The sequence below is a fragment of the Sturnira hondurensis genome, unplaced genomic scaffold (assembly GCF_014824575.4).
Source record: "Sturnira hondurensis isolate 20B ecotype Veracruz unplaced genomic scaffold, ASM1482457v3 Scaffold0001920, whole genome shotgun sequence".
NCBI classification, from domain to species: domain Eukaryota; kingdom Metazoa; phylum Chordata; class Mammalia; order Chiroptera; family Phyllostomidae; genus Sturnira; species Sturnira hondurensis.
In genome coordinates, this window is record NW_028074551.1 from 305,548 (window position 1) to 449,726 (window position 144,179).

At 38.1% G+C, this 144,179-nt stretch overlaps 1 protein-coding gene across 1 annotated transcript; it reads right to left on the reverse strand.

The window, feature by feature from the left end:
- Nucleotides 1–41,498: 41,498 nt before the first annotated feature.
- On the reverse strand, nucleotides 41,499–93,379 carry IPO5 (importin 5). Its single transcript, XM_037038001.1, has 26 exons — nucleotides 93,130–93,379; nucleotides 85,692–85,772; nucleotides 80,990–81,182; nucleotides 77,557–77,659; nucleotides 72,075–72,171; nucleotides 71,727–71,831; nucleotides 69,572–69,694; nucleotides 69,369–69,489; nucleotides 67,311–67,398; nucleotides 65,352–65,458; nucleotides 60,818–60,942; nucleotides 60,636–60,725; nucleotides 60,378–60,551; nucleotides 55,807–56,025; nucleotides 54,703–54,786; nucleotides 52,301–52,433; nucleotides 52,093–52,214; nucleotides 50,998–51,094; nucleotides 49,628–49,800; nucleotides 48,337–48,448; nucleotides 48,194–48,249; nucleotides 46,934–47,056; nucleotides 45,887–46,106; nucleotides 45,054–45,282; nucleotides 42,817–42,958; nucleotides 41,499–42,228 (listed from the first exon to the last, which is right to left on the reverse strand). Exons 1-26 carry the CDS (start codon nucleotides 93,217–93,219, stop codon nucleotides 42,142–42,144), a joined length of 3,294 nt encoding a protein of 1,097 aa, XP_036893896.1. The 5' UTR covers nucleotides 93,220–93,379; the 3' UTR covers nucleotides 41,499–42,141.
- Between the last annotated feature and the right edge of the window lie 50,800 nt (nucleotides 93,380–144,179).

Genomic DNA, 144,179 nt, shown 5'->3' on the forward strand with positions numbered 1-144,179 from the left:
AGACACCTATTCTTTAAAATCTTCCTTCCCCAAAGGCAACAACTAATAATATACCACTGATATATGAGTGTGTAAGTATGTGTGTATGCACATGCACTCACCCCTCCTTGGTGAATGCAGGGTTCTGAATTTGAACCCTGGCTCAGCCACTAACTGTGCAACATTGACCAGGTTCAGTTTTCTCAGTTGTAAAAAGGAGGATAATAATAGAATTTACCTCATAGTGTGGTAAGAGGATTAAATGAGCTGATTCATACAGTATAAATTATATATTAATACTTAGAACTGAGCCTGGAATATTTTACATAATTATAAATGCTACTGATTTTTATTATTATGCATGAGTCACTGTGTTTACATAAATGAGAACATATTTTAATTTGCCTCACTGTGAGTGCTTACACACCTACCTCCCATCTTCACAGTGGCACATTACCTATGGCATGGATGGGCTCCATGTTGTTTACCATTCCTTATAATAGACATCTATTTTGTAACTGATGTTTTGCTTTTACAAACAACCCTGAACCAAATCTTCCTGCATGTGAGTTTTCCACCATATCTATCAGTATATTTAGAGGATAAATTCTTGAAGAGTTACTGGGTATGACATCTACCACTCAAATAAACAATAAATGGGGCTATAGACTGGGTAAGATGGGAGGAAGTACTCCCTGGAGTACTTTTCTAGTGTTCCCTGGAGTAGAAGAAACTGACTATAACATTGGTGACCAAAACATTTTTTCTATGAAAGAGTAATCACTGAATACTATGGCTTCATAGTATAGTTTGATATTAAGTAGCATGATTCCTCCAAATTTGTTCTTTGTTGAGATCACTGTTGCTATGTTGGGCCTTTTGTGGTTTCATATAAATTTTTGAAATATTCTTTCTAGTGCTGTGAAATATATGATTGGAATCTTGATAGGAATTGCTTGGAACCTATAGATTGGTTTGGGAAGTATGGACATTCTGATAATGTTAATTTTTTTCTGTCCATGAACACAGTATACGCTTCCACTTATTTGCATCTTCTTCTCTTTTTCAGTGACTTATCATTTTCTGAGCACAGGTGTTTTACATTCTTCATTTGGTTTATTCCTAGGTACTGTTTTTGAAGCAATTGTAAATGAAATTATTTTCTTAATTTCCCTTTCTGTTTGTTATTGGTATATAAAATGGAACTATCTTTGGATACTAATTTTGTATTCTGCTATTTTGCTTAATTCATTTATCTATTATAGTGCTATCTTGGTGGAATCTTTGGGGTTCTTTATGTACAGTATGATGCCTTCTGAAAATGACAGTTTTACTTCTTCCTTGCCAGTTTGGATGCTTTTTATTTTTTTTTTCTTCTTGTCTGATTGCTGTGGCTAGGACTTCCAGTACTATGTTGAATAAGAGAGGTAAAAGCAGACATCCCTGTCTTGTTCCTGATTTTAAGGGGAATGCTTATAGTTTTTGCCCATTGAATATGATGCTGGCAGTGGGTTTGTCATATATGGCCTTTATTATATTGAGGTATGTTCCCTGTAATCCCACTTTGCTGAGAGTTTTGATTATAAATGCGTACTGGGTTTTATCAGATTTTTTCTGCATCTATTAATATGATCATGTGGTACAGGCATAAAAGCAGACACATAAATCAATGGAGAAGTATAGAGAGCCCAGACATAAACCCATACATTTATAGTCAATTAATATGTGATGGAAGAAGCAAGCACATGCAATGGGCTAAAGATAGTTTATTCAGTAAATGGCATTGGGAAAATTGGACAGATATGTGCAGAAGAATGAAATCACACCACTTTCTTACCACTGAAAGAATATATTCAAAATGGATCAAAGACTTAAATGTTAGACCTAAAATCATAAACATCCTAGAAGAAAACAGAGGCAGCAAAATCTTGTGCCTTTGCAACAATATAGATGGATCAGAAGAGCATTATGCTAAGTGAAATAAACCAGTAAAAAAAGCCAGATATCATGTGATTTCTTTTTAAAATATTTTATTGATTATACCATCACAGTTGTCCCATTTCCCCCCTTTATTCTCCTGCACCCTGCACACCCACTTCCCCCATTCACCCCCTCTAGTTCATGTCCAAGTGTCACAAGTTCTTTAGATTCTGTATTTTCCATACTATTCTTGTCCTCCCCCCTGTCTATTTTGTACCTACCATCTATGCTACTTATTCTTTGTACCTTCCCCTGCTTCTCCTCCTCCCACTCCCCTGTTGCTAATGCTCCATGTGATCTTCATTTCTATGGTCCCACTCCTGATCTAGCTGTCCTCTTCGTTTGCTTTTGTTTTAGGTGTGGTTGTTAATAACTGTGAGTTTGCTGTCCTTTCACTGTTCATATTTTTTATCTTCTTTTTCTTAGATAAGTCCCTTTAACATTTCATATAATAAGGGCTTGGTGATGATGAACTCCTTGAACTTGACCTTATCTGAGAAGCACTTTATCTTCCCTTCTATTCTAAATGAAAGCTTTGCTGGATAGAGCAATCTTGAATATAGGTCTTTGTATTTCATGACTTGGAATACTTCTTTCCAGCCCCTTCTTGCCTGGAAGGTCTCTTTTGAGAAATCCGCTGACAGTCTGATGGGAACTCTTGTAGGTGACTGTCCCCTTATCTCTTGCTGCTTCTAGAATTCTCTTCTTCATTTTCATCTTGGCTAATGTAATGATGATGTGCCTTGGTGTGTTCCTTCTTGGGTCCAACTTCTTTGGCACTCTCTGAGCTTCCTAGACTTCCTGGAAGTCTATTTCCTTTGCCAGATCAGGGAAGTTCTCCTTTATTATTTGTTCAAATAAGCTTTCCACTTGTTGCTCTTCCTCTTTCTCTTCTGGTACCCCTATAATTCAGACGTTGGAACGTTTAAAGATGTCCTGGAGGTTCTTAAGCCTCTCCTAATTTTTTTTTGAATACTTGTTTCTTCATTGTTTTCTGTTTGGTTGTTTTTTTCTTCCTTCTGGTCCACTCCCTTGATTTGAGTCCCAGTTTCCTTTCCATCATTATTGGTTTCCTGTGCATTTCTCTTCATTTCAATCAGTTTAGCGTTCATTTGTTCCTCTAATTTGTGACTAAAATCAATCAGTTCTGTGAGCATCCTGATCATCAGTATTTTGAACTGTGCATCTGATAGGTTAGCTGTCTCTTGGTCACTTAGAAGTATTGGCTCTGGGGCTTTAAGCTGTTCTTCTTCTTGAGCCATATTTTGGTCTGTTTGCGCTTGTTACGTATGAGGTGCAGAGCCTTAGGGAGTGACAACCTAGGTCACTGGGTTGTGATGCTGTATGTGGGGGCGGGGTCAGAGAGGGGCAATGGCATTTTTTTTCTGGTGTCTCTGGGATTTTGGTCCCCTCTGCTTCTTCCCACAAGCAAATTGGGCCCTTCTGGTGCTAGTTCCCAGAGGTGTGGGCTTGTGCACCGTCCAGATCCCCCTGGGTCTCTCCAGTGAACTGTCTGTGAGCCTTGGAGCCTATCCTGGCACCTCGGCCCCCAAAAGTTTTTCCAATTGGTGTTTTTAGGCTTTATTTCCCAGCACTGGGGCCCTGGGTTGCGCGGTCTATCTCACTGCTCACTCCTTTGCCTGGTTTATCTGCAAGCAAATGTGTGACCACAGTCAGCCAGCCACCTTGTGCTTTCACTGGGTCCACCAATCGCTACCCCATGTCTGGGATCTGCCAATCGATGCCTGCGCACCTGGGTTGGTTGGCCACTTTTTCCTGTGCGACCCCTTTCTGCCAGCCACTGACTTCACCCCTCTTACTGGTCTGGATGAATGGTTTGTTGTTGTCAGACTTTGGTACAGTTTAATTTTCTCCCTTTTTTGGTTGCATTCTGGTTTTTAAATATTTGTTGTTCATAAACTTGGTTGTGGGAGGAGGTACAGTGTTTCCACCTACGCCTCCATCTTGGCTGGAAGTGACCATACGATTTCATTTACACGTGGAATCTAATGAACAAACTGAACAAGCAAGGAAAATCGGGACAAATTCACTGATGGAGAGCAGGATGACAGCTAGCATGGGGTGAGAGTTGAGGGAGTAGAGGGATTGAGCAAAAAAGAGCAATGATTCATGGACATAGACAACAGCATGGTAACTACTGGGAGGAGGGGACTAAATGGTAAAGAAAAAAATATTATAAAGATTTAAGCCCTGGCTGGTGTAGCTCAGTGGACTGAACACAGGCCTGTGAACCAAAAGATCATGGTTCGATTTCCAGTCAGGGCACATGCCTGGGTTGCAGGCCAGTTCCCAGCAGAGGACGCATGAGAGGCAACCATACATTGATATTTCTCTCCGTCTCTCTTTCCCTTTCCCTCTAAAGATAAATAAATAAATAAATAAATAAATAAATAAATAAATAAATACAATCCTTGAAAAAATACTATAAAGATTTAAATTAAGACTTCTGGCCAAGATGGAGGCATAGGTAGATACACTTCAATTCCTTGCATAAGCAGAGAAGGATAACAACCAATTTAAAAACAAACAAAAAAACCCAACCAGAACTGCCAAAAATTGAAGTGTTTGGAAGTCCTAAAACCAAGGAATTAAAGAAACATTCATGCAGACAGGTAGGAGGGGTGGAGATTGACAGCTGGGGAGGAGAGAACATTCAGCAAGGTGATGGCCCAGGTGGGTAAGGTGGTAGCTGGTGGTTTGGACACTGCCATATTTGATTGCTGATAAACTGGGAGGAACAGCTGGGGAGCGAGACAGACTTTGTAACATAGGGTTCCAGTGTGGAAGAAAGAGAAAAACCTTAAAATATTTAGCTGTAAAACTCTGTGGGGGTTATGGCAGCAGGAGAAACTCCAGTCAAAGAGGAGAGTCCACTGGAAGGGCCCATGGGATCCTATACCTAAACCACCCACATGGGATTCAGCACCAGAAAAGCACAATTTGCTTGTGGGTAATGGGGAAGTGATCAAAATAAGGGCCAGAGCCAAGCAAGAAGCATTGTTCCCTCTCTGACCCCTCCCTCACATACAGCACCACAATGCAGTGAAGCTGTTTGCCCTGCTTTGGCAAATACCTAAGGCTCCACTCCTTAAACATAACAGTTACACTGAGACAAAGAAATATGGTCCAAATGAAAGAACATATCAAAACTCCAGAAAAAGAACTAAGAAATGATGAGATAGCCCACCAATAAGATGCAGAGTTCAAAACACTGGTAATCAGGATTCTCACAGAAATGACTGAGAATGGATGCAAAATAAAGGAAGAAGAGAAGGCTATACAAAGTGAAATAAAGGAAAATATACAGGAAACCAACAGTGAAGGGAAGAAAACCGGGACGCAAATAAATAGTTTCTACCAGAAGGAAGAAATAAATATTCAACGGGAACAGAATGAAGAAACAAGAATTTAAAAAAAAACAAGAGGCTTAGGAACTATGAGAACAACTTTAAATGTTCCATCATTTAAACCATAGGGGTGCCAGAAGGAGAAGAGGAAGTGCAAGAAATTGAAAACTTATTTGAACAAATAATGAAGGGAAACTTCCCCAATCTGGTGAATAGACTTCAAGTAATTCCAGAAGCCCAGAGAGTCCCAAAGAAGTTGGACCCAAGGAGGAATACACCAGGATACATCATAATTACATTACCCAAGATTAAAGATAAGGAGAGAATCTTAAAAGCAGCCAGAGAAAATGAGACTGTTATGAGACTGTTACCTACAAAGTTCTCATAAAGCTTCCAGCTGATTTCTCAGAAGAAACTTTGCAGGAAAGAACGGATTGGCAAGAGGTATTCAAAGTGATGAAAAGCCATAACCTACAACCTAGATTACTGTATTCAGCAAAGCTATAAGTCACAATGGAAGGGCAGATAATGTGATTCCCAGATAAAGTAAAGCTAAAGGAGTTCATCATCAGCAAGTCATTATTACATGAAGTGTTAAAGGGAATTATTTAAGAAAAAGAAGTTCAAAACTACTAATATTAAAATGGCAACTAATTCACAACTATCAACAACTGAATCTAAAAAAAATAAACTAAGCAAACAACCACAACAGGAACAGAATCATAGATATGGAGATCATTTGGAAGGTTATCAGTTGGGAGCAGGAAGAGGGACAATAGGAGAAAAGTTGCAAGGATTAAGAAGCATAATTGACAGGTACAAAATAGTCAGAGGATGTTAAAAACAGTATGGGAAATGAAGGCACCAAAGAACTTATATGCATAACCCATGGAAATGAACTAAGGTGGGATTGTTGGAACAAATGAGGATACCAGGTTAGGACAGGGGGCAAAAATTAAGACAACTGAAATAGTATAATCAATAAATATATTTAAAAATAAGACTTCTGCCAAGATGGAGACATAGGTGGAAACACTGTGCCTTCTCCCACAACCAAGTTTGAATAAAACAAAGGTTTGGAGAAACAAAGACACAACCAAAGGACAGAAAATTGAATTATACGGAAGTCCGACTACATCTAACCGTTCAACGGGGACGGTAAGAGGGGCAGAGCCAGCAGCAAGCAGGGTCAGGCAGGACAGGGCCCCCGACCCAGGCGCGCAGGCAGACGGGAACCAGTTGGGGTGTGGGGCAGACCGCAGGCGCGTATTCGCACACAGTGAGACAGACCGCGCAGGCCCCAGGGGGAGAGGGCTGACGGAGGTGGCACGCTCGCGAGCAGTGGGACGAAACTCATGGGCCCGGTGATGGCAGCAACTGCGGCACCGGTGAGGGCCGTGGCGGCAGGCGGCGGACAGGATGCCATAGTCCCTCTTTGACCCCGCCTCCACATACAGCATCACAACCCAGGGACTTGGTTGCCCTTCGGCACCAGTGAGGGCCAGGGCGGCAGGCGGCAGACGGGACGCCAGAGTCCCTCTTTGACCCCACCCCCACATACAGCGTCACAACCCAGCGACTTAGTTGCCCTGCAATACCGGTGAGAGCCATTGTCGCTCTTTGACCCTGCCCTCACATACAACGTCACAACCCAGCGACTTAGTTGCCCTGTTCTAGTGAACATTTTAGGGCTCTGATCCTGCTATGGAACAGGCACGAACAACCCGAAAGATGGCACAAGAAGAACTCAAAGTCCAAGAGCCAATAACTCTCAGTGACCAAGAAATTGCCAGCCTCTCAGAAGCACAATTCAGGACACTATTTATCAGGATGCTCACAGAACTGGTAGATTATAGTCACAAATTAGAGGAACAAAGTCACAAATTAGAGGAATATATGAAGGCTAAACTAATTGAAATGAAGGGAGATGTACAGGAAACCAATAGTGATGGAAAGGAAACGGGGACTCAAATCAATGGAATGGACCAGAAGGAAGAACAAAACATCCGACCAGAAAGGAATGAAGAAATGAGAATTCAAAAAAATGAGGAGAGGCTTAGGAACCTCCAGGACATCTTTAAACGTTCCAACACCCGAATTATAGGGGTACCAGAAGGGGGAAAGAAACAGCCACGAGTGGAAAACATATTTGAACAAATAATAAAGGAGAACTTCCCCAGTCTGGCAAAGGAAATAGAATTCCAGGAAATCCAGGAAGCTCAGAGAGTGCCAAAGAAGTTGGACCCAAGAAGGAACACACCAAGGCACATCATAATTACATTAGCCAAGACCAAAATGAAGGAGAGAATCCTAGAAGCAGCAAGGGATAAGGGGACAGTCACCTACAAAGGAGTACCCATCAGACTGTCAGCTGATTTATCAAAAGAGTCTTTACAGGCAAGAAGGGGCTGGAAAGAAGTATTCCAAGTCATGAAATCTAAAGACCTATAGCCAAGATTGCTTTATCCAGCAAAGCTTTCATTTAGAATAATAGGACAGATAAAGTGCTTCTCAGATAAGGTCAAGTTCAAGGAGTTCATCATTACCAAGCCCTTATTATATGAAATGCTAAAGGGACTTATATAAGAAAAAGAAGATGAAAAATATTAACAGTGAAAGGACAGCAAACACACAGCTATTAAAAACCACACCTAAAACAAAAGCAAACCAAGAGGACAGCTAGATCAGGAGTGGAACCATAGAAATGAAGAACACATGGAGGGTTAGAAACAGGGGGGTGGGAGGGGGAGAAGGGGGGAGAAGGCACAGAAAATAGCATAGATGGTAGGTAGAAAATAGATAGGGGGGAGGGCGAGAATAGTGGGGGAAATATAGAATCTAAAGAACTTGAGACACGTGGTTATAAACTAAGGGGGGCAGAATGGTGGGAGAGGGAGGGTGCGGGCGGAAGGAATTGAAGGGGGGGAATAGAACAACTGTAATGGTATAATCAATAAAATATATTTTAAAAAAAGAAAAAAAGGGAAAAAATAAAATAAAAAGTAAAAAATGAGGAATATTTATGTGAGTGACTTTGTGAAGTGCAAAAGCAAAGAACAGGAGCTTATGTATAGTATGTTAAGCTTCATGTAAGAAAGAAGGGATTGTAAGGAAATATACCTGTATCTGTTTATGTGTCCAAAAAAAGGAAGATGGATAAATCAGGAACACAGACACCAATTATCAATAAGGGAGAGAGATAGAAGAGGAGTAAGAAAAAGAGGCTAATGAAGTCAAATTATGGATATAGAGGGAGTGACATTTCTCTGAGTATATCGTTTGTATAGCTCTAACTCTTAGAACTATAGTAATGTTTCATAAACCCTTCAAATACCCAAAATAAAATATAAATGCCAACAAATCACCCTTAACTGTATTACAATTGAATTATTAACAACATTGAAAGGGATGAGAAAGAAAAGACCTAATGTAAGTAGATTTCATAAACAGTATCTTTACCAGACACCAATAGAACAGTACATGAATGCTATAATATTGTTTGTAAATGTGTTTCTCATTGGGGTATTGGTAGTTATTCCAAAATTACTATGAGTGTACTAGAATTTAGCAAATAAGTGAATATACTATAGATAATAAAAGCCAGGATTTTTATCATTGGTAAAAGTTGTTCCAAGTAAAGGCTAAAATGATTCCTGTGGTATCAGATTAGAATCAGAGATATCAGTATAAATTCATGAGTTTAAAAACATATACAGACATATAGATACAGAAATATACATGTAGATGTATGTGTTTGTGTGTGTATGTGAGTGTGTATGTTAGTTTACATGTATACATCTTTTTTCTAGAGTTGTCTGTTAAGAAAGCCTAGAAGCAATGACACTTCCATAACATTGAGAATGCCTAGCATCCCAATATTGATTCTAAATACTAATATCCAATGAAAGAAACCAGGGTTTCTTGGATAATTTGTTAGTTAGTTCCAGAGCTGGGTACAGAAAACACAAGATGATCTTGGAACATTTTTTGGACCCAGAAGTAAGGAAATGTTAAAAAAAATGGCATGGAGCTTGTTGAAAGAATGCAGGATTCAATCTGAAGGGATTTCTTATGGCCAAAGCTGAAACAATCTGAAAAAGTAATTAATTCAGTATTGGATTTTAGTCTATAGAATAAAATAATATCCATGATTCCATACTGATAGACACAATTAAACAAATATATGGTAGAAGGTGCATCTCTTCATTATAGGAGATTCACAATTAATAAAGAAGAGAGAGAAGACTTCCACCAAGATGGAGGCATAGGTGGAAACACTGTGCCTTCTCCCACAACCAAGTTTGAATACAACAAAGGTTTGGAGAACAAAGACACAGCCAAAGGTCAGAAACTTGAATTATACGGAAGGCCGACTACAACTAACCGTGCTACCAGGATGGTAAGAGGAGAGGAGCCAGCAGCAGAACAGGGTCAGGCAGGACAGATCAACCAACCTAGGTGTGCAAGTGGCCCGGACCCAGTCAGGGTGTGGGGCAGACTGACCGTGGTCGCACATTCGCGCACAGTGAGATGGACCACGCAGGCCCCAGGGGGCGAGGGCTGACGGCGGTGCACACTTGCGTGCAGTGGGACAAAACGCGTGGGCCCAGTGACGGTGGCAGCTGCAGCACCTGTGGCTGCAGCGGCGGGAGGTGGCAGATGGGATGCCATTGTTCCTCTTTGACCCTGTCCCCACATACAACGTTACAACCCAGCGACTGAGTTGCCCTGCTCTGGTGAACGCCTAGGGTTCCGATCCTGCTACGTAACAGGCACAAACAGCCCAAAAGATGGTGCAAGAAGAACTCAAAGTCCCAGAGCCAATAACTCTTAGTGACCAAGAAATTGCCAGCATCTCAGAAGCACAATTCAAGACACTGTTTATCAGGATGCTAACAGAACTGGTTGATTATAGTCACAAATTAGAGAAACATATGAAGGCTAAACTAATTGAAATGAAGGGAGATGTACAGGAAACCAACAGCGATGGAAAGGAAACTGGGACTCAAATCAATGGAATGGACCAGAAGGAAGAACAAAACATCCAACCAGAAAGTAATGAAGAAATGAGAATTCAAAAAAATGAGGAGAGGCTTAGGAACCTCCAGGACATCTGTAAACATTTCAACATCCAGATTATAGGGGTACCAGAAGGGGGAAAGAAACAGCCACGAGTGGAAAACTTATTTGAACAAATAATAAAGGAGAACTTCCCTGATCTGGCAAAGAAAATAGACTTCCAGGAAATCCAGGAAGCTCAGAGAGTCCCAAAGAAGTTGGACCCAAGAATGAACACACCAAGGCACATCATAATTACATTAGCCAAGACTAAAATGAAGGAGAGAATCCTAGAAGCAGCAAGAGATAAGGAAACAGTCACCTACAAAGGAGTACCCATCAGACTGTCAGCGGATTTCTCAAAAGAGACCTTCCAGGCAAGAAGGGGCTGGAAAGAAGTATTCCAAGTCATGAAACCCAAAGACCTACAGCCAAGATTGCTCTCTCCAGCAAAGCTTTCATTTAGAATGGAAGGACAGATAAAGTGCTTCTCAGATAAGGTCAAGTTCAAGGAGTTCATCATCACCAAGCCCTTATTATATGAAATGCTACAGGGCCTTATATAAGAAAAAGAAGATGAAGAGGAGGAGGGTTAAGATGGCGACAGAGTAGCACCTAGGGAACCCAGCTCTTGTGCATCTGGTGGAAAATCCAGGCAGATCTACTGAAGAATAGCATAATCAACCAACAGTTCCCCAACATTTATCAAACTAGGAGACCAGAGAGTGTAACGGAGGAAACAAACAGTGGTAGGTCGGCAAGGAATCCAGAAGGCCAGTGAAGACAAAAGCGGCTGCGCGCCCAGGCCAGGGTGCTCCCAGGGCAGGCGAACTCTGGTGGAGCGTGAGTAACAACGAGAATTGGCGCGCAAAGGGGGCTGGCACCATCAGGGGGAAACAGGAGCCCCGTCTGAATCCAGGGCAGGGGCTCTGGTGACGGGGTGAACGCTGGAGGGCTGGCATCCGGTGGACCGACAGCGCACTCCTCAGGAGAGAACTGACTCTCCCCTCCCTGTCTAGGCAGGCGGATTAGTGCCGGGCAGAGACCCGTCGGCTTGGGTTGGCATAAAGGGTGGCAGCTGCGGACACTGCGGTCGCCAGCCTGCCAGCCTGCCAGCCCAAGGACTTTAAGAAGGACACTATCATTGCTGGTCTTTTGGGATTGGGCTGGGCTGAGAGACAAGCTTTGTGGAGAAGTCTCTATTGGGAAAGCCTGGGTCCCGCGGAGAAGGACGGTGCCGGATACCGCGGGACACAGGCAAACTCACGAGGCTGTGCTTGACCACAGACCAATCAGCAGCCTGCTAGCGCGCGCCTGCAAACCTGCCCTCAGAGACATAGCAGAAAAAACTGGTTTGGACAGATGAAACCAAAAAAGGAAGGGTGCTTCCTTTCTTTTTTTTTCTTTTTGCCTCCTTCTCTAGTGTGTGTGTGTGTGTGTGTGTGTGTGTGTTTTCCATTCCCCCCTTTTTCTTTCTTTCTTTTTTTATTTTTAATTTTTATTTTATTTTATTTATTTTATTTTTTCTTTTTCTCTCGCAACCTCTTTCATAATTAATCTTATATATTGTAAACTGTATTGTTGCTCTATCTTTCAATAATCTGTCCCTCATTTCTTTTCCTTTTGTCTGGTTTTAGTCCTTCTGTTCTTCCCAAATTTTCCGCTTATTCCCCTTTTCTCCTGACTTTTGCGTGTGTGTGTGTGTGTGTGTGTCAGATTGTTTGTTTGTGCGTTGAGTAGTTGTCTTTTGAGGTGCAATATTATTATTTTTGTATTATTCTTATTCCATTTTTCATTTCAAGAATATCTTTGTATCCCACCTCTTTCTGTATAGGTTTTTTAATTCTGGCTGGGTATACTGTACTACCTGACAGGTTCCCACTGCTCCTTCCTCCACAGTGTTTTGCTGATTTTCTATACTTCAGGTGCTTTCCTTTGCTATACTACCCAAGCTCTATAACCCCCATTTAGACAGATCACATAAAATTTATCCCTTGAGTGTTCCTTTAATATTAGGGTAAATAAGGGCTGTTCTGTACAACAGTAATACTTCATAACACATCTCTCGGACCTTAGACCACCTGACAGGTGCCTCACTTCTATTACTCTATTTACTGAAGCACTACACCCAGTTACTAACCTGTACAGTCACCTTACATCAAATCTGACCACCTGCAACCACACTGCTTTCTAGATACAACTCACAAGCCCCCCCTTCTTAACAAGACACTTAACTTATGCCTGCCCTTTCCTAAAAGTGGTAAGCTGTGTTGAAGAGCACGGTTAACTCTATACATAGCCAAGAGATTGTCTATTTCTTCTCTGCCCACTGTGTCTGTAAATAACATAAAATAACCCTCTGCTATCATAAACCATTTTGCCTCCCCCACAACTGATCACACACGCACAATAAAGAAAGGAGTTGGTAGAAGCGGAGAACAACAAGATACGTGCAGAAGACTGCACCGGTGACTTTCACAGGTATCCTACCACAGAAGTTCACACCATAAACCCAGCGAACCAGAACAGATCAATTTAAGAAGCGGGGGACAACAAGAAGAGTATCACAAACAATGGGAAGACAAAGAAACAATCCCCAAATGAAAGAAAAGGAGGAAACCTCAGAAAGAATATTAGATGAAATAGAGGCAAGTCAACTATCAGATATTGAATTCAAAGCACTGGTTATCAGGAAATTCAAAGAGCTAACAATGAGCTACCAGAAACTACAGGGGAGCTACATTGAATTCTCTGCAAACTATACCATCGTGAAAAAGGAAATGGAAACCATCAGTAAAGGCCAAGAGGAAATGGAGAATACAATTTCTGAATTGAAGAACACAGTACAAGGTATGAAGAATAGAATCGATATGGCGGAAGATCGATAAGTGAGATCGAAGACAGGTTAGAAAAAATCTCCCAGACGGAACAAGTAAGGGAAAAGAGAATCAGAAAAAATGAAGAGAATTTAAGAGAAATGCAAGACAACATGAAACGTAATAATATCCGAATAATAGGAATTCCAGAAGGAGAGGAAGAGGAACAAGGGATAGAAAACCTACTTGAAAGAGTAATAGCGGAAAATATTCCTAAATTGAGGAGAGATAAAGTCGCACGGATCCAGGAATCACAGAGTTCCAATCGGGTGGAACCCAAAGAGGCCTACTGCAAGACACATCATCATTAAAATGGCAAACCTCCGAGACAAAGAGAAAATCCTAAAGGCAGCAAGGGAGAAAAAAGAAGTGACATACAGGGGGGTCCCAATAAGGCTGGCTACTGACTTCTCAATGGAAACATTCCAAGCAAGAAGAGAATGGCAAGAAATATTCGAAGTAATGAGAAACAGAGGCCTACAACCAAGGCTACTTTACCCAGCAAGGCTCTCAATCAAGATAGAAGGCCAAATAAAGAGCTTCCAAGACAAAAGAAGTCTAAAAGAATAAGCTTCCACCAAACCAGCTCTACAAGAATTACTAAAAGAGCTGCTTTAAGGAAAGGAAGGAAGAAAGAGAGACAGAGAGGAACACAGGTACATAAATGGCAGTGAATAAGTACATTTCAAAAATAAACTTAAATGTAAATCGATTAAATGCACCAATTAAAAGACACAGAATAGCTGAATGGATAAGAAAGCATGACCCACACATATGCTGCCTACAAGACACCCACCTCAGGTCAAAAGACCATCACAGACTAAAGGTGAAAGGATGGAACCAAATTTTCCAAGCAAATGGACAAGAAAAAAAAGCCGGGGTAGCAATTCTCATATCAGACAAAACAGACTTCATAAACAGGGCCATAAAGAGAGACCCAGAAGGTCACTTCATATTGCTCAAGGGAAGAATCCTGCAAGAAGATATTAACATCGTAAATATATATGCACCCAACATAGGAGCACCCAAATATATAAAGAAAATCCTAGAGGACCTCAAAAATGATATTGACAGCAACACAATTATAGTGCGGGATTTTAACACCCCACTGTCAAAAATGGACAGATCTTCCAAACAAAATATCAACAAAGATATTACATCACTAAACAACACTCTACAGGAAATGGACCTAATTCATATATATAGAGCCCTCCATACCAAAGAAGCAAAATAACACATTCTTTTCAAATGCACATGGAACATTTTCCAAGATAGATCACATGAGAGGACACAAAATGAGACTCAACAAATTTAGGAAAATAGAAATCATACCAAGCATTTTCTCTGATCACAAGGGACTGAAATTGGAAACTAACCCCACAGGAAAAAAACAAAAACACTGAAAATCATGGAGACTGAATGGTATGCTATTAAACAATGAAAGGGTCAAGATAGAAATCAGGGAAGAAATAAAAAAGTTTCTTGAAACAAATGAAAATGAACCCACCACAACCCAAAACTTATGGGACATGGTCAAGGCAGTCCTGAGAGGGAAGTTCATAGCAATACAGGCTTATCCAAAGAAAATAGAAACATTTCAAAAAAAAACCTCACCCGACGCCTCCAAGAACTTGAGGAACAACAACAGAGACAGCCCAGAGCAAGTAGAAGGAAGGAAATAACAAAGATCAGAGCAGAATTAAATGACATAGAGACTAAAAGCACAATTCTAAAGATCAATGAATCCAGGAGTTGGTTTTCTGAAAAGATAAACAAAATGGATAAATCTTTAAGTAGGCTCATCAAGAAAAAAAGAGAGAGGACCCAAATAAACACAATCAGAAATGAAAGAGGAGAGATTAAAACTGATACCACAGAAATAGAAGAGAGTTTAAGGAATTACTATGCAGAGCTATATGCCAAGAAATTTGAAAACCTAGATGAAATGGACAAATTTCTGGAAATATATAATATTCCAAAACTAACTGAAAAAGAAGCAGAACATGAACAGGTCAATAACAGCAGCGGAAATTGAAGAAGTAATCAAAAAACTCCCATCGCACAAAAGCCCTGGACCAGATGGTTTCACAGGAGAATTCTACAAAGCTTTTAAGGAAGAACTAACCCCGATTCTTCACAGACTATTTCAAAAAATCCAAAAGGAAGGAAAACTCCCCAACTCTTTTTATGAAGCCAGCATCATCCTAATTCCAAAACAGGACAGAGACACAACAAAGAAAGAAAACTTCAGGCCAATATCTCTGATGAACATAGACGCTAAAATCCTCAATAAAATATTGGCAAATCACATCCAACAATACGTCAAAAGGATCATAAACCATGACCAATTGGGATTCGTCCCAGGAATGCAAGGATGGTTCAATATTCGTAAATCAGTAAATGTAGTACATCACATAAACAAAAGCAAGCACAAAAACCACATGCTCATATCAATAGATGCGGAAAAAGCTTTTGATAAGGTACAACACCCATTTATGATAAAGGTACTCAGCAAAGTGGGAATAGAGGGAGCATTCCTCAATATAATAAAGGCCATATATGAGAGACCTACAGCCAACATCATACTCAATGGGCAAAAACTAAAAGCTTTGGCACTAAGATCAGGAACAAGACAAAGTTGTCCACTTTCACCACTTCTATTCAATAAAGTATTGGAAGTTCTAGCCACAGCAATCAGACAAGAAAAGGAAATAAAAGGCATCCAAATTGGAAAGGAGGAAACAAAACTGTCATTGTTTGCAGACGACATGATAGTGTACATGGAAAATCCTATGGCCTCTACCAAAAAACTGCTCGAACTAATAAATGAATTTGGCAAAACAGCGAGTTACAAAGTCAATATCCAGAAATCAAAGGCATTTTTGTATACTAACAATGAAACAGTAGAAGAAGAAATCAAGAAAAAAATCCCATTCGATATAGCAAAAAGAAAAATAAAATATCTGGGAATAAACCTAACCATGGAGGTTAAAGACTTGTATGCAGAAAATTACACAACACTGAAGACAGAAATAAAGGAAGACACAAACAAATGGAAACATATACCGTGTTCATGGATTGGAAGAATTAACATCATCAAAATGTCTATACTACCCAAAGCAATTTACAGACTTAATGCAATACCTATTAAAGTGCCGATGGCATATTTCACAGACATAGAACAAACACTTCAAAAATTTATATGGATCCAGAAAATACCCCGAATAGCTGCTGCAATTTTGAAAAAGAAGAAAAAAGTAGGAGGGATCACAATACCGGATATCAAATTGTACTACAAGCCCACTGTAATCAAAACAGCCTGGTACTGGCATAAAAACAAGCACATAGACCAATGGAATAGAACAGAGAGCCCAGAAATAAACCCAAACCTCTACAGTCAATTAATATTTGACCAAGGGGGCAGTAACATAAAATGGAGTAAAGATAGCCTTTTCAACAAATGGTGTTGGGAAAACTGGACAGCCACATGCAAAAAAATGAAACCTGAGCACCAACTTACACCATACAACAAAATAAATTCAAGGTGGATAAAAGACTTAAATATAAGCCGTGAAACCATTAAAGCCCTAGAGGAGAGCATTGGCAAGAAAATCTCAGACATCCCACGCAGCAATATTTTTACTGATACGTCCCCTAGAGCAAGGGATATAAAGGAAAGAATACACAAATGGGATCTCATCAAAATTAAAAGCTTCTGCATGGCTAAGGAAAACAGTATCAAGATACAAAGAGAAGCAACAGCTTGGGAAAACATATTTGCCAATGATACCTCAGACAAAGGTTTAATCTCCAAAATATACAAAGAACTCACTCGACTCCACTCAAAGAAGACAAGCAACCCGATTAAAAAATCGGCAGAGGACTTGAACAGACATTTCTCCAAGGAGGACATACAGAGGATCCAGAGACACATGAAAAGATGCTCGATATCACTAGCTATCAGAGAGATGCAAATTACAACCACAATGAGATACCACTTAACACCGGTCAGGATGGCAATCATAAAGAAAGAAACAAACAACAAGTGCTGGAGAGGTTGTGGGGAAAAGGGGACTCTAGTTTACTGTTGGTGGGATTGCAGACTGGTACAACCACTATGGAAAGCAGTATGGAATTTTCTAAGAAAACTAAAAATGGATGTGCCTTTTGACCCAGCAATTCCACTCTTAGGAGTATATCCTAAGAACCCTGAAACACCAATCCAAAAGAACCTATGCACCCCGATGTTCATAGCAGCACAATTTACGATAGCCAAGAGTTGGAAGCAACCTAGATGCCCATCGGTCGATGACTGGATCAAAAAAGTATGGTACCTTTACACAATGGAATTCTATGCTGCAGAAAGGAAGAAGGAGCTCCTACCCTTTGCAACATCATGGATGGAGGTGGAAAGCATCATGCTGAGTGAAATAAGCCAGGCAGTGAAAGACAAATACCATATGATATCACCTTTAACAGGAATGTAAACAACAAAACAAACAAGCAAGGAAAATGTAACCAAAGACACTGAAATACGGAACGTGCTGACAGGGTCCAGAGGGTAGAGTGGAGAGAAGCACAGAGTAAAAGGGGATGGACTCACATGAATAAGTATGAAGGACACATGGACAATAACTAAGACGGTGGGCGGAGATGGGAGGGGGGTGGGAAGCACTGGGGTGGTGCAGGGCTGGGAATACAAGAAAGAAAACTGTACTTGAACAAAAGTTAAATAAATAAAAAATAAATTATAAAAAAAGAAAAAGAAGATGAAAAATATGAACAGTGAAAGGACAGCAAACTCACAGTTATTAACAACCACACCTAAAACAAAAGCAAACCAAGAGGACAGCTAGATCAGGAGTGGAACCATAGAAATGAAGAACACATGGAGGGTTAGCAGCAGGGGAGTGGGAGGAGGAGAAGGGGGGAGAAGGCACAGAAAATAGCATAGACGGTAGGTAGAAAATAGATAGGGGGGAGGGCAAGAATAGTGGAGGAAATACAGAATCTAAAGAACTTGAGACACGTGGTTATAAACTAAGGGGGGGGAGAATGGTGGGGGAGGGAGTGTGCAGGTGGAGGGGACTGAAGGGGTGATAATAGAACAACTGTAATGGTATAATCAATAAAATATATTTAAAACAAACAAACAAAGAAATGTGAAAAGAATAAATAAACTAGCTTTGGTATTTCAAAAAAAATAAGAAGAGAGAGAAATAGAAAATTGCCACTAGGATAACATGTAATTGTAACAGACAAGACCCTTTGAACTAATAGACGCTAAAATTAGTGGTGAAACTTTGAGAGATGGAAAGATATTGTCATAACTTGAAAAATATATCCCTAGGAGAAAGAGAGTAACTTTACAGTGAAGAAAGCCAAAAGACACCACCACAACCAAGCAATGAAGGTTCATTAATATTACCAATGGTAAGGTATTTTGACATCATGCACCATTGTGTCTATCATACTAAAAAGCACACAATGCCTTTTCTATGGTATTCTTGATAAAAAAAAAAAAACAACCATAACGTCATTCTAATCAAGAGAAAACATCAGGTTGGAGAACATGGTGACAACGTAGGCGGGAGCAAAGCCCAGTTCTCCCTGTGCCCAGCTGGAACACCTAGCTGATCTTCTGAGAAACAGAGTGAACAGCCAGTGGAATCCCAGCTTATATGGTTTGGAGGCAAAAAAAATTGCAGAGGACATTGAAAAATAGAAGGTGAGTAGATTGCACTGGGATGGTAAGGTCCCTGGGATCTGTGCTGGGACAAAAGCTGTTGTGGCCCCTAGTCCGGAGCCTGCGCAGGGATACAGGGAAGAAAGTTAGAGCACCAGTTCCTTCCCTACCAGAGCAGGGAAGGCAGTCCAGCACCAGTAGGGACCTGGATGTTGGAAGTCGCTGGAGAGATAGAGCTAAACTGAAAGACACATAGAGGGGGTACACATTTGCTGGGACTGTGGACACTGGCACCAGAAGTATTGGGGTACCAGGCAACACCTTGAGAAGAGAGGAGTTGGACCATGTTGGACCCTGATTTGGATAGTCTCTGGACTGGTTGGAAAGTTGGGCTGTGTGAAAACCCATGCACTTGTGGGAACTGTGGGCAACTGCTTTGTAAGGAACTCTCCAGCAATGGCTGGCTCACACCAAGGGTGATTTTAGCTGTGCGCACACCAGAATGAATAGCTGTGCGCACCCCAGAATGAATGGCTGAGCAAAGCCATATGCCCTGCTTCTCTTGCACTGCACACCCAGAGACTGTAAGTGGCCAGAATTATGCACCCAGCTTGTCTTGCACTGTTCATTAAGAGCCAGAGGCTGGCCAGACCCCTGTGCCCCACTTGTCTTGGGCTCCACGCTTGAGATTGACCCACACTGTGAGTGGCTGATTTTAGCCTAGCAGCTCATGAAAGACCTGGGCTGGAGGCTGGGAAATTGTGAATATTGCAACCCAGAGCTGGTCCCCATTCTCTTAGAAGCAAAGGAAGGGAGAAAAGCAAAGCCCAGTCCCCCTACTACTGTGGCATTTAGGAGATCAGCAGAACTCACTGAACAGGCTTAAAGCCAGCAGAAGGCTTATTATTATCTCTTTTTTCTTTTTAAAAATATTTTATTTATTTATTTATTTATTTTAGAGAGGAAGGGAAGGAGAGAAGGAGAGAAATATCAATGTGTGGTTGCCTCTCGTGAGTCCCCTGCCAGAAACTGGCCTTCAACCCAGGCATGTGCCCTGACTGGGAATCGAACCGCAATCGTGTGGTTCATAGGCCCGCACTCCATCCACTGAGCTACACCAGCCAGGGCTGTCTCTTTTTTCTTTATGGATCCTTTCTCTTATTTTCTTTCTTCCCCCAAGTGAGACAATAAGATGTGTAGGCAATAAGATGTAGATCGAAAGTCGGAGCACAAAGCTAAGCCCCCAAAACTGAGAAAATGAGACAAATGTCATTTTGCTATCCCATAAAGCTGGCATTTTATTGTGCATGTGTATTATTATTACTTTTTCATTATTTTTACTACTTTTATTTTATTAGTATATTTTTTATTTCTCTTCCTTAAGTTTTCCTCATTTTATTTCCCTATTTAATTACATTGTTTGACTGGTTTTCCTTATTCTCTTTTTATTGTATTTAATTTTCCTTCTTTCACTTCAGCCATGTTCCAATAACACACAACTCTTGATCAGGTACTTTCTATTATGGTTACTCAAATCATATCCTTCTTCTCCTACTATTGTTGTTTCAGTACTATTGTAAATAATTGTAGTTCCATACAATTGCACATACTACATAGCAACACTCCATGATCTTAGCCCACTTCACTTTAACCCTAAGCATTATTATTGTTGTGGTTAACTCTATTCTCTCTCATTCTATGCCTACTTTCTATCCTTTAATCTCACTATATCTTATCATCTGACCTTGCACAAGTGCTCTGTTTTCTGGATTTAGCTCACAATCCTCCTCCCCTCTAACAAGAGTCTTATCTCCCTTTCACCTTTTATAAAAAGTGGCTAGCTGGGTGAAATATCTCAGTTAATGTTATACTTATCCAAAGAATCTCCTATCACTTTTCTACTTGCTGGTACTTTAAATCCCATAAAATACTCTCCTGTTGTCTTAATCCATTTTGCCTACCCTCCTGCCACTGATCATATACAAGAATAGATTGCAGTAGAAGAGACTTTGGTTTTTTTTAATATAATTTTTATTTCATTCTTGTTCAAGTACAGGTTTCTGTCTTATATTCCCAACCCTGCCCGCCCCGCACCCCATGCTCCCCGCCTCCCTCCCCTTTCCACGCCCCACCCTTAGTTATTGTCCATGTGTCTTTTATACTTGTTCATGTGAGTCCATTACCTTTTCCCCTATGATTCTCTCCCCTCTCCCCTCTGGGCCCTGACAGCCTCTTCCATATTTGAGTGTCATTGGTCGTATTTTGCTTGCTTGTTTGGTTTGTTTAGATTCCTGTTAATGGTGAGATCATATGATATTTGTCTTTCACCGCCTGGCTTATTTCGCTCAGCATAATGCTTTCCAGTTCCATCCATGATGTTGCAAAGGGTAGTAGTTCCTTCTTCCTTTCTGCAGCATAGAATTCCATTGTGTAAATGTACCATAGTTTTTTGATCCAGTCATTTACCGATGGGCATCTAGGCTGCTTCCAACTCTTGGCTATCGTAAATTGTGCTGCTATGAACATCGGGGTGCATAGGTTCTTTTGGATTGGTGTTTCAGGGTTCTTAGGATATACTCCCAAGAGTGGAATTGCTGGGTCAAAAGGTACGTTCATTTTTAGTTTTCTTAGAAAATTCCATACTGTTTTCCATAGTGGTTGTACCAGTCTGCAATCCCACCAACAGTGAACTAGAGTCCCCTTTTCCCCACAACCTCTCCAGCACTTGTTGTTTGTTTCTTTGTTTATGATAGCCAATCTGACTGGTGTTAAGTGGTATCTCATTGCGGTTTTAATTTGCATCTCTCTGATAGCTAGTGATATCGAGCATCTTTTCATGTGTCTCTGGATTCTCTGTATGTCCTCCTTGGAGAAATGTCTGTTCAAGTCCTCTGCCCATTTTTTGATTGGGTTGCTTGTCTTCTTTGAGTGGAGCCGAATGAGTTCTTTGTATATTTTGGAGATTAAACCCTTATCTGAGGTATCATTGGCAAATATGTTTTCCCAAGCTGTTGCTTCTCTTTGTATCTTGATACTGTTTTCCTTAGCCATGCAGAAGCTTTTAATTTTGATGAGATCCCATTTGTTTATTCTTTCCTTTATGTTCCTTGCTCTAGGGGACGTATCAGTAAAAATATTGCTGCGTGGAATATCTGAGATTTTCTTGCCAAGGCTCTCCTCTAGGGTTTTAATGGTTTCACGGCTTATATTTAAGTCTTTTATCCACCTTGAATTTATTTTGGTGTATGGTGTAAGTTGGTGCTCAAGTTTCATTTTTTTGCATGTAGCTGTCCAGTTCTCCCAACACCATTTGTTGAAAAGGCTGTCTTTACTCCATTTTATGTTATTGCCCCCTTTGTCGAATATTAATTGACTGTAGAGAGTTGGGTTTATTTCTGGGCTCTCTGTTCTATTCCATTGGTCTATGTGCCTGTTTTTGTGCCAGTACCAGGCTGTTTTGATTACAGTGGGCTTGTAGTACACTTTGATATCCGGTATTGTGATCCCTCCTACTTTGTTTTTCTTTTTCAAAATTGCAGCAGCTATTCGGGGTATTTTCTGGTTCCATATAAATTTTTGAAGTGTTTGTTCTATGTCTCTGAAATATGCCGTTGGTACTTTAATAGGTATTGCATTGAATCTGTAAATTGCTTTCGGTAGTATGGACATTTTGATGATGTTAATTCTTCCAATCCATGAACACGGTATATGTTTCCATTTGTTTGTGTTTTCCTTGATTTCTTTCTTAAGAGTGAGTGGTTTTCTGCATATAGGTCTTTTACCTCCTTGGTTAGGTTTATTCCCAGGTATTTTATTTTTCTTTTTGCTATATCGAATGGGATTTTTTTCTTAATTTCTGCTTCTTCTGTTTCATTGTTGGTATACAAAAATGCCTTTGATTTCAGGATATTGACTTTGTATCCCACTGTTTTTCCAAATTCATTTATTAGTTCGAGCAGTTTTTTGGTAGAGGCTATAGGATTTTCGATGTACACTATCATGTCGTCTGCAAACAATGCCAGTTTTGTTTCCTCCTTTCCGATTTGGATGCCTTTTATTTTCTTTTCTTGTCTGATCACTGTGGCTAGAACTTCTAATACTATATTGAATAGAAGTAGGGATAGTGGACAACCTTGTCTTGTTCCTGATCTTAGTGCCAAAGCTTTTAGTTTTTGCCCATTGAGTATGATGTTGGCTGTAGGTCTCTCATATATGGCCTTTATTATATTGAGGAATGCTCCCTCTATTCCCACTTTGCTGAGTACCTTTATCATAAATGGGTGTGGTACCATATCAAAAGCTTTTTCTGCATCTATTGTAATTATCATGTGGTTGTTGTCTTTAGTTTTGTTTATGTGATGTACTACATTTACTGATTTACGAATATTGAACCATACTTGCATCCCTGGGATGAATCCCACTTGGTCATGGTGTATGATCTTTTTGATGTATTGTTGGATGCGATTTGCCAATATTTTATTGAGGATTTTAGCGTCTATGTTCATCAGCGATATTGGCCTGAAGTTTTCTTTCTTTGTTGTGTCTCTATCTGGCTTTGGAATCAGGATGATGCTGGCTTCATAAAAAGAGTTGGGGAGTTTTCCTTCCTTTTGGATTTTTTGGAAAAGTCTGTGAAGAATAGGGGTTAGCTATTCCTTAAAAGTTTTGTAGAATTCTCCTGTGAAACCATCTGGTCCAGGGCTTTTGTGTGATGGAAGTTTTTTTAAATACTTCTTCAATTTCATCTGCTGTTATTGGCCTGTTCAGGTTTTCTGCTTCTTTCTCATTGAGTTTAGGAAGATTAAATTTTTCTAGAAATTTGTCCATTTCACTTACGTTTTCAAGTTTCTTGGCATACAGTTCTTCATATTAATTTCTTACAATCCCTTCTATTTCTGTGGCATCACTTGTAATCTCTCCTCTTTCATTTCTGATTGTGTTTATTTGGGTTATCTCCTTTTCTTGATGAGCCTACTTAAAGGTTTGTCTATTTTGTTTATCTTTTAAAAAATCCAACTCCTGGATTCATTGATCCTTAGAATTGTGCTTTTAGTCTCTGTCTCATTTAGTTCTGCTCTGATCTTGGTTATTTCCTTCCTTCTAGTTGCTCTGGGCTGTCTTTGTTGTTGTTCCTCAAGTTCTTGGAGGCATTGGGTTAGGTTGTTTGTTTGAAATGTTTCTATCTTCTTTAGGTAAGCCTGTATTGCTATGAACTTCCCTCTCAGGACTGCCTTCACTGTGTCCCATAAGTTTTGGGTTGTTGTGAGTTCATTTTCATTAGTTTCAAGAAGTTTTTTGATTTCCTCCCTAATTTCAATCTTGACCCATTCATTGTTTAATAGCATACCATTCAATCTCCATGCTTTTGGGTGTTTTGGGTTTTTCCTGTGGGGTTGGTTTCCATTTTGGCCCCTGTGATCAGAGAAAATGCTTGGTATGATTTCTGTTTTCCTGAATATGTTGAGACTTGTTTTGTGTCCTATCATGTGATCTATCTTTGAAAATGTTCCATGTGGACTTGAAAAGAATGTGTTATTTAGCTTCTTTGGGATGGAGGTCTCTATATTTATCAATTAGCTCCATTTCTTTTAAAGTGTCATTTAATGCTGCTATATCTTTGTTGAGATTTTGTTTGGAAGATCTGTCCATTTTTGACAGTGGGGTGTTAAAATCCCCTACTAAAATTGTGTTGCTGTCAATATCTTTGTTGAGGTCCTCTAGGATTTTCTTTATATATTTGAGTGCTCCTATGTTGGGTGCATATATATTTATGATGTTAATGTCTTCTTGGTGGATTCTTCCCTTGAGTATTATGAAGTGACCTTCTGGGTCTCTTTTTATAGTCCTTTTCTTTGAAGTCTGTTTTGTCTGATATGAGGATTGCTACCCTGGCTTTTTTTTCTTGCCCATTTTCTTGGAAAACTTGTTTCCATCCTTTCACTTTTAGTATGTGGTGGTCTTTTGACCTGAGGTGGGTCTCTTGTAGGCAGCATATGTGTGGATCATGCTTTCTTAACCATTCAGCTATTGTATGTCTTTTAATTGCTGCATTTAATGCATTAACATTTAAGGTTATTATTTAAAGGTATTATTCATTGCCATTTGTGTACCAGTGTTCCTCTCTGTCTCTCTCTTTTCCTTCCTTTTCTTAAAGCAGCCCTTTTAGTACTTCTTGTAGAGCTGGTTTTGTGGAGGCATATTCTTTTAGACTTCTTTTGTCGTGGAAGCTCTTTATTTGGCCTTCTGTGTTGATGAGAGCCTTGCTGGATAAAGTAGCCTTGGTTGTAGGCCTCTGCTTCTCATTACTTGGAATATTTCCTGCCATTCTCTTCTTGCTTGGAATGTTTCCATTGAGAAGTCAGTAGCCAACCTTATTGGGTCCCCCTTGTATGTTACTTCCTTTTTCTCCCTTGCTGCCTTTAGGATTCTCTCCTTGTCTTGGAGTTTTGCCATTTTAATGACGATGTGTCTTGCAGTAGGCCTCTTTGGGTGCCACCTGCCTGGGACTCTCTGTGATTCCTGGATTCATGTGACTTTCTCTCCCCTTAACTTAGGTAAATTTCCCATTATTACTCTTCCAAGTAGGTTTTCTATCCGTTGTTCTTCTTCTTCTCCTTCTGGTATTCCTATTATTCCGATATTATTACGTTTCATATTGTCTTGCATTTCTATTAAACTCTCCTCATTTTTTCTGATTCGTTTTTCCCTTACCTGGTCTATCTGGGAGTTTCTTTCCACCCTGTCTTCGAGCTCACTTATGCAGTCTTCCGCCTCATGAGTCCTACTCTTCATACCTTCTACTGTGTTCTTTAGTTCTGAAATTGTATTCTTCATTTACTCTTGGCCTTTGCTGATGGTTTCTATTTCCTTCTTCATGTTGGTATAGTTTGCGGAGAGTTCATTGTAGCTCCCCTGTAGTTTCTGGTAGCTCGTTGAAAGCTCTTTGACTTTCATGATAACCAGTGCTTCGAATTCAATATCTGATAGTTGACTTGCCTCTATTTCATCTCACATTCTTTCTGAGACTTCCTCCTTTTCTTTCATTTGGGGATTGTTTCTTTGTCTTTGCATTGTTTGTGATGCTCTTCTTGTTGTCCTCAGCTTCTTAAATTGATCTCTTCTGGTACCCTGAGTTTATGGTGTGAACTTCTGTGGTAGGATACCTGTGAAATTCAGTGGTGCAGTCTCCTGTAGGTATCTTGGTGTTCTCTGCTTCCACTACTCCTCTGGTTGGCTTTCGGCTAGTCAAACTTTTTCTTCTGGTCTCACTAGCTTCAGCAGCCTGAGGAGCTGTTAGTGTGGCCTTTCTCATGCCTCAGTGAGGTCAACTGGTCTCCCCAGTGCCCCCTCCAGATCCAGACTGGCGTAGCTCTCCTGTGCCCTACTGAGAGCGGATTTTCTCCCAGGCTTTCCAGCCCTAGTCTGGCATGAGGTCGCACGCTCCCAGCCAGGGTTTCCTGTTCTTGTAGTCTTGGGTATGAACCTTTCCCTGTGCTGTGGCTGAACACACACGGCAGGGCAACTCACAATTCTCCCAAACCAACAGCCACAGCCTGACTCCCTGTGTTTCCCTGTCTGCGTCACCTGAGTAGGGTTGGAGCTGGTGACTGGCTCTCTTCTAGGGGCCAGGCTAGGAGCTTGAGACTCCCCAAGACTGTTCAAGAGCCGGCACAGGCCCCGCGAAGCAGGAAATGCTCGGGAAGGGAATGCTCAGGCAACTCTCAGTTCTCCCAAGCTGACAACCTGACTCCACGGATTATCAGAGCTTTCTGGTTTGCTTCCTAATGCTCATTCCTCTCTCTGCCATTACTGGCAGACCGATTTCTTATGGTGTTTTCCAAGCTGCACCCTGCCAGATGGGGGGTGCCAGTGACCAGTTATCTCCCAGAGTCAGTGTTGCCCACCCTCGGCTCTCAGAGACCGGGGCGGCCAGCCAGGGCCCTGGCGCAGCCTGGTGGAGGGCCTGCTGCCACCTCTGCGCTGCTCCCTGGTACCTTGTTGATCCACGGTTGTCTCCTCTCCTCAACCTCTGGTCATTCAGTGTCCGCTACACTCTCTGGAGTCCTGCCTTCTTATATGCTGGGTTCCCATTGGGCATCTGCTGTGCTCCTCCGAAGATCAGCCAGGTCCTTTTCTGGTGTGTGGAGGGAAGCGGAATCCTTTGTCCTACTCTGCTGCCACCTTCCTCCTCTCCCCCCTATTTTTAAAAATATATTTTATTGATTATACCATTACAGTTCTATTCACACCTTTATTCCCCTCCATCCTGCACACTCCCTCCCCCACCTTTCCCCCTTTAGTTTATGACCACGTGTCTTTAGTTCTTTAGATTCTATATTTCCCCTACTATTCTTGCCCTCCCCCTATCTATTTTCTACCTACCATCTATGCTGCTTATTCTCTGTACCTTCTCCTTCCTTCTCCTCCTCCCAGTCACCTGTTGGCAACCCTCCATGTATTCTTCTTTTTTATGGTTCCGCTCCTGATCTAGCTGGCCTGTTGTTTTACTTTTGTTTTAGGTGTGGTTGTTAATAACTGTGAGTTTGCTGTCCTTTCACTGTTCATATTTTTTATCTTCTTTTTCTTAGATAAGTCCCTTTAACATTTCACATAATAGGAGCTTGGTGATAATGAACTCCTTGAATTTAATCTTAGCTGAGAAGCACTTTATCTTCCCTTCTATTCTAAATGAAAGCTTTGCTGGATAGAGCATTTTTGGATGTAGGTCTTTGGATTTCATGACTTGGAACACTTCTTTCCAGTTCCTTCTTGCTTGTAAGGTCTCTTTTGAGAAATCCGCTGAGGGTCTGATGGGAACTCCTTTGTAGATTACTGTCCCCTTATCTCTGCTGCTTCTAGAATTCTCTCCTTCATTTTAATCATGGCTAGTGTAATTATGTGCCTTGGTGTGTTCCTCCTTGGGTCCAACTTCTTTGGGACTCTCTGAGCTTCCTTTATTTCCTGGAAGTCTATTTCCTTTGCCAGACTGGGGAAGTTCTGCTTTTTATTTGTTCAAATAAGTCTTCCACTCATGGCTGTTTCTTTTCCCCTTCTGGTAACCCTATAATTCAGATATTGGAACGTTTAAAGATGTCCTGGAGGTTCCTAAGCCTGTCCTCATTTTTTTTAATTCTTGTAACTTAACTTTTTTCTGTTTGGTCATTTCTTCCTTCCTTCTGGTCCACTCCCTTGATTTGAGTCCCGATTTTCTTTCCATCATATTGGCTTCCTGTGCATTTCTCTTCACTTCAATTAGTTTAGTCTTTATATGTTCCTCTAATTTGTGACTAAAATCAACCAGTTCTGTGAGCATCCTGATCACCAGTATTTTGAACTGTGCATCTGAGAGGTTCGCTATTTCTTTGTCACTTAGAGTTATAGGCTCTGGAGCTTTGAGTTCTTCTTGAGCCATATTTTGGACTGTTTGTGCCTGTTACATATGAGGAGCGGAGCCCTACGTGTTCACCAGGGCGGGGCAACTCAGTCGCTGGGTTGTGACCCTGTATGTGGGGGCACGGTCAAAGAGGAGCATTGGCAGTCCCCTCTGTTGGTGGTTCCTGTCGTTGGGGCCAGTGTGGTCTGTCTCACTGCTCACTCTTTTGCTGGTTTATCTGTGCGTGAATGTGTGACCGTTGTCAGCCTGCCACCTTACACCCTCACTGGGTCTGCCTGATGCTACGCCACACCTGGGACCCATCCATGTCTCCCTAGGCACCTGGGGTCAGGGGATCCTTCCTGCCTGACCCTGCTCTGCTGCTGGCTCTGCCCCTCTTACTGGTCCCGTTGATTGGTTCCTTGTTGTTGGACTTCCATATAGTTCAATTTTTCTCTTCTTTGGCTGCATCTTTGTTTACTAAACCTTTGTTGTATTCAAACTTGGTTGTGGGAGAAGGCACAATGTTTCCACCTGTGCCTCCATCTTGGTGGAAGTCCTTCATTCTTTTTTATGGCTGAATAATATTGCTTTATGTATATATACCACCTCTTCTTTTTCAATTTTATTTATTTTTATTTATTGTTGTTCAGTTATAGCTTTCCCATCTTTCCCCCCATTGCTCACCCTTTCCCATTCTCCCACTTGCACAGTCATTATCCCCCATTGTCCATGTGCCTGAGTCCTCTATTCACATTCCTTTCAGTATCCCTTCCCCTTCTTTCCCTCATTATTCCCCCAACCCACTTCCCTCTGGTTCTATTTTGTTCATTTGTTTGTTTTGATTAGATTTCACTTATAGGTGAGGTTGAATGGTATTTGCCTTTCACTTGATGGCTTATTTCACTTAGAATAGTGCTCTTCAGTTCCATCTATGCTATCAAGAAGCTTAGGAATTGCTTCTTTATTTCCGCTACATAGTATTCCATCATGTAAATGTACCAGAGTGTTTTGTTTTATTTTGTTTTTTGGATCCACTCATTTACAGATGGGCACTTAGGCTGTTTCCTGTACTTGGCAATTGTAAATAACACTTCTATAAAAGTTAGGGTGCATAGGTGCCATGGTCTGGCCGCAGCAGGGTCCAGGGATTCCTGAAAGGTGGATAAGGCTTGGGTGATGGGTAACAGATGATAACATGCCTCAAAGGGCGGTGAAGCTCTGTTCTGTTTATTGCAAGTACAAACAGGTCTTTATATTTTCATTTTTGATAGTGATTAACATTTACAGATGCATAGCATGATCAGTTAAGCAGAAAAAATCAATACAAAGCTAACCAGGAAAAGTACGAAAGTTCCCATAGATTCAGTTATGTTAAACAAAGATCATTTTGACCAGGATAGCCATAAATCAGACAATTAGAAATAGCTCTATGTACAGAGTTTGAGTGTCTTATTGTTTATTAAAGTTCTCAGAGTTTGTCATGGGGCAAAGGGATACACTAGATTGAGTAGAGGTAATAGGAAATTTATTATAAGGCCTTTGTGATGTCTAACTTAGCTTTCTATCCTTTTCTGTCTAAAATGTTTCTCTGTGTACTATAAACTCTGACTCCCTAGTAAATGTTTCTACATGCTTCATAGCTAACCAGCTTCTCCTGTTTCTTTGCCTGTCTAATTCTAATTGATATATATTCTTAATCAAGGTAAAGGAGGGGCTGTTATTCCAACAACTTTAGACATTCAGGGACTATTTCATTAGAGGGGATTTTTCCATCCTTTCAGGCAGTTCCATGGGGAATACTAATGTTTTCCCCTGAACTGTCCCTTCCTCTTGGGTGATTTTTACAGGAGTAAGTAAGTAAAGTACAATGCCTATATTAAGTAGCAAGAGTAAAATAATTAAAATAAAACAGCCAATTGTTAATCCATTTTGGATGCCACGTTCTCTTACATGGAGATGAGTTCCTTGAACTTGAGTCCTCCATGCCTGGATCTTGTCAGACGACATGGTTGGAAGAGATTCTCTCTTTGTCTTGGAATTTTGTCATTTTAATTATGATGTGTCTTGAAGTGGGCCTTTTTGGGTCCCTCTTGATTGGAACTATATTTTTTTGTGGATTTGTGTGACTTTTTCTCTCATCAAATTAGGGAGGTTTCCATCATTACTTTTTCAAACAAGTTTTCTATCCCTTGGTCTTCTTCTCTTTCTCGTATCCCTATTATAGTGGTATTATTATGTTTCATGTTGTCCTGCATTTCCCTTAACCCCTCTTCAATCTTTCTGGGTCTCTTTTCCTTTTCTTGCTCTATGTGGGGTTTTTTTCCTCCTTGTCTTCCAGCTCACTGATCCGATCATCTGCTTCATGTAGCCTGCCTTTGATTCCTTCTACTGTGTTCTTTAGTTCAGAAATGGTATTCTTCATTTCCTGTTGGCTCTTGTTGATAGTTTCTATTTCCTTTTTCACACTGATATAATTTGCAGAGAGTTCATTGTAGTTTCCCTGTAGTTTTTGATAATTCTCTGTGAGCTCATTGAGCTTCCTGATAACCATTGCTTTAAACTCAATATCTGATAATTGACTTGCTTCTATTTCATTTAGCTTTCTTTGTTAGGTTTCTTCCTTTCCTTTCATTTGGGGAGTTTTTCTTTGTTTTCCCATTGTTTTTGAGAGTCTTTTTGTTAGCCTCTGCTTCTTAAATTGATCTCTTCTGACTTCCTGGGTTTATGGTGTGAATTTCTATGGTAGGAGACATGTGAGATTCAGTGGTGCAGTCTCCTTGATCTCCTGAGCTTGCTGGTCTTGGACTGTCATTTGTTGGCTCTCTGTACGTCTTTGGATTTTGATTGTTGTTGGGTCTTTCTTAGTGGGTCCTTCCCTCCAGCTGGTTAACTGAGGATCCCTCCGTCTTGTATTCTGTTGTGCAGGAGTGGACAAGTTGTGTTGAAATTGTTCCTTCTGTCTGTACATGGTTTTGAGGCTTCTCTCTCACTCTTGTTCAGTGGTATTTGTTCTGAGTAATTTCTCCACCATTTAGTTTTACTTGCTGATTGGTCCTGGGTTAAGGTTAGTGTGGCTTCCACTCCCTCTTTCATGTTCATGTGTTGTTATCTGCTGGTGGTTCCTTTGTTGGTTGGTTTCCTCTTTCAGCAGGTATACTGGTGTTCACAGCTCCCACCTACTTTTTTTTCTGAGCGGTTGGAGGGGCAAAATGGTTTAAGACAGTTGGAGTGTATTCTATGGTGTTTAGATTACCGACCCATAGAGAAGTGATGGGAGATCCTTTGGATATGTGTAGTGTTAACCATGATTTTCCACCCATCCATCCTCTTTTAGAAAGGGTGGAAAAAAGATAAGAAGACTCTTGTTAGTGGCCGGAAGTATTGTGATTTGGCTCTAGAGAGCAGTGTGGTTGTGGGTGGTCACATTATGAGGTAAAGTGAGAATAAAGGATAGAAAATAGGTACAGTGTGTGAAAGAATAGAATTAACCACAACTGTAATAAATTTCTGGAAGACAGCAAAATGGGCTAAGATCCGGGTGCTGTTTAGTACTTAAAATTGCATGGAAAAAACAATTATTTACTATAATAATGGAACAAAAATCATATGATGAAATATATGTTATCTGAGTAACAAGAATAGAAAGTACACAACCTAGAGTAGTGTGATATTGGAATAAAAGTGAAGTGAAAGATGGTAAATTAAAAATACACTATGAAAGAGAGAACAAGGGAAACCAGTCAAACAATGCAATTTAACAAACCAAGTCAAGAAGGCTAAACAGAAAGAAGAGAAACAAATACTAATAAAATAAAAGATGTAAGAATAATAAAAAATAATGCAAATATACAATAACTTATTTGTCTCACTGTTTCAGTTTTGGGATGATCCCTCTTTTAGTCTAACTCTTTCACAGCTTAAGATTTTATTGTCTCACTTGGGGGTGGGGAAGGAAGAAAGGAAGGAAGGAGGAATAAAAAAAGAGGCCTCCAATTGGCTTTAAACTAGTCTAGCCAGTTCTGCTGGTCCTCCCAGCTGTGGCAGGCTGAGGGGGAGTTTATTTTGCTTTTCTCCCTTCCTGTGATTTTGTGCATATGGAGCCAGGTCTGAGCAGTACTCTTCACAGTTGCCCAGCCTCCAGTCCAGTTTCTCCATTTGCTGCTGGGCCCCCAGTGCCTTTCTGTGCCCAGCCTATGCCTTGAGTCCACCAGTTGTGGTGTCCTTGAGGTGCACCAATTGGGGACAACCACAAACCACCTTTTTGCTCTTTGCTGTCCTAGATGCTAGGGACTCTTAAAGTTTCTTCAGGGTAGTTCAGGCCCCTCCCTTCACCGCCCAACTCTTCCCAGCTGGTGTCCACAGTTTCAGTGGGTGCACACCACCCCTATGTGTTTGCTACTTCGTCCTTATTCTCCCCGTAACTTCAAGCATCCAGGTCCCTCCAGGTGCTGCTCAAATCTTGTTTGGCAGGGGAGGGAGCCATTGACCTGCCTCTCTTTCTCAAGAATCCTGTGGCAGACATGGTGGGCGTTGGGCCTCTGGCTGCAGCCTCCCTGGTCTCTGCACTGGTCCCAGGGACTTTATTGCCCTGAAGCACTGTCCCTACCATCTGATTTTTTAATGTCCTCTACAGTTTTGGCCTCCAATCTTCATATATGCTGGGATACCATTGGCTGTCCACTCTTCTTCAGATCATCTAGGTGTTTCACCCATGCACAGGGAGAAGTGGACTCCACTCCCACCTACCTTGCTGCCATCTTCCCTCCCTATTTACTGTATCTTCAGAATCACTTGAGTGACAAGCACACAAACACAAATTCTACTTTCATTTTTTTTATTTTTACAAAAATAGTACTGTACTCTATGCATTACTTTGAAATCTTATTGAAAAAATATTCCACGTTGATTAAAAGAATGAAAATCACTTTCTTCCACTTAAAATTTTTACCAAACACTAAGAATAAAACTCATTTATTCTCACTTAAATAAAAGTAAAAAAAAAAACCTGTATGGTTCTCATTTTTGTCTCATTCATGCCTTTCAGTGTCTTGTTGGGTGAATCATATTCTTGCTGAATTTTGTTCATCTAATATGACAGAATAAGTATTGCATTGTATTTCTCATCACTAGGTAAAACAAAACCTCTTGAACCTATATGATAGCATTGTAAACCATGGCCAAGAAAATGTATTTCCTAAACTTCAATCATAAGTACCATCTGCATGATTTCTGTCCCATCCCCAAAGGAATTGTTTACATTATACTATTTTTAAGAATCAATTTACTGGCTTTTTTCAAAAAGTGCTTTAAAGGAAAATTTAGATTATTACTGCAAATGAAAAAACAGTAGGCAACCACAAAAATATACTAAAACCAGAACATTATTTTGAAAAAATAACATAACATTGCTGGTAAATATAATCATTTTATGAACACACATAATTAAAATGTTAATAAGAATGAAACCCTTTGTGCTGATTTAATAGTGAAGGAATACTCAGCCTGATGCCACTTAGTTTAAGATGAAACAAGGTTCTAAGTCAGTGTGATGACCTAGTTTTAACATTTTCATGGTAACCAGTGCTAAGCATATCATTTAAATGTTGTCAATTAAAGAGCAAAGGATGTTCAACCTCTATCTTTTTTAGAAAAGATTTTATTTATTTATTTTTAGAGAGAGGGGAAGGGAGAGAGAAAAAGAGGGAGAGAAACATTGATGTGTGGGACAACACCCAGCCCATGAGCCACACCAGTCAGGGCTCAATCTCTATCTTCACAGAGAATTTAGTCCCAGCCAAAATGAAGTAATTTTTATTCCAAAAAGCCACTTGAATATGCATAATCCTGGAAGGATACATAAGGATAATCTTTTCTATTATGAAGGATGTTTAAAAAAATTCTTTTAAACAATTTAGTTATGTTGGAATCTTACTATAAATTTACTGCAAAGACATAGGCCTCAAGCAGGCTAATTTCTAAGAAGCACCTAGAGGCAAAAAAATTACAATAGATGATCATTGGTTTATTAAAAACAACCCAAATATCTGGTTAAACAATTCAGGCTCTGTTAATGAGGTGGATGGGTAGTTTCTCTGCAGCTTTTAACCTGACTTCTATCTACTAAAAAGACACTCAGGGATTTCATCAGGAGTGGTAACTCCTTTCCAGAAAGAGGTTATGAATTACAGGTAGCAAAAAGCTTCTGTTGGGACCAAGTTCTGTGAATTTTTCTTTCACAAAGGAACTAGTGGGGGTAGCTGAGGGACAGAGTAGAAAGTTTGGTAAATTTTAAATTCTGAATGAGGTACAGGTGGTCCTTTGTGTAAAAAGTAAGTTAAATAAGCCCTGACCTGTGTGGCTCAGTTGGTTGGGTGTCATCCTATAAAGTGAAAGGTCTCTAGTTGGATCCTAGTCAGGACAAATGCCTGGGTTTGCTGGTTCAGTCCCTGTTTGGGTGTGTACCAGAGGTAGCTGATGGCTGCCTTTCACAGATATTTCTCTTCTTCTTTTTCTCCTTCCCTTCCCCTTGCTCTAAAAATAAATACAATCTTTAAAGAAGTTAAATAAAAAATGAAGACTCTCTAGAATTCAGGAATCTCCTCAAAATACCTTATTTTGTAACGCATGGAAATTAAAGGAAGAGAGCATCCCTTCCTTATTTATCCACTTACCCATGCCATCTGGTTTGATAAAATGTTATGGGTCTTTTCATAAATAAAATATTTCCAGCAAAATGTTCATATGAATTCAGAAATAGGAAGTTTAGGTTAACAATAGGTTCTCAATCTTTTTTTAAAAAAAGATTTTATTTACTTATCTTTAGAGGTGAAGGGAAGAAGAGAAGGAGAGAAATATCAATGTATGGTTGCTTCTCGTGTGTCCCTTGCCGGGAACTGGCCTGCAACCCAGGCATGTGCCCTGACTGGGAATCGAACCATGATCTTTTGGTTCGCAGGCCCGAGATCAATCCACTGAGCTACACCAGCCAGGGCTTAGCTACTCAATCTTGATGGGTTTTGGAATGTTTGAATGATTGGGGCTTGTCCCCACAGCTTGGATGTAGCTGTCACAGTAACGCCTACTGCCCTTCTCCCCCACCGCCCCCCCCCCCTGCCCCGGCCCCGAGCACTTTGGTTACATTATTTCATTGAACTCTCACCAGTACTCACTTCCACACACGAATCAGAGGAAGTCTTTGGAACATCCAAAAGAAATTGCTTAGAAATAATTTGTTCTAGATAACTCAAGAGCCAAGATGGGATGTTTGCTACGAAAACAGGTTGAGGCAAGAAACAAATGCTTTCCTAGTACAATAAAGCAGAAATGGATACTAAGAAAAATAGTCCCTTATCTGCAAGTTGAGGCAGTTTTTAAACAGCAGAAAGCCTGTGGGTCCAGGATTCCCTTAACAAGTGGGAAGGAAGTTGTGGCTCTAAGGGAGGATATGGTGACTGGAATCAAATGCTAGGATGGAATCTGGGGTTGCTGGCTATTCCTCCAACTTTGCATTCTATTTGAATAACTGCATTCAGGAGATGACCACTGCATTCACATTGAGTAGTTTGGGGAAGCACTTCACTTCAGGGTGAGTAGAATCTCTGAAGGCCTTCCCAGAGCCCCTGACTCATCATCTCCAGAGGGAAGAAATGATCCCTATTATGCATCAGAAATTAAGTGTTCTCAAATGCAAACCTTGTTCCTCAGAATCCTTCACTACTGCTATTTAAGTTAATATGGCTCTCTAGAGAAAGTTATTTCGAACGATTAGATTTCTACATTTATGTTGCTATTTTATACTTTTACTTTCTTCTTAAAACACCAACATGAGCTTATTGATCATTTACAGTGACTTCTTCCATAAGACCCAACTTAAGAGCACTAAAAGTATTGACAGGCTATATATATTTTTGGAAGTAGATCTTTTTTGAACCTTTAATACATTTCAAATCTTTTTATAATCAGAAAATGAAACATCTAACTATTCTTTCACTATCTTCTGCCCAAAGGGGGCTTTATTTCAATGACTAAATGTTTAAATCTACATGAAAAATGAGAGCTGGGGCTAAGAAGAGATGGGTTTGAGACAATCTGGGAGTGTGAAATTTAAGTGGTAAACAGCAGCCACATGCAACTGGGATGAACAGAGACAACAAAGTCTACCTACCCCACTGGGACGTTTCTAGATATGGTGAAATAAGAGGGTAACTGCAATTAGAGGCTGGGGCCAAGTCTAAATGGGGTAAAGATGACTTGGTATGATCTCTCCTCACTGTGAACATAATCATGGCAATATTTCCTCCTGTTATGCACTGGTCCCAAGTGCCCCACTCTGGGCCATTTCTGTCACACAGGCCCTGGAAAATCACAATGGTGGCAAGGCTGGATAGAAAGCCTCACACCAGGGAGGGTTTTTCAATGACCAGGAATGGGCATATTTTGTCTCTGGTGCAGTTTGCTAGAGTGCCTATACTGGAGCTGTTACCAGACAGGAGCCTGGCCCTAAGCAGGTCTCCCTTGGTGCCAGCTGTAGTATATGGGTTCTTGACTTCTTATAGGAAAGATTTCACAAGTTCAGTTGACTACAAAAATACATTTATTAAACCTGGGGACAGTGAAACCAGGGCTTGGCATAGGAGCAGCCAACAGGAGAGCCTAGGCTGGGCTGCCTTAGCTCACTGGGAAGTAAGAGGAAAGGGGGCTTTGGGGACAGGTTCAGGGGGTTAGCCTGGGACAAGCTGCCAGATGTGCATTTACTTTAGAGTTAAGGACACCAGTGCCTGTGAGGAAAGTGAGGGGCAGGAGAAAGAGAATGAATGGTCCAGGCTTCTCCCCAGGGGAGAGCATGTACACTTGTTAAGGTCCTTTGTCTTAGACTTTTTCTTCCTTACAGGTGGGAATCTTAGAGGATGTTCTCAGGGGGGAGTTTCAGTAGAATATTTATCAGTTCTCCAGGATCATGGTCTGTACTGAATGTTCAGTGCCAGGGTAGGGGGTCTTTAGTCATTGTAGATTGTAGTTGGTTCTGGTGTTGCTCACTTGGTTTTGCCACTTTTCTGGGCCTGGAGCTGAAATTCAACTGAGGCCTAGATGTTATCTCCAGGAAGGAAAAGTTAGGGCAGAAGAGGTTATTCTGAGCACTGCCTGGCACTGGGGGCCTTCTACTCTGGTGACACTCTGCACCTGGTTGTAAATTTTCAGCTGTTTCCCAATGTCACTTGCTAGGGAATTTCCCTAGCTTACTATCCTATCTGAAAGCAAGTGTATGCACATCCTACTTGCATTATTTAATGACACATTTCCCTGATTTCTTCCTATTACACTCAGCACTCTATACTTTTCCTTGCTATGTAAGTATGTGTCCTCTACCTAAAGCCAGACCATGTGCTTTCCTCAGCACTTACACTTGAGCCATTGTATTGAGTTGGCTAAAACATCCATTTAAAAGACAGTTTTTTTCATTTTCACTAATAACTGTATTGATTTGGATATTTTGAGTATTCTGTGTGGTATAATGATTGTTCTCAATTAATGCCTCAATTTGATTGCTATCAACATCAACTGGTCTACCTGACTGTGGAGCATCGTCCAGTGAGAAATCTGCATGCAACTTTGCCAACCACTTTTGTTTGATCAGTCACAGCACCTTCTCCACACACCGCACAAATTGTCATTTCAGTTGCATTACCCTTCTTGAAATAATAAAGCATAATACACTGAAAAGGTTGTACATTTTCTTCCATCTTCAATAATAAATGGCTACACAAAAATTTACCGATTTTGATATGTTTAAAAAATGCCTGCTGATATGACAGCTGTCACAATACAATCTAACCAAATTGTTTCGAATGAAATTAAAGACAACTAAGCGCTACTAGAGCCATCTTATGAAAAAAAAAAACCAAATGAACTTTTTGGCCAACCCAATGGTTTTTGTTACATAATAAAAATGACTGGATTCTTTTTGATTCATGAGTACTGCATTTTCCATGGAATATAATAATCAACTTGTTGTAAAAACACATACAATGCAATTTAACTCTCTCTCTTCAAACGTACTTTTAATGGACCTTCGCTGCCAGACACTGTCCTAGGTGTTTCTATGTATTATGTATACCTACTACCTCAAGCCTCACAACCAACCTGTGGGTAGATACAGTTGAACTTTCACGAATACTGATACAGAAAGAAGTTGAGCTTGGCATAGACCCAGACTCATAAGCAGTTAGGACTATACATTTCCTATTATTCCCATTTCAAAGAGTGGGCAACTATGGCACAGGTGTCAATACATGTACAACGCACATTTCTGAACCCAGTCAATGGTTTTTAATCAGGTGTCAGGCAAACTTTGGGCAGCCTATTTTTGGAATATAATCAAATAGCTACACACTTATTTAGCATTGTGCTAGAATGGCTGTGGTAGTTGAGACAGAGACCTTGAAGTTTGCAACACCCTGTATAAGTATTTATTGTTTAGTCCTTTAGAATTTGTTGATTCCCTGGTCTTAACTGTTAAACACTATCTATAATCTTTCAAGGTATACTTTAAGACCATAGGATGTTGTCAGGCTGTGATTCAAAACTTGTATTTTCTGTCAGTCTGGTACAAAACCTCCAGAACTAATTTCTGAACAATATCAAATGGCACTAGTCTTAATTTGTTAGGTTCTGAATGCTAGTCAAGAGGACAAAAACAGATGTCTAGAACAATCAACAAGTAACACACAGTGAAAGATCCAGAATTATCAAGGAACATGTCACAATTCTACTCTGCTGCCTCAACTGGAATTTAAAGACCATTTTTGTGATGTTTTACATAAAAAACATTGTTGCACTGCTTTTGGTTTTATTCTTAGAAGTAGAGCTACAATTTATTTTCAAAGTGTTGGTATTTGTTCATTCAAATATATAGCAATATACATAATATATAGAATAAGCTCAAATATTGTCTAGCAAATGACCATTAGGCTTGCCTACTCCTTGAAGATAATTCACTTCTAAAAAACTGGTACTCATACTTTCAGGGCTCAGAAAATGAATGATGGCAGGTTTTGGATGTCGTTTATTTTAGGCTAAGAGGGATTAAGAGGAGCAAAGTGATTTCTATGGAACAAGACAAGTGCTGGATGTTTTGATATAATACTTGTAGGGAGAATGAAGCAGTACCAATTTAAGCAAAACATTTAGCTAGCTAGCTCCTTAGCCTTTCAAATTGCTTTAATTCAAATAACCATTAAAGATTAAATAATAAAAATATGCTTACAACAGCACTGTAGACATGCTCTCCCCCTTATTTGTTCTAAGACCAGGTATATCAAGAATATTTGCTTATGCATATACTGATAGTTCTGTTAGTCAAACTACAACTGCAACATTTTGATACAGTTGCCTCCCATTACAGAACTGTCAGATTAGCTTTGACAATTTTGCTTTTCAAGTTGACAGCATTAAAAAAAAAGTACAAATTAAGTTATATAAAAAATTTCTAACTTGTGCGTGTAGCTCAATCCTCTGTTAGAAAATCTACATATTTCCCCCCTTCCTCGACATAGCTTGGGTTCACATTACTGGCTGAAACACAAGGCCACTGACTTTGGTATAAAAGAAAAAAACTTCAACTTTCATCTTAGCGTACATAAAACCAAGTATTAAATTTCCCTCAGATAATTAATAGAATAACATATTACAATTAACTGCAAGTCCTGGATTACAGATCATGTCACAGTAACAGCCTTTTGTACAAACCTTCCCTGATTATCTTGACTCAGCTCCACTTATTTTTCTATCAAGGATCCAGTCAGCGTTTGATTGATTTATGTCATTTACTCTTTTTGGTGACCTTACACTCTTTTTACTGGCCCATCTTCTGATTATTCCATTAATACTTAAAACAGGAGCTAGTTGGTTCTTACCCATAAGTGCTTAGCATAGTGCTTTGCAAACACTAGACACTCCAAAATAATGTAGCCATCTTCAGACCATACACTTCCATCTGAATGTAGGCAGGTTGGCCACATTTTAAACATGTTTTGTTTAAGTGTAGTAATAATTAAACCCAAATTGCTCCAGTTGATTGGCTTTTCAAACTCTATGTAAGAAAGCAGAAGAGGGTTGTTCTGACACATTTTTACTCCAACAAGAATATGGGGTATATAGACAGAGACAAGAGTATGGTCATTACCTGAGGGGAAGGGGGATGTGAGGAGGTGGAAGAGGGTATTGAGGTGATACATGGTGATGGAAGGAGGCTTGTCTTTGGGTGGTGAATATATAAAATACAGATGATGTATTATAGAACTGCATACCTCAAACCTATAATTTCATTAACTAGTATTACCTGAATGAATTCAATGAAAATTTTAAAAATAAAAATAAATACATGAAGGAATAAGAAGTATAAAGTAGCTCCAAATATTACCCAATATTACAAGTCAAATAGATACCCACTGAAAGCAATGACTGTGATAGTGAAGTCATTCAACATGTTATTCAGACACTGAAGTTTCCAGGCTAATAATGTGCTCAAAACTGAAAATGTATTCAAAGCTGCTACCAAATGAACTATCTTCATATAATCCATTCTACTTTATATTTCATTTCAGATTCAGTTTTAATAAAGTAATGCAAATCACTTAAGGAAAAAAACCTTTAATTTAAATTCTGATCTAAGCATAAAACGCATTTTTATACCACGGGTGAATTTAGTACAAACCATAAAAATGTTAACACTGATGTTTCAACAGAAATCTATTAAGATCTTTTAGAAAAATTATTTGCAGAAACAAGCATTTACTGCTATGAGGTTAATACATAAAAAAGCAAACATTTTACTGAATTAGAAAATAATTTAGTCATCACATTTTTCATAAAATTAAATGCTTAAAAGTTGTGTGCGGCTTTATAGCAATTACAATTTGTAATGAAAATACTAAGCCAAATCTTTTTATATCTAACCATAACAATACAAGTTTTAAAATGTTCACCAACTGTGAACATAGTAGGTGTATCATAACTTAGCTTAAATTAAAGTAGAAGATGGTAAAAACTAGATATTTTCAAGTTTGAACTGCACAAGGAAAATTTTAGGGAAAAAACATTCAGAGCCATAGTTACTACTTTAAAAAATATTATTCTTACATTAAAAACATTAAATGAATCAAAGCCAGACAATATGGAATTTTTACACAGACTTCTTTTGTATTTCAATGCTGTTTATTGAGGAGCAAATTAGAAACTACTGCCAGACATGCCAATGACACCTCACATTCAAGGGCTGGAAGCTAAAAAGCTTTCCAATCAGTCAGCACATAAGACTTTTGGGAAAAAAAAAACTGAAAGTGAGATAAAATAGGACATCTTCATGCTTGTTTTTATCTTCAGCTTTTTCCCCCTCCAATTTTTGGATCTACTAGTTTGCAGGGTAGGCGTCTTTCTACCTTACAAAAAGACTCACTCTAATTAATTCTAACACATATCTATGGTGAGTAATGGATTTTAAAGCTGTTTGTCTTAAATTTCCTTATGTCTAAAGAGAAAATTAATTTCACTTTCACTTTCAGATCAGTGGGTAATACCAATAAAAAAATACTCTTCAGTGCTACTGTAGGGCTTATGGGAACTTTTTCGGTGGTATGATAGAAATCCATTTAAATACCATTCTGAAATCCCGTGCTTCTCTTTCTGTTGTTGCAGCTTTGCAGAAGAATAGCCTACACACAACTCTACTGTTCCCTTTTTCTTAAAAACAAAACAAAGAAACCTAAACAAAATGGTAACGTTTATTTGCAGTTAGTTTTCTGGTGGTGATATTAAGGCCCTTCAAGCAGAGTTCAGGAGCTCCTGTATGGCTGCCTGATGCTCAGGACTGAGGTGTGCTATGCATTCAGTCCACAATCCTCCAGAAGTCTAGAGAAAAAACATTTTCATAAATTTAGATTTGATGAAATGGTCATTTGGAAGTATTTTAATAATCATATTCGGAAGATGGTAATATTGCCAAAATACTTTCTTCCCAAGTAGATTAGTTTGATGAGTATCACTGTAAAAGTAAGAACTATTCATTTCTTTAAAGTTCATTGTATTTACAGTGAGTTTTCTCCATTTTTGCACTGATAAAGCTACAATAGGTAGATGACACATTCAAGTAACTAACACACATGAATTTAGAAAGTAAAAATCATTTAAAAATATGAGACCAGCTGCATCTTTTTTCTCCACAGTTACACAGACAAATTTATACATAATGAATATGTGCCAAGCACCAACCGAAGGTTCAAAATGTCTCAAATTGAAGAGGAAGGTTTTAGTTCTAATATATAATGAGGATATATAGATAAGTACAATCCATTTGAGGTTTGAAGATAAGAGACTATAAAAATAAAATTTCCTTAGCTCATTAGAACTCTATTTCCTCCTAATAAAGAATATAAAGACAATAGCAAAAACACCAAACAATTTTACTTCCTCTTCACCTAGTTAACCAGATCAGCTTACCTGTACCTGGCGAACTACATTAGCCAAACGTTTGGCACAAGGATCTTCATGTTTAATTGCCTCATGCATTTCTCCTTCGGCAATTATACTTAATATTTTGGGCAGATTGGTATTGTTTGGGCCAAGAACAATTGGGTGATTACTGACAAAAGAGAAGAAACCCATTACAAATCAAAATTACAGAAGGAAATCACTCAAGCACTCATACTTTCCTATACCCTTCCTCTAACACTGAAATTTTTAATAAGGTTTTTAACAGAGTGATTATGCACTAAAATCAACTGCCTTTTTAAATTCAGTAGGAGGAAACCCAGGTGATTTTACTTATTACCTCTTCAGTTTTTCCCCATATAAATTAGAAAAAATACTTGGCTCATCTCTCAGGGTTAAGGGCCAAAAAATAGAATGCTGTACTCCAGCTGCTCTAAAAATAATGTGACTTATTAAAACAAAAAGATATTAACAAGAATAACAGCTTCTTCATACAAATTTCATTCACATACTGCAAAAGGTTTCTAAAATAAATCACAATGACAGATGGGCATTTTGAGAATAAGCCAGGAAATAAAACTCCAGGTAGGTTTACTGCAAAGAAATGTAGAAGTGAATTTAATTAGATTTCCAGAGCAGTCATTTCCAAAGGAGATGATCAAACAGCATGGTGGAAAATGGTCACTTCAGAGGCAGAAGCAGGTAAGGAACACATAGTCTTCAGGATGGCTGTTCTCAGCAAGAAGGCTCAAACATAATTATTTGTGTGAATGTGAACTTACAAGTATTTAGAAATATGACCATTGGTCCATTTCTAAAAACTCTAAGAGATGAATGGTTGTAGCCCTTGGATTTACTCATAAACTCATAAAAGTAGTAATTAAGAATGACAAAGCCTAGATCTAATATTTAGAGGAACTTGGACTTTGAAAAACATACTACCAGAGAACATGCCTTTAATGGCTTCTATAACCTCCAGGTTGTTGCAATTCTTAGATTTACTCATACACACAAAATAGTATTAATAATGCCAAGACCCAGGCCCGATCTTGATTGCCCGTCTGGTATACCTCCCTATATCACTGATTCTTAAGAAAAACAACAGAATTTCAGAGGTAAAAATAATGGTACTAACAATGTATTGGACTGGACAAAAAGTTTTTTCTGTATGATGGCTCTAGTAGTGCTTAGTTGTCTTTAACTTCATTAGAAACAATTTTGTCATTGTGGCAGCTGTCATATCAGTGTGCATTAAAAAAACTTTAACAAAATCAGTGATTTCTGTGTAGCCATTTTAATAATGAAGATGGAAGAAAAGTCACAACATTTTCAACATATGCTCTATGATTTCAATTAAGGTAAAAATGCAACTGAAACAAAGAAAAAATTTGTGCAGTGTATGGAGAAGGTGTTGTGACTCAATGAATGTGTCAAAAGTGGTTTGCAAAATTTCGTGCTGGAGATTTCTCCCTTTATGACATTCCAAAGTTGGGTAGACCAGTTGAAGTTGACAAATATCAAATCGAGACATTAACTGAGAACAATCAATGTTGTATCACCCAGGAGATAGCTGACATACTCAAAATATACAAATCAATAAAGTTACTGGTGAAAAACATGTGTCTTCCATTTTATGAAAAAAATTAAACAGACTTTTTGGCCAACCCAATACTTCAATCTCATCTACTACTAGTCATTTATACCTCAGTAAAATGGAAAGTAAAAAAAATGTAAAGCCAAATGAATGAATGAATGAATGAATGAATGAATGAATGAATTGGATGGATGAGGTGAGAGACAGAACAACAGAAGGAAGCCTTAAAACATATTCTGTAACGCCTCATCTGTTCAATTTAATTCCATAAATAACCCAAATTACATTATGAGGCAATCTTAACTGTAATATGGTTTCTTAACATGATTTATAAAGACAGCATTATTACAAACCTACAGACCTGAGGGCTGTGCATTGGAAGCAATGTTATACGTGAAGGGGAAAGAAATAAGGTCTGTTTTCTTTCTTTTTAAAAAATTATTTATGTATTTATTTACTTATTTACAGATCAAAGAGGAGGGACAGAGGAAGAGAAACATCAATTCGAGAGACACTGATCAGCTGCCTCCTGTATGCACCTCTGACTGGGGACTCATGTGCCCTGACTGGGAATTGAACCATTGACCCCTCACTTTGTGGGACAATGCCCAATCAACTAAACCACACCAGTCAGGGCTGTTCTCTTTCTTACCTTTCAATCAGATCACACAGATAACTGAAAGTCTGAACAGCTTCTTCTTTATCTTCATGTAGTGGAAGCCATGACAACCAGTGTGGTAGGACTTCTTCAATGTTCACACAGTCAGGTTTGTACTTCATAATTTTCCCTACTGCCGAGATGCAGTTCTCTGTAGCATTAACATTTTCTTTGGTCTTAGAACCGACAGACTGAATAACTCTTACCAACAGTGGGAGTGCTTCTAAAATAAACATTCAAAAAAGGCCAGTTAAAAGCTCACATTTTTATGCAAATGAGAATATTTCTTTTATCTTTGGTCCAGTTACTCATTATAGTGAGGAAATGTTAAAGTGTAAGGAATGTTTTATCTTGTCCACAGAAGGACTAACATATAATGCAAGAGAGTGGAAGACAGACTGTCCCAACAGTCAAAAACATTAGCATTTCACTAATTTATAGACCCCAAGAAGTTAGTAGCCTCTAGATTTACAGTCCTGGCCACCTCGGGGTACTTAAGTTTTTTTAAAGCTGCCTAACTATATTCTTGTGCTAAACATACAGGGGCTTCCAGTATGTTTTAAAAATCCTGTGTTGGGGCTGTGGTATACCAAACCCAAATGAAATCAAGGTGGGAAGGCTCTGATTCCATTCAGATTTCATTTCCATTTCTATGAGAATAAAAACTGTAAATTCTTAAGTGCTACAGATGGAGTTTTTGAAAAAAAAAAAGACAATAAATAAAGTAGAAATAGATAGGTAATGTTTGGGTGTATGGAAGGGAGGAAGAGGTAAAAATAAAAGGGATGCCTGGAAAGACATGCAGGTAACCAAATAAACATCAGTACCTGTACAAAAAGGACGATAGCTATCTCCACCATACTGTGCCATGACTCCGAGGCCATACGCAGCTGCTTGCCTTACTTCTGGGCTGCTGTCACATACATACTGGAGCATTGGTCTTAAGAAATATTCTGCATATTTAAATGAGGCTGGACTACAGTGTTCTATAACATCATCAAAGATGCACAATCCCCATTGTCTGTCTGGCCATGGTCTATGTGGACACTACAAAAGAGATACTCTTTCAAACTCTGAATACTGAAGTACATAGAAATGTAAAGAAATAAGTAATCACTACAAACTATTGGCTTACACAAATATTCCTGATACAGGCAACAAAAAACAATTTAGCAACAATCACAGATTTAAATAAGTACAGGTTTAAAAAAGACTTGTGTAATTTGTTACAGAATTCCACAATCTGACATTGCCATATACCAGAAAGAACTGACAGTGGCAACAATGTATATACATTCACTTTACATTTAAAAAAACTGAAATATGAGGCCATCATCCAGAATCTGGCAGCAATGGTCCCTCCACTGCCTGGACAGCCAGCTCTCTGGCTGAAACTGGCCTCTGTTCTAAGTACCTCTTTCCTGCCTGGTTTGACTGAACTATGTAATAAAGTGTCTTCCGATACAACAAAACAAAACAAAACAACAGAACAGAATCTGACTGCTGGTTGTACACAACAAAGGTCCTAAATGAATTTTTGAAGGTCCACTACAAAAAATGTAATCATTTTGTTTCACTTACTAACTTAGCAGGACATAGACAATCTGAAATAATGAAAAAATCACTTGCATGTCTACAGAATGTATTATGATTTAACTGAATTATGGAAAATCTAATTAGCAAACTTTAAGTATATATCGAGTGAGAAAATATCCAGAGTAACGCAATAAATTTGACAAAATTAAAGATGCACAGAGGAAAACTGCTAATTTCTAAGATCCATTTTAACTTGAAAGTGTAAGTTTTCAAATGGTGTAATGAAAGAACTCTAGATCAATTATCTAAAGTAACTGTCAAAGAGAGGCAACACTTACAATTAGGTTGACAATTAATGGAAGCAGCTGTTCAAACCACGGTAACACCTTTTCCTTGTAGCTACTGAATATTGAGTGTAAAATGTCTGACACTTTGGTCAGAATATAAACATCATTATCGTCCTAAAACAAAACAAAACAAAATACACCCATATGTATTAAAAGTATCCCCACTATTATTAACAGTAACATTTATTTTTAAAAGTCTAAGAAATTTAGAAAATTAAAAATTATTGTATTTTTCCCCATTACCATGTATTCCCCTTATACCCTCTCTTCCACCTCCACACATGGGCCCTGCAATCAGCACACTTTCATCACTTTCTTAAGGGCATAGCAAGAATCTAGAGACAGATTACCTCACCAATGGGTGTCATGTCTCTTAGTGCCTATGGAAAGATCAATGTGTATCCCAAGTATTGCACTTACTGCAAAGACTTTTCTTGGTACATACTTAAAAAACATGATTAATAATTATCCTAAGTTTCAAAGTTCTGAAACAAAGGTTTTTTTTACTTGAGCATTTTTTTTTTTGCAAGAAGGTTTGAATTTTGGGGTGGGATGGTGGGGAGATGTGGGATCCGATGTTGTAAGACATTACTTACAACATCTCATCCCTGAGAATGATTTGTGTACGGCATGATGTAAGCAACCTGCAGAGAATTAGGACGACCTGCATACACCAGCATTGGTCTACCAGGATGGCCAAATACCACGTATTCTGTATCCTAAATACACACTGTAAATGTGTTTGATGGTGTTAAGTGGTTTGATGGGGACAGAACCAAGTAACAAGGTGAAGAATTCTATTATATATTATGTACTGGAAGGAAATTTGCATTATTCTGTGGTACATTAGAAAGACAGCCCATATTACAGAAACACCTGGCCTTATGCCCTAGGTCATCAAGTGTGGCTTTAGGCAGTCATTTAACATCTGAGTCTGAGTTCAAGTATCTTAAGATAGCGAAGACACTAGTAATTACAAGGAGTATGTAAAAGGAAATACTAGGCAAACTCCAAAGAACTTTTATATGTGAAGTATTGCAACAAAATGCACACATAGCATCCAAAACGCAAATCAGCTAGTTAAACTATTTATTTCCTAATTTAATGACTAAAATACAAGTCAGATTCTTCTGCTAAAAATGACTGATAACTACATCAGAATGCCAAGTCCATGTATTAGAAACTTAAGCATTTGAAAATCTTCCAGGTATAAATGGTGATGTAAATTAAGTTCTGAAGGGAGTAATTTACCTCATCTTGTAGTGACTCTTCCACTTGTTCATCATAGTCTTCATCTTGTCTTTTAACTAAAACACATCCAAATAAATGTCTTTTTAAATGGTTGCCGAATTGGTCAAGGATTACATTCAGAAATAAAAATATAAAAAAGGTACCTTGCCGCAATTCTTGATTTTTAAAATGTTCTTCCAGTTTAGCTTTCAGTATACCTCCCAATTCTTCAAAGTGTTCATTATTAAGGCATCCATCTCCCATTACTTCAATGCACTAAAATGTGGTTGAGGAAAGAAAGCAACTAAAAAGATTTATGTGTTTTTTAACAATCTGAAATTAAACTTCATTAAGAATCACATGGAAACATGAGATAAATTAACATAATTCACTACCCTGGAAACCAATGATTCAGTGCATAGATACACTTGGTTTTTGTTCTTCCCAAATGCCAGTATTTAAAGAATTTTAGAAACTTTCCTTTTAAACATGTCCTTGGCATATCTTAAATACTAGGCATTATGGTAGGTGCTGAGGCTTCAAAGACAGAACAGACGAACTAGCATCTAGGAGCTCAATTACAAATATATACTCTATAAAACACAGCACTGGAGAAAAGGTAAGTCTGCCATGAAAGAGCATTATAGGAAGAGGGAGTGATATGGGCAGACATGGAAGCATGCATTCTTGGGAAAAATAGAAGAAGTTTTTAAATGTGGACAAATAAAGATGCTGGAACTCTTTTAAAACAAACTATAGAACAAACTATGGAGCTGTGAGCAACGGGGGTGACCAAGATATGGGAAGGTAAGTGATTCAAACAAAAGACAAATTAATACTTGAGAAAGGAGAATAAACTGGGAGGAAAAGAAAAAGCGACTTCCAGAACAGATCAACTGAGGCTACTTCAAAAGCACAAAAAAGAGATAAGGCAATGGGAAAAAAAGGAATTTAGTAGAGAAACTAGGATAGAAACAAGATGTGAGGTGGAGATGATACGTAAACTTCTATAATTGGATTACAGGTGAATGATGGTGGAAACCAATCAAGACTGGACTACATTACTCTTAAAGAACAAAATGACAACACCAAAATATTGAAAAAAGAACTGAACAGCCCTGGCTGGTGTAGCTCAGTGGACTGAGCACGGGCCTGTGAAGCAAGGGGTCGCTGGTTTGATTCCCAGTCAGGGTACATGCCTGGGTTGCAGGCCAAGTCCCCCGTAGGGGATGCCTGGGAGGCAACCACACACTGATGTTTCTCTCCCACTTTCTCCTTCCTTTCCCCCCTCTCTAAAAATAAATAAATATTTTTTTTTAAAAAAAGGAAAAAAGAACTGAACATATTTGGTTTTAAAAAAAAAAGAGCACACATACAAAAATCCTGCCAATGTATTAGCAAGACTAATAAATGAACACACAACCTTATATATACTTTTAAAAGAAAGATATTTACCTTTGCAAAAGAATGCATTATTTCTGAGAGGACATCTGAATCTGGTTCTGTGCCAATGGCCTTGATTAGAGCATCACACATAAAATGCCACATTTGTGTGAGATACTCAGGACCTCGAACTCGTGCACATTCTAACAGAAGAGGCATGGATTCTGCTGCTGCCACTCGAACACGTTTTATTGTTAAGGAAATAGTAATCATTATCCTCAAAAGACTGCTCTTTCATTTTGCTCACTTAAATGTTAAAGTGATCACTGAGTTAAAACATGCTCTAAGCAACCTGTTTATCTAAGACCACTATCCAAGAGCTTGTGTTAAATGTATAAAAATAGAAGACTCCCTGATCATAAGACATAACTCCTGTCTGTTCTGTCACCTGCAATACAACAAGAATGAATCTCAAATGTAAGCCAAAAGCATAAAAATGACTGTGAAAAGACCTGGGGCTCTTGGATTGCTTCCTCTACTAGCCTTTTCAGTACCCAGTAAAGATTAAGTGGCTTCTCCCTATCTAATACTTTATAAAGTAAGGTCTTGAGACTTCCTCTTAACAGTAATTCTGTTTTGTCCTCTTGTAACGGAAGTGTCTGCTGGGCAAAAGCCATCTTCTTTAAAAGATGCCACCCGGAATATTCCAAGAGGAACAACAAAGGCAGACAGATCTAGGTTTGGGTCTGGGCTCTCCCATTCTGTTTGTTTGCTTATTTATTTATAGCCCATCTATGAAATTTTATATGTGTAAAGGCATAAGAATGCACATATACATATTATTTACTATCACCAGGTCAAATAGTAAAACATTTAACATGCAGATTTACTAAGAGATGTCTTATCTCCAAATGTTCTACCCATAGTTGCAATGTAGGATTCTGTGCTACAGAAAGTTAAGTATCAGTGGGTTTCTAACCTATTAAGAAAGGCCTTACTTTTTAAAGATTACCAAAAGATATTTGGGAAAAGTAGCAATTGTATACAATGTAAACATTTGCTAATAAAACATTAATCCTTAAAATCGTTCAGTGGGTCATAGAAAACTACCAAGTAGAGCAGGGGCCCCAACCTGAGCTCTGCCTCCTATCTCTTCCCCCATCCATAGCAGGTGAGCTTAAGCCCTGCTCCCTCCTCAAAACTGATCCCTGGTGCCAAAAAAGTTGAGCACTGCTGAACTAGAGGATAGGTAACATTTCTTTTTCATGTTTTTTGGCTCAAGTGAAACAAAGGACCAAGTTTATAACCTGAAAGTATAGTTAGTGTAAATACAAACAATAATAGTGATATACCCTTCAGTTAACACAAAGTCTAATAACACTTTAACAAACTACAATTTAACTAAATCTCAACATATTTTGCAATTAAAAATTGTAGGATATCATCGTGGAAATAAAATTTCAGTAAAGGGACCATCAGTTTGACAACCTGTTCAGTGTACTCCACAAAGCCTTCCTTTAATTCCTTAGCATAGCAAACCTGAAACCAAAATATTGGAAAAGAAATCAAGTCCATGTTTATAGGTATTTTTAGTAACAAATAGCAAAATCATAAGAACCACACAATGTTGTATGCCGACTAAATGCATTTACATTTAATGCATGCAGGACTGCCAAATTAGTTATCTAACATTAAATAAAATAAGATACAATAAAATGGAAAGGGCCATGAATTAATTATAGTATACAGTCACTTAAAGTCTGAAATACTTCATATTTTTACTTGTTCAAGTTTAGCAAAAGTTTCAGCACTCTTAAAATACTCCAAACAAGATATATCACTTAAGAAAAAATAATTTAAAAAGATATAAAAACCCTAAAACTCAATTGTAGTATATCACTTACTTTATAAATCTGTAGCCGACAGGCTTATCCTATTTTGTACTTAAAAAAAAATAATTTCAGTGGTGAAATATATTAACCCTCACTATCTATAACATGTTCATAAAGAAAAGAACAGAATAAACTACTCAAAGATTACTTAGACACACATCTTACATAATACCACAGGAAATAATCATTATAAACATTTAAATTTTCCTACCATGTTTACTTTTGTGATTGAAATCATACCAGTTTTCATTTTTAATGGAATACATTTCAAGAAATAACTCCTTGGCTACCTATTTATACACTAACCACAAAAACCAAAAATTCTTGCCCTCTGTGGCTTTGTAATGGTATATAATACTCCAAAGTACTATAGTTATTGGTTATTTTCCTAATAATAGGCATTATTCAGGGTCTTTATTTTTTGTTGTCCTTTTTGATTTTGGTTATTAGAAAAAGCACTGATAATGAAGTTTTATCCACATGATTTCTTTAGGATGGAAATCTAGAAGTAGAAATGTTGGGTCAAAAGGTTTCTACGTTTTTTAAAAGAATATATTCCTACTCAAAATAATTTCTTTAGCATCGATGAAAAGTATGTGTGTTATGAGAAGTTGTTAAACATGTGTAAACATTATTATCACTTACCAGCATCTGACAAGCAGTTGATTTTTCTTCCAGTCCTGCGGTTTTAATACCAAAACTTTGCTGATCTCCAAGGTTCACAAATTCCCAACCATCATCATCACTCATATTCTCCATGTCTTGGGCTATTAACAGGGAAAATAACCAAATTCATGTTAAAATTAGTAACAAAGAGAAATTTTACAATTGCTGTCTTAATGAAGACACTTACTATCTAAAAGGGCTACTTCAGGCTTAATTGAAGCTGTCTTCATTAAAGGCCCCATCACCACTGGAAGGTACTGCTGAAATTCTTTTCCAAGGATCTTGCACATTCTGGCCCATGCTGAGATCATGTAAGAGATCTGGGCGGGGGGGGGGGGGGGGTNGGGGGGGGGGAGTTAAAATTAAATTAAAATTGACTTTAAAACAACAGATAAATAAGATATTATAAAAGAAGCCACCTACCTATTTCATAGAAATAGTGTTTTTTTTACATTCATGGCTCTTTAGGCCATTTTCTAAGGTCATAAACTTAAAATGTTCCAACAGTAACAAAATCACTGTGAACCTCTACACTGGAATATAGTCAGTCAGCAAGTGAGGCACAAGAGGAAGACTAGGATTGTATCAATTTTTTCCTACTTTCAATGAGCAATATATTGCTTTCTCTACTGTCATCTAAATCACATAAATAAAACCCACTTAACATATCAATTCCTAGGCACTAATTTTCGTGAAGGCAAACACATTTTATTTGACTTTGCATTCCTATTGCCTAGTATTCCATTCATTAAATATTTACTAACAGTCAAGAAACAATGTATCTATTTCTCCCAGATATGTTAATTTTCTGTTTAAGTGGCTGGGTCTATTTAAAACACTTCTACTGTTTTTACATAGACTTAATTACCTACAAAGTACCTATAGAGAATCTGGTTCTAATTCATCATCCCTATAACCCAGAATGATTTTTAATCCCCAATATCTATCTAGATATCTTATATGTCTATCTCACATGCATACACTTTCTACTCTTAATTTAGAAAAACAAAAAAAATTTTAAATGTATGGAAAATATAATGTGACTGTGTCAAGTCAAAATTTAATTGAACTGTTTATTGAGGGCCTGTTTTATTTAGGCATTGTGTATACTATTAAGATTAGGATGAACACATAATTATTACAAATGTTACAACACAATGTAATTATGTACCTACCATTGAAGCTTGTATTGGATGTGAAATACAAGGAGTTATTGGCCAGTTTGAGTGGGGAGTCTAAATTTATTCATAGGCAGAGAGAAGAGAGCATGGCATGTTCTAAGATCATTAGGTTCCTTATTTATTTATTATTTATTTTTTATTTAATTATTGTTCAAGTACAGTTTTCTCTTATATTCCTAGCCCACCCCCCCCCAGTGCTCCCCACCTCCCTCCCATTTCCATCCCCCCACCTTAGTTATTGTCCATGTGTCCTTTATACTTGTTCTATGAATCCTTCCCCTTTTCCCCTGTGATTCTCTCCACTCTCCCCTAAGATCCTAAGATCCCCTAAGGTTTCTGTATTTCTTTTTCTTTTGACAGAGGAGGGAACTCATGGCATTTGAAAGACCAGGGGACATCCCAATGGAGATGTTAGTAAGTATCTAGACAAATAAGTCTTGAATTTAGAGAAAGATCTGAAGTGACAAGCATATATAGGAAAACCAAAGCCATGATTATGAATGACACTGCTTAAGAGAAGTGAGAAGAAAAAACGGCCTAGGACAGAACCCTAAAGAGCAACAGAACCTTGAGAATTAGAGAAGAGCCACAAGAAACTTAAAAAAAAAGAGTCAAAATTTAATTCAACTATTTATTAAGTGACTGTTTTCTGAAATTATTGTTGTTATTATTTTTTTAGAGAAGGGAAGGGAGGGAGAAAGACAGGGAAAGAACCACAAATGTGAGAGAGTAGCCTTGCTCCCCAACCAGGGACCGAACCTGCAACCTAGGCATGTGTTCTGACCAGGAATTCAATCTGCAACCTAGGCATGTACCCTGACCAGGAATTGTACTCGTGACCTTTCACTTTGTGGGACAATGGTCAACCAACTGAGCCACACCAGCCAGGACAACTGGCTGTTTTATTTGTGTTAGGCATTATGGTGTGTATTATTATGAGAAGTAGAAGTCAAATCAGTGAAGAATGTCTCTGAAACCAGGGGCTATAGTACTTCAGGAAACCTATTACTCAATTTCTTTCCTTTCTTTCCCTTCCTTTCCTTGCTTCCCCTCCAACCCCTTCCTCTCTTTCCCTCCCTCCTTCCCTCTCCCTCTCTCTTTTTTTTAAAAAATATTTTATTTATTTATCTTTAGAGGGGAAGGGAAGGAGAGAGGAAGAGAAACATCAATGTATGGTTGCTTCTCGTGCATCGCCTGCTGGGAACTGGCCCCTGCCGGGAACTGGCCTGCAACCCAGGCATGTGCCCTGACTGGGAATCGAACCGCGATCATCTGGTTCGCAGGCCCGTGCTCAATCCACTGAGCTACACCAGCCAGGGCCCTCTCTTTCTCTCTTTTAAGTATATTTAGCCTTGTACTAGCTGCAACTCCTCAATGGATCAGGATGAATGCATGAAGGCTGCTTTACCTGAGGATCATCATCCTCCATATCACTGAAGTCTGTCTGTGTCTTCAACAACAGCTGCATCACATCCGATGCATCTTGCATGAACTAGAAAAAAGACATTTAAGAAAATCAGCAACAATATTACTTATGTATATCAAATCAGAGAGGCATTTTATGTTTCTTGTGTAATAACAAAACTTTCCCAAAAGATCTATTACATTTCCCACATGGATCGTAACCCCTCAGATATAAGTATTATGTGGAAAATTTTTCATCATATTCAAAAGACTCAGTGCTCTTTATAGAAAAATATATCTGTTCAGTCAAAGTAAACTGCAGTATAAAGATATTCCTAATGGCATCAAGTTTTGGTCTATGACTTATGCATTTCCAGCAGTAAAATAATACCAATCCAGAAAGAAAATTTTGAATTGCTTTATAAACCTATATGATTTTCAATTAACTCTGTGTTTCTGGCAATCTCCACTGTATAATCAGGCAGTGTTTTAAAAATAGTTTGAAAGCTATACACAGAGCATGAAACATAAAAATGTTTTACTGGTTAGTTCTTAGTAACCCACAGAAAACAATTTGTAAGTAAGTTAATACTTATGCTGGTTTTAGAAACCATAGTAAGGGGTTCTATGTTGATAATTCTGAGAACACAAGGGTTTGATGAATTTATTTATTTTTGGATTAGCTTTGACAACTCTTGAGATGTTGGCTGGGAAGAAAAAACACATTGGCCCAATGGCCTTTTCTAATTATTTTCTGAAAGGCTAAATTCGTCTCTTAGAGTACTTGATTCTTTTTTAGTAAACAGGAAAGCAACTGGAATGTTTCCAGGCAAATGTTTAAATAGGTCAAACTAAACATGGATCCTGAACTCCTGGACTATACATGTGGTAAGAAAAGGGAGAGATCTCAAGAGCATAACTGAGTTAAGAACCTTAATATTAACAATGGAAAAAAAATAAAGGTAACAATGTATTTTTATATAAAATAGGGGTAATGAAAAAGTAAGATAATGGGAAAAAACAAGTATCAAAAAAACCTTCTTGTACCCTAAATGCCTCCATAGAAAAATTATATACAATAATTTCCACATACTACAAAATCACTTACTTTTTCCTTTCCAACAGCCAGACCAATGAGGCTGATGCATTCAATAGTTTTTCCCCTGAGAAGTCTAAGCTCCTTCTGAACTGCATTCTCAACAATGTGCTTTAGTGATGGCATAAATAAGTCATAGTAGGGGACAAATTTTTCTTCTGCAGTATCTGCAACTGATGCAATAGATGTCACAACTTGTTCCAAAACTAACTTGGTGCCTTTTTGAATCAACTAGAAGGAAGACACACAAAATACATTACACAAATGAGAAACTGGAAGAAATACTCTGGTTTCCAAATGGTTTTCTGAAACAGTAAACAGCAACCACCCCTCAGCAGCCAGAGTGGAGATGACAGGTTCTGGAGCAAATTTAAGAATCCCTGTTGAGCTATTTATGGAAGATCCTCTTTCTTTTGTACCACGGCACTCCTTACTTATTTTTGCTTTATCTCAAAGCACAGCTAGTCCTTGAGCACAAAACTGCCACCAAGTAAATACCTATCCTTCTTATACATTTTTTCCAAGTTACTGCCTCTACCCTATATTTTGTCCTGCTCTATGTCATGGAGAAAATTCCCTTTTGGATCCATTCCTTTATCTTCTAATCTGACTCTTCTGAGAAGGGACCACTAATGATAATACTAGTGCCCTCTTTTTCACTCATTTCTCCATTCTACATCTTTAATGTAGTCATCCTTTCTGCTGCACCAAAGATCTACAGTATTCTTTGACCTTGCTAGTAACAAGTACTGCCTGGGTATTTGTCACTACCAGGTGTCAGCTAAACTTATGCTGTCACCTGGTAATACTATTTATAATTCCTAAGGATTAATTTGAATACTTGACCCAGTAACTACTTCAAGTTTTCTCCATTTTCCCCATGGAGAAAACAACACTCGCACTCTTCCCAGAGCTCCTCACCTTGTATTATAAATTCCACCATTCCTTTAAGAGGTTAACTTATTCTCTTTTCTAACTCTATGTTTAAGCCCTCTATTCAACTTATTTGTAAAATCATGTTTGGTTATCTATTCCTGTTTTAACTAGCCAACCAATCTGCCTTCAACCTGGGCCTACATCTTTATCCTCAGATAAATTCACGTTCCTTCATCATATTCCTATTCTGCTATCATATGGCATTGTACAAATTCTTTGTTTTAAACCCATTTCTTTGCCTTCTAAGACACTATATATATATTTTAAAGATTGTATTTATTTTTAGAGAGGGGGAAAGGGAGGTAGAAAGAGAGGGAGAGAAACATAAATGTGTGAGAGATATGTCGACTGGTTGCCAACACTCTCCAACACCCCCAATTGGAGACCTAGCCTACAACCCAGGCCAGGTAGCCTGGTCTGGAATTGAACAGGTGACCTTTTGGTTCCCAGGCCAGCATTCAATTAACCAAGCCACATGAGCCAGGGCTGAGACACTGTATCTTTTATTTTTTAGTTATTGAACTTATTGGAGTGACACCAGCTAATAAAATTGTATAGGTTTCAGGTGCACAAATCTATAATACATCATTGTACTGTGTGTCCACCAAACCTAAGTCAAATCTTCTTCCATCACCATTCATACTCCCTTTACCTGTTTCCACATCCTACCAACCCCTCTCCTCTCTGGTAAGCACCATACTGTTGTGCCTATGAATTTTTTTTCGCTTATCTTGTTTTGTTTTTTTGTTCTTCTTTAGACCAGTGCTATGCAAAAAGTAGTTTAAAAACCATCTGTTACAAGTTCATGTTAAAGTAGAGGAACTGAGAGTTAGAAACTTTTATACCAATTTGACTTCTGGCCAAAATGGAGGCATAGGTGGAAGCACTGTGCCTCCTCACACAACCAAAATTAAGGACAACAAAGATTTAGAAACAAAATCACAACCAGAACAGGCAGAAAACTGAACTGTGTGAAAGGCTGACAACCATTCATCCAGACAGGTAAGAGGGGTGGAGTCTGAGGCAGGTGAAGAGGGGTCCCTGTGGAAAAAGGTGGTGGTTGGCAGACCAGGGCACGCAGGCAGCACGGGGCTAGCGGACCCCAGGCGTGGGGAGGAAACGAGCAGACCCAGTGAGGAGCACAAGGTGGTTGGGTAACCAAGGTCACACATTCGTACACAGATAAACTAGGCAGAAAGAGGCAGCAAGACAGACCATGCAATCCAGGGCTATAGCAATGGAAAATAGAGCCTAAAAGCACCAAATGAAAACACTTGTGGGGGTTGAGATGCCAGGAGAGACTCCCAGCCTCACAGGGGAATTTGTTGGAAAGACCCACAGGGTCCTAGAACATGCACAAGCCCACCCACTTGGGAACCAGTACCAGAAGGGCCCAATTTGCTTGTGGGAAGCCGCAGAGGGGACTGGGATCTGAGGGAGAGCAGAGCAAGTGCCATTGTTCCCTCTCTGACCCCACTCCCACATACAGCATCATAACCCAGTGACTGGGTCAACCTGCCTGGTGAACATCTACGGCTCTGCAGCTCACTACATAACAGGCATGACCTGACCCAAAAATTATGGCTCAAACAGAAGAACAAATCAAAGCCCCGGAGCCAATACTTTTAAGTGACCAGGAGATAGCCAACCTACCAGGTGCACAGTTCAAAACACTGGTGATGAGGATGCTCACAGAACTGGTTGATTTTAGTCACAAATTAGATGAGAAAATGAAGGCTACACTAAGTGAAATAAAGGAAAATGCACAAGGAACCAATAGTGATTGAAAGAAAACTGGGACTCAAATCAATGGAGTGGATCAGAAGAAAGAAACAAACAGAAAATAATGAAGAAACAAGAATTCAAAAAAAAAAAAAATGAGGAGAGGCTTAGGAATCTCCAGGACATCTTTAAATGTTCCAACATCCGAATCATAGGGGTATCCAGAAGGGGAAAAGGAAGAGCAACAAGTGCAAAACTTATCTGAACAAATAATAAAGGAGAACTTCCCCAATTTGGCAAAGGAAATAGACTTCCAGGAAGTCCAGGATGCTTAGAGAGTCCAAAAGAAGCTGGACCTAAGGAAGAACACACCAAGGCACATCATAATTACCCAAGATTAAAATGAAGGAGAGAATTCTAAAAGCAGCAAGAGATAAAGAAACAGTCACCTACGAAAGGAATTCCCATCAGACTGTTAGCTGCTTTCTCAAAAGAGACCTTGCAGGCAAGAAGGGCTGGAAAGAAGTATTCCAAGTCATGAAATACAAAGACCTATATCCAAGATTGCTCTATCCAGTAAAGTTTTCATTTAGAATGGAAGGGCAGATAAAATACTTCTCAGGTAAGGTCAAACTCAAGGAGTTCATCATCACCAAGCCCTTATTATGTGAAATGTTAAAGGGACTTATCTAAGGAAAAGAAGATAATATGAACAGTGAAAGGACAGCAAACTCACAGTTATTAACAACCACACCTAAAACAAAAGCAAACTAAGCAAACAGCTAGAACAGGAGTGGAGCCAAAGAAATGGAGATCACATGGAGGGTTAGCAACAGGGAAGTGGGAGGAGGAGAAGTGGGAGAAGGTACAGAGAATAAGTAGCATGACAGTGGGGAGAAAATAGACAGTGGGAAGGCAAGGGTAGTGCAGGAAATGTAGAAAGTAAAGAACTTATGACACATGGACATGAACTAAAGGGGAGAAATGTGGGTGGGAGGGTGTATGCAGGGTGGAGGGGAGTGAAGAGGGGAAATGGGACAACTGTTATGGCATAATCAATAAAATATATTATCAAAAAACTTTTTTAGCAATTTAATAGTAACTTTATATCTGTTAAATAGTTAAAGGCTTTTATGTCCTTTTTATTCATTTCATTTTTATAGTAGCAATTTATTTTCATTGTACTTGATAAGTAGGACCCAATCTTCACTTTCCTTACCCACATACACTGCTGTACTAAAACCATTCAATTGTTTGTAGGTTGCCTCTCTTATTTAAGCTATAACTAACTACAAACCATTTTCTATTTGAATAGCCAGGCTGTACTTTAAAAATAACATATTTAAAGCAAAAAGAATGGAACGTGAAAGAATTCTTTTTCACATCTTTACTTCTATCACCTAGATTAGGAGAGTAGTCAACATTTTTTTCCCTTCTCTTTCATATTTAAAATTCAAACTGGTAGAAAGAAACTGCTAATGCTTCCCAAGAAATGTTTTTTAGTCACCTTTCTCCCAATTTCCAGTATTACCACCCAAGGTCCTTGAACAATGATTAAGATGGTCTTGCCTTAAATTGACTCTTCGTTTGTCCCACAATGCTACTGTGCTGATTTCCTAAAATCACATTATCATGATTTCTCACAGCAATTAAGAACATAAACTGGTTCTTCCAAGTTTAGATAAAATAGTTTAAAAATAATTTTGTGTTCAAGGCCTTCCATGTATCAATTTTACCTAACTTCTAGGCCGTTATCTTCCCTATTCCAAAACTGGCTCATTCTCTGGTCAAGCCTAGAATGTCCCTCTAACTTTCTGTTTTATATAGCCATATAGCTGAAAAGTCCCCCTTTCTCTAGTGGTCTTATTCATCAAACTGACCTAAATTAATATCTAACTAGGGAGCTTAAAGGCCTTACAACTTACCTCTTGAAGCTTAAGTACCATGATGGAATGCAGATGTTTCACCAAATTATCCAAATATGGAATAAGCAGTGACTTGGGACAGTCCTCAGTAAAGTTTATGAGAGCAGCAGCAGCATGGGCCTGCACTCGCTGATTACCTTGGTCTTCCATGGTCTGCAGCAAGGCTGCAATCACCTGTGAAATGAAATCATGTCAGCATACATTTTGAAATGTCACCACTCTTCTTAAAGTTTGAGTGTCTGAGGACTTGTTATTTACCTTCTCATGGAATTTCTTTTGGAAACCAGGTGCAAAATCTGTAGCCATCTGCCCCACAGCATTACAGGCTGCATACCTTACTCTTGGATGCTGGAATACACTCCTTGGTATTAGTAAAGGCTATCCATTTCCCATGTGAAACTGTAGTAATAATTATGAAAAAAACATTTATTGGTACTTACAGGATCCTGAAGAAAAAGCAATACAAAATTTACTATCTCATTTAGAATTCCTTCCATCTGCTGGTGGCATCCTTCACCAATGGCAGATAAAGCCATTAATCCTGCATGCCGATATTTCCAGTCAGCTATAGAAAATTAAAAATAAAAAAATAGCAATGAGACATTACAAACATGTCATTCCAGTAGAAGCACAAAAAGTTCTTATTTTGAAAAGAGTAACAAAATATTTTTATACATTTATTTATTTTAAAAAACAGGATAGTCCTGGCTGGTGTAGCTCAGTGGATTGAGCATGGGCCTGTGAACCAGAGGATCACAGTTCAATTCCCAGTCAGGGCACATGCCTGGGTTGCAGGCCAGTTCCCAGCAGGGGATGCATGAGAGGAACCATACATTGATGTTTCTCTCCCTCTCTCCTTCCCTTCCCCTCTAAAGATAAATAAATAAAATCTTAAGAAAAAACTGGATAGAAAAAGTAGGACTGACTAGGTCATTTCATTGTATTGTTAACTGTGGTTATGTCACATAATCATTTCTATGCCGAGAGTTAAAAGGCAATATATGAAAGCTAAGAGCTTTAGTATTAGTATTTATAAATTACTCATGATGAAGAGACTTTTCTCCTAATACTTTACTACAAGCAATAAATATCTGGATTTTCTGTTTCACACACTCCTGTTTATTGAATACAGATTTACTGATTCCCACAATAGTATTTCCTTAAAAAGAAAAAAAGCCAAGGAGAAAAAATATTGCTTTAAAATAATTTTTGTTTAGTAATGTGGTAAATAAATATGGGTGAACCTTATTTGTATTCTAATATTAATAATGTATATGTGCTTTTTGGTTAACAGAACATTAGTTAAGCAATGCTTATTTTTACTAGACTTCATATCCTATTCTAATATATAATTTCCATGACTCCCACTTCTAAATATTTATATATTATTGTTCACCTTAGGCTGTTTCAATTTCCTTGTAGAACAAGGCAAAATATACATGCATACAAGGCAGGGGAAAAGCAGGTTTACAATTTTGAGTACAGGAAACAAAGAATGTACACTTGCATTATTAATTATTGTATTGTTTCCCATATGAACACACATAACAAAAGCACTGTGGAATCCTCAGCAATTTTTAAGACTGTAAAGCAATCCAAAGGGAAAGTTCAAGAACTGGTAGTATAAGAGTTAAGCATGTTGTAGAAAAATCCTAAAATATATCATACTTAATTTTTCACTTTGGAGAGTCCAAAACCCACGTAAAGAGAACTCTAATGAAAACTAATTCTACTGTAGAGATTTTCTGATAAATCTGCTAATGTTGATCTTAAGCATTAAAACTTTATCACTCATAATGACATTATGTTTTAGCCCTAGCTGGTGTAGCTCAGTGGATTGAGCACAGACCTGTGAACCAAGGGGTCGCCAGTTTGATTCCCAGTCAGGATGTAATGCCTGGATTGCAGGTCAGGTCCCCAGTAGGGGGGCACTCGAGAGAAAACCACACATTGATGTTTCTCTTTCTCCTTCCCTTCCCCTCTCTTAAAATACATAAAATATTAAAAAAATGTTTTAATTATATAAATCTTTAAGTACATTTTATTGACAGCATATCAATATAGTATATTATACTATTAACAGTTGTCTCATTTTTGCTCCCCTTTATCACCCTTCCCTTCACTGTCCATGGGTTGTACATGTAAGTTTGTTGGCTTCTTCATTTCCTATGCTATTCTTAACCTCCCTTGTCTATTTTGTACCTACCAATTATGCTTATTCCCTGTACCTTTTTCCCCCAATTCTGCCCCTTTCCCCCAAATGATAACCCTCCATGTGACCTCCATTTCTGTGATTCTGTTCCTGTTCTAGATGTTTTCTTAGTTTTTGACTTTTAGGTTTAGCTGTTGATAGTTTTGTTTGTTTCCATTTTACTGTTCAGTTTATCTTTTTCTTAGATAAGCCCCTTTAACATTTCATATAATAAGGGCTTGGTGATGACGAACTCCTTTAACTTGACCTTATCTGGGGAGTACTTTATCTGCCCTTCCATTCCAAATGATAGCTTTGCTGGATAATGTAATATTGGATGTAGGTTCTTGCTTTCCTGACTTTGAATACTTCCATCCAGCCACTTCCTGCATGAAGGTTTTTCTTGAGAAATCAGCTGATAGTCTTATGGGAACTCCTTTGTAGAAAACTCTCCTTTTCTCTTGCTTTTAAAATTCTCTCCTCTTTAATCTTGGGTAATGTAATTATGAAGTGCCTTGGTGTGTGCTTCCTTGGGTCCACCTTCTCTGAGACTCTCTGAGCTTCCTGGACTTCCTAGAAGTCTATTTCCTTTTCCAGATTGGGGAAGTTTTCCTTTGTTATTTCTTCAAGTAAGTTTTCGACTTCTTGCTCTTCCTCTTCTCCTTCTGGCACCCCTATGATTAGGATATTGAACATTTAGTGTTGTCCCAGGGGTTCCTTAGCCTTTCCTCAGTTTTTTGAATTTGTTTCTTCATTCTGTTCTGATTAGATGTTTATTTCTTCCTTTTCCCCTAATCATTGATTTGATTCCCAGTTTCCTCCCTTATCTGTTGGTTCTTTGTGTATTTTCCTTTTTTTCAGTTTGGATAGCCTTCATTTCTCCCTTTATAATGTGACCATACTCAATCATTTCTTTAAGCATCCCAGTTACCAGTGTCTGCATCTGATAGGTTGTCTATCTTGTTGTTCTTTATTTCTTTTCAGGAGTTTTGATCTGTTCTTTCATCTGGGCCATATTTCTTTGTCTTAGTGCACTTGTTACGTTTAAGGAGCAGATTCTTAGATATTCAACAGGGCAGGGCCACCCACTTAACTACACTGTGGCACTATATGAGGGGGAGGGGTCAAAGAGGGAACAATGCTGCTTCCTAGCTTGCTTGATTCTTGTCCCACTTTTGGTCACTTCCTTTGCTTCCTACAAGTGGATTGTGCCCTTTCACATGCTGATTCCTGGGTAGGTGGGCTTGCGTATATTCTAGGACCCTGTGGGCCTCTCCAACAAACTTTCCCATGAGACTAGGAGTTTCTCTCACTGCCACCACCCCCACAGTTTTTTATAGCTACAGGTTTTGAGGCTTTATTTCCCCATGCTGGAACCCTGGGTTGTGAGGATTGTCTTGCGCCCCAGTTGTTCCTTCCAGCTTATCTGCACTCGAACGTGGGCTGTTGTGGTCCACCAGCCGCTGCCTTGCTGTGCTTCCTCTCTGACCCAGCTTCACATCTCCACCTCTCCTATCAGCCTGGATGAATGTTTCTTCCTTAATTCCTTGGCTGTCGGACTTCCAAGTAGTTTGATTTTCTGGCAGTTCTGGTTGTTTTTTTTTTTTTTTTTTTTTTTTATTGGTTGTTATCCTTCTTTTGGTTGTGCAAGGAAGCAATGTGCATCTACCTATGCCTCCATCTTGGCTGGAACTCCCTCTAAATCAGAGATGTCAAACTCATTTTCACACATCAACCTTTTGGCCCTTCAAAGGGCCAAATGTAATTTTAGGACTGTATAAATGTAATTACTCCATAACAGTTAAGTGAGAGCTTGGCACTGCCACCAGGTAGAAACAAGGTGCTGGGCTGGATGAAACAAGGTGGAGGGCCATGTTTGCCACCTGTGCTCTAAATGATATAGATTTGTTTCAATTATTCAACATACCATTAAGCCAAAATTGAGACAACTGGGGAATAATAGTTGTAGGAATCTAATATGTCAATCAGTATCTGACACTAATCACTGCATACTAAACTTACCAATTAAACTTAAAGAAAAGCAATGAATATTTACTGATAGAGAAAGATGTCTATTCTTGATTCAGAGATATGCCTCATATATTCTCAATGTGCAAGGTTTCTTCAATGCTGCATAAAATGTGATGATGGGATGTTATGGGGATTTGGAAATGGTTTTCCTTCTCTGAACTTATAGATTAAAAAAATTTTGCAATTCATTTTTTAAAACAGACAAAAAAATAAAGTGGGGTTTACGTTAGCTAAGAACTATGTACCATTTACCATTGTTAAAGTACTTTTCACCAATATTAAGTACAGCTTTGGACTCTAATCCCTATTAAGGCTATAGGGTATGATTGCTTGCTTGCTTGCTTGATTATTTAGCCTCACCTGAGCACACACTTAAGAGCAAGGAGAAGGGAAGGAGAAAGACAGAAAGTGAAATACCAATAATAGAGAGAAATTTCCATCAGTTGCCTCTTGAACATGCTCCAACTGGGGACTGAACTACCGACCTTTTGTTCTGTGGGTGGACGCCCAATCAGCTTAGCCACAGCGGTCAGTGCTTGAGTACTTTTAATAGAGGAAAAATATTTTTGGCGTAAGAGTAAAGAGTTGGAAAGACAACTAACAAGAATTTTATCAGTATAATTTAAAATCAGGTTAAAGAAAATATAAAAAAGATAAAGATTAATTTTTAGACACAATCTAAGCATTTGTTAGAGCTTATGATTTAGAAGCCCCTTTTCAGTATTCTATCATTTGAAAGAGTTATGGCTTACGATTTTGAAGCATTTGCATAATGTGTTCCTTGATCATTGGCAAAACGAGCTTTCCACCAAGTCCACAAGCCATTCGGTCCAAAGCACTCTCACCAGCAACTGCATTGCTACACACCAACAGAATTTAATGTTCAAAATACACAAGAATAGTACATGTTATTAAACTAGGATTGAAAAAGAGTAAGTCAAGGAGTCTTGAATATATGTAGTAAGTTGTGGGTTAAAAACCTTAAAGCTAAAAGGGGGAGGAAGGCAAATAAAATCATCACGATTCATTGTAGTTTAAAAACTCCTATGTCTGCATCTTATTTTTTCAAGGCTTTCTCCCTTCTCTTTTTACATGCACAAACCCCTCACTAGCTAAAACTTAGCTTCTGGATACTCTGAAGACTCAGGAGTCTGAGCAGGGCATTTAGAAGAATCTAAATGTTTCTCATTTCCTGGATATATATCCTTTAAACTTATCAGTGAACAGAACACAGAAGACTGAGGAGGTGCTGAGACTGTACATAACTTTTTTCCTCACTGTAAGCTTATTTATGTTTAAAGAGGTATAAATTGCATTGTCAAAAATTACATATAAGTAAAACTCCATTCCAGTGTTTTCGCTGAAAACTGAAGAAAATCTGGCATAAAAGTTTCTGTACTTTCTTAGAACTTCAAGATTAAATAGAGAGTTTGTCATGTGCATAATTTTTAACTGTTTTGTGAGGACAAGACTATACAGGATGGACAAAAGTAGGTTTACAGTTGTTCGTATGGAAAATAATACAATAAACTCGTTTTGTTTACACACAACTATAAGCCTACTCTTGCCCACATCTGTATATAAAGATAAAGCTACAAATGATCTTTAGAAGAGGGTCTTAGACTTAAAGTGATCTTGAAAATATATTCATGGTCATTTACTCGCAGATAAGAAAATTGTACTCCTATGGTCCAGAAAAAAAAAGCTTCATAAACTATATAAAGTCAAGTGCCTTTTACAGGGAAAATTACGGCCCAGGTAGCAGAACATTACAGTAACTGAAATGGAAAAAGGAAACTCGATCCCGAGCCCTACTAGGTTATATCCAGTGAAGGACTACCTTCATACAATCCAACACAGTATTTAAACCAGAAGTCAGTCATTTTTAATGATGGCAATTAGCCTCAGAAACTACCATATATTCTCTAAGTGAAATGTCTTTCATTTCTAGTATTGTTATAGTTAACTTATACTGACTACCAGCCTTTCAGGGGAATAATTTGTTCTTTTTAAAGAGATAGTATGATGCCCTAGGAAGAGTAAGAGAGATGGTATTAAAGCCCAGTCTACCAATTGGTTATGTAATCTTGAACAAATCACTCAACCTTCTCTCTCTATTCGCATCTAATATGATGATATACCTTTATGACTATTGAAAGAATCTATTAAATCAGCAGAGTTCTGAAGTGTTGTTTTATGTACATGTAAAGGGTCATCATTGCTATTGGACAGTGAATATAGACTTTGGTTGACTTCTCCACAGGAATCAGTATTCATGGGGGACTTGTAAGTCACAACAAGTAAAATAGTAATTCCAGTGGTACTGTCACCTACTGTTCAAATCTTGCCATTACTGTCTCCTCTCTAGCCTCAAGTTAAATTGTATTATATTAGGAAAATAAGAAGTTTCACTGGGAACTGTGCTGAAACAACCATTCTAAATGAAGCATGCGCATATAAAGGCATTTATCACAATAAAGCTTCTTTATATATATGTTAAGATACTCAAAATAAAAAAATCTTGAAGAAAATTTAGAGTAAAATGGTGATGCGGAAATGCATACAACAGAAACCCTACATGTCCCATATGCTAAACTTAAAAGTTTAACTTCAGATTATAGAATACATTAGGAAAGAGATCTCTCACTGCCACCTGATGCTGCTTTTCCCTGTCAAGGAACCTCCACAATGTATTTGGTATATATGATTACCTGTCAAAATCATCATCTTCTAGTTCATCTGCATTTGCCCAGTCCTCGTCCTCTTCCAGATCAACCATCATTGCTAACATCTGAGGAACTAAAGGAAAAAGTAATTCACACTTGAAGACCACTGCTTTTTTCCTGCCAATACAATCATTTACACACAAGAATTTTAAGAAGTAAAAAACAAAAAATTTACTTTGCCTCTAAAAGAGCGAAACAAAAAAACTATTTGCCTATGTCCCCAACACCTGTTTTGTTAAATTTTAACCTTTTAGGGAGGGCCACATTTGCTTTAGATCTTATTCTTTTTAAGAAGTAACATTAAGGGAAAAACTCAAACCTTCCATGTTCTATTGCATTCTCTTCCCCATTAGGCATAAGTGAGCTCCATGACAAAATAAATAGCTCTATTCGAGAACTGTTTTTACATGTGAACTACAGATCTCAATATGTATATACAAAGATACTACTATTTCAAGCTTTTATTTTTTTATTTAAAATTTTTTTATTATTTATATTTTTTATAGATTTTATTTCTTTATCTTTTAGAGGGGAAGGGAAGGAGAGAGAGAGAGAAATATCAATGTATGGTTACCTCTGGTGTGTCCCCCACCAGGAACTGGCCTGCAACCCAGGCATGCGTCCTGACTGGGAATCGAACTGCAATTGTCTGGTTTGCAGGCCTGTGCTCAATCTGAGCTACACCAGCCAGGGTTCAAGCTTTTATTTTTTATATAATCTATGGTATCATACTATATGGATCTCTGGCAGTTTTCTTTTTTCTCAACACACGTGGATTTTATTTACTTCACAGCAATGCATTGCACCAATGCTTTCCTGTTGATGGACATTTTGGTTTTTTCCAATTACAAAATTTGCTTTGATGAAATTTTTATACTTAGTTCCTTGAAAAATGTTAGTTCAAGACACGAAATTGCTGCAGGTATCTTCATTGGTATTAAAAATCACTGAACTTCATTCCATACTGGTTGCACAAGCCTATATTTCTAAGTTTAAAAGGCCTGTTTTATTTCACAACAATGTGTGAAGTGGCCAGGAGCTGTGAAAAAGTCTTCTAACCATATCCTTTATCAACACTTGATATTGTCAAAGTTTCTAACAAGTCATATTCCACAATTACACTTGTTTTTATTGAGAAGGTGCAGTGTTCTTTAGTTATTTCAGATTCTTCTTTTGTAAATTTCCTGTTACTAACCTTTGTCTAATGTCCAGATACCAAATCTTTGTTGATTGTGTGCATTGCAATTATTTTCTTCCAGTCTGTAACTTATCTTTAATTTCACTTATGGTATACTTGGTCAAAAAATTGTTTTTCTTTTAGCAAATTTAGCAATGTTTTTGCACCTATCGTTTCTGATCCAGTCTTTGAAAATACTTCCCTACTATCAACCTTTACTTTTAAAATGTTATCTGTATTTAGTTTTTATCAGTCCCAATTGATTGTTATAGAATATTTAAGATTGGTATACTTTTTTAGATAGAAATAACCAGTCGCCACAATGACCTTTCATGAATCATCTTTTTAAATCAGCTTCTGCTTTCCTGTGAGTGGATCTGCTCCCACTCCTAAATCTTCACAGCTGACAGGGCAAGATGTCTATTTTGTTTGTAAAAATTATCTTGGCTACTCCAGGCCCCATTTTCTTTGACTTGGAATTTCAGGATCAATCTTATGACCAACTCTATTGGGGTTTTGACTGAAATTATATTAAATTTATAGTTTAATTTGAGGAAAGTTGATATTTAGTTCTGTTAATGTTTTAGTTTTCAATATCTTATCCAATTATCTCCAAAAAATTCTTAACATCTTCTAAGTGATTTCCAGGTATCACATGTTATGCCTGTTATCACATGAGGATTTGGAGAGCTGAAGCAAATTCATCAAGTTGAGTACAAACACATAGAGATGCACTTTCCCAAACTCTTCTGATTTTGAAAGGACATTCATTGTATCAACAAATCTGTGAACTTACACAACTCTCAGCAAATTTATTTAACAATTTTTCCACATTAATATAAACTATTTAAAGATCTTTGACTTACTAGTCTGTGCAACAATATTGGTATGTTTTCTTAACATAGCAGCTGCAGTCTCAGAGAGGGTCACAATTACTTCAAGGGCAAGCTGGCGTTGCATGTTATTGAGGCTAGTGTCTCCACACAACTACAAAGACACATTTGCATACATTTAGTAGTTTACTCACTGAAAATAATAAACAGAACATTTACTGGAGTATTTATTTTACCTTTAGACTTAGCTGTAAAGTAGCTTCCAAGTGAGGACGCAAATACTTTGGAACAGTATCTGCAATCTCAACAAGGGATTTAAGGACTGAATCATCATTCTGGTAACATGAATCATTTACAGCCTAGAAAAGATAAAAGAGAATTTTAAAAAGTCTGTGGTCAAGAGTCACTTTATGATGACTCATTAGCTAAAACATTAAGAGGCAGACAATAGAGAAATACTGTTAGAATATTTTTCACTAAGTAACTCAGAACTCTACATTATGCAAATGTTTGTTCCACCTACAGCCCCGTGTACACCTCCTCCTTTTAACTAATATTAACTAGAAACATACAAAATAAGGATTTAATTCTAAGTCAATATTAAAATCAGTGAAATTACAATAACCACCACAGTGAAACTTAAGGCTATCAAGGAATTTTTTTCATAACCAAAAGGAGTCCCTTTCCTCTATCCTTCCTACATCCATGCCCTAGTCTTTTTTATACATACAGTAAATACATTTGATACATTTAAAGTGTCCCATGTTACCCAATTTATTTCTCTTTGATGTCAAGCTTGGTCACCATAGTACTTAAGTGTGCATTTTGTATTTACCACTGCCTATTTCAGAGTGACAACTCCTAGAAGTTTTGTCTAACATTTTAACTTACTCTAAATTCAGAGGAACAAAATCTGAAATCAGGCTTAGTGAGTAATTTAAGATGTTTTGTTAATAAAAACTGCTAAAACAGAATGGAACAGTTAATGTTTGGTCACTGACCTAAACTATCTTTTCAGTTTGATGTCATAGGGATAAAAGTTTCTACTAAATCCTTTGACCCACGTAGGATGTTTCAGTTTTAGCTCCTATAAATCCTTTAACCCATTACTCAACAGGGTTGCTATTTCTCCTACCAGGTATTTTCTTGACTGTCATGGCTGAAGATGGGCAAAAGCCAGGAGTACTAGATAGTCTGCATCTGTGACACAAATGCTTCTGAGGAACTTACAAGACTTTCTTATCATGTGTTTTTCATGATCATACATGTTTGACACTTACAAAAACTAAAAAACTCATAATTATCTGAACCTAGAACCTAACCCACAAATTATTTTTTGCATTATTTTAAAAATGTACCCCTCCTAAATGTAAATACTGTACAAATCAAGAATAAATACTTTTATTTTATTCAAAACTTTACCACTTCTGGAAATCAAATCAGTAGTAAGTAGTAACAGCAACTGTGGTGTTTGACTTGTCAACGAGACCTCTATATCTGTTCGCTCACATTTTTAGCTCTTACATTTGCATAGATCACTTTAAAAAAACACCTCATCTACTATGTCTCTTATGGTAGTCACGCCCTAGAATTTGTATGTGGAAAGCATGCCATTTTTTTATTATATGTTACTTTCTTTTTATTTCCTCTTTGAATATTTTAAAATGTGTATTGATATTTTAAAAACATGTACATATGTGAGATGTTATCTATGCATTTCATTTTAGGACAGAATATGAAAAGTTACAAAGTATTTGTTATAAAATGGCTTGGGGTTTGACAAAGCTAAGAATAACTGCTCCAACTCAGCCAATCTTATTTTATCTTCTCACTGAGGAAGAAGGTGTCCTTAAAATAATAACTTATTCTCAACATCCAATAATGGGAATTAACCATAAACTACTTACTTTATAATACAAACTATTAAACCCTCTGGGTAACAGTAAAAACTGCAGTCTTATCTGGGTGTGAATCATACATGATTCTACCACTAACCAACACTGTGACCTTCGTTTCACCTTAGGTAAAATGATTCTTAGGCTAATTTCACAGGTTATTTGGTTGATCCAATGGGAATAACCTTTGTAATTATATATTCAATAAGCATAAGTTGTTTATATCATTTGCATTATAGAAAAATTCTGAAACTCTAACCTAAATATTTGAAGAGACTAAGAATCTATCAAAACTAGGAGACAGATGTAAGTTCAATGGGGACAAAGACCTGCATATTTTGTTCACTGCTGTATCCCCAATGCTTAGTAACACCGCACAGTAGGCAATCAATATTTACTAAATAAATGAACGCACTAGAGAACTCTGATGTGAATTTATTAAATTACAGAAACTAATAAAAATATAATTATCACCTATTTTAAACAATTTTCTTACCTGTAAGAATCCAGGTAACAAATCTGCAAAATGTTTGAACAGAGCAACATTATGCTCATTTGCAAGTATAAATGCAGCTGTAGCTCTAGCAGATAATGTTCGGATCTAAAATGAAGAGAGTAAAAAAATAACAAACACGAGACATTGAAGATGGATGCCAAGTTTAAGTTTTTTTACACAAAATGAAATTTTTCTTTATCGGTAAAACTAGTAATTTTCCTTTAGCAGTAAAAACTAGTATTTATACTTTAAAGTATTAAAGACAATCTCCAAATACATAAATTTCTTTCACAAATTAGATATTATCCTAAATTAGATGTTAACATTAATGAAATGAAAAGTATTCACCGATGGATGTTCCTGATCTTGCATACACTGAACTAACATCCGTTTGATGACATCTAAGTAGTGCTGCTGTTGGTTCCCAAAAATTCCAGGAAAGTTCCTAAAAAATGATCCAAAGTGGTTTTTAAGAAGTACATTACATGTTAGTTAAAATATCAACTAGAATATCTAATTAAATGTCTGTATGACTCGAAGATTGTGTATTAGTACTTAAGGATGAATACCCATCCTCCTTCTAAGCAATCCTCTTTTGGTGTTGGATGAATGGAAACAAACACAATAAAGAGGATTAGTCTGGGAACTTGGAGAGACCCAGTCGTACAGGACTCAGTCACCCACCCTAGTCCAATATTTTATTCTTATTACTGTCTCTGTTAGAAGCTAACTTAGAGGACAGGACAGGAGAAGAGCAGTTTCAGGTAGTATTGTAACAACCATGCTTTCTGACATTCTGGTCCTAGTCTTGGTGATCCAGGGCAGTTTAAGTTCTGCTCTACTTTAAATTAGGTAAATACTTTTACTTCATCCTCTACTCTAGATTACTGACATAAATAAGATACATTTGACAAGGAAAGTAGACAATGGTTTTAATATATACCCTATCCTCTTCGGATGTTCAAGGTATATCATATTGAAAAAAATGTGTATGATATTTAAAAGTTATAAATCTACTTATATTGTAAATGCAGTATACTGTATTACATAGCAGGGTGGAATTTTTTTTAGTGCAGATAGTTTTTGCATTCTAAGCCTTGATCATCTCCTTATAAATACAGTTTATTAAAATGTTACATTTTATAAAGCTTGGCTGTAGAAGACCCAGAAAACAATGGGGATTCATGAGCATTTTCTCTTCTTCAAGATGTCATTATTAAAGCAGCTTTCTCACAGTTACATTTAGTACTGTGTCAATCTCCAAATAAAGCAGAAGAAACCATTCCAGAAACTTTTTCACAATAATAAAAAACAGGAAAGAAATCAAGCTCCAGAAACCTTATATACAAATGAGGATCATAATATGAAATACAAAGATTTTTTTTCAGCTTTACTTCCAAATCAAATACAAAGTTTATTGAAGGTATTATGTTAAGTGTAAAAAGTTGTTAGGAACTTTGCAGAAACTTCTGGCAAAGATGGAGGTGTAGGAGGATAAACTGTGATTCCTTGCAAAACCAAAAGGAGGACAAGTTCAAAAACAAAAAACAACCTGAACTGACAGAAAATCACACTAGATGGAAGTCTGACAGCCAAGGAGTTAAAAAAACATTCATCCAGATCAGAAGGAGGGGCCAAGATGGGCAGCCTGGTGAAGAGGGACTCAGAGAAAGCTGGCAGCTGGAGAACTGGGACTGGCAAAGTGGTGGCCCATATTTGCCTGTAGATAAACCTGGAGGAACAATGGGGGAACGAGATAGACTATGCAACACAGAGTCCCAAGGTGGGGAAATAAAGTCTCAAAACTTGACTGAAAAAACCGGTGAGGGTTGAGGTGGTGGGAGAAACTCCCAGCCTCACAGAGAGTTCATTGGAGATACCCACAGGGTGTTAGAATGTACACAAAACCAACCACCTGGGAAATATGCACTAGAAGGGCCTGATTTGCTTGTGGGTAGCTGAGGAAGTGACTGAAAACCAGCAGAGAACAGAACATGTGGCATTGTTCCCTCTCAGATCCCTCCCCTACATAGAGCACCAAACCCAATGATGTGCGTTGCCCAGCCCCGGAAAATAACTAAGGCTCTACCGCTCTGAATGTAATAAGCCCGCCAAGACAAAAAAAAAAAAAAAAAAAAAGGGCCTGAATGAAAGAACAGATCAAAGCTCCAGAAAAAATACAGCAAAGCAATGAAGAGATAGCCAACCTATCAGATGCAAAGTTTAAAACACTGATAATCAGGATGCTGATAGAACTGGTTGAGTATGATCACAAAATAGAGGGAAAAAAAAGTGAAGACTATAAAAGCTGAAATAAAGGAAAATGTACAAGGAACCCAACAGTGATAGAATGGATACAGGGACTCAAATCAACGATTTGGACCAAAGGAAGAAATAAACAGAGACTTCCGGCCATGATGGAGGTATAGGTAAAAACACTGTGCCTCCCCGCACAACCAAAATTAAGAACAACAAAGATTTAGAAACAAAAACACAACCAGAAAAGACAGAAAATTGAAATGTATGCAAGTCCAACAACTATTCATCCACACCAATAAGAGGCACAGAGTGGCGGCTAGTGAAGAGGGGTCACGGCAGGAAAAGGCAGTGGCTGACAGACCTGGGTGCATAGGCAGGAATGCCAGCGGTGTGGTGCTAGCAGACCCCAGGCCCGGGGAGGAAACGAGCAGACCCAATGAGGTGCCAAAGGCCGCTGCCTGTCATAGTCACACATTCGAGTGCAAATAAACCAGGCAAAAACTGGCAGCAAGACAGAATGCACAACCCAGGGCCCAGCTCCAGGCGATAAAGCATAAAAGCACTGATTGAAAACACTATTGTGGTGGAGATGCCGGGAGAGACTCTCAGCCTCACAGGAGAGTTTGTTGGAGAGACCCACAGGGTCCAAGAACCTACACAAGCCCACCCACCTGGAAACCAGCACCAGAAGGGCAGAATTTGTGCGTGGGAAACAGCAGAGGGGACTGAAATACAAGTGGAGCAAGTGCCATAGTTCCCCCCCTAACCCCACCCAACATATAGCATCATACCCAAGTGACTGGGTTGACCTGCCCTATGGAACACCTAAGTCTCCGCCCCTCATATGTAACAGGTGCGACCTGACCAAAACATTATGGCTCAAACAAAAGAACAAATCAAAGCCCCAGAGCCAATACTTTTAAGTGACCAGGAGATAGCCAACCTATCAGATGCACAGTTCAAAATACTCGTAATCAGGATGCTCACAGAACTGGTTGATTTTGCTCGCAAATTAGGTGAAAAAATGAAGGCTACACTAAGTGAAATGAAGGAAAAGCACAGGGAACCAAAAGTGATAAAAAGAAAACTGGGACTCAAATCAATGGAGTGGACCAGAAGGAAGAAAGAACAAACAAACAACAAAAAATGAAGAAACAAGAATTCAAAAAAATGAAGAGAGGCTTAGAAACCTCCAGGACATCTTTAAATGTTCCAACATCCAAATTATAGGTGTACCACAGGGGAAGAGGAACAGCAACAAGTGGAAAACTTATTTGAACAAATAATAAAAAAGAACTTCCCCAATCTGCCAAAGGAAATAGACTTCCAGGAAGTCCAGGATGCTCAAAGAGTCCCAAAGAAGGTGGACCCAAGGAAGAACACACCAAGGCACATCATAATTACATTAGTCAAGATTAAAATGAAGGAGAGAATTCTAGAAGCAGCAAGATAGAGAGACAGTCACCTACAAGGAGTTGCCATCAGACTGTCAGCTGATTTCTCAAAAGAGACCTTACAGGCAAGAAGGGGCTGGAAAGAAGTATTCCAAGTCATGAAATCCAAAGTCCTACAGCCAAGATTGCTCTATCCACCAAAGCTTTCATTTAGAATGGAAGGACAGATAAAGTGCTTCTCAGATAAGGTCAAGTTCAAGGAGTTCATCATCACCAAGCCCTTATTATATGAAATGTTAAAGGGACTTATCTAAGAAAAAGAAGATGAAAAATATTAACAGTGGAAGGACAGCAAACTCACAGTTATTAACAACCACACCTAAAACAAAAGCACACTAAGTGGACAGCTAGAACAGGAGCAGAGCCACAGAAATGGAGATCACATGGAGGGTTAGCAACAGGGGAGTGGGAGGAGGAGGAGAGGTGGGAGAAGGTACAGAGAATAATTAGCATAGACGGTGTAAAGAAAATAGACAGGGGGAGGGCAAGAGTAGTGTGGGAAATGTGGGTGGGAGGGGGGGTGGAGGGGAATTAAGGGGGGAATGGAAGAACTGTAATTGCATAATCAATGAAATACATTATTTAAAAAAAATAAACAAACATTCAATCAGAACAGAATGAAGAAACAAGAATTCAAAACAATGAGGAGAAGCTTAGGAGCCTCCAAGACAACTTTAAATTTCCAATATCCAAATTATAGAAGTGCCAGAAGGAGAAGAGCAAAAAATGAAAAACCTATTTGAAAAAAATAAGGAAGGAAAACTTCCGTAATCTGGAAATGAAATAGTCTTCTAGGAAGTCCAGGAAGCTCAAAGAGTCCCAAAGAAGGTGGACCCAAGGAAGAACATACCAAGGCACTTTATAATTACATTATTCAAGATGAAAGAGGAGAGAATTTTAAAAGCAACAGGAGAAAAGGGGAGTTGCCTAAAAGGAGTTCCCATAAGACTGCCAGCTGATTTCTCAAAAGAAACCTTACAGGGAAGAAGGGGCTGGAAAGAAGTATTCAAAGTCATGAAATGCAAGGACCTACCTCCAATATTACATTATCCAGCAAAGCTATCATTTAGAATGGAAGGGCAGATAAAGTGCTTCCCAGATAAGATCAAGTGCAAGGAGTTCATCATCACCAAACCCTTATTATGCTATGTTAAAGGGACTCAATCTAAGAAGAAGATCAAAAATATAAACAGTAAGCCCTGGCTGGTGTAGCTCAGTGGACTGAGTACGTGCCTATGAACCAGACAATTGCGGTTCGATTCCCAGTCAGGGCACATACTTCGGTTGCAGGCCAGTCCCCAGCGGGGGACTCTCATGAGAGGCAACTATACATTGATATTTCTCTCCTTCCCTTCCCCAATAGAGATAAATAAATAATTTAAAAATATATATATAAACAGTAAAAATGACAACAAACTCACAACTGTCAACAACCAAATCTAAAAAAACAAACACAAAAATGAACTGAGCGAACAACTAGAACAGGTATAGAATCACAGAAATCGAGATACTTGGAGGGTTATGAGCAGGGAAGGGGAGGTGGAAATAGCAGAAGAGATATAGGGAATAAGTAGCATAAATAACAGGTAGAAAATAGACAGGGGAGGCTAAGAAGAGTATAGGAAACTGGCTGGTGTAGCTCAGTGGATTGAGCATGGGCCTGTATACCAAAGGGTGGCAGATTTGATTCCCAGTCAGGGCACATGCCTGGGTTGCAGGCCTAGTCCCTGGTGAGGGGCTCCCAAGAGGCAACCCGACACTGATGTTTCTCTCCCCCTTTTTCTCCCTCCCTCTCCTTCTCTCTAAACATAAATCAGATCTTTAAAAAAAAATAAACTCATTTAAAAAAAAGAGAATAGTATAGGAAATGTAGAAGCCAAAGAGCTTATATGTATGACCCATGGACAGTAACTAAGGGGGGGCAACGATGCTGGTGGGAGGGGTGTGGAGTGCAGAGGGGAATGAATGAGGGAAAATGGGACAACTGTAATAGCATAATCAATAAATTATATTAAAAAACTAAAAAAAAAGTTAAGTTAGACTAAAAAAATCAAATGTTCTTTGCATATTCATGACGTTCAACTTTAAAAAATAAAAAATGAGATCAGTGTATATACCAGAAAATGTGAAGGGCGGCTTCTCGCAATCCCACATTTTGAGAGCTGACTGAATCAAAAAGGAACTTCAAACCTTCAGGCCATTGGTTGTTACCATCCTCATCTAAAAACAAAAAAGTCCAGGCATAAAGTATGTAAGTCAAAACTAAAGGGTGAATCCTTTCATTATAAGTCTTATTTGAAATATGCGGTAGTCAAAAATGTCATTTACTGTATATATTTTTAAAAATTCCAATATAATTAGGTCCTTTAACCTAAAAATAACATAATAATCTTGTAAAAAGCAACTGCTTATATTTGAGTTACTTAAGCACAGAGAGTAACAGTAGTCATTTAGAAGGAGGGGGATTGAGAAATGATATAACTAGGACTGTTTGACTGGTTGAATCTTTAACATATACTATTGTTATTAAAGAGTTTTAGAAGAAGGCAAAGTTAATATATGGTAACAAAGTCTTGAAACCTGGACTCAGAGTGGGGTGCTCACACTTTCCAGTTTTAAGTCCTATCAGATGTTATCAATGTATTTACCTTTCAACAAGATTTTAAAATAATGTTTGTCATACTGTATAATGAAAATGAGAAATCTTAATAAACTACTCTATTAGTTAACGGACTCATTAGTTATACTCTTACAAAGAACTTGAGTTGTACTGGGTTGGCCAAAAAGGTCATTTAGGTTTTTTCCATCAGATGGCTCTAGTAGTGCTTATTTGTCTTAACTTCATTCAAACAATTTTGTTAGATTGTATTGGGAAAGCTGTCATATCAGCATGCAATAAAAAAATCAAAACTAGTGAATTTTTGTGCAGTCATTTTAATACTGAAGAAGATACACAACATTTTTGGCATATTATGCTTTACTATTTCAAGAAAGGTAAAAATGCAAATGAAGTGCAAAAAAAAAAGATTTGTGCAATGTATGGAGGAGGTGCTGTGACTGATGAAAAGTATCAGAGTGGTTCGCAAAGTTTCTTGGTACTACTGATATTTTGGCTAAATGATTCTTTGCAGTGGTGCTGTCAGGCATTGGAATATGTTTAGCAGCACCTCTGGCCTCTTCCACTAGAAGATAGCAGGAGATAACCAGCATACTCAAAATAGCCAATCAATAAAAGTACTAGTGAAAATGAAAAAAATGTGTCCTTTATTTTATGGGGGAAAAAAAAAGAAATAAAAAACCTAAGTGGACTTTTTGGGTATCTCAATAGAAATCACACTCGAGTTATACTGTTTTCTTGTTAAACATTTCCCTCCATATTTACCGATATTTTCTGAAATGAACACTACTTGGCTGACATCAAAAAATAAAACCATTAATCTGTCCATTCAACATAAAAATGATGAGGTTTAAAATAACTGCTTTAAAAAATCTATGAAGTTAACTCTGAAACATTTTGAAAATGTTTCCATTATTAAATGATTTTGAGTTACAAATGTCGCCTATAAAAAAATTCTTATTTGTACACTTAAAAATTTTTAATAGAATCTTCTAAGCTTTTAAAATAATTCAACATTAAGAGTTTCAGTGAGTTCTGAACTCAATAGGTAGCTGAAACTAAAGAATTAGTGTTATGATATACTAAGCACAACCAACAAAGTTCTCTCATTTAGCCCTTATCTTAGTGAGATATCCTTTTCAATGTTTAAATATCCCACCTAAATGAATTAAGTTTAAAATCATATTTATGAATCTGTCAAAAAAAAGTATGTTTAATTATATTTTATTTGAAGTGACCAAAAGGTTTTAACAGTTGATAAAATGCAGTATTAGATGTTTTCCTTTAAAAATATATTTGGGTGTTTTATAATGTAAAAGTATAGTAGCATAAAAGGATATGTACATAATTTATAAATATACAAATATACTGCAAAAGCACCTGGATTCCACTGATTTCTACTTCTATTGGCAAGTCTGTAAAGAAGGTTCTAAATTAGACTATGCTTTCAAAACTTTACAGATTAAGAAGGAATACAACAGACAACTTTCAGGCAAACTACAAAAACTTCTCCACATGATTGTATTAGAACCAATGGTATTATGACTGTATTTCATAAACATCTGTAATTTTTGGCTCCAAATGCAGAATTCATAATCACTTTCATTTTCAACAGAATAAATGGTACTTAAGCAGCTGGGGATTTTCTTCTAAAGATTCCACTTAAAAATATATATATTTACAAGGTCCATCCAGAAGGTAACTAGTTATGTAATATGAAAAATAGAGCCCTGGCTGGTGTAGCTCAGTGGATTGAGCGTGGGCCTGCGAAACAAAGGATCGTGGTTCGATTCCCAGTCAGGCTACATGCCTGGGTTGCAGGCCAGTTCCCAGCAGGGGACGCACAAGAGGCAACCATACATTAATACTTCTCTCCCTCTCTCCTTCCCTTTCCCTCTAAAGATAAATAAATAAAATGTTTAAAAAAAGAAAGAAAAATAGAGACAGTTATTGAAGAATATACAGGAAACATTGTACATAGGACAATGACATCCCAGTCCCCTTAAAAGTAGGTACTGTGGGACCTCACACTGTTCTTCCAATCACCATCAGCTGCTCCATCGTATTTTCCTGAATCTATCTCATTGACAGTCTGAAATCTCTTCACTTTCAAAGGTGATTTTAGTTTTGGAAAAAACCCAGAAGTCATAAGGCACCAAATCTGGGCTGTAGAGAGGCTGAGTCACCTGGGTGATTTGATGTTTCCCTAAAAGCTTTGTATAAGATGTGAAGCATGAGTGGGCGTGTTGTTGCGATAAAGCTGCCAATCACCAGTTGCCCATAGTTGCGGCCTTCTGAATCATCCAAATAGTTTCCCTGGAGGAATGTTTAAGCTTAATGCAAAATCTGATGCAGATTCACTGCTCTCCTTCTTCAGTCATTTTGAATATAACAGCGACACAGTACACGTCACTCATCAGAGCCTACAACCCCCACTAACTAGTACAGTGGAGTCATCATTATTCACACATGTGCATTCCAGTCCACTCTACTTGGCTGTAAGGTTACACTGATGTCATGCAAACGGTTCTCATTATATTAACAATGGCTGGACTTTTTCCGGACAGACCTTTATATACTTGACCCTTAAACTGTGGAGGTTTAGAGATACCAATCCTCAACACAATAAAACTCTGAACATAACTTTTGACTCCCCTAAAACTAATTTGTCTCTGATTATCTGCTGGGTATTGATTTCAGAACCTGTGTCAGATAACAAAATCCACAGATGCTCAAGTCTCATATCAAACGGTGTAGAACAATGCATACAGTCAACATTCTACATCCAGACTCCCAACAATAAATTGAAAGAGGTACAGGTACATATTGCAAAAAACCCCCATATAAGTGGACCCACATAGTTTGAACCTGTGTCATTCAAGGGTCAACTGTGTTCATTTTCTTTTATAACATAAGTACTTTTGCATACACACCTATTAAATTTCTTGCTAGCTCTGCAGCAATATCACAAATTTTCTTCCTCATGCTAGATTGTGTTTCCATTTGAATAATCATTAGTAGTTCACTCTTGATAGCATTCTGGACATCAGAAGGAAGAGTTGGGTAGACTTCATCAAATGCAGAGGACAAAAGACGTCTTAGGAGAACAGCAGCCATTTGTCTAGCCTATAAAAAGATAACATTGTTAATATATTGGTGTCTTACTAGAGAAATACTAGATTCATCCTGCCACTGACTGATGTAACTATTCCATTTTTACAATTTATTCTGAAAGCATTTTATTAGATTTTGTGAAAACTAAAACTTTGTAATCACATTAGCCTGCTGCATGGAAAATGCCACCAAAAGCTATTTTTGTTTATACCTCAGTAAAAACCCTGAACACATTAAATCTCAAACAGGAACACCTATCATAGCAATAATAAACCTGTTGAAAATTCCTGTTTTTAATACATTCTTTGGAGAAAAACAGATCTTAATATTAATTGTAAGCCATATAATGCCTTTTTCCTACTCCTTTTGGCTCTCATTCTAGTATGTGAAGTACTTTTCCTACATAATCTTAATACTCCCAGGCTTGACTACCTTGCTATGTTACTGACCTTTCATTAACTTCTGAGACAAAATGCTATCGAATCTATTTATCTTTATGCCTCATTCATACATAGAAACACTACAAGTTCCCAACATCTAAAAAGTGATGATTAATTTCAATGTGTATACTCTTACTCCATTTTCAAACCTGTAGAACTGATTCAAGCTTGTCATTTTCTGCACAATATTCCTTTGGATTATAAAAGTTGAGACAAATAGGACTTTGGCCAAGATGGAAGCAGAGGTAGATATACTTTGTCAAGATGGAAGCAAAGGTAGATATACTTTGCCTCCTCAAACAACCAAAAGAAGGACAATAACAAATATAAAAACAAAAATATTCAGAAGGGCTGGAAAATCAAACAGTATGAAAGTCTGACAATCAAAGACTTAAAGAAGAAACATCCATCCAGACTGGTAGTAGTAGTGGAAAGGGCAGCCAGGGCAGCTGGACGAATGGGTGGTCCCACATTTGCGTGTGGATAAACAAGAGAAACAACTGGGGGGAGAGAGACAGACTGTGCAACCCAGGGTTCCAGCATAGGGAAATGAAGCCTCAAAACCTCTGACTATAAAAAGCTATGGGGTTTGCGGTGGTGGGAGAAACTCCCAGATTCACAGGAAAGTTTGCTGGACAGACCGATGAAGTCCTAGGATGTATCCATACCCACCAACCTGGGAATCAACACCAGAAAGGCCCAACTTGCTTGTGGGTAAAGGCAAAATTGACTGAAAGCCTCCTACAGCAGAGAAAGACACATTGTTCCCTCTTGGACCCCACCCCCACAGCACAGTGAAGTGGGGTGCCCCGCTCTGGCAAATACCTAAGGCTCCACTCCTCTGAATGTTAACGGACAAGCCGACACACACTCACATACACACACACACACACAACCCCCCCCCCAACGGAAGAACAGATCAAAGCTCCAAAAATACAACTAAGCAACAAAGAGATAGTCAACCTATCAGATGAGGTATTCAAAACATTGGTAATCAGGATGCTCACAGAAATGGTTAGTATAGCCACAAAAGAGAGGAAAAAGTGAAGGTTATGCAAAGTGAAATAAAGGAAAATATGCAGGGAACCAACAGTGAGGGGAAAGAAACTGGGACTTAAATCAATGATTTGGAGAAGGAAAAAAATAAACATTCAATCAGAATAGAATGAAGAAACAAGAATTCAAAAAAATGAGGAGAGGCTTAGGAGCCTCTGGGACAACTTTAAATGTTCCAACATCCAACTCACAGGAGTGCCAGAAGAAGAAGAGGAAGAGCAAGAAATGGAAAACTTATTTGAAAAAATAGTGAAAGAGAACTTCCCCAATCACGTAAAGGGAATAGACTTCCAGGAAGTCCAGGAAGCTCAGAGAGTCCTAAAGAAGTTGGACCCAAAGGGGAACACACCGAGGTACATCATCATTAAGCTACCCAAGATTAAAGATAAAAAGTGAATCTTAAAATCGACAAGAAAAAAGGAGAGAGTTATCTCCAAAGAAGTTCCCATAAGACTATCAGCTGATTTCTCAAAAGAAACCTTGTAGGCAAGAAGGGGCTGGAAAGAAGTATTCAAAGTCATGAAAGGCAAGGACCTAGATCCAGGATTACTGTATCCAGCAAAGCTATCATTTAGAATGGAAGGGCAGATAAAGTGGTTCCCAGAAACGGTCAAGTTAGTAGAAGAGTTCATCAACCCTGAGCCCTTATTATATGAAATGTTAATCTAACAATGTTAATCTTAATCTAACAAAAAGTTGATTAAAAATATGAACAGTAAAATGTAAACAAGCTGACAACTATCAACTAAACCTAAAAAAACAAAAACAAACTAAGCACACAACTAGAACAGGAACAAAATCAGAGATGGAGATCACATGAAGGGTTACCAGCGAGGAACGGGTAGGGGGAGAATGGGGGAAAAGGTGTAGGGAATAAGAAGCATAAATGGTATGTACAGAAGAAAGAGGGGAGGTTAAAAATAGTACAGGATATGGAGAAGCCAAAGTCCATATGACCCACGGACTGAACTAAAAAGGGGAGAATGCTGGTGGGAGGGGAGTGCAGGGTGGAGGGGAATAAAAGGGAGAACACTATGGGACAACTGTAATAGCATAATCAATAAAATATATTGAAAGAAGGTTGAGACATACACCTTTCTAAAATTTGATCATATTAAGTCTATAAGCCATTGAAAAAAATAAACCCAATTATTCATGTTTTTTCTTCTTTTCTGGGCTGCAGCTATTATCACTATAACTACTTGGGACTATGATCAACAAAGAGTTAAGCTATGCCAATAAAGTTTGCCTTTTTTTCCTCATTTACTTTTCACTGAGAAATCTTTTCATCTGAAATACTTTTGGCAAATAGCCAACATATTAAAAATTTATGCTCTAGAAAGGATTCAAAGTGGTTAACATTCCCAATAAAAGCAGCTAAAATTTGTGCAATTCTCATATATACACTGAAAACTATGAAGCCACAATCAAGATGATGAGGCTAGTTCACAATCATTACCTAATTCCTAAATCAATATTTAAATGGGGTTCAGTATAGGTTTTCTAAAAATAAAATTCAGTACTTTTCATTATATTCTCAGCTTTAAAATTCATTTCGTAATGGCACACTCCCCCTCTGGGGAGCACGCTTGCGCCTTTCCCTTCCCCCCCTTCTTCCACCAGGCACATTACCTTTGCCTTTCTCTCTCCCAAGCTCCAAGGGCCCTTCTTTTGCTTTTGTAACTTGTTTCCTGAGCCTATGCAGCCAGTTGGCTTACTTTATTACCTCTGTAACTTCAAAAATAAACTTTCTCTTGTGATATGAAAAAAATGTTCTATAGCTAACTTGCATCCATCTTCAGAAACTAAAATAGCCAATTTTTTTTTAGAGATTTAAGTACTGTTTGTTGTTTGTATTTGACATTCATTTTGAATTAAAGAAAAAGAATGTTGCAAAGCTGAAGGAGCACCTTTTGACATTTACTTTAAAAAACCAGGGCATGTGTATATTGTTTTCTAAGTGCTTTCAGAGAATAATAAATCGCCAATTTAAAGTCAGGCATATTACTAGGTAGTTTAGTGTGACTTCATTTCCATCATGTGTTAATATAAGCATTTTACATATAGTGTGACTGTTAATAAAGGAGTTTCCTCACTTTACAAATTTTAAGTGCATTTTATAAATGGGGTAAGTTTTATATACTTGGGTATTTTGATGTTTTTCCTGAAACAAACAGGATATTTGATTAACTTTCAATGTTATACACAGATTATTACTTTTGTAAAGGAAAAAAAATAGCTTGTAAATGCACAGATAAGCAGTAAAAAACTATATTTGACTTGGTACAGTAACTAGTTTATTTGCTAAAAGCCATGATTTTATTTTAAAAAGTTTTTATTTATTTACTTTTTTTTTTAGAGAGAAGAAGAGGGAGGGAGAAAGAAAAGGAAAGAAACATAGATGTGAAAGACAAACATCTATTGGCTGCTTCTTTTACACTACCTTAGGGACCAAACCTATAACCTAGGCAAGTACCCTGACTGGGAACCAAACCAGTGATCTTTTGCTTTGCAGACCCATGCCCAACAGACTGAGCCACAGCAGTTAGGGCTAAAAGTCAAGATTTTTAAAGGACTCTACAAAGTGTCTTTTGTTTCTTAAACATCTTTATAGCACATATTATTCTTCACTTAGAGATGGCTATAAGCATAACATTTTTAAAGATAGATAAAAAGTAGTTTTTCAAAATCATTTGGCAACATATTAAAACACTAAGTGAATAATTTCCTCCTTTTAGAATGAATCTGGGAAAGAAAATTTTTATAGTTACAGAAATCACTTATATTAATAATTTTAATATAATTATTTTTAAATATGCTGGACACATGATCTGACATGGGGAAAAACATTCTCATTCTTAATATGAGTTATTCAGAAATTTTAACTCCAAATAGCTTTTAGCAAATATTAAGTTCAGAATTCTGGTAACATCAAGGCAGTAAACAATAGTTTTTACTACGTACTTTTACCACAATCTAATACCCAACTTGTTTTCTAAGACTATATTCTCAAATATTACAGTACCTCCTCAGCAGCTGTAGTATTTCTGATGGCTTGTAAAAGGAATGTGATCTTTGAATGTCCTGGGATATTCTCATAGGTTTCCTACATAAAAAAGAAAAACATTAAAGGTTAGAATATAATATTAGAAAGCCTCATGATTACACTAGGAAAAAGAAATGAAGGCTGGGAAAGATCCATTCATGGAGAAGTCATATAATCTAGAACTAGTATTAAAAAATTCTCCTGTAACATAAAATATACTTCAGATAGGTTAAGAAAGAGAAGATAATTCAAGGAGTTACTTTAGAGTTCCTTTCTACCTTTACCTTTTAAAAATGATGTGTGCATACATTTCCTCAGCTTTTGTTAATATCCTGATTAACAAAACTTAAAGCTTAAGAGGGTAGGTGTTAAATGTGACTTCAGCTACCTTGCTGCAGAGTAAGTGCTGAGTATGTCCTTATGTCATGGAAAACTGGTTATTTTGTCAACATTTTTTAGATCAGAAGATGTAGAACTGGTTCAAATGCACACTAAGAACCACCAGGGACTACCTCAGATGAAGGAAGTCAGAGAAAGGAAAAGAAAGTAGTCAAATTCTCCATGATACCTTTTCTTTAAAGCAAGGATTATACTAAAACCATACATATATACACCAATAAATGAATATAGTCTGAAGAAATTTGGCCAGGAGACTTTATTAGATCTAGAAATCTAGATTTTGAGACTCAGGTCTTCTTCTCCATTAACAATGTAAAATGAGAGCAAATTGGTTAACAATAAAAACTAAGCTGACACCAATTAAAAAGATAGATGATCTACATGGATCAAAAGTCAAGGCCTAAGTATATGATGTCTATAAAATTGAGTGGAAATACAGATTCATGTGCATTCATGTGTAAAAAATTCTAACAATAGTAGTATTACTATGGAAAAGAAATCATTATTTTAAGCACACTTTGATTTTTTCTCCCCAAAAGTCTCTTTAAACTGATTGAGTAGAATTGGCAATCAGTAAATAAGTAAAGATAGTCCACTCTGGTCTATCCACTTTAAGGGTATTGTAGATAACTTTAATTTCTTTTCAGTGTGAGTTCAAAGAGCTTGTCTACTCTCTAATAACTACCACCCATAAAATTTACTTGGTTTCTCTGAAGAGAAGTGATTAAGGAGAGAGGGAAAACAGGGCTTCTCTGTATCCTTATCTACCTTACACCTTTAGTTAAGAGAATGCTCCACAGCATCCTTGAGATATTGACAGATAAGGAAATAAAGGCTCAAAAGTTAAATGATCTGCCCAAGGTTTTGCTTGGTCTTCTGAGGCCAAACTGTACTCAAAACCTCCTTGGCACTAAATGTTTTCTGGGTTTCATCCCTAGGGACTGACACCACCAAATAACCAGTTTTATTTATGCAGTGCTACATAGTTTTCAAACTTCTCGAATGCATTTCAATTTGGGGAAGAACAAATTTGGGAGAAAGAACATGATGTCTTATGATAACCTCAGGTTCCTCTCAAATACGTAGGCACATGGGAACATAATAATGCTGAAAACTGAGACACAAAGTATTCCCTGCTGAGGAGAGAAGATAGTTTAAAATTTATCCAGAAATGAGATAATTTATGTAAAGATATTCACAAGATTGCAAAAATGGATATGGTACCTTCAGATTTTTCATTTATCTTTATCAAAGCAACTAAAAAACCAATATAGCCTTTCATCTAAACATAATATCTCGCAGTACAATAAAAATATCTTTTTTATTCTTTGTATCAATGCTTAGCTTAGCCCCTCATGTACTGTAGATGTTGTAAGTGTTTAACACTTAAATTTTCCATGGCTAAATCAAACTTTGGAAAAAAATTCTTAGGATAACACTCTCAGAAAACCTGTTACGAATTCTGATGGTCTCTAGCCTTGGCCCTGCTGAGACTATTAATGTGAGTTATCCAGTGCTAATTCTAATAGAGACATATAAACATTAAATATTAAACTCTATTCCACAATGAATTAGAAACCAAGGAAGAAGAGTATAGTATGAGTGACATCTGACTCCTAAGAGAGGATTCTCCTTATTTGATATGTTCCTCTATAGCAATCCAGATATAGTATTATAAAATATGGGTCAAGGACAACAGTTTGGGAGGAAAAAAGCGGTAATAGTTTGACAAAAAGAACACAGCTTTAAAATCTAAAGTGCAACTTTTTCTTAGCCAAAACAGTTGAGTTCCACAAAGACAGGTATGGTATCTTTTTCACACCTGTATTCTCAGCATATAGAACATTACAGTATAAAGAATATTTCTGAGCAAACAGAAAGAATATTTCTAAGCAAGTATCTAAGACTATTCCTAGCACTAGCCCAGGCAGGCTCAATGAATGTCACCAGCATGTGGCAAATAAAATTTCAATTCCATATGATTCTACTATGAACAATCACACAATGTAAAGCACATTTCACCCTATATACTCTTCTCACCCATTCCATAAATATTTAGGGAGCCTACCTTGTATACAGATATACAGAAGAGGAGACAAACAAATTCAAGTACATTTTTCAAGTACACCTTCCTTACCTTCCTTCAACTCAAATCTTGCTAATGAAGTTCTATATTAGAATCAATATGAGTTTGGGCCAAAATGGAGGTGTAGAAACCCTTTGCTTCCTCACACAACCAAAAGGAGGATAACAACCAATCTAAAATCAATAAACAACCAGAAGTGCCAGAAAAATCAAACTGCATGGAACTCCAACAATCAAGGAATTTAAGAAAAAGTCAACCAGAACAACTAGACCAGTGCGCTGAGACAAAGAAATATGGCCCAAATGAAAGAACAGAGCAAAACTTCAGAAATAGAGCTAAGCAGTGAGGAAATAGCCAACCTATCTGATGGAGAATTTAAAACCTTGGTAATCAAAATGCTCACAGAACTGATTGACCTTGGTCACAAAGTGAAAGAACAAATCAAAGATACCCAAAATGAAATAAAGCAAAATATTCAGGGAACCAACAGTGACAGGAAGGAAACCAGGACTCGAAGCAATGATTTGGGACAAAAGGGAAAAATAAACATCCAACCAGAACAGAATGAAGAATTTTAAAAAGTGCAGAGAAACTTAGGAATCTCTGGGACAACCTGAAATGTTCCAATATCCAAATTATAGGAGTGGCAGAAGGAAAACAACAGCAAGAAGTTTAAAACTTAATTGAAAAAATAATGAAGGAAAACGCCCCCAATTTGGCAAAGGAAATACACTTCCAGGAAGCCCAGCGAGTCCCAAAGTTGTTGGACCCCAAGAGAAACACACCAAGGCACATCATCATTAAGCTACCCAAGATTAAAGATAAAGAGAGAATCCTAAAAGCAGCAAGAGGGAGAGTTACTTACTCTCCCTCTTACTAAAAGAGTAAGAGTAAGATGGTCCCATAAGACCACCTTTGTTTTGATTTCTCAAAACAAACCTTGTAGGCAAGAAAGGGCTGAAAAGAAGTATTTGAAGTCATGAAAGGCAAGGACCTACATCTAATATTAATCTATACAGCAAAGCTTTCATTTAGAATGGAAAGGCAGATAAAGTGCTTCCCAGATAAGATCAAGTTCAAGGAGTTCATCATCACCAAGCCATTATTATATGAAATGTTAAAGGGACTTATCTAGGAAAAAGAAGAACAGTAAAATGACAACAGACTCAGAGCTTTCAACAAACGAACCTGAAAGAAAAGAAAAACAATGAAAACAAAAAGTAAGCAAACAACGAGATCAGTAAAAGAATCAGAGAAATGAACATCGCATGGAGGGATTTCAGGGGGGGGGGAAGGAAGGAATAGTGGGATTAAGGTACAGGAAAGAAGCATAATTAGCAGATGTAAAATAGGGAGAAATAGGAAATAGAGAACTTGAAGAACTTATATGTACAACCCATGGACATGAACTAAGGGGAGGGGTACGCTGGAGGGTTGGGGCATGCCGGATAAAGGGAGGATAAAGCGGGGAAAATTGGGAAGACAGTAATAGCATAATCAATAAAAAATACTTAAAAAGAATCAATGAAATAAAGTCAATGCAAAAAATTAATGAAAATATAAAAATCCATGCATGATTGATAAAATATTTTATATAAAATGTCATTATGAATGTCATGGACATTCAACGTTGGATTACTTGTCAATTATTCAATTGCTTATTCATATTATTATATTTTGAGACAGGACATTTAAATGATTTCTTCAAAGGACATTTAAATGATTTCTTCAAATATTGCAAATATGTTTTTAAAGTTAAAGAGAAAAATCCTCTAAGATTTTAGTAGAAGAAATAAAGCCTAACTCTGCCTGTATAGTTCAGTCAGATGGTTAGAGCATCATCCGCCTATGCCAAGGTTGTGGGTTTGAACCTTGGTCAGAGAACATACAAGAAGCAATCATGCTTTGGCTAGTATGGCTCAGTGGACTGAATGCTCTCTTCCCCTAGTTGGGGAAGCACAGAGGCAATCACACATTGATGTTTTTCTCCCCCGCCTAAAAATAAGTCAATAAAATCTTTTTTAAAAAAGCAATCAATGAATACATAAATAAGTGGCACAACACATTGATGTTTTTCTCTGTACTTTCCTCTCTCCCTTAAAAAAAAGAGATACAGATCTTACCAAAGGGTTTACAATGGAAAACAATGAAAAACTTTTTAAAGTTTCAAAGCTCTTCAATGATTCCAACAGTAATTACTATAAATGAACCTTTAACTGTACTTGATTTCATATTTCAATATAAAACAAGTCATCTTAGTCAACAGTTTAGTATGTACGTGTCAGCTATGTACTTTTATTTTGATTGATTAAATTACAATGATATTTATTTACTAAGCCCTTGCCAAGCCTTTAGTTTTAAAAAAAATCTGTATTTGCTATAAGAGACTATAATAAAAGGCTCATTTCATGATGCAAAAAAAAAGGTATTAAGGCATCATTTGAAGAGCTCTGGCCAGGTGGCTCAGTTGGTTGGAGCATTGCTCTGTACACCCAAAAAGGCTGCAGGTTAGATTACTGGTCAGGGCATATGCCTAGGTTGTGGGTTTGAGCCCCAGTCAAGGTATGTATGTATGGAAGGCAACCAATCGATGTTTGTTTCTCTTCCTCTCTCACCTGAGATGTTTTTATTCCCTTCAGAATAAAAACATCTCCTCAGGTGAAGATTAAATATATATCTGTATATTCCAAGGCTATACAAAAAAAGTAAAAATACAGAATTTTAATGTTTTCACTAGAAATAAAGCGACTTAAGAGAATAACAGTACTTATTTGCAATTGTTCTATAATGAGAAAGTGTACTGAATGCTGCTAACTACACCCAAAGTGGTAAAAGTAATAAAAGATTTACAACAGGCACCAACTGGAATTCAAGCTGAACCATCTGTGTATTTGGTTCAATAGGAGAAAGATTCCCCAATAGAGACTTAAGCAATTGGAAGAGGCAGAATTAAACTAGCTTACTAAATACAATGCTGTTCTGTTTTGTAACACGTGACAATTTCTATTATGGGTTGGGATTAAGAACTTATTTCTGTGAAAAATTACCTGTAGAGCTAACAGAAAGCATCAAAATGTTTTATTAGGCATCGTCACATGACAGTGATAGGAGTGCAATTTGATCCAACTAATAAATGCATATTACTTCTAAGGTCAAATGCTTCTTTTAAGTTCTCTACAAACAAACCTGGCAAAGTCTGAAAAGATAGGGATACATGTACTTCTATGTATAGCACTGTTTTCAAGAGCAGGACTCTGGAAATCTCAATTGCCATGCATAGAGGATTAGTTGCATAAACAATATATGTACATCCACTGGATGGAATACTACATAGCTGGCTGCTTTAACAAAATCTCTTATGTGGCAATTTGAAATATATTGAGTGAAATATACAAAGTGCACCATCAGCATGTGTACTAGAAGCCCATTCATGTAAAAATGAATATATACATACACATATGTGCATATAAACACTTCTTGCAAAGTGATTTCAGAGACAATACACAAGAAACTTAAAAAGTGGTTACGTTTAGAGAATGAGATTAAAAGTATCTGCACCTTTTGAATTTTTACCCCAAACAAGTTTTACAAGTACAATAAACAAGTCAATCAAAAGTCATTACAATAAAGTTAATAGCTATTTAAAGTACTTTTTCATACAGAACTGACTTCCGGTGTATTTACGTTGCAAATTATAAAACCACTTAAGTGTAACCAGCATCCCTAAATCTACTCAAAATCTATTAACAAAATTGTGATTTTAAAGACTATAAATCTTGAGTCTAGAGGAGGCAGTGTCCCCCCAATTCATTAGCTATATGTAATATAAATGTTTACTCTGTAAAAAGATATGGCTGAACATCATCCTTCACTGAATCATAGAAATCTTCAATCACAAGGTGGCAAAGAACTCCAGACATAATCAAGTCTGAAGATAGGTTCTGATAATGCATTTCAAAGGAACTATAAAGTTTCTGCCCTTCCCTTGAAGTATCAAATAAATTGCGGTCTCAACATTGACAGAAAAACGTTAGTCTTCTAAACACCAAATGTGTCTTACTACTACTTGGTAAATGAACTCGCAAATGCACACGGAACAATGTCTTTTGAAACTGTATCACAGATGCACATTTTGTAGGTTAGGAGTCAGAGGTGATTAAAAAACGAGATTCAGATTAGGTTTAATGAAATCAAAGATTTAAGCATACAGCATTGGCCCAGTTAAGCAACGGAAGTCCCAGGACATTCCATTTATGTTATGAGACCACAAATCTCTTGAGATCAAATGTTTCTCTGAAGAGCAAATTAAGTCAGAAGCTGCTTAAAAAGAAACCATAAAGGTAACTTCACAAGACTGTGAGAGATGTGGGAGAAACCCAGCTTCCTATGTTAAGAACTAGGCAAGAGAAGAAATGGAAATAAGTGGAAAGGCGAAAGGACTAGACACATAGGTGAATGGAGGGACAGAGGGTAGCTTTAAATGAGGGATCAGGAGAGAAGCAGGGGTAATGGGTTAGGCAGCAGCCAGGGTTTGGGGAACCAAGAAGGTTGGGCTGGGTGGACCCCATGGGGAGGCTCCCAACGGGAGAGAGCCGGAAAGAGGAGAGAGGAGCCCCGGGGCCCGCCCCACGCCCCTCACAGCTGCCTGGTTTCCCCATCGGGGCGGGCGTTGTGTGTCAGCAGCGGCCGCACATGTGTGTGCGAGAGGAGGCTGGGAAAAAACTGGCTTTGGCCCCAGTGGCTGCAGGAGTCCGAAGGGCCCCAGGGCACCTCCGGGATCCTTTGGCCCCCTCACACGTGGGCTGAGCAGCCACCGCTCGCCGGTCCCGGCCTGTGCCGTGGCGGCTGGGCAGCCAAGGCCCTGTGTGGCAATGTAGATCCAAGAGTCAGCGCGCCGGCCGGGGCAAAGAGTCTGGCGACAAGCTCAATTACCTCTGCTTGTTTCCGGACCACATTGTCGGGGCTGAGCAGGTTTCCCAGGAGCAGGTAGAACTGTTGCTGCTCCGTCGCGGACGCCGCCATTGCGCTAGGCGTGAGAAAGAAACAGAGAGGGAGAGGCGGGGGCAGAGAGAGAGGGAGAGAAGAGAAGGGAGGGGAGACAGAAGCCGTGAGGTGCGCTGGCGGCCGGCGGCTGGCGGCTGGCGGCCGGCGTGAGGGGTGGGGGCGGGCCCAGCGCTGAGACCCTGCACCAGCCTCGCGCGCGGGACTAGGGGAGGCGGGCGGGAAAGGGCGGGGCAAAGGGGAAAGGGGAGAATGGGGCGGGGCCTCTTGACCCCTCACCCCGCCGCACTCGCGGGCGTCTTCGCCTCATTGGCCCTGGGAGTGTGGGGCGGGACCGGGTCGTGCGGATTGGCCAAGCACCCTGCAGTGTGGTCACCAGCGGCGCTTGGCGTACTGCTGGGATTTGGAGTAGGCCGGGAGAGTAAGGAATTTAGCAGCGTGAATACTGCGTCGCCGGGATGGAGGGAGGTGTCAGCTGACAGGGCTGCGTGCCGTAACTACAGGGGCCGCGGCGGGGGAGGAGGAGCCAGCCCAGAGCGCGGGAGATTTCGGCGTCCCGGCTAGCCGGTCTCGTCACCTCCAGGCCCTCGCCGCAGGATGGGGAGCCCTCCCAGTTCCAACCCCTTTGGCCCCTGCGATCCCATACTCCCACTCTTCTACGAGAGAGCTCCTTTGAAACCTACTTTACACTTAAATTCCACGCCCTGCCTTCCCCAGAACCCTCCATCTGTCAGACCCTCTGACTTCCCTCAAGACCGCCCCTTCCGCCGCGCTCACCAGTGAGTCCCTCCCTGGGCTTGCCCGGAAGAGGGGTTACTCAGCCTTGGGCTCTCTCTCCGGGCCTTCTCTACCCAGCTTGAGACGTGTGTGTGTAGCACACACGTGCCCACTCCCTCCCCACCTCAGGATCCGTGACTATTTCCTTAAATTCCGGGTTTTGGGGTCCTGTTCTTTATACCGTTGGGGAAGTTGAGAGAGACACCCCTCTCCCTAAAGCAACATTTTGTAGGGCTGATTTCTCAAGTGTTACTGATTACCACAGGTACTTAGGGCCAAGAGACCTGATTTCAGTTGCAACTCACTAAGGCTTAGGTAATACAGCCAATCTTTACTACTGGAGCTACCTAAGGCTGAGAGACCAGCCCCTACTTTGTCCATCGCACTGGGCTGAAGTTGACAGTGAAGAAAATAACAATTCATCTTTGCCTTAAAAGGACACAGCTTTTCTAATGAGGTTACACGTTGGGTGAGATGGAGGTTAGTACACTTCTGGCAGGCCATCGTATTTAATTTAGGAAATTTAATTTCCTGTTGACTATTTTGCTAAAGTTCTCCTCTTTGGAAATCTACTTAAAACATTTGCTTTTAGGCGAAGGATTTAAAACTTTGGCTGTACATTAGAATCTGGGCCGCTGTGTCCAGAATCCCTGGGCAGAGTTCATGGGATCCCCAAAGACATTTTAAAGGATTTTAATTAATTTGTGGAGAAAACTTTCCTAAGTTTTAGCTGTGACGGTTATAGGGTTCTCTATAAAAAATCTGCATACCTATCTTTGTAGAATTGATGTTTCTTAGATGTGACAATTTAGCATTCTTATGACACATTTCTTCAAAGACATTAGGAGTTGGAATGTCTGTATTCAGAGGAAGCTTTTTCCTCACCCAATGTAATTCGGGGAATCACATACTATAAACCATTTTTAATGACTACATTACCATTGAAATTAGGTAAATTGCCTAGAGTCTTGCTCAAGAGTATGGCCTGATCTCCAGTTATTTTTTAACACCTGCTGTGGCGTTTTATTGGCAGTGACTCCATAGTATATATATTTGTTCAGTAATTATTAAATAATAGAAATTCCAACTTAAATCTGCACATTTCAAAATAGAGAGTTTATTTTTCAGGAATAGATGGTAGAAGGTAAAGAACCTTGAACTTGAGTGGATTTGGGTCTTTAGTCTCTAGTTATAAACTTGAGTGAGCACATAATGTCTGTAAGCCTCAATTTCTCATCTATAAAATGGAATAGTAATGACTGTTAAGGTATAGTATTATTAATCACAAAAGTTCTAACATTACATTATACTTGGAAATAAAATGTAAGGGTGGAAAACTTCAAATCTTGCTTACTCCTGACAGCTGCCATTGCTTTGGGATGATTTATTGTAAGTGGCCAGCTCCTGATGCCTTTCCTTTTAGCTTATTAGACCTGACTTTACCTATGTTAAGTTCTGCAGCATATTTGCTTAGAGCATTTAAAACCCCTTGTGAAAAAGGGTGAGGTTGGGAAAATAGAAGACAGGAAGTTTCTCTCAATTGGTTCATGAAATTTAGCTAATTTAGGATTTTTGGTGTTTGTTAAGTCACTGCACAGTCTGATTATGACACTTATAAAAACACAGCAGGCAAGACTCTTTAAAAACAAAGCATTAGGGCCCTGGCTGGTGTAGCTCAGTGGATTGAGCCTGGGCTTCCGAACCGAAGGGTCAACCAGTTTGATTCCCAGTCAGGTCACACGCCTGGGTCGAGGGCCAGGTTCCCTGGTGCAGGGTGTGCAAGAGGCAACCACACATTAATGTTTCTCTCTCTCTCTTGCTTCTTCCTTTGCCCTTTCTCTAAAAGTGAATAAATAAAATCTTTTTAAAAAGAGAGCATTAGAATGTTCTCCAGCTACGGTTCTTTGGTGGACTTTAATGTTAATGAAAGTGTTTTAGAAATGGGAGGTTGCTGGAGAAGTTAGGCTTATGAAACCTCTGTGAAAGCGTCTCTCAGCTGTGGTAGAATTTGGTCGTGCCTATTTCTAGTTTATTGGGTTCTGAATGTAAACAAAATAAGATTCTTCCAAATGAACAATTGTAATTTTTTAAAAGTTGCCCCAAGACTCAAAAAAAAAAAAACTATAACCACTTGCTCTGATTGTTGTAAGCACATGTGCTCTCTCTATCACAACCTATGAGGGTCAGTGTAGATAATAAAAATTAGGATCTGTAACTACACAGGTGTATGGTGATGCTATTATTTAACCTGGTGCAATGAAAAAAAAAAAGATTGGCATTGGTTCCTTACCTGAAAATGAGAATAATATTTCTCCATAGGGGTGTTGTAAAAGTTAAGATAGTATTTGTTAAATCCACATAGCATGGTGTCTGCATAGTAGTAATTTTTAGCTGTTGATTAATTAGATAAATTTTGGGGTTAAATCAATAAGAAATAAACCTAAGCAAATAATTACCCTTAAAACTACATGTGGTATAGATGTGTGGGTCCCATTTTTGTGTTTTTAAAATATATGTGTATATTTTCTATTAGTCTCCTAATTGTGCAGTAAAATAGTATGTGGAATGGATTAAGGATAGTTCATAGACACTTGTCTGATAAATATAATTTTTAACTTATTCTAATAATAATATAGTTTGTTGCCTAGATAAAAGCCAGCAAAAAAATTAGAACAGTTTAAAAAGTGGTCCCCAACCTTTTTGGCACCAGGGGCTAGATTCATTAAAGACAATTTTTCCAATGACCTGGGGTTGGGGTACGGTTTGTAGATAATTCAAGTGCATTACATTCACGATCACCTCCTGCTGTGTAGCCTGGTTCCTAACAGGCCCAGAGGTTGGAGACCCCTGGTTTAAAAGGTTATTTACTGAAAATAAAAAATGCTGAATTGTTCACACTTTTTGAAGTGGACTCAATTATGATAACTTCTTTTGGTCTCTCTCATAATTTTATTTATGAAAGTCACTGAATGACTATAGATAGTAGGATGCATTTTAAGGAGGCAGTCAAGTTTGGGGGCTAGAAGCACAGATTCCAGAGCCAGCCCGAATGAGAGTTCGAATAATGACTTCACAACTTATGTGCTTATGTGATCTTGCCCAAGTTAAGTAATTTTCCTCAGTCCCCATTTCCTCTTCTATGAAATGGAGATAACAAAAGCACCTTTCACTATGTGTTAAAATACTTAACATAGTGCCTGGTACAAAGTAAATCCTTAATAAATATTAGCTGTCATTACTAATACAGATTGAAACCTCCAAAAATTTGTAAACTTAATCTTGATTGCACATCTACCTATTAGATTATTGCATTTTTATAATCCTATTATATAAATAGTCATGTTATAGCAATGCATAACTATAGTTAAGAAAAAACTTTTCAGTTTGATATGATTATCATAGAGTATTTTAAGGCCATTTTAACCTTTAAATGCTATAGTTGCACTGTCCAATGTGGTAGCCACAAGCCATTATGGCCATTGATCACTTGAAATGTGATAAGTTCAGATTAAGGTGTGCTTTAAATATAAAAACACACTAAATTTCAAAGACATAGTAGAAATTAAGAATAACTAACAATTTTATACTGATCACATGTAGATATGATAATACACTGATTTAAATGTGTTGATTATATTTATTAATAAACTATAATTATTAACACTTTTGCTTGTTTTTGCTTTTTGAACTATGGCTACTAGACATTTTAAAGTTACATATGTAATTTGGATTTGTGAGTCAAAATATATTTTTATTGAACAGTGCTTTACTAGAGAATAAAATAACCAGCTAGCTATACACAGGTGTCGTCCATACTTTGTTCATTTAGATTTAGTAAGTGATTTGTTACAAAGTGAAAATTAGCTACCTTATAGTGCTTTCTGTTGCTTCCAGTTTTCCCACTGGATTCTCAGGAATTTGGTAACATGGCACAGTACTTTCTGAGCAGTGTTCCTTGCTGAGGAATTTTCTTTCCCTGCTGGTTTGACATGAGACAGATTTGTTAACCTTTAGAAGGTAAGACTCCAGATTTGATCTTGTAGAATAAATACTTATAACTTAAATCAAGGACTGGTTAAGAGTTGGGGAAAGAAAGAATACCTTTTATTTTTTTGATTATTTTCTTTTAAATGTGGTAAGTGAATTTAAAAACCACCATTGGCTGCATTTTAACACCTGAAATAAAGACATGCTTAGCAGAAGAATTTCATTTTTAAGTTGTGTGTGCATGAGTGGTTTAGAACACAGATAGGTTTAAAGTAAAAGGATGGAAAAATATATACCATGAAAATTGTTCAAAATAGAGGGATCAGCTAAGGGAAGGGGGTGACAGGACAGGGGAGAGCAATGAGGAAAATAGTGGGGCAGCTGTAACTGAACAACAATAAAAAGAGAGAGATCTGAAATGGCTATACTAGTATCACGCAAAATAGATTTTAAAGTGAAATGGTAATCAGAGGCAAAGGAGGACATTTTATTATGATATTTGAGAAGGTCTAAACAAATGAAAATTCATTACAATGCATGGATTAAAAGACTTCATATCGAGATGGCAAAACTCCCTAAATTGACCTATGTATGGATTTAAAGTAATTAACTATCAGAATTTCAACTGCTTTTAAAAATAATTTAGTGATTATGCCATTACAGTTGCCCCTTTTCCCTCCCTTCATTCCCCTCCACCCTGCACACCCCCTCCCACTCACATTCCCTCCCATTAGTTCATGTCCATGTGTCATAAGTTCTTTAGCTTCTACATTTCCCACACTACTCTTGCCATCCCCCTATTTTCTCCCAACTGTCTCTGCTACTTATTTGCTACCGTCTCCCCACCTTTACTCCTCCCACTCCCCTGTTGCTAACCATTTCTGTGGCTCCACTCCTGTTCTCCCTGTTTGCTTAGTTTGCTTTTGTTTTAGGTTTGGTTGTTAATAACTATGAGTTTGCTGTCCTTACACTGTTTGTATTTTTCTTCTTCTTTTTCTTAGATAAGTCCCTCTAACTTTCATATAATAAGGGCTTGATGATGATGAACTCCTTGAACTTGACCTCATCTGAGAAGCACTTTATCTGCCCTTCCATTCTAAATGAAAGCTTTGCTGGATTGAGCAATCTTGGATGTAGGTCTTTGGATTTCATGACTTGGAATACTTCTTTCTAGCCCCTTCTTGCCTGTAAGGTCTCTTTTGAGAAATCCACTGACACTCTGATGGTAACTCCTTTGTAGAAGACTATCCCTTTATCTCTTATTGCTCCTAGAATTCTCTCCTTCATTTTAACCTTGGCTAATATAATTATGGTGTGCCTTGGTGTGTTCTTCCTTGAGTCCAACTTCTTTGGGACTCTCTGAGCTTCCTGGACTTCCTGGAAGTCTATTTCCTTTGGCAGATTGGGGAAGTTCTTTTTTATTATTTGTTCAAATAAGTTTTCCACCTGTTGTACTTCCTCTTCCCCTTCTGGTACCCCTATAACTTGCATGTTGGAACGTTTAAAGATGTCCTGGAGGTTCCTAAGCCTCTCTTCATTTTTTTTGAATTCTTGTTTCATCCTTCTTTTCTGTTTGGTTGTTTCTTTCTTCCTTCTGTTCCACTCCATTGATTTGAGCCCTAGTTTCCTTTCCATCACTATTGGTTCCCTGTGCATTTTTCTTTATTTCACTCAGTGTAGCATTTATTTTTTCATCGAATTTGTGACCAAAATCAACCAGATCATCAGTGTTTGAACGGTGCATCTGATAGGTAGGCTATCTCTTGGTGGCTTAAAAGTATCGGCTCCGGGGCTTTGATTTGTTCTGTTTGAGGCATAATTTTTGGGCAGGTCGTGGTTGTTATGTAGTGAGGGGCAGAGGCTTAGGTGTTCACCAGGGCAGGGCAACCTAGTCACTGGGTTGTGATGCTGTTTGTGGGAGCGGAGTCAGAGAGGGGACAATGGCACTTGCTCCACACATTCTCAGATTTCAGTCCCCTCTGCAGCTTCTCACAAGCAAATTGGGCCCTTCTGACACTGGTTCCCAGGTGGGTGGGTTTGTGTACATTCTTTTTTTTTTTTTTCCAATTTTTTTATTTAATTATTTTTCAAGTACAGTTTTCTGTCTATTACTCCCATCCCATCCCACCCCCCATCCTCCCCCCTCCCTCCCATTTCCCCCCTTCTCAGTTGTTGTCCATGTATCCTTTATATAGGTTCCTCTAAATCCCTCCCTTATTTCCCCTGAAATTCCCTCCCCTCTCCCCTCTGATATGTCCCCTAGAGCAAGGACTATAAAGGAGAGAATAAACAAATGGGATCTCATCAAAATAAAAATCTTCTGCGCAGCTAAAGAAAACACCATTAAAATAAAAAGACAACCAACTGTATGGGAAAACATATTTGCCAATGATACCTCAGACAAAGTTTTAATCTCCAAAATATACATTCTACAACCCTGTGGGTCTATCCAATGAATTCTGTGAAGCTGGGAGTCTCTCCCAGCACCTTTCAATTGGTGCTTTTAGGTTTTGGATTGGTGCTTTTAGGCTTAGGCTTAGGCTTCCCCAGCACTGCAGCACTGGGTTGGGTGGTCTGTCTCACTGCCTGTTTTTACCTAGGTTATTTGCACGCAAATGTGTGATTGTGGTCAGCCCCATGCTACCTGTGCACCCAGGTCTGGCAACCACTGCCTTTTCCTACTGGGACCCCTCTCCACTGGTGGTAGACTCTGCCCCTCTTACCAGTCTGGATGAATGGTTGTCGGACTTGCATACAGTTCAATTTTCTGTCAGTTCTTGTTTTTTTGTTTGTTTCTAAATCTTTGTTGTGTTTAATTTGGGTTGTGTAAGAAGGCACAGTGTTTCCACCTACGCCTGCATCTTGGCCAGAAGACACAGTGGCTTTTTTTAAGGAAATGGACAAGCTAATTTAGAATTCATATTAATTGTAAGAGACTACAAGTATCTAAAACAATCTTGAACGAAACAGAAGTTGGAAGATTCACATCTCGATTTTAAAGCTTACTATAAAACTATAATAATGAAGACACTGTGGTACTGGCTTAAGGATAGCATATGATCAATGGAATTGATGGAGAATCGATAAATAAATCTTATAATTGTGGCCAATTGATTTTTTTGATAAGAATGCTGTGATGGTTAATTTAATGTTTCAATTTTGTCAGGCCATGGTACCTAATTTGATCAAATGCTAGTTGTTGCTGTGAAGGTATTTGTGGATCTAATTCACATTTAAGACCACTTAAATTTAAGTAGAGCACATTAATTTCCAAAAGGTGGGTTGGTCTCATCCAAGTAGTGGAATGCCTTGATTGAAAGCAAAGACTAGTTTCCAGAGGAAGAAGCAATTCTGCTTCAAGACTGCAGCACAGAAACACCCGCAGGCTTGCTCTGCAAATTTCAGACACAGGATTGCAACATCAGCTTTTACCTGGATTTCCACTTGCTGGTCTGCCCCTATAGGTTTCAAACATACCAGCCCCACAATTATGTGAGCTAATTTCTTAAATATCTCTCTCTCTGTATCCCATTGATCCTATTTCTCTGTAGAACCCTGATGAATTAAAGTGCAATACCATTCAGTGTGAAAGAGCAAACTTTCCAACAAGAGTAGAACTGGATAGAACTGGATAGCCACATGAAAAAGAATAAAGCGGGACTGCTCCTTCACACCATATACAAACCTCAAAATAGAACCCAGACCTAAATGTAGGCACTAAGGCTATAAAATTCTTAGAAGAAAACAGACCAAATCTTCATGGTCTTGGGTTAGACAATAGTTTTTTAGATGTAACACCCAAATCACAAAAGGCAAAGGGAAAAAATAGAAAAGGCAAAGGGAAAAAACTTTTATGTCTCAAGGGAAACCATCAAGAAAGTGGAAGGACAGCCCAGAGAATGGGCAAAAATATTTGGAAATCATATAAGGAATTTATATCCAGAACATATAAAGAATAGTTACATTCAATGACAAAAAGATAACCCAATTTAAAAGCAGGTAAAACATCTGAGTAGACTACTCCCCAAAGAAGATATAAGAATACAAATGACTAATAAGTACAATAAAAAATGTTCAACATTTTTTCATTAGGGATATAAAAATTAACACCACAATGAAATGTCACTTCATAACCACTAGGATGGCTGTATTAAAAAAGACAATAGCAAGTGTTGGTAAGGATGTGGAGAAATTGGAACCCTCATACATTGTCTACCGGAATATAAAATGGTATAGTTAATTTAGAAAACAGTTTGGTACCTCTCCAAAAGTTACATTTAGAGTTATCATATGACGCAGCAATTCTACTGAGTATGTGCTCAAGAGAAATGGTAACATGTCTACAAAGATACTTGTACATATTCATAATAGCCATAAAGTAGAAACAGGCCAAATTTACATCTATTGATGGGCAGATAAACAAAATGTGGTATAACTATACAATGAGATATTATTTATCAATAAAAAGAAATAAAATATTGATACCAGCTACAACGTGGATAAACTTTACAAACATGGTAAGTGCCCTGGCTGGTGTGGCTCAGGGGATTGAGTGCCAGCCTGTAAACCACAGGATCATTGGTTTGATTCCAAGTCAGGGCACATACCTGGGTTCTAGGCTGCATCCTCTGTAGGGAATGTGTAAGAGGCAACCACACATTGATGTTTCTCTCCCTCTCTTTCTCCTCCCTTTCCCAAATAAGTAAACAAGTAAACAAGCAAACAAGTAAATAAATAACTACAAATATGATAAGTTAAAGAAACCAGACATAAAAAGTCATATTTTTTTATTCCTTTTATATGGAATGTCCAGAAGCAGCACATCCACAGAGACAGAAAGTACGATAGTGGTTGTTAGGGGCCTGGGGGGACTGAGGGTAAGCAGAAGAGGAGAGGAGAGAATGTGGAGTGACTGCTAATGGGTATGGAGTTTCATTTTGGGAAAATATTCTGGAATCTGATAGTGGTAAGGATGCACAACTCTAAATACACTAAACACTCTATTGTACACTTTAAAAGCATGAGCTTTATGGTATGTAAATGATATCTCAAGAAAGCTGTTATTTTTAAAAATTGTTTTTTTCTTAGAGATCTGAAGGAACTTGATCTAGACCTTGATTAATGACTTTTTTCCTATTTTTCACAATATTTTGAACTCAGTTCAGGATACATGTATGATAACATTCATAGTTCTCAAACCTTCTGAACGTTCCTAAACTATTATTTGGGGGCAAGAGAAATGGGGAGAATCAGATATGATGTAATCTCTATAGTTTCCTCTCCATGTATTTGCTACTTAAAGCAAGTATCTTACAGTTTGGACACACCGACATACACATTTTACCTCATACATTATGATGGCTTACATAGTGGAATATTTTAATTGTGACATAAATTTACATCTTAAATTAGCATCTACTGGCAAGATAGATTTTTAATGGCCTAAAATTAATAAGGAAGAAACAAAAGGAACTTTACAGTAGTTCATATTCTTCAATTATACTCACTCTATGTGTAGTACTGCTTTATGCTATACTTTATTGTTAGTATTTACTCAACAAACTATTTACTTAGCAAACTTTTATTGGGCACCTTCTCTGCAGTGAGCACTCATAGGCTGTGGGGATTCAGTGGTGAGCAAGCGGACTCAGTTCCCACCTTCATGGAGCTCAAAATCTTTTCAAGGAAATCAGACAATGAACAAGTAAACTGAGTAGAAAATGTATTTTTAAACAGTGACCACTGGGAAAAAATATATAATAATAACGGGATCAAGAATGACTGAAGCAGAGTTGGGCACTACTTAAGGGACACAGTGTTTTTAGGGGAAGTAGTATCTGAGCTGAGACTTGAAAGATGAGGAGACAAGTGAAGAAAAGGGGGGAATTCACCCAAACAGAAAACAGTTAGTGCAAAAGCCCCAAGTAAAAATGAGTCTAATGTATTCTAGCAAGGAAAGACTGGTGGAGAGTGGGGTGAGCTATAAGGGAAAGTGCTGGGAGGTAGGTTGGGGCCAGATCATGTAGTGCATTGTAATAGTACGGTATTATGACTTATTGTAAGTGGAATGGGAAGGCATTCGATGGTTAACTAAGAGATAAGACCTGTAAAACAGCTTTACAGGATTGTTTTGTCTTCTATATATGAAATAAACTGTAGGAGGGAAGTGGGGAAGGTGGGTGAGCATTAGGACATCATTGTAACACTCCAGGTCAGAGAAGATGGTGGCTTGGGCTACAGTGATCCCCAGTGTCTGAAGTCAGATTTAGATAACTTTTCTTTTGAAAATAGACCTGATGTAGGGTGCAGAGGCAGATTCAAGTTTTGTGGGACATGAAATTTACATAATTTGAGGGCCATTTAAGAAAAACAATACAAAATCAAGTGCCTTAGAAGGTTTCTGTGCATGTTAAGGGCTCAGCAGCTTAAGCTTCATGAGTTTCATGGTGGTTTCAACTCAGATGGGGGTGAGAGGACATATCAAGGATGCCTAGGTTTTTGATCTGAGCAGTTGTGATACCTTTAAAATGAGAATGTCTTTGGTTATGGTCTGGGAAGAACATATAACTCGGGTTTCCTTCATAAGATGCTTGAGGTGCCTAATAGACATCCAAAAGGTTATGTCCAATAAGCAGTTGGACAGAAGGGCCAGCTCAGGAAGAGGGCAGAGTTGAAAATAATTTAAGTCATCACATTTATGGCACTGAAAGCTGTGGAAGTGGATGACATCACTCGGGGAAGAGAAAAGAGGGTGAAGGACTCAGTCCTGAGACATTCAATGGTCAGGCAGAGGGGATTTTTAATTCATAATATAAATATCATAAAAGGGAACTAGTGGCAGTACCTTGAACATTAGTCACCTTAAATTCTAATTCCTTCTTGGTCTCTGATTGCAAGGGTTTCTTTAATACCTAGGAATCCACTAATGAATGTAAAGTTAGTGGAAGAACAAGTAAGCACAATGTTAAAGTAAATTACACAACATTTTATGTTAGGGGACTACTTTTATTTTCATTTTTGATACTTTAAGAAGTGGTATTTTCTCAGTGCTTCTCTACATCTTCAACCATCTAATCTAATCTATTTCTCTACCTCTCACTTAGAAAGGATGTTTTATAAAGAAATTAGTTCAAACTAATACTAAAATGCCAAATGATGTCTTCTCATCTCATTCTAAGCATTTTTCTAGTTAATTTTGTTTATGCTTAAGTTTGTGCTTGATTATCAAAGATAATATGCCTGCTTTTTTAAAGAATGCAGAAAAGGAATGGGAAAAGCAGGAGTGTATTTTAAGTTTTATCTGCCATCTAAAATAAGAGTGACATTGGAGCCATGTTATAAAAATGCTTGTGTTACAGGGATTCATTCAGCTATACCACAGGCCAAGTATTTTCTCTTAAAACATAACTACATTTATAAAATATTGATGGAATACAGCTTTAAAATTAAATATTAGTCCTCATATTTAAGCACCATCATTTTAAAGGTCCCATTAATCAGGTTGGTTAGAGTCCAGGGGCTTATGAATTAATTGCTTTGTGGTTACGAGATTGAAAATAAAGAATAAATCTTTTCTTTTTTTTTTAAAGATTTTATTTATTTATTTATCTTTAGAGGGGAAGGAGAGGGAGAGAAACATCAATGTATGGTTACCTTTCGTGTATCCCCTGCTGGGAGTTGGCCTGCAGGGAACCGGCCTGCAACCCAGGCATGTGCCCTGACTGGGAGAATAAATCTTTTCTGAGGAAAGAAGAGGACTATTTTATTTAAAAGCTAGAAAAAAGTCATATTTAAGCTTTCAATGTAGAAGAAACTGTATGGCAAAATATATATGTATCTTTATATATTGTATGTTACAAAGCATATTAAATCAAGGCAAGGAGATAGAAAGTGAAAGGTATTAGTTCTAATAGAGTGGTCAAAGGAACATTTAGCATCTGAGAATGGATTGCTTCATGGAACTCAATTTTCTGAAAGAGCAAAATTACTTAATTAGTATTAAAAATGTACAATCTTTTTTAAATATCAGGTTTTTAACTCAAAATAAAAGCTAACAAGATTTTGATCTTTATCTGTGAGTGCTAACCTTCTGTACTTTATCTCAGTCCTCATATTTAACCAATGAGGCTTCAATCATTTTGTTATGAAAAAATTTATTGGGATTAGGAAATCCTGGCTCCATTTGCAGATTCTCCACCAACCTACTATGACCCTGAACTGGGCTTTCAATGCTTTTCTAGGCCTCCATTTCCTCATCTAGAACCCCAGTGTATCTTTTCAGCTACAAAATTGTAGTATCATTAAACCAATTCTCGCACTGTGTGCGAGAGGCCACTTTGGGTTGCTCTTCCAGAAACTAAATTGCTCTGGATTTCTGGGACCTGAGGTCTTATATCTCTGCTTGTGTTTTAGAAGATTTCTCTCCCTCCATTTTCTCTGTCAGTCAACTGCCACTTACTGGAGCTGCCAACATAAAATGGCAGCTGCCTCTGCTTATCAGCTGCTATCATCATCTCATTATCTATGTGTTTTGGAAACCAGATGACCAAGTACATTAGATGGTATATGAAATAGGCATAAAGTAGAAAGCTGAGTATATTTCATATAGAAAGCTTAGTATATTTCATGTAGAGTACAATGCACGAGCTTAACAATTATTTGGCCACTTGGGTATTTTTCATTTGCTGGTTCATAACTATGTTATAGAGGATTAACTAGACTACTGATGTTATGAACGTTCCAACATATATAGACAGAAACACATAAGTGACAGAACAGTAGAGCAAAACTATTTAGGGAGGTCTAAATTAAACTTTATTTAATAAAGACATTGCCATTGACAAATCCCCTATGTCTAATTTCTTTGTAAAAATTACATTTTGGCTTTTTTATGCCTACTTAGAGAATTACATTCTAGGGGAAGTAGTCTTTTGACTACTTAGTGATTAATTTTTCTACAATAAAAATGAATTATGTTTTCTCTCATTTACTTGATCTCTGAAAATTAAGATAAAATGTACTTAGCCTCTGAGAGGACACAACCATAATGTACAGAAGCCTAAGATGGGAATTCTAAAAATTTTAAACAGAACTTTGAGACACTTGATAAAGTTAGGCACCTTTGTGTCATACTGCTTTTAACTGCTTTTTTTCTATAGGAAAATCAGGTAGGATGTCCTGGTGAATTGGATTTTGATTAATTGGTGAATAGAAGGTGAAATGATTAAGAAATAAAAATTCTCTATCCAAGTAGCTCAGTTGATTAGAGCATAATTCCAATATACCAAAATTGCAAGTTTGATCCCTCGTCAGGGCACATACAAGAATCAACCAATGAATGCATAAATAAGTGGAACAACAAATCTCTCTCTCAAAATAAATTTATGAAAGAAATATCATAATAAGAGTTTTCTGTTAGAAAGGAAATAAAGAACACAATTAGCAGTGGCCAGAGATGGAATAAAATATATCTTACTTCGGTATATACTACAAGGATCTTGATCAGGGAAAACAGCTGTGCCTGTACATGGATCCTGGAAAGGTTTCTCTCTGGAACCACCTAAATGAAATAAAAACTCAATTTGGTTGTTTCAAGAAGGCTACACAAATAATTAGGAAAATAGTTTATATTATTTTGGGCAATTCTAATAAAATGATACTTTCTAAAGTACACAGAGACAGTCATCAGGTAATTTAGGACACACTATCAAAGAACAAGGAGCAATCATGAAATTCTTATTCTTTCATTCTTGGTGTCTTTCCAATCAGTGCTCAAAATCATTTTTTCTGGTCTTTCCTTCTTCTTAGGTACTACTATGGGGACTCTTGAAGGTAAAAGAGTTGCAATGGTCCCCTGGATCTCACAAAGAGATATTTTCCCTCCAGAATCACCCTGTCTATCCCTCAGTATGAATTAAGTTCTTAATATTTTTCAGCTGAATTTGAGGTTTGGGGATGGCTTACAGTAAAGCTGTTTTCAGCATTGTAGTCATTCCTGTCGTGGCATGTCATGAACCCCACAGTTCCATCCTGTTGGCTCAGAGAGGTCACCGTGGAGACATCTGATTGCAATTGTGACCCATTGCAGGTAAGAAGTGCTTTGCTGTTGGCATATTTCAGTTTGCTCACCAAATTTTACAGGGTGTTCAGGCATTCACATGTTATAAGCTAACCCAACTGTTTCCAAAGACATGGAAGGGAAAGGGAACTCTGGCCTTTGAGAACTCAAAGAAAAACTTGTGCTTTTGAGGGTTTCTCAGATTGGACACAAATATATCATCAATTTCCATTCTGAAATAGTAGTTTCTTTACCTATGAATTTCAATTCTGTTCTGCAACTCAATATTGAGGGGAAAAACTGATCTCTCATAGAGACAAAGGAAATTTTATATGGAAAAAAGAAAATTTCCTATTAAATGAGTTTGTGGCATTTTGTAGTTAAATTTTTATGTGATATATTAACTTTGCAGGTTTGGCCTAGATTATTCTGGTCCTGGATGATCCAGTTTCACTACATTTAGAATTCCATCATTCTGTTTATAAGTTTTCATAGATAATTAATTGAAACCAAACTTCTTGGTTTTTAGAATCATTTCAGAAAATGTACACAGACCTCTTTGGATGGGTCACAGTGTTTCCTGGTAAAATGTGAAGTATAAGTACTTTAGACATCATCTTGAAAGCTCTTCACTACAATCATTCATTGCTTCTTGGTCCTCATGTCTATTACCTGTAGTTTATTCTAATATATTGGCTCATGGGCTGGGGTGATGGCAGTGAGGTATCCTCATGGCTCTTTGCTCAAGGATCCTACCAAGAGTCTAAAGTCAGAAATTACCCAGTTTAAGTAATTGAGTGATTATAAGATGAATAAAGAGCACTTTGAAAAAATGAATCCCAGCCATTCCTCCAGCCCCTGTGGTATTGACAGTTTCTTAATTTTATAGAAGGTGCTGGCTGATGTCAGCTGCCCTGGCTAATATTTGGCCATGCCAAACCTACAACAGAGATTGGGTTTAGAGGAATATCTATTGATTTCTCCATCAGCAAGCACCCAATAAGTGGAAGAACAGTTGACTAGGAAGCATGTGCTATATAAAGGTAGGCCAGAACACCAAGTGTAAAGAGGACTGTGGAGGTTATTTTGCATTAAGGCCCCACTGGCATTTTTTTTCCACTTTATGGCTAGAACCAGATGAGTTGTGAGAATTTTAGATAATCAATAAACTCTATGACTTGTTTATTTTCTCTTTAAAAATACAAAGTTTCTAATAATAATTTGAATATTTGTCCTTCTTCATGTAATCATAGGTTTAGATTCTTGAAGCTGTTTATATAACCCTCACAACATTTCTTTTAATACTACTGTTTGGAATGGTGGTATGCATGTTAGTGATGGATAATATAAATGGCCTTTTGTGTTTTTTTAAAAAGGAAAACTCCTGTTCTTAATTATTAAGTATTCAGTGAGCTCATAATATTTTCAAGTAATCAACTGTGGTGCCCTCAATAATATCTGGTGTCCCAGATATTGTCATAACTTTTCACTCTTTTTAAAAATATATTTTATTGATTATGCCATTATAGTTGTCCCATTCCCCCCTTCACTCCCCTCCACCCTGCACACCCCTCCCCCACTATTCCCCCCTTTTGTTCATGTCCATGTGTCACAAGTTCTTTAGATTCTGTATTTCCCATAGTATTCTTGCCCTCACCCTGTCTATTTTCTACCTACTGTCTATGCTACTTATTCTCTGTACCTTCCCCCCCTCCTCCTCCCACACACCTGTTGCTAACCCTCCATGTCAGCTCCATTTCTATGTTTCCACTTCCAATCAATCGTCCTCTTAGTTTGCTTTTGTTTTAGGTGTGGTGGTTAATAACTGTGAGTTTGCTGTCCTTTCACTGTTCATATATTTTATCTTCTTTTTCTTAAATAAGTCCCTTTAACATTTCATATAATAAGGGCTTGGTGATGATGAACTCCTTGAATTCGACCTCATCTGAAAAGCACTTTATCTGCCCTTCCATTCTAAATGAAAGCTTTGCTGGATTGAGCAATCTTGGCTGTAGGTCTTTGGATTTCATGACTTAAAATACTTCTTTCCAGCCCCTTCTTGCCTGTAAAGTCTCTTTTGAGAAATCAGCTGACAGTCTGATGGTCACTCCTTTGTAGGTGACTGTCCCCTCATCTCCTGCTGCTTCTAGAATTCTCTCCTTCATTTTAATCTTGGCTAATGTAATTATGATGTGCCTTGGTGTGTTCTTCCTTGAGTCCAACTTCTTTGGGACTCTCTGAGCTTCCTGGACTTCCTGGAAGTCTATTTCCTTTGGCAGATTGGGGAAGTTCTTTCTTATTATTTGTTCAAATAAGTTTTCCACCTGTTGTACTTCCTCTTCCCCTTCTGGTACCCCTATAATTTGCATGTTGGAACGTTTAAAGATGTCCTGGAGGTTCCTAAGCCTCTCTTCATTTTTTTGAATTCTTGTTTCTTCTTTTTTTTCAGTTTGGTTGTTTCTTTCTTCCTTCTGGTCCACTCCCTTGATTTGAGTCCCAGTTTCTTTTCCACCACTATTGGTTTCCTGTGCATTTCCCTTCATTTCGATCAGTTTAGCCTTCATATGTTCCTCTAATCTGTGGCTAAAAGCAACCAATTCTGTGAGCATCCTGATCACCAGTGTTTTGAATTGTGCATCTGAAAGGCTGGCTATTTCTTTGTCACTTAGAATTATAGGCTCTGGTTCTTTGAGCTATTCTTGAGCCATAGTGTTTGGTCTTTTTGCACCTGTTATGTTTGAGGGGCATAGAGCCTTAGGTGTTCGCCGGGGCCAGGTGACCCAGTCGCTGAGTTGTGACGCTGTATGTGGGGGAGGGGTCAGAGGGGAAAAAATGGCACTTTGCTTTGCTCAGCGCTCTCTCAGATTTCTGTCCCCTCTGCTGCTTCCCACAAGCAAATTGGGCCCCTCTGGTGCTGGTTTCTGGGTGTGTGGGGCCCGTGGGCCCTATGGGTCTCCCCAATGAACTCTCTGTGAGCCTGGGAGCCTCTCCTGGACCCTCAACCCCGAGAAAGTCTTTCCAGTTGGTGCTTTCAGGATCTAATTCCCATCGCTGGGGCCCTAGCCTGCAGAGTCTGTCTCACTGTTTGCTCTTTTGCTTGGTTTATCTGCGTGCGAATGTGTGACCACAGTCAGCCAGCCGCCCTGCACCCTCAATGGGTCCTCCGGTTGCCACTCCATGCCTAGGATCCACCAACTGCCTCCGCCTCCACTCCTGGGTTGGTTGGACCAAACAGTCTTTCCAGCCCGACCCCACTCCTCTGCTGCCTCCACCCCTCTTACCAGTTTGGCTGAGTGGTTCGTTGTTGTCAGACTTCCGTACAGTTCAATTTTCACTGTTTTGGCTGCATTTTTGTTACTAAAACTTAGCTGTCTTTAAATTTAGTTGTAGGAGGGGACACAGTGTTTCCACCTATGCCTCCATCTTGGCTGGAAGTTAACTTTTCACTCTTTATTCCCAAACCTTGCATCTACATCTATGTACTCACAAGTTGGTACATACTTATTTCTTTCTTACCATCATTAGCCTTATTTTTGGAAATGTTGAGCCTAGCCACTTAAAAAAATAAATATTTTTAATATTAAATGTTTACATTTAAATGAGACAACATAATAACTTATTACAGAGTTGAAGAGAAAGGCTTGGAAGCAAAATGTGAGCTTTTCCCATCCATGGCTGCCCCTTCATGAACATGTTTATCCTGAGACCCTGCTGCATTGCTTTTCCTGGGGTGCATAGTTTTATGCTGCATCATACATTTAGTGAAATAGCTCAGCTACAGTCTTACCTGGGGTAGAAGATAGACTACCTTTAATGTAATTCAGACAAAAACTGGATTTAATTTTTTTAGGCAATAATTTCAACATGTCACAGAAAATGAAGCACATTTCTCCACTGGCTCTTTTCTGTGCCGGTTTTTGTACTAACGTACAGGACTTGTTTGGCAGGACTTACCACTCAAAAGACCTGAAATTCATCTGCCTGGATCTTCTATCAAAAGTTCATTTCTGGACTTCTGTCCAAGAGGGAGGCAAAGGTGGAAACACTGTGCTGCCGCACACAACCAAAATTAAGGACAACAAAGATTTAGAAACAAAAAATAACAACCAGAACTGACATAAAATTGAACTGTATGCAAGTCCGACAACCATCCATCCAGACTGGTAAGAGAGGTGGAGTCCACCACCAGTGGAGAGGGGTCCCAGTAGGAAAAGGCAGTGGCTGCTAGACCTGGGTGCATAGGTAGCATGGGGCTGACCACAGCCACACATTTGTGTGCAAATAAACTAGGCAAAAACGTGCAGTGAGACAGACCACCCAACCCAGGACTCCAGTGCTGGGGAAGCCTAAGCCTAAAAGCACCAATCCAAAGCCTAAAAGCACCAATTGAAAGGTGCTGGGAGAGACTCCCAGCTTCACAGAATTCATTGGATAGACCCACAGGGTTGTAGAATGTACACAAACCCACCCACCTGGGAACCAGTGTCAGAAGGGCCCAATTTGCTTGTGAGAAGCTGCAGAGGGGACTGAAATCTGAGAAAGTGTGGAGCAAGTGCCATTGTCCCCTCTCTGACTCTGCTCCCACAAACAGCATCACAACCCAGTGACTAGGTTGCCCTGCCCTGGTGAACACCTAAGCCTCTGCTGCTTACTACATAACAGGCACGACCTGACCAGAAAATTATGGTTCAAACAGAAGAACAAATCAAAGCCCCAGAGCCGATACTTTTAAGCCACCAAGAGGTAGCCAACCTATCAGATGCACCGTTCAGACACTGGTGATCAGGATGATCTGGTTGATTTTGGTCACAAATTAGATGAAAAAATAAAGGCTATACTAAGTGAAATGAAGGAAAATGCACAGGGAACCAATAGTGATAAAAAGAAAACTGGGACTCAGATCAATGGAGTGAATCAGAAGGAAGAAAGAAACAACCAAACAGAAAAGAAGGAAGAAACAAGAATTCAAAAAAATGAAGAGAGGCTTAGGAACCTCCAGGACATCTTTAAACGTTCCAACATGCAAATTATAGGGGTACCAGAAGGGGAAGAGGAAGTACAACAGGTGGAAAACTTATTTAAACAAATAATAAAAAAGAACTTCCCCAATCTGCCAAAGGAAATAGACTTCCAGGAAGTCCAGGAAGCTCAGAGAGTCCCAAAGAAGTTGGACTCAAGGAAGAACACACCAAGGCACATCATAATTACATTAGCCAAGATTAAAATGAAGGAGAGAATTCTAGAAGCAGCAGGAGATGAGGGGACAGTCACCTACAAAGGAGTGACCATCAGACTGTCAGCTGATTTCTCAAAAGAGACTTTACAGGCAAGAAGGGGCTGGAAAGAAGTATGCCAAATCATGAAATGCAAGGACCTACATCCAATATTACTCTATCCAGCAAAGCTTTCATTTAGAGTGGAAGGGCAGATAAAGTGCTTTTCAGATGAGATCAAGTTCAAGGAGTTCATCATCATCAAGCCCTTATTATATGAAATGTTAAAGGGACTTATCTAAGAAAAAGAAGATGAAAAATATGAACAGTGAAAGGACAGCAAACTCACAGTTATTAACAACCACACCTAAAACAAAAGCAAACTAAGAGGACAGCTAGATCAGGAGTGGAACCATAGAAATGGAGATGACATGGAGATTTAGCAACAGGGGAATGGGAGGAGGAGAGGTAGGGAGAAGGTACAGAGAATAAGTAGCATAGGCAGTGGGGTGAAAATTGGGGAGGGCAAGAATAGTATGGGAAATGTAGAAGCTAAAGAACTTATGACACATGGACATGAACTAAAGGGCAGGGGGAATGTGGGTGGGAGGGGGTGTGCAGGATAGAGGGGAATGAGGGGGGAAGGGGATAACTGTAATGGCATAATCAATAAAATACATTATAAAAAAAGTTCATTTCTGCAGAAAGTGGAGACCTTTTGTTGCACTTTACCTTCTGCTTCCATTCAGTGAAAATCCAACTTGACATGTGATTTCTTTTTTTCTTTTCTTTTTTTTAAAGATTTTATTTATTTATCTTTAGAGGGGAAGGGAAGGACAGGAGAAGAATATCAATTTATGGTTGTCTCTCATGTGTCCCCTGCTGGGAACTGGCCTGCAACCCAGGCTCGTGTCCTGACTGGGAATCAAACTGAGATACTCTGGTTCACAGGCCTGTGCTCAATCCACTGAGCTACACCCGCCAGGCCTATGACATATGATTTCTTTCAATCCGTAGATTCATGGACCTAGCTAGGATTGGAAGAATTCAAATTCATGAAATTAGGGCTAATATAATTCATATAGTAGAAGAGTAGATCTGAAGTAACCAAGAATTAAGAATCTGATCTTCACTTGATCTTTGAAAAAGAAATTTTTCATGGACAAGGGATCTGAAAAGACATTTGTCCAAGGAAGATAAACAAATAGCCAGTAAGTGCATGAAAAGATGTTCAACATCATTAGTCATCAGAGAAATGCAAATCAAAACCACAGTGAAATATCACTTCACCCACTAAAATGACTTTAATTAAAAAGTCATTATAACAATGTTGGTGAGAATGTGCAGAAATTGGAACCCTCTTACACTGTTGGTGGAAATGTAAATGGTGCAGCCAATTTAAAAAACAGTCTGGCAGTTCCTCAAAAAGTTAAATAGAAAGTTACTATTTGACCCAGCTAATCTACTTCTAAGTTTATACCAAGAGAGGTAAAAACATATATTTACACAAGAACTTGCATATGAATATTCATAGTAGCATATTTCATAAAAATCAAAAGGTGGAAAATGTCTTTTAACTGATGAATGGGTAACAAAATGTGGTATATTCACACAATGAAGTATTTGGCAATGAGAAGGAATTAAGTACTGATGCATACTACACATAGGTAAACTTTGAAACATTATGCTAAGTGAAATAAGATGGTCACAAAAGACCATATGTTATATAATTTATGAAATGTTCAGAATAGGCGAATCTATGAGACAAAGTTGTTTAGTGGTTACTTGGTGGGTGAAGGTGAGAAAACAGAATGAGAACTAAAGGCCATGGGCTTTTTTCAATTGATAAGAGTGTTCTAAAATGGATTATGTTTCTAATTTCACCACTGTGAATATACTGAAAACAAATGAATCATGTATTTTAAAGGGTATATTTTATGGTTTGTGAATTATGTCTTTAGCTTTCTCATCTCAGTTTTTTATTATCCTGCTTACCAGAGAATTCTCATCGTTTTTTTTCACCTTATTGCTTTAGTTCACTCTAATCAAACTCATTTCTTTTTTAAATGTCTTTTGTTTTTCTAAATTAGTTTTTATTGAATATGCTATTACAATTTTCCCAATTTCTCCCCTTTTGTCCCTCTCCATATAGCACCCTCCACTTCATCAGGCCATCCCCACACCATTGTACATGTCTGTGGGTCAAGCATATAAGTTATCTGGCTACTCCATTTTCCATACTGTACTTTACATTCCATGTGTATTCTGTAACTACCAATTTGTACTTCTTAATCCCCCCACCTATTCACAGCCCTCCACAAGCCTCCTATCTGGCAACTATCATAACCCTATCCATATCTATGATTCTGTCTCTATTCTTCCTGTTTGCTTAGTTTGTTTTTTATATTATTTTTTTGTTTTTTCTTTAAAAATTATTCTATTTATTATTAGTTATTGTTGTTAATCATTTACTGTGCCTAATTTATAAGTTAAACTTTACATAGGTATGTATGTATAGAAAAAATATAGTTTTTCTCTCTGTAAATTCAGTATTATCTGCTGTTTCAGACATCCACTGTGGGGTTGGGACATATCCCCTGCTGGCAAAGGGGGACTACTGTATTGGTAATACAAGAATCCAGGCAGCTTTTCACAGGATAGTGACAATGTGCCTAATGACCAGCAACTACAGGAATGGTTTGAATTGTAGGTAGATAGCTAATTTTATGGCTACTAAATGTGCCTGCCAACATTGTTCTATTTCCAGTTTTAAAAAAAGGCCCATAATTGCAAATGAGACCTTAATTTCTCTCTATGAAAAAAACAGTTGTTTTCCTTCATGCCATTGGGAATATATCACTCTTTCTCCATAGTTACATTAATATCTGCAAAGAATGATTGTTGACACTTTTGCTTTAGCTTTAGAGGCTCTAGAACAGGGATGACACACATGGCCACACTTCACCCCCCCCCACACACACACACACTCACTCTGTATGTACCTAGACTGAAGTACTGGAAAGGAAATCCTGCCCTAGATCTTAAGCTCCTGGAACCAGGCACTACACCTGTTACCTTCATAGTTCCACCTCCTGGATCATGAAGGGAAAGAGGAATCCATGAATAGATATGATACTGGCAAAATGGCTTGAATATAGTATCCTTTCATCTCTATTCTTCTGTTTATAATTGGCATTCCAGGTGTCCCTTTCTTATTTAAAATTTTTTCAAGCCCCTGCATGTGAAATCAGACTACTCACTAGAAATTGTCAACAGGTAGTCATTAATTATTCCTGGCATAGTAGATAACACACTACCTCTGCACTTGGTACACTTGAGTCCATGGAGGAACAAGGGCAAGAATCCAAGCCACCAACTCAATCAGGTCACCAGGATACTAACTCTTAAATCTCCCTGATTTCCACAGCTCATACAGCCCAGTTTCATGACTCATTAGTGTAGGGTAAAGTTTTAAACCATTAGGACGAAAAGCAGGGTTTTCAAAAAAAAACAAAACAAAACTGTAGGCCCTGGCTGGTGTAGCTCAGTGTATTGAGCATGGGCCTGTGAACCAGACGGTCATGGTTCAATTCCCAGTCAGGGCACATGCTTGAGTTGCAGGCCAGTTCCCCCGCAGGGGACGCACAAGAGGCAACCATACGTTGATATTTCTCTCCTGGCCTTCTCTTCCCCTCTAAAGATAAATAAATCAAATCATTTTTTTATTTTTATTTTTATTTAATTCTTGTTCAAGTACAGTTTTCTGTCTTATATTCCCAGCCCTGCACCCCCCACCCAGTGCTGCCCACCTCCTTCCCATTTCCGCACCCCACCTTAGTTATTGTCCATGTGTCCTTTATACTTCTTCATTTGAGTCCATCCCCTTTTCCCCTATGATTCTCTCCCCTGTCCCCTCTGGACCCTGTCAGCCTGTTCTGTATTTGAGTGTCATTGGTCATATTTTGCTTGATTGTTTTGTTGTTTAGATTCCTGTTAAAGGTGAGATCATATGGTATTCGTCTTTCACCGCCTGGCTTATTTCACTCAGCATAATGCTTTCCAGTTCCATCCATGATGTTGCAAAGGGTAGGAGCTCCTTCTTCCTTTCTGCAGCATAGAATTCCATTGTGTAAATGTACCATAGCATTTTGACTCAGTCATTTACCAATGGGCATCTAGGTTGCTTCCAACTCTTGCCTATCGTAACATTGTGCTGCTATGAACATCGGGGTGCATAGTTCTTTTGGATTGGTGTTTCAGGATTCTTAGGATATACTCCTAAGAGTGGAATTGCTGGATCAAAAGGCACGTCCATTTTTAGTTTTCTGAGGAAATTCAATACTGTTTCCCATAGGGGTTGTACCACTGTAATCCCACCAACATTGAACTGGGGTCCCCTTTCCCCCACAGCCTCTCCAGCACTTGTTGTTTGTTTCTTTGTTTATGATAGCCATTCTGACTGGTGTTAAGTGGTATCTCATTGTGGTTTTAATTTGCATCTCTCTGATAGCTAGCAATATCGAGCATCTTTTCATGTGTCTCTGGATCCTCTGTATGTCCTCCTTGGAGAAATGTCTGTTCAAGTCCTTTGCCCATTTTTTAATCGGGTTGCTTGTCTTCTTTGAGTGGAGTCGAATGAGTTCTTTGTATATTTTGGAGATTAAACCTTTGTCTGAGGTATCATTGGCAAATATGTTTTCCCAAGCTGCTGCCTCTCTTTTTATCTTGATACTGTTTTCCTTAGCCATACAGAAGCTTTTAATTTTCACGAGATCCCATTTGTTTATTCTTGCCCTTATATTTGTCGCTCTAGGGGATGTATCAGTAAAAATCTTGCTCCGTGGAATATCTGAGATTTTACTGCCAATGCTCTCCTCTAGGGCTTTAGTGGTGTCACTGCGTATATTTAATTCTTTTATCCACCTTGAATTAATTTTGGTATATGGTGTAAGTTGGTGCTCAAGTTTCATTTTTTTGCATGTAGCTGTCCAGTTCTCCCAACACCATTTGTTGAAAAGGCTATCTTTACTCCATTTTATGTTATTGCCCCTTTGTCGAATATTATTTGACTGTAGAGATTTGGGTTTATTTCTGAGCTCTCTGTTCTATTCCATTGGTCTATGTGCCTGTTTTTATGCCATTACCAGGCTGTTTTGATTACAGTGGCCTTGTAATACAGTTTGATATCAGGTATTGTGATCCCTCCTACTTTGTACTTCTTTCTCAAATTTGCAGCTGCTATTTGGGGTCTTTTATGATTCCATATAAGTTTTTGAAGTGTTTCATCTATGTCTGTGAAATGTGCCATTGGATCTTTAGTAGATATTGCATTGAATGTGTAAATTACTTTGGATAGTATGGACATTTAGATGATGTTAATTTTTCCAATCCATGAGCATGGTATATGTTTCCATTTGTTTGTTTCTCCCTTGATTTCTTTCTTCAGTGTTGTGTAGTTTTCTGCATACAGGTCTTTAACCTCCTTGGTTAGGTTTATTCCCAGGTATTTTATTTTTGTTTTTGCTATATCGAATGGGATTTTTTTCTTGATATATGCTTCTGCTGCTTCATTGTTGGTATACAAAAATGCCTTTGATTTCTGGATATTTACTTGTAACCCGCTGTTTTGCCAAATTCATTTATTAGTTCGAGGAGTTTTTTGGTAGAGGCTATAGACTTTTCAATGTACACTGTCATGTCATCTGCAAACAATGCCTGTTTTGTTTCCTCCTTTCTGATTTGGATGTCTTTTAATTCCTTTTCTTGTCTGATGGCCGTGGCTAGAACTTCTAATACTATATTAAATAGAAGCGGTGAAAGTGGACAACCTTGTCTTTTTCCTGTTCTTAGTGGAAAAGCTTTCAGTTTTTCCCCATTGAGTGTGATGTTGGCTGTAGGTCTCTCATATATGGCCTTTATTATGCTGAGGAATGCTCCCTCTATTCCCATTTTTCTGAGTACCTTTATCATAAATGGTTGTTGAACCTTATCAAAAGCTTTTTCCGAATCTATTGATATGACCATGTGATTTTTGTCTTTGCTTTTGTTTATGTGGTGTATTATATTTATTGATTTACGAGTATTGAACCATCCTTGCATCCCTGGGATGAATCCCACTTGGTTCTGGTGTATGATTTTTTTGATGTATTGTTGGATGGGATTTGCCCATATTTCATTGAGGATTTTAGCATCTATGTTCATCAGCGATATTGGCCTGTAGTTTTCTTTCTTTGTTGTGTCTCTGTCTGGCTTTGGAATTAGGTTGATGCTGGCTTCATAAGAAGAGTTGGGGAGTTTTCCCTCCTTTTGGATTTTTTGAAATAGTCTGTGAAGAATAGGGGTTAGCTCTTCCTTAATAGCTTTGTAGAATTTTCCTGTGAAGCCTTCTGGTCCAGGGCTTTTGTGTGATGGGAGTTTTTTGATTACTTCTTCAATTTCATCTGCTGTTATTGGCCTGTTCAGGTTTTCTGCTTCTTTTTCATTGAGTTTTGGAAGATTATATATTTCCAGAAATTTGTCCTTTTCACCTAGGTTTTCAAATTTCTTGGCATACAGTTCTGCATAGTAATTTCTTACAATCCCTTCTTTTTCTGTGGTATCAGTTGTAATCTCTCCTGTTTCATTTCTAATTGTGTTTATTTGGGTCCTCTCTCTTCTTTTCTTAATGAGCCTACTTCAAGGTTTGTCTATTTTGTTTATCTTTTCCAAAAAAAAACAAGTCCTAGATTGATTGATCCTTAGTATTGTGCTTTTGGTCTCTATGTCATTTAATTCTGCTCTGATATTTGTTATTTCCTTCCTTCTAGTTGCTCTCGGCTGTCTTTTTTGTTGTTCCTCGAGTTCTTGGAGGCATCAGGCTAGGTTGTTTGTTTGAAATGTTTCTGTCCTCTTTAGGTAAGCCTGTATTGCTATGAACTTCCCTCTCAGGACTGCCTTCACTGTGTCCCATAAGTTTTGGGTTGTTGTGAGTTCATTTTCATTTGTTTCAAGAAGTTTTTTGATTTCTTCCCTAATTTCAATCTTGACCCATTCGTTGTTTAATAGCATACCATTCAGTCTTCATGATTTTGGGTGTTTGGGGTTTTTTCCTGTGGGATTGGTTTTAAATTTCAGTCCCTTGTGATCAGAGAATATGCTTGGTATGATTTCTATTTTCCTGAAATTGTTGAGACTCGTTTTATGTCCTATCATGTGGTTTATCTTTGAAAATATTCCATGTCGACTTGAAAAGAATGTGTAATTAGTTCTTTGGGATGGAGGGCTCTCTCTCTATATATATCAATTAGGTCCATTTCATCTAGGGTGTCATTTAATGCTGCAATATCTTCATTGATATTTTGTTTGGAAGATTTGTCCATTTTAGATAGTGGGGTGTTAAAACCCCTACTATAATTGTGTTGCTGTCAATTCTTTCTTGAGGTCCTCTAGGATTTTCTTTATATATTTGGGTGCTCCTATGTTGGGTGCATATATATTTACGATGTTAATGTCTTCATGGTGGATTCTTCCCTTGAGTATTATGAACAATTAGGATATGTCTTGAAGTGGATCTCTTTGGGTTCCTCTTGATTGGAACTCTCTGTGATTCCTGGATTTGTGTGACTTTTTGTGTCATCAAATTAGGGAAATTTTTCATCATTACTTTTTCAAGTAGGTTTTGTATCTCTTTCTCTTCTTCGTCTCCTTCTGGTATCCCTATTATTTGGATATTTTTATATTTCATATTGTATTTCTCTTAATTCCTCTTCATTCTTTCTGAGCCTCTTTTTACTTCTTGCTCTTTTTGGTTTTTTTGTTTTGTCCTCCTATTTCCTGATCCAATCTTCTGCTTCACCAATCCTGCTTTTTATTCCTTCCACTGTGTTCTTCAGTTCAGAAGTTGTATTCTTCATTTCCTATTGGCCCTTGCTGATAGTTTCTGTTTTGTTTTTCATGTTGATATAGTTTTCAGTGAGTTCATTGTAGTTCCCCTCTAGTTTCTGGTAGCTCATTGTGAGCTCATTAAACTTCCCAATAACCAGTGCTTTGAATTCAGTATCTGATAGCTGACTTGCCTCTATTTTATCTAGCTTTCTTTCTGAGGCTTCCTCCTTTCTTTTCATTTGGGATTGTTTCTTTGTCTTTCCATTGTTTATGAGACTCTTCTTGTTAGCTTCAGCTTCTAAAATTGATTCATTCTGGCTCTCTGGGTTTATGGAGTGAATTTCTGTGGTAAAATACCTGTAAGATTCAGTGGCATAGTCTCCTTGATCTCCCAAGCTCACTGGTCTTGGGCTGACATTTAAATTGACTCTGTGTTTGTCTTGGGTTTTGATTGTTTTGGGGTCCTTCTTTTGTTGGTCCTTCCCACAAACTGGTTAACTGATTGCCTCTCTGTAATTGTAATTTACAATTATTATTATTATTATTGTAATTTATTGTGCTGGTGAGGGCAGGTTGTGTTGAAGCTAGTTATTCAGTGTGTACAAGGTCTTGAGGATTATTTTTTGCTGTTGTTCAGTTGTTTGTACTGGGTAGTTTCTCCACTATTTAGTTGTATTTCCAGATAGGTCTTGGATTGATATTTGTATGGTTTCCAATCCCTCCTTCACCTTCTTCTGTTGTTATCTGTTGATGGCTCCTTTGTTTTCTGTTCCAGTGGGTATTCTGGTGTTCACCGCTTCCACCTCCTCTTTTTTTTTTGTAAATGGTTGGAGGGGAAGGCAAAATGGTTTGTGACAGCAGGAGAGTATTCTACGATATTTACAGTAGCAGCCAGTAGAAAAGAGATAGGAGATTCTTTGGCTATGTATAGTGTTAACCGTGATCTCCCACCCAACTAGCCACTTTTAAGAAAGAATGGAAAGGAGATACGACTCTTGTTAGGGAGGAAAGGATTGAGAGTTGAATCTAGAAAGCAGTGAGATTTTGGGAGGTCAGATTCTGAGGTAAGGTGAGAGTAAAGAATAGTAAATAGGTGTAGTTTGTGAGATAATAAAGTTAACCACTACAGTAATAGAGTTCAGGAAGCTGTGAAGTGAGCCAAGATCCAGGAGGGGTGTTGTGAAGTATTTACAATTGTATGGAGGAGTTATTATGTACAATAACATTAGAGCATCAATCATATGATGGAATCTTTGTGATCTGGATAACATGAATAGGGGGTGTAGGATTTGAAGAGTGTGGTAAAGGAACACAAGTGACATGAAGGATAGTACATTAGCAGTACATTGTGGAAGAGAGAACAGGGGAAACCTGTCAAATGACACAGTATAACCAGCCAAGCAAAGAAGACTATGCAGAAAGAAAAGAAATACAAAAATACTATTAAAATAAAAGATGTAAGAATAATAAAAATAAAAATAATAATACAAATATGCAGTAACTTGTAGTTTCTCTGCTATAGCAAAGTGAGATTTGTCTCTTTGTCTCTACTGCTAGGATGACCTCTCTCTGGGTCCAACCCTGGTCTTTTCACAGTTCCGACATCTTTGTCTCACTTGTGGGTTAAAAAAAAAAGGCAGGAGAAGGGAGGGAGAAGAGATAAGTTTGAAAAGAAAGAAAGAAGAAATAAAAGAAGAGAAGAGAGAAAAGGTTTTGAAAGATAAAGCAATAGTAAAAACTTGAAAAAATAAAAGATTACTTAAAAAAAAAAAAACAAATAGCCTGGGTGGTGTAGCTCAGTGGATTGAGTGCGGGCCTGGGAGCCAAACAACCATGGTTTGATTCCCAGTCAGGTCACATGTCTGGGTTGCAGGCCAGTTCCCAGCAGGGGACACACAAGAGGCAACCATACATTGATATTTCTCTCTCTCTTTCCCTTCCCCTTTAGAGATAAATAAATAAAATCTTAAAAAAACACACAAATAAAACACCTTCTGTTGGTTTCAAACTGGTTTTTCTGGTCTTTCTGGCTGCAGCAGGCTGAGGGGTGATTTGTGTGGCCTTTCTCCCTTTCAACGTGTACTCAGCAGGTCTTGGGAGCACTTTCCCAAGAGGTAGTGTGGCACCTCTCCCCAGCGCCCCAGGCAGGTCTTTTTTTCAGAGCACTCTTTCCCTGGGGGTCATCTCCATTGGTTGGGGTGCAAGGGCGCATGCCCAGCCAGGCTGCCTGGGTCCCTCAGGCTTGGGCAGGAACACTTCCCAGTACTGTGGGGCAACACCTTTCACTTAATTGGGTGGGGAGTAGACGGAGCAGCTGTCACAGGAGAATCCCCCCAAGAGTTTTACTTTTTTGAGAAATTCCTCCAACTCGAGCCTGCCACTCAGTATAGCCCAATTCTCCAGCCAGACCATTGACTATCAGGGTCAGAGCCTGACACTGAGACTCTCAACTCTCCCAAGCTGGCAACCACAGATTCTGCAGGTGATCACAGCCCTTGTGGGTTTGCCTCTTCGTCCTCATTCCCCTCTCCGCAACTTCAAGCAACCAGGTTTCTCCTGGTGCTACTCAAGCCCTTCTTGTCCTGAGAGGGAGAGAGCAGTTGACCCAACACTCTCCCAAGGACTCTGTGGCAGGCCCGCTGCTCCAATGAATCTGTGGTAAACTCAGCACTGGGCACTGGGTGCCAGGCACGGAGCCAAGGCTGCTGGCACCCCTGTTTCTATGCTGGTCCCTGGGACCCTATTGTCCTGCGGCCATCTCATTACTGTCTGGTTTTTAAGTGTCTGCTATAATTTCTGGTCTCTCATTTTCATATATGCTGGGATACTGTTGCCTGTTTGCTCTGTTCCTCCATAGATTGGCCAGGTTTTTCTCCCATTTGTAGAGGGAAATGGAATCTGCTCTGTCCTACTCCATCACCATTTTCCCAATCTCTCAACAAGTAATTATTCTTACCCTCTTCTACTTTGATTCATCCTTTGCTTTTTGATCACCAGATTTTTCTCTTTGTTTGTGAGTTCTTTTCTGCTTTCAAGCCTCTTTCCAAACCCATCTCCTCTGACATCAGTCAGACTGTCTTCAGTATCTATGACTTTCTTTGTATTTTGTTTGTTTGTACTTTCTCACCTCCCCTCTGGTTACTGTAAGATCATTCTTAATTTTACTGTCTCTGATTATATTTTGCTTGTTTTTTTCTTTTGCTGATTATCTTCCATTTAAAGGTGAGATCATATTGTATGACCCGCACCTGCTGGCTTATTTCACTTGGTATAATGACCTCCAGGTCCACCCATCCTGTTACAAACAGTAGGAGCTCCTTTTTGTTTGTGTAAATGTAGCATACTGTTTGATCTACTTATTTACTGATGGGCACTTGGGTTGCTTTCAACACTTGACTATTGTGAATTGTGGTGCTATGGGTTGCACACTGTGTGCAATGTATGCTGCACATTGGGGTGCACAGGTTCTTTTGAATTGGCGTTTCAGGGTTCTTAGTATATAATCCCAGCAGTGGAATTCTTGGATCAAAAGGTAGTTCCATTTTTAATTTCCTGAGGAACTCCCATACTGTTTTCCACAGTGGCTGCAACAGTTTGCATTACCACCACCAGTGCAATAAAGATCCCTTTTCACAACATCCTCTCGAACACTTGTTTGTTGATTTGTTTATGACAGCCATTCTAACCAGGTAAAGAGGTATGTCATTGTGGTTTTAATTTGCAACTCTCTGATGGCTAGTAGTGCTGAGCATCCTTCCTTATGTCTCTGGACCATCTGTACGACCTCTTTGGAGAAGTGTGTGTTCATGTCACTTGCCCATTTTTTAATTTTTAATTTTTATTTTATTTAATTATTGTTCAAGTACAGTTTTCTATCTTATATTCCCAACCCTGCCCACCCCCCTAGTGCTCCCCACCTCCCTCACATTTCCACCCCAACCTTAGTTATTGTCCATGTGTGTTTTATACTTGTTCCTGTGAATCCTTCCCCTTTTCCCCTGTAATTCTCTCCACTCTCTTCTCTGGTCCCTGCCAACCAGTCCTGTATTTCAGTGTCTTTGGTCATTTTTTGCTTGCTTGTTTGTTTTGTTGTTTAGGTTCCTGTTAAAGGTGAGATCATATGGTATTCATCTTTAACCGCCAGGCTTATTTCACTCAGCATAATGCTTTCCAGTTCCATCCATGATGTTGCAAAGGGTAGGAGCTCCTTCTTCCTTTCTGCTGTACAGAATTCCATTATGTAAGTTTACCATAGTATTTTGATCCAGTCATTGACCGATGGGTATCTAGGTTGCTTCCAACTCTTGGCTATTGTAAATTGTGCTGCTATGAACATAGGTGTGCACAGGTTCTTTTGGATTGGTGTTTCAGTATTCTTAGGATATACTCCTAACAGCAGAATTGCTAGGTCAAAGGGCAGATCCATTTTTAGTTTTCTGAGGAAATTCAATACTGTTTCCCATAGGGGTTGTACCAGTCTGTAATCCCACCAACATTGAACTGGGGTCCCCTTTTCCCCACACCCTCTCCAACATTTGTTGTTTGTTCCTTTGTTTATGATAGCCATTTTGATGGGTGTGAAGTGGTATTTCATTGTGGTTTTAATTTGCACCTCTCGGATAGCTAGTGATATTGAGCATCTTTTCATGTGTCTCTGGATCCTCTGTATGTCCTCCTTGAAGAAATGTCTGTTCAAGTCCTTTGCCCATTTTTTAATTGGGTTGCTTGTCTTCTTAGAGTGAAATCATGTAAGTTCTTTGTATGTTTTGAAGATTAAACCTTTGTCTGAGGTATCATTGGCAAATATGTTTTCCCAAGCTGCTGCCTCTCTTTTTATCTTGATACTGTTTTCCTTAGCCATACAGAAGCTTTTAATTTTGATGAGATCCCATTTGTTTGTTCTTTCCTTTATGTTCCTTGCTGTAGGAGATGTATCAGTAAAAATATTGCTGTGGGAAATATTTGAGATTTTCCTGCCAATGTTCTCCTCTAGGACTTTAATGGTGTCATGATTTATATTTAAGTCTTTTATCCACCTTGAATTTATTTCAATGTATGGTATAAGTCAGTGATCAAGTTTCATTTCTTTGCATGTAGCTGTCCACTTCTCCCAACACCATATGTTGAAGACGCTATCTTTACTCCATTTTCTGCTACTTCCCCCTTTTTTGAATATTAATCGACTGTAGATATTTTGCTTTATTTCTGGGCTCTCTGTTCTATTCCATTGGTCTATGTGCCTGTTTTTGTGCCAGTATCAGGCTGTTTTGATTACAGTGATGTTTTAATACAGTTTGATATCAGGTATTGTGACCCCTCCTACTTTGTTCTTCTTTCTCAAAATTGCAGCTGCTATTCGGGGTCTTTTATGGTTCCATATAAATTTTTGAAGTGTTTGTTCTATGTCTATGAAATATACCATTGGTAGTTTAATAGGTATTGCATTGAATCTGTAAATTGCTTTGGGTAGTATGGACATTTTGCTGATGTGAATTCTTCCAATCCATGAAAACGGTATATGTTTCCAGTTGTTTGTGTTTTCCTTGATTTCGTTAGTTAGTGTTTTGTAGTTTTCTGCATAAAGGTCTTTAACCTCCTTGGTTAGGTTTATTCTGAGATATTTTATTTTTCTTTTTGCTATATCAAATGAGATTTTTTTTATTTCTGCTTTTGATTCACTGTCAGAGTACAAAATGCCTTTGATATCTGGATATTGCCTTTGTATCCTGCTGTTTTGCCAAATTCATTTATTAGGTTGAGCTGTTTGAGGGTAGAGTCTATAGAATTCTCCATGTGCACTATCATGTCATCTGCAAACAATGACAGTTTTGTTTCCTCCTTTACGATTTGGATGCCTTTTATGTCCTTTTCTTGTCTGATCCCTGTGGCTACATCTTCCAATACTATATTCAATAGAAGTGGTGAAAGTGGACAACCTTGTTTTGTTCCTGATCTTAGCGGAAAAGCTTTTAGTTTTTGCCCATTGAGTATGATGTTGGCTGTAGGTCTCTCATGTATTTAGCCTTTATTATACTGAGGAATGCTCCCTCTATCCCCATTTTTCTGAGTGGCTTTATCATAAATTTGTGTTGTACACTATCAAAAGCTTTTTCCACATCTATTGATATGATCATGTGGTTTTTGTCTTTGCTTTTGTTTATGTCATGCATTACATTTACTGATTTGCGGATATGGAACTATCCTTGAATCCCTGGAATGAATTCCACTTGGTTGTGGTGTGTGATCTTTTTGATGTATTGTTGGATGTGATTTGCCAATATTTTGTTGAGGATTTTAGCGTCTATGTTTATCAGCGATATTGGCCTGAAGTTTTTTTCTTTGTTGTGTCTCTATCTGGCTTTGGAATTAGGATGATGCTGGCTTCATAAAAAGACTTGGGGAGTTTCCTATCACTTTGGATTTTTTGGAATTGTCTGTGAAGAATAGGGGTTAGCTCTTCCTTAAAAGCTTTGTAGAATTCTCCCGTGAAGCCATGTGGTCCAGGGCTTTTGTGTGATGGGAGGTTTTTGATTACTGCTTCAATTTCATCCTCAGTTGTTGATCTGTCCAGGATCTCTACTTCTTCTTCATTGAGTTTTGGAAGATATGTCCATTTCACCTAGGTTTTCAGATTTCTTGGCATACAGTTCTTCATAGTAATTTCTTACAATCCTTTCTATTTCTGTGGTATCAGTTGTAATCTCTCCTCTTTCATTTCTGATTGTGTTTATTTGGGTCCTCTCTCTTCTTTTCTTAATGAGCCTACTTAAAGGCTTGTCTATTTTGTTTATCTTTTCAAAAAACCAGCTCCTAGATTCATTGATCCTTAGAATTGTGCTTTTAGATTCAATGTCATTTAATTCTGCTCTGATCTTGATTTATTTCCTTCCTTCTAGGTGCTCTGGGCTGTCTTTGTTGTTGTTCCTGGAGTTCTTGCAGGTGTAGGGTTAGGTTGTTTGTTTGAAATATTTCTGTCTTCTTTAGGTTAGCATGTATTGCTATGAACTTCCCTCTCAGGACTGCCTTCACTGTGTCCCATAAGTTTTGGGTTGTTGTGAGTTCATTTTCATTTGTTTCCAGAAACTTTTTGATTTCTTCCCTAATTTCAATTTTGGCCCATTCATTGTTTAATAGCATGCCTTTCAGTCTCCATGATTTTGTGTGTTTCATTTTTTTCCTTTGTGGTTGGTTTCTAATTTCAGTCCTTTGTGGCCAGAGAAGATCCTTGGTATGGCTTCAGTTTTCTTGACTTTGTTGAGGCTCATTTTGTGTGCTATCATATGGTCTATCTTTGAAAATCTTCCAGGTGCATTTGAAAAGAATGTGTAATTAGCTTCTTTGGGATGAAGAGCTCTATATATATCAGTTAAGTCCATTTCATGTAGGGTGTTGTTTAATGCCACAATATCTTTGTTAATATTTTGTTTGGAAGATCTCTCCATTTTTGACAGTGGGGTGTTAAAATCCCCTACTATAATTGTGTTGCTGTCAATATCGGCCTTGAGGTCCTCTAATATTTTCTTTATATATTTGGGTGCTCCTATGTTGGGTGCATATATTTTCATGAAGTTAATGTCTTCTTTGTGGGTTCTTCCCTTGAGTATTATGATGTGACCTTCTGGGTCTCTCTTTATGGCTCTTCTTTTGAAGTCTATTTTGTCTGATATGAGAATTGCTATCCCGGCTTTTTTTTCTTGTCCGTTTGCTTGGAAAATTTGTTTCCATTCTTTCTCTTTTATTCTGTCATGGTCTTTTGTCCTGACGTGGGTCTCCTATAGGCAGCATATGTGTGGGTCATGCTTTCTTATCCATTCAGCTATTCTATGTCTTTTAATTGGATAATTTAAACCATTTATGTTTAAGGTTATTATTGGTAGGTACTTAATCATTGCCATTTCTTTTTTAAATTTATATAATTATTTTTTAAGTGCAGTATTCTGTCTATTACTCCTATCCCATCCCACCCCCCATGCTTGCATCTTCCCTCCCATTTCCACCCTTCTCAGTTGTTGTTCATGTATCCTTTATATATGTTTTCCCCTAAATCCCTCCCCTATTTCTTTGAAATTCCCTTTCTTCTTGTCACTCCCACCCTGTTCTCTATTTCAGTGTCTTTGGTTATATTTGCTTGCTTGTTTGTTTTGTTATTTAGCTTCCTGTTAAAGGTGAGATCATATGGTATTTGTCCTTCAACACCTGGCTTATTTCAATCAGCATAATGCTTTCCAGTTCCATCCATGCTGTTGCAAAAGGTAGGAGCTCCTTCTTTCGTTCTGCAGCATAGAATTCCATTGTGTAAATGTACCATAGTTTTTTGATCCAGTCATTTACCGATGGGCATCTAGGTTGCTTCCAACTCTTGGCTATTGTGAATTGTGCTGCTATGAACATTGGGGTGCATATGTTCTTTGGGATTGGTGTTTCGGGGTTCTTAGGATATACTCCCAAGAGTGGAATTGCGGGGTCAAAAGGCACGTCCATTTTTAGTTTTCTTAGAAAATTCCATACTGTTTTCCATAGTGGTTGTACCAGTGTGCAATCTCACCAACAGTGGGCAGAGTCCCCTTTTCCCCACACCCTCTCCAAAATTTCTTGTTTATTGCTTTGTTTTTGATAGCCATTCTGACTGGTGTAAAGTGGTATCTCATTGTGGTTTTAATTTGCATCTCTCTGACAGCAAGTGATATTGAGCATCTCTTCATGTGTCTCTGGATTCTCTGTATGTCCTCCTTGGAGAAGTGTCTGTTCAAGTCCTTTCCCCATTTTTTAATTCTGTTAGTTGTCTTCTTAGAGTGAAGTCATGGAGGTTCTTTGTGTATTTTGGAGATTAAACCTTTGTCTGTGGATCGGTGGCAAATATGTTTTCCCATACAGTTGGTTGTCTTTTTATTTTAATGCTGTTTTCTTTAGCTGTGCAGAAGCTTTTTATTTTGATGAGATCCCATTTATTTATTCTTTCCTTTATATTCCTTGCTTTAGGAAACATATCAGTAAAAATATTGCTGCATGAAATATCTGACACTTTCCTGCCAATGTTCTCCTCTAGGACTTTAATGGTGTCACAGCTTATATTTAAGTCTTTTATCTACCTTGAATTTACTTTGGTGTATGGTGTAAGTTGGTACTCCAGTTTCTTTTTTTTTTTTTCATGTAGCTGTCCAGTTCTCCGATCACCGTTTGTTGAAGAGGCTATCTTTGCCCCATTTTATGTTACTGCCCCCTTTGTCAAATATTTATTGGCTATAGAGAGTTGGGTTTATTTCTGGGCTCTCTGTTCTGTTCCATTGGTCTATGTGCCTGTTTTTATGCCAGTAGCAGACTGTTTTTATTACAGTGGCCTTGTAATACAGTTTGATATCAGGTATTGTGATCCCTCCTACTTTGTTCTTCTTTCTCAAAATTGCAGCTGCTATTCGGGGTCTTTTATGGTTCCGTATAAATTTTTGAAGTGTTTATTCTATGTCTGAAATATGCCATTGGTACTTTAATACGTATTGCATTGAATCTGTAAATTGCTTTGGGTAGTATGGACATTTAGATGATGTTAATTCTTCCAATCCATGAACACTGTATATGTTTCCATTTTTTGTGTCTCCCTTGATTTCTCTCTTCAGTGTTGCATAGTTTTCTGCATGCAGGTCTTTTACCTCCTTGGTTAGGTTTATTCATAGGTATTTTATTTTTGTTTTTGCTCTATCGCATGGGATTTTTTTCTTGATTTCTGCTTCTGCTGATTCAATTGTAGTATAGAAAAATGCCTTTGATTTCTGGATATTGACTTTGTAACCCGCTGTTTTGCCAAATTCATTTATTAGTTCGAGCAGTTTTTTGGTAGAGCCTATAGGATTTTCCATGGACACTATCATGTCATCTACAAACAATGACAGTTTTGTTTCCACCTTACCAATCTGAATGACTTTTATTTCCTTCTCTGATCGCTGAGGCTAACACTTACAATGCTATATTAAATAGAAATGGTGAAAGTGGACAACGTTGTCTTGTTCCTGATCTTAGTGTAAAAGCTTTTAGTTTTTGTCCATTGAGTGTGGTGTTGGCTGTAGGTCTTTCATATATGGCCTTTATTATATTGAGGAATGCTCCCTCTATTCCCACTTTGCTGAATACCTTTATCATAAATGGGTGTTGTACCTTATCGAAAGCTTTTTCTGCCTCTATTGATATGACCATATGGTTTTTGTCTTTGCTTTTGTTTATGTGGTTCATTACATTTATTGATTTGTGGATATTGAACCATCCTTGCATCCCTGGTATGAATCCCACTTGGTCGTGGTGCATGATCTTTGATGTATTGTTGGATGCGATTTTCCAATATTTTGTTGAGGATTTTAATATCTCTGTTCATCTGCGACTTTGGCTCGAAGTTTTCTTGTTTTTTGTGCCTCTATCTGGATTTTGAATTAGGATGATGCTGGCTTCATAAAAACAGTTTGCGGGTTTCCCATCTTTTTGGATTTTTTGGAATAGTCTGTGAAGAATAGGGGTTAGCTCTTCCTTAAAATCTTTGCAGAATTCTCCTGTGAAGCCATCTCATCCAGGGCTTTTGTGTGATGGAAGTTTTTTGATTACTGCTTCAATTTCATTTGCTGTTATTGGCCTGTTCAGGTTTTCTGTTTCTTTTTCATTGAGTTTTGGAAGATTATATTTTTCTAGAAATTTGTCCATTTCACCTAGGTTTTCAAATTTCTTGGCATACAGTTCCACATAGTAATTTCTTACAATCCTTTCTATTTCTGTGGTATCAGTTGTAATCTCTCCTCTTTCATTTCTGATTGTGTTTATTTCGGTCTTCTCTCTTCTTTCCTTGATGAGCCTACTTAATGGTTTGTCTATTTTGTTTATCTTTTCAAAAAACCAACTCCTGGATTCATTGATCCTTAGAATTGTGCTTTTAGTCTCTATGTCATTTAATTCTGGTCTGATCTTGGTTATTTCCTTCCTTCTACTTGGTATGGGATGTCTTTGTTGTTGTTCTTCGAGTTCTTGCAGGCGGAGGGATAGGTTGTTTGTTTGAAATGTTTCTGTCTTCTTTAGATTAGCATGTATTGCTATGAATTTCCCTCTCAGGACTGCCTTCACTCTCTCCCATAAGTTTTGGGTTGTTGTGAATTCATTTTCATTTCTTTCCATAAACTTTTTGATTTCTTTTCTAATTTCAATCTTGACCCATTCATTGTTTAATAGCATCCCATTCAGTCTCCATGATTTTGAGTGTTTTGGTTTTTTTTCCTGTGGGATTCATTTCTAATTTCAGTTCCTTGTGGTAAGAGAAAATTTTTGGTATGGTTTTAATTTTCTTGAATTTGTTGAGGCTCATTTTGAGTCCCATCATTTGGTCTATCTTTGAAAATCTTCCATGTGTATTTGAAAAGAATGTGTCTCTAGCTTCTTTGGGGTGAAGGGCTCTATATATATCAGTCAAGTCCATTTCATCTAGGGTGTTGTTTAGTGCAGCTATATGTTTGTTGATATTTTGTTTGGAAGATCTGTCCATTTTTGACAATAGGGTGTTAAAATCCCCTACTATAATTGTGTTTCTGTCAATATCTTTCTTGAGGTCCTCTAGGATTTTCTTTATATATTTGGGTGCTCCTATGTTGGGTGCATATATATTTACGATGTTACTGTCTTCTTGGTGCATTCTTCCCTTGATTATTATGAAGTGACCTTCTGTGTCTCTCCTTATGGCCCTTTTTTAAATTAATCTGTTTTTTGTGATATTAGAATTGCTACCCCGGCTTTTGTTTCTTGTCCGTTTGCCTGTAAAATTTGTTTGCAGCCTTTCACTTTTGGTGTGTGATGGTCTTTTACCTGAGATCTCTTGTAGGCAGCCTATGTGTAGGTCATGCTTTCTTATCCATTCAGCTCTTCTTTGTCTTTTGGTTGAAGCATTTAATATATTTACATTTAAGGTTATTATTGATAGGTACTTACTCATTGCCATTTTTGTACCAGAGGTCCCTTCTGTCTCTCTCTTTTCCTTCCTTCTTTTAAAGCAGATCTTTTAGTATTTCTTGTAGGGCTGGTTTGGTGGAGGCATATTCCATTAGACTTCTTTTTTCTTGGAAGTTCTTTATTTGTCCTTGTATGTTGATGGAGAACCTTGCTGGGTAAAGTAGCCTTGGTTGTAGGCCTGTGTTTCCCATTATTTGGAATATTTGTTGTCATTCTCTTCTTGCTTTGAGTGTTTCCATTGAGATCTCAGTAGCTAATCTTATTGGGGCTACCTTCTATGCTACTTCCTTTTTCTCCCTTGCTCCTTTTAATATTCTCTCTTTGTCTCAGAATTTTCCCATTTTAATGATGATGTGTCTTGAAGTGGGCCTCTTTGCGTTCCTCTTGATTGGGACTCTCTGTGATTCCTGGATTCATGTGACTTTTTCTCTCATCATATTCGGGAAATTTTCCATTATTAGTCTTTCAAACAGGTTTTCTATTCCTTGTTGTTGTCGTTGTCGTTGTTGTTGTTCTTCTTCTGTTCCTATTATTCGAATATTGTTACATTTCATACTGTCTTGCATTTCTCTTAGTCCCTCCTCATTCTTTCTGAGCCTCTTTTCTTTTTCTTGCTCTTTCTGGGAGATTCTTTCTACTTTGTCCTCCAACTCACTGATCCAATCTTCTGCCTCATAGATCCTGCCTTTCATTCCTTCTACTGTGTTCTTCAGCTCCGAAATTGTATTCTTCATTTCCTCTTGTCTTTTGCTGATAGTTTCTATTTCCTTTTTCACATTGATATAATTCGTTTTGAGTTTACTGTAGCTTCCCTGTTGTTTCTTTTAGCTTATTGTGACCTGTTTGAATTTCCTAATAACCAGTCTATTGAATTCAATATCTGATAGTTGAGTGGCCTCTATTTTATCTAACATTCTTCCTGAGACTTCCACCTTTTCTGTCATTTGGGGATTGTTTCTTTGTCTTCCCATTGTTTGTGAGACTCTTCTTGTTAGCCTTAGCTTCTTAAATTGATCTGTTCTGACTCCTTGGCTTTATGGTGTGAACTTCTGTGGTAGAATACTTGTGAAATTCTGTGGTGCAGTATCCTGCAGGTATCTTGATGTTCTCTGATTCCACCTACATTTTGTTTTTTTGTGCATGTATGGTCAGTTGGTGTGGGAGGCAAAATGGTTTATGTCATCAGAAGAGTATTTTATGTTGTATACAGTCACAGGCAGTAGAGAAGAAATAGAAAATCTTTAGGCTATTTATAGTGTTAACCTTAATCTTCAACCCAACTTGCCACTTTTAAGAAAGGATGGACAAAAGATAAGTCTGATGTTGGGGAGGGAAGGCTTGTGAGTTGTATCTAAAAAGCAGTGAATTTTCAGGCTGTTCATTTTTAACATAAGGTGAGAGTAAAGAATAAAAACTTGGCATAGCGTTTGTGCAAATAGATTTAATGACTACAGCAATAAAATTCCAGAACCTGTAAATTGGGCTAAGATCTGAGAGATGTGTTGTGATGTATTTTCAGTGTATTGAACAACTACTATTTACAATAATATTAGAGCAACAATCATATGAGGGACTCTATGTGTTCTGTCTGAATGGGGGGTATAAGGCTTTGGGTAGTATGCAAAAGAAAACAAGTGGAGTGAAGTGTAGAAAATTAGCAATACACTGTGGAGGAAAGAACATGGGAAACCTGTCAAATAATACAATATAACTGGCCAATACTAAGATACCTATATAGAAAGAGGAGGAATACAAAGATACTATTAAAGTATAAAAGAAGTGAGAATAATGAAAAAAATACACCTATATAGGGACTTGAGGCTTCTCTGCTACAGCAAAGTGAAATTTGTCTGTCTGACTCTATTGTTGAGATTCCCCCTGTTTGGGTCCCACTCTGGTCCTTTCGCAGTTCTCAGTTGTTTGTGTCTCTTGTAGGTAAAGGAAAACAAAGCAACAAACAAACAAAAAACACAAAAAAGGCAGGAGAAAGGAGGAGTAAGCGATAAGTTTGGAAGAAAGGAAGGACTAAAACAGGAAAAAAGGAAGGAGAGCAAAAAAGTATTGAAAGATAAAGCAATAATAAAATTTAAAAAATGATTGCTTTAAAAAAGTTGTTAAAAAACAAACAAACAAAAAACCCTTTCCTTGTTGATTTCAACCTGTCCAAACCGGTTTTTCTGGTTGTAGCATGACCTCTCTGTGGGCTTGGGTACTGGCACGCACTCTCGCGCACACACACCAGCCAGGCTACCAGACTGGGATGCTGGTGCCTGCACACCCAGCAGGCTGCCTGGGTCCCGCAGGATGTGGCCCAGTCCTTCTTAGTCCTGTGGTGGGACTCATGTGCTCCCGCCCCTCCTCTGGATGGCTGCTGGGCTGGGTGGGAAGTAAGGCAAGTTTCTGTAGCAGGAGAACACCTCAGTTCACTTTCTAATAAAGACTTCTCCACAAAGCCTGCCTCTCAGCCCAGGCTAATCTCCAGAAGACTGGTGACGATAATGCTCTTCTCATTTTTCCGGGCTGACAGGCTGGCAACCACAGAGTCTGCAGTTGAACACGGCCCTCTGTCCTTGTTACCCTTTATGTAAACTTAAGCAGACAGGTCTCTGCCTGGTATTTCCCAGCCTTGCTTAGATGGGGAGGGAGGGAGTCAGTTCTCTCCCACAGATCCTGTAGCAGGCCCAAGGCTCCCAAAGAGTCTGCTGTAGACCTGCCAGGTGCAGGGCTTCTGAAGCTCCCTCCATAGCCGGCGCCCCTGGCACTGGTCCCAGACTGAAGCCTCTGTACTCCGGCCATGGTGGTAGCACCGAGGCTATTTGGCCCTGGCCAAGGGCGTCGGTCCCCTCGGCATCTACTTTTGTCTTTACTCACATCCCAGAGTCCCCACTGACCTGTATCTATCTGGTCCCTCTGTCACACTCTCTGGTCTCTTATTTTCATAAATGCTGGGGAGGTGTTGGTTGATTGTGCTGTTCCTCAGTAGATCTGCCAGGATTTTCTACCAGGGGTACAGGAACTGAAATCGCTCCATCCTACTCCGTCGCCATCTTCCTGCCTCTATGCCTACATTTGGCCATTGTTTAACTGGGTTGGTTTTCTACCTAGAGTGGAGTCATGTGAATTTTTTATGTGTTTTGGAGATCAAATACTTCTCTGAGGTGTCCTTGGCAAATATGATTTCCCATAGAGTTGGTTCTCTTTTTATTTTAATGCTGGTTTTTTTTTTAGCCATGCAGAAGCTTTTTAATTTGATTAGGTTCTGTTTGCTTATTCTTTCCTTTATGTCCCTGGCTTTAGGGAACATATCATTGAAGATGTAGCTGCGTGGAATGTCTGAGATTTCCTGACAAAGTTTCCTCTATGACTTTTACGGTGTCATTACTTATATTTAAGTCTTTTATCCACTTCGAATTTACTTTTGTGTATGGTGTAAGTTAGTGATCGAGTTTCATTTTTTTGGCATGTCGCTGTCCAGATCTCCCAACACCATTTGTTGAAGAGGCTATTGTAACTCCATTTTATGCTTCTTCCCCCTATGTAAAATATCAATTGACCATAGAGAATTGGGTTTATTTCTGGGCTCTCTGTTCTCTTCCATTTTTCTGTGTGTCTGTTTTTTTATGCCAGTTGTCAGGCTGTTTTGATTACAGTGGCCTTGTAATACAGTTTGATATTAGGTATTGTGATCCCTCCAACTTTCTTTTGCTTTGCAAAAGTTGCTGCAACTATTCAAGGTTGTTGATGGTTCCATACAAAATTTTGAAATGTCCCTTCTATAGGTATTGAATTCGATTTATAAATTGCTTTGGGTAGTATGGACATTTTGATGATGTTAATTCTTCTGATCCACGAAAATTGTGTATGTTTTTATTTGTTTGTGTCTTGCTTCATTTCTTTTTTCAGTGTTGTGTAGTTTTGTGCGTACAGGCGTTTTAGATTTATTTCTAGGTATTTTATTTTTCTTGTTGCTATATCAAATGGGATTTTTTTTTCCTGATTTCTATTTCTGATGTTTCATTGTCAGAATACAAAAATGCCTTTAATTTCTGGATATTGACTTTGTATACTGCTGTTTTTCAAATTCATTTATTAATTCTAGCAGTTTCAGGTGGAATTTATAGGATTTTTTTATCTACACTATCATGTCAGCTGCAAACAATGACAGTTTTGTATCCTCTTTTCCAATTTGGATGCCATTTATTTCCTTTTCCTGTCTGATTGCTGTGATTGGAATTCCAATACTATGTTGAATAGAATGGTGAAAGTAAGCAACTTTATCTTGTTCCTGATCTCAGTGAGAAAGTTGTTAGTTTTTGCCCATTGAGTATGATGTTAATTGTAGGTCTCTCATATATGGCCTTTATTATGTTGATGAATGCTTTCTTTATTCTCACTTTGCTGAGTGTTTTCATCATAAATGGGTTCTCTATTTTATCAAATCTTTTTTCTGCATCTATTGATATGATTGTGTGATTTATGTTTTTGCTTTTGTTTATGTGGTGTATTACATTTATTGGTTTGAGAATATTGAACCATCCTTGCATCCCTGGGATGAATCTCACTTGGTCATGGTGTATGATCTATTTAACATATTGCTGGATGCAGTTTGGCAATATTTTGGTTTGGATTTTAGTGTCTATGTCCACCAGCGTTATTGGCCTGAAGTTTTCTGTCTTTGTTGTTTCTTTATCTGGTTATGGGTTTAAGATTATGCCAACTTCATGAAAAGGGTTTGGGAGTCTTCTGTCTTCTTGGACTTTTTGGAATGGTCTGTGAATGATACGGGTTAGCTCTTCTTTAACTGCTTTGTAGAATTTTCCTGTGAAATTGTTCAGTCCAGGGCTTTCGTTTGTTTGGAGTTTTTTCATTACTGCTCCAATTTTGTCAGCTGTTACTGGTCTATTCGGCCTTTCTATTCTTCATTCAGTTTTTGGAAATTATGTTTATGTAGAAATTTGTCCATTTCATGTAGGCTTTCAAATATCTTGACATATAGTTCTTCATAGTAATTTCTTAGAAACCTTTGTATTTCTTTGGTTTCTGTTGTAATCTCTCCTCTTTCATTTCTGATCCTGTTTATTTGGGTCCTACTCTTTGTTTCTTAATGAGTCTTCTTAAAGGATTGTTGATTTTGTTTATCTTTTAAAAGAAACAACTCCTGATTTATTGATCATTAGAACTGTGCTTTTAGTCTCTATGTTGTTTAATTCTGTTCTGATCTTGGGTATTCATTCTCTTCTACTTGCTCTGGGGTCTCTTCCTTTTCTGTTCCTCAAGTTCTTGTAGATGTAGGGTTAGATTGTTTATTGGATATGTTTCTATCTTTCTTAGTTCAGTCTCTATTGCTATGAACTTCCTTCTCAGAACTGCCTTTACTGTGTACTGTAAGTTTTGGATTGTGAGTTTATTTTCATTTTTTCCCCAAAACTTTTTTAGAATTAGTTTTTTTATTATTGTTCAAGTACAGTTTTCTGTCTTTTTTGCCCAGAAACTTTTGAATTCTACCCTAATCTCATTGTTGACTCATTCATTGTTCGATAGCATGCTACTCAATCTCCATGAGTTTAAGTGCTTTGGCTTGTTTTCCTTGAGGTTTGTTTCTAGTTGCAGTCCCTTGTGGTTGGAGAAAATGCATGATACGATTTCCATTATCTTGAATTTGTGTCCTATCATATGGTCTGCTTTGAAAATGTTCCATGTGCCTTTGGAAAAAATGTGAATTTTGTTTCTTTGGGATGAAAGGCCCTCTATATATCAGTTAAGTCCATTTTATCTAGGGCATTGCTCAATGCCGCAATATCTTTGTTGATATTTTGTTTGGAAGATGTGCCCATTTTTTTACAGTGAGTTGTTCAAATCCCCTACTATAATTGTGTTGCTGTCAATATCTTTCTGGAAGTTCTCCAAGATTTTCTTTATGTATTTGGGTGCTCCTATGTTGGGTGCATATATATTTACAATGTTGATGTCTTTTTGATAGATTCTTCCCATTAGTATTATGAAGTGACTTCTTGGGTCCCTTTTTATATCCCTTTTTTTGAAATCTATTTTGTGCAATAAAATACTGCAACCCCGACTTACTTTTCCTGTCCATTTGCTTAGAATATTTGTTTCCATCCATTTACTTTCAGTCTGTGCAGGTCTTTTGTCCTCAGGTGAGTCTCTTGTAGGCAGCATATGTGTGGGTCACGTTTTTTTAATCCATTCTGCTATTCTACATCTTCTGATTGGCACATTTAATCCATTTATGTTTAAGATCATTATTGAAAGGTATTTAGTCATTGCTGTTTTTTGTTCTTGTGTTCCTCTCTCTCACTGTTTTTTATTCTGTTCTTAAAGCATACACTTCAGCATCTCTTGCAGAGCTGGTTTGCAGAAAGTATATTCTTTGAGGCTCCTTTTGTCTTAGAAGCCTTTCATTTGGTCTTCCATTTTAACTGAGAGCCTTGCTGGATAAAGTATTCTTGGTTATAGGCCTCTGGTTCTCATTACCTGGAATATTTCTTGCCATTTCCTTCTGGCGTGGAGCATTTGCATTGAAAAGTCAGCTGCTAGTCTTATCCTGCCTTCCTTGTATAGTGCTTTCTGTTTCTCCCTTGCTGCCTTTAAGGTTCTGTCTGTTTTGGAATTTTGCCATTTTAATTATGATGTTTCTTAAAGTCTGCTGCTTTGGGTTCCTCTTGATTAGAACCATCTGTGTTTCTGAATTAGTGTGACTTTTTCTTTCATCAAATTAGGAAAGTTTTTCATCATTTCTTTTTCAAACAAGTTTTTTATTCTTGTTGTTCTCCTCCTTTTGGTATCCTTTTTTAAAAATAATTTTTTTATTTAATTCTTGTTCAAGTACAGCTTTCTGTCTTATATTCCCAACCCTGCCCGCCCCCTGCCCCATGCTCCCCACCTCCGCCTCATTTCCACCCCCCACCCTTAGTTATTGTCCATGTGGCCTTTATACTTGTTCATTTGAGTCCATCCCTTTTCCCGTATGATTCTCTCCCCTATCCCCTCTGGACCCTGTCAGCCTGTTCCGTATTTCAGTGTCTTTGGTCATATTTCGCTTGCTGGTTTGTTTTGTTTAGATCCCTGTTAAGGGTGATATCATACGGTATTTGTCTTTCACTGCCTGGCTTATTTCACTCAGCATAATGCTTTCCAGTTCCATCCATGATATGACAAAGGGTAGTAGTTCCTTCTTCCTTTCTGCAGCATAGAATTCCATTGTGTAAATGTACCATAGTTTTTTGATCCAGTCATTGACTGATGGGCATCTAGGTTGCTTCCAGCTCTTGGCTATCGTGAATTGTGCTGCTATGAACATTGGGGTGCATAGGTTCTTTTGGATTGATGTTTCAGGATTCTTACGATATACTCCTAAGAGCAGAATTGCTGGGTCAAAAGGCACGTCCATTTTTAGTTTTCTTAGAAAATCCCATACTGTTTTCCATAGTGGTTGTACCAATCTGCAATCCCAGCAACAGTGAACTAGGGTCCCCTTTTCCCCACAACATCTCCAGCACTTGTTGTTTGTTTCTTTGTTTATGATAGCCATTCTGCCTGGTGTTAAGTGGTATCTCATTCTGGTTTTAATTTGCATCTCTCTGATAGCTAGCAATATCGAGCATCTTTTCATGTGTCTTTGGATCCTCTGTATGTCCTCCTTGGAGAAATGTCTGTTCAAGTCCTCTGCCCATTTTTTAATCGGGTTGCTTGTCTTCTTTGAGTGGAGTCGAGTGAGTTCTTTGTATATTTTGGAGATTAAAGCTTTGTCTGAGGTATCATTGGCAAATATGTTTTCCCAAACTGGTGCTTCTCTTTTTATCTTGATACTGTTTTCCTTAGCCATGCAGAAGCTTTTAATTTTCATGAGATCCCATTTGTTTATTCTTTCCCTTATATTTGTTGCTCTAGGGGACGTATCAGTAAAAATCTTGCTGCATGGAATATCTGAGATTTTCTTGCCAATGCTCTCCTCTAGGGCTTTAATGGTTTCATGGCTTATATTTAAGTCTTTTATCCATCTTGAATTAATTTTGGTATATGGTGTAAGTTGGTGCTCAAGTTTCATTTTTTTGCATGTAGCTGTCCAGTTCTTCCAACACCATTTGTTGAAAAGGCTATGTTTACTCCATTTTATGTTATTGCCTCCTTTGTCAAATATTAATTGACTATAGAGATTTCGGTTTATTTCTGGGTTCTCTGTTCTATTCCATTGGTCTATGTGCCTGTTTTTATGCCAGTACCAGGCTGTTTTGATTACAATGGCCTTGTAATACAGTTTGATATTAGGTATTGTGACCCCTCCTACTTTGTTCTTCTTTCTCAAAATTGCAGCTGCTATTCGGGGTCTTTTATGGTTCCATATAAATTTTTGAAGTGTTTGTTCTATGTCTCTGAAATATGCCATTGGAACTTTAGTAGGTATTGCATTGAATCTGTAAATTGCTTTGGGTAGTATGGACATTTTGATGATGTTAATTCTTCCAATCCATGAACATGGTATATGTTTCCATTTCTTTGTGTCTTCCTTGATTTCTTTCTTCAGTGTTGTGTAGTTTTCTGCATACAGGTCTTTTACCTCCTTGGTTAGGTTTATTCCCAGATATTTTATTTTTGTTTTTGCTATATCGAATGGGATTTTTTCTTGATTTCTGCTTCTGCTGCTTTTTTGTTGGTATACAAAAATGCCTTTGATTTCAGGATATTGACTTTGTATCCCACTGTTTTTCCAAATTCATTTATTAGTTTGAGCAGTTTTTTGGTAGAGGCTATAGGCTTTTCAATGTACACTGTCATGTCATCTGCAAACAATGCCACTTTTGTTTCCTCCTTTCTGATTTGGATGCCTTTTATTTCCTTTTCTTGTCTGATCGCCGTGGCTAGAACTTCTAATACTATATTGAATGGAAGTGGTGAAAGTGGGCAACCTTGTCTTGTTCCTGATCTTAGTGGGAAAGATTTTAGTTTTTCCCCATTGAGTGTGATGTTGGCTGTAGGTCTCTCATATATGGCCTTTATTATGTTGAGGAATGCTCCCTCTATTCTCATTTTTCTGAGTACCTTTATCATAAATGGGTGTTGAGCCTTATCAAAAACTTTTTCTGCATCTATTGATATGACCTTGTGATTTTTGCCTTTGCTTTTGTTTATTTGGTGTATTACATTTATTGATTTGCGTATATTGAACTATCCTTGCATCCCTGGTATGAATCCAACTTGATCGTGGTGTATGATCTTTTTGATGTATTGTTGGATGCGATTTGCTAATATTTTATTGAGGATTTTAGCATCTATGTTCATCAGCGATATTGGCCTGTAATTTTCTTTCTTCGTTGCGTCTCCATCTGGCTTTGGAATTAGGGTGATACTGGCTTCATAAAAAGAGTTGGGGAGTTTTCCCTCTTTTTTGATTTTTTGGAACAGCCTGTGAAGAATAGGTGTTAGCTCTTCCTTAAAAGCTTTGTAGTATTCTCCTGTGAAACCATCTGGTCCAGGGCTTTTGTGTGATGGAAGTTTTTTGATTACTGCTTCAATTTCATTTGCTGTTATTGGCCTGTTCAGGTTTTCTGTTTCTTTTTCATTGAGTTTTGGAAGATTATATTTTTCTAGAAATTTGTCCTTTTCACCTAGGTTTTCAAATTTCTTGGCATACAGTTCCACATAGTAATTTCTTACAATCCTTTCTATTTCTGTGGTATCAGTTGTAATCTCTCCTCTTTCATTTCTGATTGTGTTTATTTGGGTCTTCTCTCTTCTTTCCTTGATGAGCCTACTTAATGGTTTGTCTATTTTGTTTATCTTTTCAAAAAACCAACTCCTGGATTCACTGATCCTTAGAATTGTGCTTTTAGTCTCTATGTCATTTAATTCTGCTCTGATCTTGATTATTTCCTTCCTTCTACTTGCTCTGAGCTGTCTTTGTTGTTGTTCCTTGAGTTCTGGGAGTCGACGGGTTAGGTTGTTCGTTTGAAATGTTTCTGTCTTCTTTAGGTTAGCATGTATTGCTATGAACTTCCCTCTCAGGACTGCCTTCACTGTGTCACATAGGTTTTGGGTTGTTGTGAGTTCATTTTCATTTGTTTCCAGAAGCTTTCTGATTTCTTCTCTAATTTCAATCTTGACCCATTCTCTGTTAAAAGCCTACCATTCATTCTCCATGATTTTCGGTGTTTTGGATTTTTTTCATCGGGGTCGGTTTCCAATTTCAGTCCCTTGTGATCAGAGAAAATGCTTGGTATGATTTCTATTTTCTTGAATTTATTGAGACTCGTTTTGTGTCCTATCATGTGATCTATCTTTGAAAATGTTCCATGTGCGTTTGAAAAGAAAGTGTATTTAGCTTCTTTGGGATGAAGGGCTCTATATATATCAATTAGGTCCATTTTATCTAGGGTGTCATTTAATGCTGCAATATCTTTGTTGATATTTTGTTTGGAAGATTTGTCCATTTTTGACAGCGGGGTGTTAAAATCCCCTACTATGATTGTGTTGCTGTCAATTTCTTTCTTTAGGTCCTCCAGAATTCTCTTTATATATTTGGGTGCTCCTATGTTGGGTGCATATATATTTACGATGTTAATGTCTTCTTGGTGGATTCTCCCCTTGAGTATTATGAAGTGACCTTCTGGGTCTCTCTTTATGGCCCTTCTTTTGAAGTCTGTTTTGTCTGATATGAGAATTGCTACCCTGGCTTTTTTTTCTTGTCCATTTGCTTGGAAAATTTGGTTCCATCCTTTCACCTTCAGTCTGTGATGGTCTTTTGACCTGAGGTGGGTCTCTTGTAGGCAGCATATGTGTGGGTCATGCTTTTTTATCCATTCAGCTATTCTATGTCTTTCAATTGGTGCATTTAATCCATTTACGTTTAATGTTATTATTGAAAGGTACTTATTCATTGCCATTTGTGTACCTGTGTTCCTCTCTATCTCTCTCTTTTCCTTCCTTTCCTAAAGCAGTCCTTTTAGTAATTTTTCTAGAGCTGGTTTGGTGGAGGTGTATTCTTTTAGACTTCTTTTGTCTTGGAAGCTCTTTATTTGGCCTTCTATCTTGATTGAGAACCTTGCTGGGTACAATAGCCTTGGTTGTAGGCCTCTGTTTCTCATTACTTGAAATAT

Coding starts and splice junctions, on each gene's coding strand:
- IPO5 (XM_037038001.1), bottom strand. CDS start 93,219: ATGGCGGCGTCCGCGACGGAGCAGCAACAGTTCTACCTGCTCCTGGGA. Junction 51,095..52,092: donor CAACTGCTTGTCAGATGCTG/GTAAGTGATAAT, acceptor TTTTGGTTTCAG/GTTTGCTATGCTAAGGAATT. Junction 47,057..48,193: donor AAGAGTCACTACAAGATGAG/GTAAATTACTCC, acceptor GTTTTGTTTTAG/GACGATAATGATGTTTATAT.